Source organism: Hemiscyllium ocellatum, chromosome 37 (assembly GCF_020745735.1).
Source record: "Hemiscyllium ocellatum isolate sHemOce1 chromosome 37, sHemOce1.pat.X.cur, whole genome shotgun sequence".
Classification (NCBI taxonomy): domain Eukaryota; kingdom Metazoa; phylum Chordata; class Chondrichthyes; order Orectolobiformes; family Hemiscylliidae; genus Hemiscyllium; species Hemiscyllium ocellatum.
Genome location: NC_083437.1, coordinates 28,576,976 through 28,698,800, shown reverse-complemented (window position 1 = coordinate 28,698,800; position 121,825 = coordinate 28,576,976). Strand labels below are relative to the sequence as shown.

General features: G+C 41.5%; 1 protein-coding gene across 2 annotated transcripts; it reads left to right on the top strand.

Moving 5' to 3' along the window:
* The first annotated feature begins 25,614 nt into the window (after positions 1–25,614).
* Positions 25,615–73,123, top strand: LOC132833630 (dnaJ homolog subfamily C member 11). Of its 2 annotated transcripts, none has more exons than XM_060852041.1 (16): positions 25,615–25,753; positions 43,094–43,223; positions 44,396–44,469; positions 45,528–45,629; positions 46,235–46,360; positions 48,407–48,529; positions 50,587–50,660; positions 55,765–55,954; positions 59,066–59,151; positions 59,609–59,725; positions 63,462–63,617; positions 65,624–65,693; positions 67,520–67,577; positions 68,704–68,846; positions 71,905–72,034; positions 72,996–73,123. In XM_060852041.1, the coding sequence occupies exons 1-16, from the start codon at positions 25,682–25,684 to the stop codon at positions 73,019–73,021; spliced, it is 1,677 nt and encodes a 558-aa protein (XP_060708024.1). In that variant the 5' UTR covers positions 25,615–25,681; the 3' UTR covers positions 73,022–73,123. The 2 variants fall into 2 exon arrangements, with proteins under 2 accessions (XP_060708024.1, XP_060708026.1); XM_060852043.1 differs by lacking the exon at positions 25,615–25,753 and adding an exon at positions 25,898–25,986.
* Positions 73,124–121,825: the final 48,702 nt, after the last annotated feature.

Sequence of the window (121,825 nt, the reverse complement as noted above, 5' to 3'; positions counted from 1 at the left end):
AATCTCCTTTGTCCTGAGAGCAGGAGATAAATACTTTCTGAATTACATTACACAACATAATCTTGGTTGTTATGTTTTCATAATTTAGTATTATGTTCATTGTGAGAACCAGCTGGAGATTATTTGTGTTCTTATACATAGCAGCAGACTAAACCTATGGTTGTTTCGGGGGATGTACGTCTGTGATGTGCATTGTAATGAAGTGTGTAAAGATTGCCTCCTTTATATCTTATATTACCAGGCTTTCTGAAAGACAACAATGAGCAAAATGATGTTGCATTTAACTTGCCAGGAGCAATGTCAACGGATATTCACAAGTCCAGTAAAATCAGTAAACCAGTCAGATAAAGAACTGTAGGTCCAAATGCATGTGCAATTACTGGTTAGAACATACAGGAAGGATGCCACAATAGCCTAAATGTTTGAGCATGCTCACAGGTTCCAATTTCAGTCTGTGTTCGGTTGCTGATTACAGTTCGCAGTAGTACTTAAGAAACTACGATTTTATGATGTAGAGTCAGCCAGAGCATCCTGTTCCTTTGAGAACATGTGTATGCATAAATGTCAAGTTCAGATGTAATGGCCTCCAGGATTGAATACTCTCCTGATATGCACTTTGCTGAGAGACAGCAGGTAGCTGGTACCCACAGCACCCCAAACGGGGACAGTTCGTCTCAGAGAAGGGAAAGAGAAAACATTCTCCTTGATACAACTAAAATTTCGTGTTTGCATAGTTACTTCATTTCAACAAAATGAGAAATTACAGTATATTAAGTTCCATTCAGTATATATTATGGTAGCAATAAAATATGTAACATTTGCTTAACATCTCTCTTAAGTGTCATTCATGTAAAATTCTTTCAGCTTGGAGGTGAACTGCTTCATTCTGCAGCTTCCATAGGGATTTTAGTTTCAACAGCAGGATGTGTCAGCCATGGGCTGATCCTCAAATGCTGGCAGCTCCATAACTCCCTTGGGAGAAAGCCAGGAGGGAAATTCCTGGTAAATCATTTTTGCAGGAATCACCTGCCTGAGGTTGAGGCCTGAGGCCTGGATTGAGGCCTCCACTTGCCCTCTATGAGTCAATACATTTATTTAGTAATGCTACTGTAACTGAGCGTTTTCTTCTTTAACTCTGCAGATTTTCCACCTGTGCAAGCACAATGGTTAGCACTGCTGCCTCACAGCACCAGGGATCCGGTTCATTTCCAGCCTTGGGTGACTGTCTAGGTGAAGTTTGCACATTCTCCCCGTGTCTGCAAGGGTTTCCTCTGGGTGCTCTGGTTTACTCCCACAATCCAAAGATGTGCAGGTTTGGTAAATTGGCCATGCTAAATTGCCCATTGTGTTCTAAGATGTGTGGGTTAGGTGCACGAGTCAGGGGTAAATGTAGAGTAACAGGGTAGGAAAATGGTCTGGGTGGGTTACTCGTTGGAGAGTCGGTATGGACTTGTTGAGCCAAATAGGTAAAAACAGTGACTGCAGATGCTGGAAACCAGATTCTTGATTAGTGGTGCTGGAAGAGCACAGCAGTTCAGGCAGCCTGAACTGCTGTGCTCTTCCAGCACCACTAATCCAGAATCTGGTTTCCGGCATCTGCAGTCATTGTTTTTACCTAGTTGATTTTAACTCTACTGCAAATCCTCTTGCAAGGATGCCTGCCTTAAAGAAGTTTTCCTCCTCTCTCTACAAGAATCTCAGGGAGTCCCTCTCCCACTGCAACTCCCAAGTCATTTCCTCTGCCCTGAAGCTCTTCAAACAGGTCCTGAAACAAACTTGCTACCACAGCTACATTTGCTTCCTCAGTGCCTGCCTCAGGCTCTCTGCCTGTATTCTTGATGAAGGGCTTTTGCCCGAAAAGTCGATTTTACTGCTCCTCGGATGCTGCCTGAACTGCTGTGCTCTTCCAGCACCACTCATCCAGAATTGTTGAGCCAAATGGCCTGTGACCACACTGTATGGATTCTATGATGATTCTATGAGTCATTTTCCAGTTGTGATGTGTCACACAGTGCTGAGGCCTCAATCTTTTACAATTTATATCAACTGTTTGGATGAGTGTACAGCAGTTATGTTTACTGATGACACAGGGATAAGCAGGAAAGTATGTTCTAAAGAGGACATAAGAGTAGACAAAAGGATATTGATAGATTAAGTGAGTGAACATAAATGGGCAAATGAAGTTTAATGTAGGAATATCCTACATAACCACTTTTACAGAAAGAATAGAAAAACAATATATTACCTAAATGGAAAGAGACTGTAGAATTCTGTTGTACACTGAACTGTGGAACCTGCTAACTGAATCAAAAAGGCTTAATTTACAGATATAGAAATTGGTTAGGAAGCCACAAGAGGAGACATTTATACAAGTACGGGAATGTTGCTTCAGGTGTACAGGACCTTAATAAGACTACCTCTGGAATTCTGTTACAGTTTTGGTCTCTTTATTTAAAATTATAATTATATTAAAGCTGTTCAGTAAAAGTTCACTCCACTGATTTTTGTGATGGAATGTTATCTTACAGGAAAATATTAAGCATTTCAAAACTAAACACGGTGGCACAGTGGTTAGCACTGCTGCCCCACAGTGCCTGAGACCCGGGTTCAATTCCAGCCTCAGGCGACTGACTGTGTGGAGTTTGCACATTCTCCCCGTGTCTGCGTGGGTTTCCTCCGGGTGCTCCGGTTTCCTCCCACACTCCAAAAATGTGCAGGTCAGGTGAATTGGCCATGCTAAATTGCCCGTAGTGTTAGGTGCAGGGGTAAATGTAGGGGAATGGGTCTGGGTGGGTGCGCTTCGGCAGGTCGGTGTGGACTTGTTGGGCCAAAGGGCTTGTTTCCACACTGTAAGTAATCTAATCTAATCTAAACTCAATGGAGTTTATAAATATGAGAGGTGATCTTATAAAAACATAAAAGGATCTTTTGACAGGATGGATACCAGAAGAATGTTTCATATTCTGTTAGAGATTAGACACAGTTTAAAAATAAGAATTATCTTATTTGAGGCTGAGGTGAAAAGAAGCATTTTCTTCAGGAAAATTGTTAGCCTGTGAAATTGTTTTCCTGGTTATTGAATATATTCAAGGCTGAATTAAACAGAGTTTTGAACTGCAAGGAAGTGAAACATTATGAACAGAAAGAAAAATGGATTTCAGGCCACAATCAGATTAGGCATCAGATTTATCAAATGCCATAACAGTCTGCAGAGGCTTTATAGACTACTCCTATTCCTAATTTTTGTGTTCCTATTGCATTCTCATACATCTTTTCACTCCAAATTGAATTTAGACTCTCACACTAGAGCTGAAAGAGCAGAATTTTAACATTTGCACCACATATTTGATTTGATTTGATTTGATTTATTCATGTCACATGTACCGAGGTACAGTGAAAAGTATTGTTTTGCGTGCTGTACAGCATAAGTGCATAAGGGTAATAGAACAGAGTGAGGAATACAATGTTACAGCTGCAGAGAAGATGCACAGAGACCAAGATCAATATTAAATTTAAAATTTGGGAGGTTCATAACAGCAGTGAAGAAACTGTTCTTGAATCTATTTGTACATGCAAACTTTTATATCTTCTACCCAACGAAGAGAGTAAAACTAGGTTGGTTGCTTTCCCAAGGTAGCAGGAAATATTGATAGGGTCAATAGATAGAAAGCTGGTTTGCTTGATAGAATGGGTTGTGTTCATAACTCTCCGTGGTTTCTTGCAATCTTGGGAAGACCAATTGCCAAACCACATTGTGATACACCCAGATAGAATGTTTTCTATGGTACATCTATAAAAATTGCCAAGAGTTCTCATGGACATGTTGAATTTCCTTAGCTTCCTGAGGAAGTACAGATGTTGTGTGCTTTCTTCACGATTGCGTCAACACGGTGGAACAGGATGGATTATTGGTGATCTCACTCCCAGGACCATGACACCCTGGATGATCTCCATCTCAGCACCATTGACTCAGACAGGGACATGCCCTCCACTCTGCTTCCTGAAGTCAATGACCAGCTGCTTTGTTTTGCTGACTTCAATGGAGAGATTATTGTCTTTACACCATGCTGCTAAGCACTCAAGCTCTTTTCTATATTCCGTTTCACCATTGTTTGAGATCTACTCTACAACTATGGTGTCATCAGCAAACATTTAAATGGAGTTGGGGCAGAATTTGACCACACAGTCGCGAGCGTATAAGGACTATAGTAGGAGGCTGAGTATGCAGCCTTGCAGGGCACTGGTATTGCAGATTATGGTGGAGGATGTGTTGTCACCTATTCTTACTGATCGTGGTCAGGAAGTCGAGGATCCAGTTAGAGAGGAGGGAGCCGAAATGTGGGTCTCTGAGTTTAGAGATAAATTTGTTTGGAATTATGGTGTTGAAGGCAGAGCTAAAGTCATTAAGTAGGAGCCTGACATATGTATCCTTGTTATCCAGATATTCCAGGGATGAGTGTGGGGCCAGGGAACTGGTATCTGCTGTGGAGCTGTTGCACTGGTAAATTTCAAAGGAATTTGGTAGGCTGGAGTTGATATCAGCCATGACTAACCTCTTGAAGCACTTTATAATTATGGAGGTCAGAGCCACCAGGCAGTAGTCATTGAGGCACCCTGCATGATTTTTCTTTGGCACTGGGATGTTGGTGATCTTCTTGAAGTAGGTGGGGACTTTAGATCATAGTAAGGAGAGGTTAAAGATGTCTATGAATACTCCCGCCAGGTAGTCCATACAGCATCTGAGTGCACAGCCAGGGACTCTAACTACGATGGTCACTTTCCATGGGTTCATTCTCAAGAAGACCAATCTGCAGCAGTGACCATAGGTAGGGAGGCATCCAAGGCTGGTGAGATAGGTGACACTGTTTCATTGACCTTCCATTCAAAGTAAGCATACAGTGCATTGATATCATTGGGTCAGAATGTACTGTTGCCCCCGATTCTGTTTGACTTTGCTTTGTTGCCCGTAATATTGTGTTCCACAGTTCAATTTTTCAGATTGTATTGTAATATTTTGCTCAAAGAAGAGTATTGAAGATGCAAAGTCATTATTTGAGGGTGAGCTAGAATTCATCCTGGTTAACATTTCTCCCTCTGCTGGAGACACGCACCAAAGAAAAGCAGGTTATTTGATCATAATTTTTAATGCTGTTTGTACATGTTGCAACTACTGCACAACAACTGGTATACATCAGAGTAACTCCTCATTCATTAAACATTTTGGGACAATTTTGAGTTTGAATAAATACAACTCAACTTTTTTTTTCAGCAGCTGTATTGAAGTAAGAGAGAAGAAATGAGCAGTATCCAAGAAAAGCAATCTCCTCAGAACTTAATAAATTACACAGAATTACAGAACAACCAACAAGCAACTTCACAAAATACACGATGATCCCAGCCAGCTGAGTTCCTCATGGGAAGATTCTGAATGGATTCTAGACATTTTCCAAAATAAAGCAAAAATAAATAACAGAAGCAATTTTAGTTGACAAAATTGACTGGATAAATTGTTCACTTTTGTGAAGGATGTGAGACCTAGTGGACACTAAGTCATGTGGTCTAATGAAATTGTGGTTATGACACTAGATGAGTACTCCAGAAACCCAAACTAATGAGCTGTGAGCACAAATCCCATTGCAGCAGCTCTGGAATTTAAATTCAGTTAAATTAATTAAAATTGGAATTTAAAAATCTTAGCACAGACCTGGTGATGTGGAAACTACTGGATAATTGAAAGCCCTATCTGATTCACAAATATCCTCTCCTTCTCAAATCTGGGCTTATATGTGACAGCAGGCCTACAGCAATTTGGTTGACTCTTAACTGAAATGGCGTAGCAAGGCACGAGGTTGTGTGGCAATGAGGAAGTAAGTGTCAGTCATATGAAAATCCTATGAACAAATTAGCAGTACGCTGGAAAGTCAGGTAAAATCTCATTTTGGTGAAGTATAGATCTATAGAACCAGTAACTTGGAAGGATATTTGAGGTGGATGGTATAAGTATGTTCAAGCAGCATAGAGAGCTGTACGTAGTGAGGAAAGCTACTGAGGGAAGTGAAGTTTGTAACTGCAGTGTACCTCAGTTGCAGTTCATCTGGGAATAGCATAAGATAATAAAACTGAAACGTGCTCAGTTTGCTATCTGGTATGTTCAGAATCAGAGCTGAAAATGTGTTGCAGGAAAAGCGCAGCAGGTCAGGCAGCATCCAAGGAGCAGGAGAATCGACGTTTCGGGCAGGAGCCCTTCTTCAGGAATGCCCGAAATGTCGATTCTCCTGCTCCTTGGATGCTGCCTGACCTGCTGCGCTTTTCCAGCAACACATTTTCAGCTCTGATCTCCAGCATCTGCAGTCCTCACTTTCTCCTATGTTCAGAATTAGTTAATCTCATCCAACACTGCATCCAGGTAACTCCAACTGGCCTCAGAGCTGTCTTGGTTGCTAGGACAAAAGTTAAGCTCCTAATGATTATTGGGTGACTCATCTGTGCTCTTCTAAGGGGCTGCAAATATACATGTCATTAGAAGGGGCATAATTGACCTCAGGTGTGATACCTCTGATGATCGAAAGATTGACCAAAACCAGAAGAATAAAATCTTGTATTTACACAGCCTTTCAGAACCTCAGAACATCCCAAAGCACTTTACACTCAAATAAGTACCTATGAGATCTAGTGACTCTTGAATGTAGGACAGCAGCCAAATTGTGCACAGCAAAGCCTGAAAACAGCAATGTGATAATGACTAGAATCTGTTTCAAGTGATGTTATTTGAGAGGTAGATGTAAAAGAATTTTCTTATTCTTCTTCAGTAGTGTCATGGAAGCCTTTATGCCCATGATGTAAAAAGGGAAAAGAGGCTTCAATTTAGCATTTCTTGAGAAATTCTTGAGCATCTTCAACAATGCAACAGTCCCCCAGCATTGTCCTGGAAATGTTGACTGAATCATGACCTCAACTGTCTGGAGCTAGGCCTCTGGAAATTGTTTTGGACGTACAAGAGGCACTGGAAATGCAGAGAAAATCATACCCCAGTAAGAAGTCAGCAATTGACGAAAAGGAGGAAAAATGATGTTGGGAGAAACAGAGAAAGATTCTCAATTCTTACCATGTTTAACATAGTAAAATGACCCAAAGGAAGAGAATCTTTAGGCAAAAATGTGATACCAATCCACAGAGATATTAGGACAAGTAACCAAAAGCTTGCTCAAATAAGGCAGGATTTAAAAATAATCTCAAAGTGGAGAAATGGAGATATTTAAAATGGAATTTCAGAGCTTAGGACACAGACAGCTGGAGACTTTGCCTTCAGAACAGAAGACAGAAGAAGGCAAGTATGGCCATATAAAGGAGAATGCTATTTGTTCAGCTCAATATTCAAATATTTTCTTATAATGTTTCAAAATTGAGAAACTCAAGAAAGTTACTCTATGCTTTCCCATGGCTGGCAGATTTGAGTGATAGTCAGATATCAGTTAAATGCTGTGCTATGATACTTAAACAGCCAGACTACCTGTCGAGAGAAGAGTTAATACTCTGGAAGCAATCCAGAATTCAAGATTTTAGTATAATGTCTGCCAGCCACATTCTTCTAGCTCAGCTGAAGCAACTCTGGATTCACTCCAGGATAGAAGTAACTGTGCAAACTGGGCTGATTGCCATGGAGATGTCAGCACAACGCACTTCTGTTAAGTGTATAATCGATTTTCGACACACATCAGCAGCAGCACACACAAGAGAAGCTATAAGCTACACAGTGATAAAAATTAATTTATTTGGAGAAATCAGTTTTTATATCCTTAGTAATAAAATCATGTCAGGTGAAGCTGAGTTATACAAATCAGAAAGGTCCTAGGTATGAGATCTCTGCCCTGTGCTATGTCAGATAGCTTCAGTTGAGTTGTTAAAATTGGCCTTAATTGGCAAGCTAGGGTGAATAAAAATTCACCAGGATTCTCACCCTGGATCACTATTCACTAATTATCAGTGGAAAAGACACTTTGTGGAAGTTGGTCAAGATAAGATTGGCCGGCATGTCTTCAACAGCAGCTTGTTTTTATACAATGTCTTTAATGTAATAAAAAGTCTGAAGGGGCTTTATATGTGGAATCAAACAAAATTTATCATCAAACCAAACGAAGAGCACACAACCAAAAGCTTGGTCAAAACATTAGGTCAAAAAATATTACAAAAGAGAGATTGACAGGGAGGAAATTTAGGCAAAGGAGGCTACAGTTTAGAGTCTGAGAAACTAAAGGCACAGCGATCAATGGTAGGGTGATTAAAACGAGTCTATGATGACAGGTGCACAGTTATTGGAAGGTTTTGGAGAAGATCATAGAGTTTGGGAGGTGTGAGGCTATAAAAGAATTTGAAAACAAGAATCTGAATCTTATAGGACAGATGTCAGAGGGATGTTCTTTACTCAGCAAGTCGTAAGGGCGTGGAACATCCTGCCTGCAGTAGTAGACTCGCCAACTTAAGGGCATTTAAAAGGTCATTGTATGTGTGTGTGTTATGATAATGGAATAGTGTAAGTTCGATGGGCTTCAGATCAGTTTCACAGGTTGGCGCAACATCGAGGGCCAAGAGGCCTGTACTGCATTGTAATGTTCTTATGTTCTATAATGGAGATTATGATTAATTAGTAATCATTGACAGTCAGCAAGTATAAGGGTGAAGCGTGAGCAAGATTTGGGGTGAATTGAAACATGGGGAGCCAGGCTTTGACCTCAAGTTGCAGAGAGGAAATGTGAAAGGTCAGCCAAGATTGCTTTGGAATGACCATGTCCAGGGATCATAAAGGCATGGATAAGCTTTCATCAGCAGATGAGGTGGAATAGTGGTACAGTTGGGCAATATTACATGATAGAAATAGATTGTTTTTATTGATGGTGTATATATGTAGGAAGATACTCATTTTTCAGGCAGCTTATACTCCACAGTCTATCAATTTTCAATGCCTTTGCTCATGAAGAAAGAATGGTCATTTGGAACTGGTATTGGAACACTAGTGACACCAATGGTGCCAAGTACAATTGGTACACTCGGAGGGAATGTTGGATTTCACATAAAAAGGAAGTCAATGCAGATCTAAGGGCGCCCAGTGAGGACTTGTTTATTACTTCCAAGCTTCAATTAGCTCGACATGAAACTCATTTTCATAGCACTCAGTCATTATCATCATCATTTATTTCAGAAAAAACATATTGTTTGGAATAAGAAGAGATATAAAAATTGTATGTCAGGAAATCTAAAACTAAAACAAAAAGATGAGACACTCAGCATGTCACTCAGCATTTGTGAAAAAGACTGGTATCCTGCTGAGTAATTCCAACATTTTCTGTTTTTGTTGCATATTTCTTGGGTCTCGATATTACAGCACACTAAATATTTGTTTTTTGAGTCTGTGACTTGCATTCGAAGTAAACCCAGATAATGGAGCTCACCATGTTCGCCATCTCCAGCAGATGCTACAACCAGACACATATTTACTGTCCCTCCATTGTCAGCATTTCCCAGGGACCATTCCCTCCAGGACACCCTGGTCCACTCCTCCTCCACTCCCAACACTTCCCATGTAATCACAAACTTGCCTGTTTACCTCCTCCCTTGTTATTCAAGGTCCAGCTACACCTTCCAAGTGAATTTCTTGCATTTTACTCAATCTATGCAACTGTATTCACTGCTCACAATGTGGTGTACTCTGCATGGGGACTTGAAATGCAGACTGGGTGACTGCTTTGCAGAACACCCTACATTCTGTCCATAAAAACAAACCTTCCAGTTACCTGCCACTACAACACACCACTGTGCTCTCTGGCCAATTTATTTTGCCTTGGACCTACTGCAATACTTCAGAAGTCCAGCACAAGCTGAAAGAATGGTTTCTCATCTTCCGCTTTGGGACCTGCACCTTTCAGGACTCAATATCAAGTTCAACAACTTGAACAACTCCTTCCATGTCCTTTACTCCATATCCAGGCCATGTCATAATATGAGTCAAAAAGTGTGGTGCTGGAAAAGCACAGCTGGTCAGGCAGCATCCGAGGAACAGGTGAGTCAATATTTCGAGCATAAGCTCTTCATCAAGATTATGTTGCCCACATTCCTGATGAAGGGCTTATGCTCAAAACATCAACTCTCCTGCTCCTCAGATGCTGCCTGAACTGCTGTGCTTTTCCAGCACCACACTTTTTGACTCTAATCTCCAGTCCTCACTTTCTCCCATGTCATAACATGGGCTGCTTTCAGTACAGCCAACTTATTTTCACCTACTCATTGACCCCATTATCAGCTTTTCTCTTTCCCTGGCTTATTAGCAGCCATTCCTTTGTCTACCTGTCTTTCTCTCACTTTCTGGGCTCCGAAAGCTAGTACTTCCAAATAAACCTATTGGACTATAACCTGGTGTTTTTTAACTTTGTCCACCCCAGTCCAACACCGGCACATCCACATCATCAGCATAAATGATACTATCAGTTCTGAAGAAGTCACTGGACTCAAGACATTAACTCTGTTTCCTCTTCATAGATGCTGCTGAGTTTCTCCAATAATTTCTTTGGCGGGGGGGGGGGGGGGTTCAGATCTTCAGCATCCATAGTTCTTTGTTTTATTATGATGGGACTCTCTGTTAGTTGTAAGCATCTTGCCTAGGTGAGGAAAGTTTCACATCAGTCCCTTGAGCCCACAACTTAGAAGTGACTCCCATTATACCTTACCAATTCCATACAAATAGATTATCTGGTCACCCATCTCATTCCCCACTTGTGACAATTTGCTGTTCTCAAACTGATTGCTGTGAATGATACAAGCTTTGACTACTTTTCTAAAGTGTGAAGTGCTGTGGGACACCCTCAGGACGAAAATGCTATATAAATGCATAATATTTCTTTCCAATCAGGCAATGTATAAAATTGCCTGCAATTCAACAACAGTTGACACTATACAAAAAACCTGAAGCAGAGAGGACAAGACAGGAGGTGGACAACAGAAATTGCCGCAACAGGAGGAGATTTACTTGGGTTCAGTTTCAGGCCGAGATGCCTTGTTGGGCTAAGGTTTGCTCTGGCAATTTGGACAATTCTGACAAGGTTACATTGATGGCCCATCTCTAAGTTATTGATAGTGAACCTCCACCTTGTACTGTTGCTGTCCAGCTGTTGATGATGTTGCCATGATGCTGTTAGTTGGGAAATTCCAGGGTTTTATCCAGTAAACATGAATATGTTCAATTTATTCAAATAAAGATGGTGTATGGCTTGGAGAAGAACTTAAGAGTAAATATATTGTCTGACATTGCCACACTTGTTCATTCTCGGTGATAAATGACACAAAACTAGGAGAAGCTGTTCAAGTCTGTCTCTACACTATATCTTATCCTTGACATTTGAAACACAAAATGAAAGTGCTCCATTCCTAAATGCAGATATTCCTTACTTAATAAGAACAAAATTCACAAAGTACAAAAAGAAATGTTAAAAAAAACTACACTTTTATCAGATTATAGTGCTGTCAGTATTCATTTTATCTGATGGGCTCCTTGCAGAATGTTAAGTTTCTATGGAGACGAGCCAAAGCGGTTTTTTTGCAAGTTGTTCGTCTGGGAACTGCTGACGAATGTAATTTATAGAAGAGTTACATGACTTGCATTAATCCAGCACCACCAACCTCCAGTCAGTCATTAAAAAGTGATGACTTTGTTATAAAAGATCATGAGATTTCAGGGCTGCTGAATGACATTAAACTCCATGTCCCTACAGAAAGATCATCATATACTTTCTGTATTTTACTGCTTTTCAGGTCGCCTGCCATTTTCCCTAGGACAACGTTTTGCATAATGCAATATTTCTGTGCACATTCATTTTAGATAAGAGCATCACTCCTTTATGAAACATTGACCAATCAGAACTATTTCTATAACAGCTTTAGTATGACAAGTGTGCATTTATTTAGTGCTGTTAATTCAGTTAAGCATAACCTAAGGGACTTTAACAGAGTTTTACTAAACACAGTTTGAAGCTAAGGAGTATTAGGACAGGTGACCAAACATTTGGTTGATGATACTTTGCATGGAACATCTTAAAGAAGGACAAAGCAGGAGAGGTTTAGATAAGGAATTCCAAAGCTTTGGACCAAGGAAGTCAATAGCCAGCAGGCAATGATACAGCAATTCAAACCAAAAATGTGCAGATGCCCTGAATTAAAGGACCGCTAAGAACCTGGAGGCTTGAGGACTAGGATTAGACTACAGAGATAGGGACAAGGCACAGTGGTTAGCACTGCTGCCTCACAGCTCCAGAGACCCGGGTTCAATTCCCGCCTCAGGCGACTGACTGTGTGGAGTTTGCACGTTCTCCCCGTGTCTGCGTGGGTTTCCTCCGGGTGCTCCGGTTTCCTCCCACAGTCCAAAGATGTGCGGGTCAGGTGAATTGGCCATGCTAAATTGCCCGTAGTGTTAGGTAAGGGGTAAATGTAGGGGTAGGGGTATGGGTGGGTTGCGCTTCGGCGGGTCAGTGTGGACTTGTTGGGCCAAAGGGCCTGTTTCCACACTGTAAGTAATCTAATCTAATCTAATCAAGTGAGGCCTGACAGGGATTCTAAGTCAACATGTTACAACAATACCCAACAACACACCACCATAATATCTATCAGCCCCATATCACAACAGCCTTCAAAGCTCTACCATCATGCCCAATAATTGGAGCAGGATACTCTTCAAATCCTTACAATTACATCCCAAAAACCTAATATATCACCTTCAGTGTCATACTGTAACAATACCCAAAATAATTCTTATTGATATATTTGTGTAACACATATTAACATTCTGCCAAATAGTGGAAATATTCTGGAGTTTTGCTTGATCTAATTTGGAGGGGGGAAACGAGTCCCGACCTTTCACCACGTGGTTCATTGCCAAAATGTGTTCAATGACAATCCCAAGAATTCCTTGGTATATTTTTCTACATATAGATACTACATAAATGCAAGTTTATTGTTGCCATGGAGGTTATTATAGGATTGTTCACTTTGATCAATGTTTTTCAGACTGTTGCCTCAGGTAATTATGTGCTGCAGGGTCCATATAAATTATGTACGACTGGCCTGTTTTCCTTACTGCATGGTTTTTACCTTCTAACCTCTTTCCATGTTGGATCCTCATACATGGTGCCATTATTTTAAACTCAATTCCCACCTTTCCCAAAACTCCACATTTGAATCTCTCTAGTGTAGTGTAGTGTAGTGTCGCTTTTTCAAAGCACTGAAAGCAGCCATTTCAGAAATGATATTTTTTGTGAACATGCTGCTTTCTCACATTGCATCCTCCTCTGTATTTCTGCAGAATCCAAAGAGATTAAGGTCTGAAACACCATACTCTGTTCTGTCATTGAACTCTGTGGGATTGCTCCTAACTTTTAATGTATTAATTCACTGCAGACCTGGCAAGGTCAGCATTCGTTAGCCATCTCTTGTTGTCCTTGAGGAGATCTGGTGAGGCCCCTTCTTCAACTATTCAGTCTATGTAGTAACAGTACTGCTAAACTGTTGTTCCATTCCTAAATTCCAAGGCATGCTATTATCATTAGACTACTAATCCAACTACTATTCTGGGAAACCAGGTTTGATTAGTGGAAGGTGGTGGAATTTGAATTCAATTAAAAAATAAATTATGGAAACTAAGAATTTACTAATGATCATGAAACCATTATTGGTTGTTGAAAAAGTTCATCTGGCTCACTAATGTCCTTCAGGGAAAGAAATCTGCCATCCTCATTTGGTTTGGCCTATATGTGACTCCAGACCCACAGTAATATGGTTGATTCTCAATTGCCATCTGAAATGGCCTAGCATGCCAGTCAGTTGTAACAATCGCTACGAAGTCTGAACAAAGAAATGAAACTGGACAGAACACTTGCCATCCACATAGGCACCAGAAAAGACAACAGCAGAAACAGCCCTGTTAACCCTGCAAAGTTCTCCTTACTAATAGCTGGTGGGTAGTACCAAAATTGGGAGATTAGTCAAGCAACTGCCAGTATAGTCATACTCACAGAATCAAACGTTAGTGACAATATCCAAGACACCATCATCACCATCCCTGGATGTGTCCTGTCTCACTGGCAAGACAGATCCAGCAAAGGAGGCAGCATGGTGGTAAACAGTTGGGAAGGAATTGCCCAGGGAATCCTCAACATTGACTCCAGACCTCATGAAATCCTAGGTTACATACAGGTAAAGAAACATCCTGCTGATTACCATGTACTGACTCCACTGATGAATCAATACTCTTCGAAGTTGAAACAACAATTGGATGCAGCACTTAGGGTGGCAAGGGTGCAAAATGTAGTCTGGGAGAGGGATTTCAATGTCCACAGCAAGAGTGGCTCAGCAGCAGCACTACTGATCGGGCTGATCGGGTCCGAAAGGACATAGCTGCTAAACTGGGTCTGCAGCAAGTAGTGAGGGAACCAATGAATAGGGAAAACATACTTGACCTCATCCTTACCAATCTGCCCACTCTAGCTGCTTCTGTCCATGATATATGGACTGGGTGGACAGTTTTGGACTGGGTGAATAAAGTTAAATATCAAACAACACCAGGTTATAGTCCAACAGGTTTATTTGGAAGTACAAGCTTTCAGAGCACTGCTCCTTCATCAAGTAGCTACCTTATAAAGGAACAGCGCTCTGAAAGCTTGTACTTCCAAATAAACCTGTTGGACTATAATCTGGTGTTATTTGATATTTAACTCTGTCCATGGCAGCATTGGTAAGGGTGACTATCACACAGTCCTTGTGAAGATGAAGGCCCATCTTCACACTGAGAATACCCACCACTGTGTTATGTGATATTAACATGGTGCTAAATGGGAGAGACTTTAAACCGATCTAGGAATTCAAGACTGAGCATCAGTCACCATCAATAGCAGCAGAACTGTACTTTAGCACAGTCTGCAACATCATGGGCCAGTATATCCTCCACTTAACCGTAACTGTCAAGCCAGGGATTAACCCTGGTTCAATGGAGTGTGCCGGAACAGCATCAGACATACCTAGAATGAGGTGTCAACCTGGTGAAAATATCAAACAGGACTACTTGCATGCCAAACAACATAAGCAGCAAGTGACAGACAGAGTTAAGTAATCCCACAACCAATGGATCAGATCTAAGTTCTGCAATCCTGCCATATCCAGTCATGAATAGTAGTGGACAATTAAGCTCACTGGAGAAGGAAGCTCCACAAATGGTCCCATCCTATTTATCTATTTGTCTCCGTCTTAAATATATTCAATGACCTGGCCTCCACGGTCATTTTTGGCACTGAATTCCATAGATTTGCCACTCTGGCTGAAGAAGTTTCTGCTTATCTCCTTTCTAAAAGGTCTTCTCTTTACTCTAAGACTGTGTCTTTGGATCCTACCAATGGAAACATCTTGCCAACATCCACTCTGTCCAGACCATTCAGTATTCCGTAATTTTCTATTAGATTCCCCTTCATCCATCTAAACTCCATCGAGAAGAGATCCACAGTCCACAAACTTTCCTCATATGTTAAGTTTTTCATTCCTGGGACCATTCTCGTGAACCTCCTCTGAAAACACTCCAGGGCCAGTACATTCTTCCTGAGAAAGTACAGTCCCAAAACTGCGCACAAGACTCTACATGTGGTCTGACCATAGCCTTATAGAGCATCAGAAGTACATCCCTGCTTTTATATTCAAGTCCTCTCAAAATAAATGCCATCATTGCATTTGCCTTCCTAACTACTGACTCAACCTGCAAGTTTACCTTGTGAGGATTCTGGACTGGAACTCCCAACTCTCTTTACACTTCAGACTTCTGAGTTTTCTCCCCATATAGAAAATAGTCTCTGCCTCTGTTCTTCCTACCAAAGTATATGACCTCACACTTTCCCACATTGTACTCTATTTGTCACTTTTTTCCCCACTCTCCTAACCTGTCCAAATCTTTCTGCAGCATCCCGCCTCCTCAATGCTACCTGTCCCTCTACATATCTTTGTATTGTCTGCAAACTTAACCAGAATGCCTACAGTTCGTTCATCTAGATAGTTAATGTATAAAAGGTTGTGGTCCCAAATCTGAGCCATGCGGAACATCACTTTGTCACCGACAACCAATTCTGAGAAAGACTCTTTTATCCCCACTCTGCTTTCTGGCAGACAGCCAAGCGTTGATCCATGCTAGCACCTTGCCTCTAACACCATGGGCCCTTATCTTACTCAGCAGCCTCCTGTGCAGCATCTTGTCAAAGACCTTCTTGAAGTCCAGATAGATAACATCCATTGGCTTTTCTTGGTAACATGCTCATTATTTACTCAAAGAATTGTAGCAGATTGGTCAGGCATGACCTCCTCTTGATGAAATCATACTGACTTTGCCTTATTTTTCCATGCTCTTCCAAGTATTCAGAAATCTCAACCTTTACAATGGATTCCAGGATCTTACCCACAACCAAGGTTAGGCTAATCAGTCCGTAATTTTCCATTTTTTGCCTTACTCTCTTTTTAAACAGGGGTGTCATGTTAGCGATTTTCCAGTCCTTTGGGACCCTCACTGACTCCTGCGATTCCTTAAAGATCACCACTAATGCCTCCATTATCTCTTCAGCTATCTCTTAAAACTCTGGGGTGTAGTCCATCTGGTCCAGGTTATTTATCCACCTTCAGGCCATTCAGTTTTTCCAGCACCTTCTCTTTGGTCACCATACTCAGCTCTGCCTCCTCACTCCTGAAAGTTTGGGATATTACTTGTTTCTTCAATCATGAAGACTGATGCAAAGTAATTATTCAGTTCCTCAGCCATTTCTTGTTCCCCACTCCTATCTCTCCAGTGTCATTTTCCAGTGGTCCAATATCCACTTTTGCCTCTGTTTTGCCCTTTATATAAAGAAACCCTTACAGTCTTCCTTTATATTACTGGCTAGCTTACCCTCACATATAATCTTCTCCCTCCTTATTTCTTTTTTTGTTGGTCTTTGTAAGCTTCCCAATCCTCTGGTTACCCACTGCCCTTTGCCACATTATATGCTTTCCCTTTTGTTTTTATGTTATCCTGACTTCTCTAGTCAGCCATAGTTGCCTCATCCTCCTTCTACCATGCTTCTTTTTCTTCAGGATGAATCTCTGCTGTGTCTCCTGAATTACTCCCAGATATTCCTGCCATTGCTGTTCCAATGTGTTTCCTGCTAGGCTTCTCTCCCAGTCAATTCTACCCAGCTCCTCCCTCAAGCCTCTGTAGTTGCCTTTATTAAGCTTTAGTACCATTACCTCTGATTCTATCTTCTCCTTATCTAAGCTTCCTTATCAAGTCTGCCTCATTGCACAACATTGAATCCAGTATTGCCTGTTCCCTAGTGGACTCCACCACAAGCAGCTCCAAAAGCTTTCTTGTAGACATTCTACAAATTCCTTTTCTTGCAAATCACTACCAATCTGATTTTCCCAGTCCACCGGCAAATTGAAATCCCTCAGGATCACTGTAACTTTGCCTTTCTTGTACATCTTTCCTATCTTGTGTCCTAGCTCCTGACTACTGTTTGGAGGCCTGTTCATAATTCCAACTATGTTTTTTCACATTTACAGTTCCTCAATTCTACCCACACAGATTCTACACCATCTGATCCGACTTTGTTCCTTACGATTGATTTAATTTCTTACTAATAAGGCAACCTTACCCCACTGCACACCTGCCTATTTTTCCAATAGGATGTATATCCTTGAATATTCAGCTCCCAATCCTGATCCACTTGAAGCCACGTCTCCGTGATGGCCACCACGCCATAACTGCCAATTTCGATCTGCACCACAAGCTCATTTACCTTATTCCTGATACTGCATGCATTTAGATATAACACCTTCAGTCCTGTATTAACCGTTCCTCTTCTCACTGACACTTGTTTGTCCAGTGTGCTTGAAGTTTGATTGCTAACACTTTTCAAACACTCTGTCCGAGTTGTATCTGTGCTGGAGACTTTAATGACCTCTCTGCAGTTCTGTACTCTTGCTTCCTCTTTAATTCCGGTTTTCTAATTTCCCCTATAACTGAATGCTTCCCCACCTCCCACTTAGTTTAATGCTTTCATCAATCTTCTTCGTTACTTCTTCAAAAAACTCAATCAAGTTTATGAGACATGATTTCCCACGCACAAATCCATGTTGACTATCACTAATCAGTTCTTGCCTTTCCAGACATATGTACATCCTGTTCCTCAGAATTTCCTCCAACAACTTGCCCACCACCAATGTCAGGCTCACTAGTCTATGGTTCCCTGGCTTGTCCTTACCACCTTCCTTAAACAGTGGCACCATGTTAGCCAACCTTCTAGGCATCTCACCTGTGACTATCGATGACACAAATATCTTAGCAAGGGGCCCAGCAATCACATCCCTGGCTACCTTAGAACTCTGTGACAAGCCAGGGAACTATAGACCAGTGAGCCTGATGTCGGTGGTGGGCAAGTCGTTGGAGGGAATCCTGAGGGACAGAATGTACATGTATTTGGAAAGGCAAGGACTGATTAGGGATAGTCAACATGGCTTTGTGCATGGGAAATTATGCCTCACAAACTTGATTGAGTTTTTTGAAGAAGTAACAAAGTGGATTGATGAGGGCAGAGCGGTAGATGTGATCTATATGGATTCCCCAGTAAGGCATTCGACAAGGTTCCCCATGGGAGTCTGGTTAGCAAGGTTAGATCTCACTGAATACAGGGAGAACTAGCCATTTGGATACTGAACTGGCTCAAAGGTAGAAGACAGAAAGTGGTAGTGTTTTTGCAGACTGGAGGCCTGTGGCCATTGGAGTGCCACAAGGATTGGTGCTGGGTCCACTACTTTTCATCATTTATATAAATTATTTAGATGTGAGCATAAGCGGCATAGTTAGTAAGTTTGCAGATGACACCAAAATTGGAGTGTAGTGGACAGCGAAGAAGGTTGCCTCAGATTACAACGAGATCTTGTTCAGATGGGTCAGTGGGCTGAGAAGTGGCAGATGGAGTTTAATTTAGATAAATGCGAGGTGCTGCATTTTGGGAAAGCAAACCTTAGCAGGACTTATACACTTAATGGTAAGGTCCGAGGGAATGTTGATGAACAAGAGATCTTGGAGTGCAGGTTCATAGCTCTTTGAAAGTGGAGTCGCAAGTAGATAGGACAATGAAAGAGGCGTTTGGTCTGCTTTCCTTTTGTTGGTCAGAGTATTGAGTACAGGAGTTGGGAGGTTATGTTGCAGCTGTACTGTATTAGTTAGGCCACTTTTGGAATACTGCGTGCAGTTCTGGTCTCATTCCTATCGGAAAGATGCCGTGAAACTTGAAAGGGTTCAAAAAGGTTTTACAAGGATGTTGCCAGGGTTGGAAATTTGAGCTATGGGGAGAGTTTAAATAGGCTGAGGCCATTTTCCCTGGAGCATCGGAGGCTGAGGGATGACCTTATAGAGGCTTATAAAATCATGAGGGGCTTGGATAGAATAAATAGACAAAGTCTCTTCCCTGGGGTGGGGGAGTCCAGGACTAGAGGGCATAGTTTTAGGGTGAGAGGGGGAAGATATAAAAGAGACCCAAGGTGGTATGTGTATGGAATGAGCTGCCAGGGGAAGTCATGGAGACTAGTAGAATTGCAACATTTAAAAGGCATCTGGATGGGCATATGAATAGGAAAGGTTTGGAGGGATATGGGCCGGGTGCTGGCAGGTGGGATTAGATTGGGTTGGGATATCTGGTCGGCATGGACGAGTTGGACCGAAGGGTCTGTTTCCGTGCTGTACATTTTGATGACTATGACTATGAGCCTGTCTACAGCCCTAGTTTCTCAGCGTAGTGTCCTAGGCCCAATCATGTTCAGATGCTTCACCAACGACCTTTTCTGTATCACAATTAAACTCACTTTAATGTCACATGTACTCAAATGAGTGTGAGTACAGTGAAAAGTTTCCAGTTGCCACATTACAGCACCATCCTAGGTACGAAGGTGTCTAGGTACAGATACTCAAGATCAAATTCTTAGGAAATAAAAGAAATTAGGCAAATAAAGAAATAAGCTGTCCAGCATTACAAGTCATAGGAATAAATCAGAAAGATAAAGAAGTGAAAATTTCAGAATATCAGTCTTTCTGACCCCAGTCCAAGACAGCACTCAGCCTCAAGGGACTTCCACTGCCTTGCCACCGCCTGCACCAGACCCACCAGCATAGGCGTTGCCCCACTTACCAGCTCTTCACTGCAGGATGCTAGTGAACCCACATCCCTGGACCATCTGGACAACAAGGACACATACATCAAACTCTTGCTCATTAACTACAGCTCTGCCTTCAACATCATTATCCCCTCCAGACTGAACTCAAAGCTCTGAGACATAGGTCTCGGCTCCACCCTCTGCAACCAGATTCTCAGCTTTCTGACCCATAGACCACAATCAGTGTAGATAAGACAACTGCACTTCCTCCACGATAACATTCAACACTGGAGCACTGGATGCGTTCTCAGCCCCCTACTGTACCCCCTGTACACCCATGACCGTGCGGCCGAATTCCGAATGAATGTCATCTACAAGTTTGCCGACGACATCACCGTGGTAGGACGGATATCAAACAATGATGCATCAGAATACATAAAGGATGTAGAAGGCTTGGTGACATGGTACAATGCTAACACTCTCTCTCAATGTCAGGAAAACAAAAGAACTGATCATTGACTTCAGAAAGAAAGGAGAAGCACACGCTCCCATTTATATCAACAGAGCAGAGGTTGAGAGGGTTGAGAGCATTTAGTCCCGATGAGTGATGATACCTGATAACTTGTCCTGGACTTCCCACACAGATGCAATGGTCAAGAAGGCACAATGATGCCTCCTCTTCCTCAGGAAGCTCAGGAAATTTGGCATGTCCATAAGGACCTCACCAACTTTTACAGGTGCACCATATAAAGCTTATTGTTTGGTGCATAACGCCCTGGTATGACATCAGCACTGCCAAGGACTGTAAAACCTACAGAAGGTTGTGTGCACACAGTCCAGACCATCCATCATGGACTCCAAGTATACCACTCATTGCTGTGGAAAGGCTGACTACATCATCAAAGACCCATCCCATCCTGGTAATGTTTTCCTAGAACCACTTCCGTCAGGCGGAAGATACAGAAGCATGAACACACACCAGTAAGCCTAAGATCAGCATTTTCCCTGTCATTATTAGACTGATGAATACACCCTCCAACTTCAAATAATGTTGATTTTGTTAATGTTTTTCTTGCGCTGTGCAATGTAGCCTGTGTGCCTCACTCTGTCCATTTTTTTTTCACCCTATAATCTGGATGTCCTTGCTTACTATGACCTGTACTGCTTGCAAACAAAACTTTACACTAAACTTAGGTACATGTGACAATAAATCAAATCAATCAGAATGACCCCGCTGCCACAGCCATAGGCCCCAAGTGGCAGGAGAATGAACTTGCTGCCACTGCCTCCTCTGACTAGGACAAACCACGTCTGCCATTTCACATCCAGCCCTCTCTCGCTGCCACACCAATGCTACCAACCAACCCGCCACAGAAAAAAAGAAACAAAAGAACAAAAGGAAAATAAAGTAAAAGAACAGAAGCAAAAGTAAAACAAAGAAGGAAAGAGGGTGGGCCTCATGCTAGAGCCCGTATGCAGCCCTGTTACTCTGCCACCACCTTGTACCAGGTTGGTGAGAAACAGGATGTTTATCAGTGATCACACTATATTCAGCACCATTCATGATTCCTCAGATACTAAAGAGTCCACGTTCACTTGGCCTAACAAGTGGGAAGTAACATATGTGCCACTCAAATGCCAGGCAATGACCGTCTCCAATAAGAGACAATCTAACCATCACGGAACATCTCTGAACATCCTTCGGGTTACCACTGACCAGAAACGTAACTGAACTTGCCACATAGACACAATGGCTACAAGGGCAGGTCAGAAGCTAGGAATACTGCAGCAAGTAACTCACCTCCTGACTCTCTCAAGTCTATCATCTACAAGGCACAAGTCAGAAGTATGATGGAATATTCCCCACGTGCCTAGATGGATGCAGCTCCAAAAACACTCAGGAAGCTTGACACAATCCAGAACAAAGCAGCCTGTGACTGGCACCATATCCATAACCATCCAGTCAACTGATGCTCAGTAGCAGCACTCTGCACTAGTTACAAGATGCAATGTAGAAATTAATCAAAAATCCTGGAACAACAAATTCCACACCCATGACTACTTCCATCAAGAAAGGTCAAGTTAGCAGATAAATGGGAACACCACCACCTGCAGATTCCACTGCAAGTCACTCACCATCCTGACTCAGAATATATTGCCATTCCTTCAGTGTTGTTGGGTCAAAATCCTGGAATTCCCTCCCTAAGGGGTCAACCTATGAGACATGGACTGCAGCGGTTCAAAAGGGCAGCTCACCAAGACCTTCTTAAGGGCAACAGGGGACAGGCAATAAATGCTGGCCTAGCCAGTGACACCCATATCTCACAAATGAATAAAATAAGTTATTATAGCATGGATCATGTACCCCCAAAAATAACTTCTCTGTCTTCTTCCATTGTATTAGTTCAAGAGTTCTTCCAAATATTTATCCTTAGCTCCTCCTCTTATTTATCTATATCTTGTCACTCAATAACATCAGCTGAAGAATAAAAAGTACAGCAGAAACACAGCATGTCTGGCAGCATCCATGGAGATAAAAACAAAGATCCAGTATGTCTCTTCTAAGGAACTGAAACGAGCTGGAAAATGATGGTTTTTATTTGATGCTGCTATCAAAGAGAGAGGAGGAAGGAGTGGATCAGATGGTGAGGCTGCCCAGAGGGAAAGTCAAAATAAGAGTATTAATGATGGTAAAGTTTAAATAGATGCAAAACAGGTGTCGATGGCAGGTATGAATAGCAGAAAATAGGTTCAGTTTTGCCAACAGCAAACCTATTACAAATGTAATCACAAATGGAGCACAGCATTCATGTTCTTAAGTTGTTGAACTCAACATTGGGTCCTGATGGCTGTACAGTGCCTAAGTAGAAATGAGGTGTTGCTTTTCAGGGAACTGAGCCTCATAGGAACACGACAGCAGGCACAGGATGTACCTGTTAGTATGAGAGCAAGATGGTGTATTGAAACTGCAAACGAGTAGAAGGTCAGGGTTGTTATTCCAGATAGATCAGAGGAGTTGCAGACAGAAGTCCCCCAATCTGCATTTGGGTCTGGTTGATTTACAGGAGATTGCATCATGAGCAATGTATACAGTTAACTGGATTGTTAGAAGTTCAACTAAACTGCAGTTTCAGTTGGAAGATGTGTTTGGGGCCTTGGACAGTGAGGAGGGAGGAGGAATAAGGGCAAGTGTTACACCTTCTGTAATTGCATGAGAAGATGTCATGGGCAGGGATGAGGAAGTGTTAGGAGTGACAACAGAGTGGACTTGGTGTCAAGAAGAAATTGGTCCTTGCGAAATGCTGACAGTGAAGAAGTGAAGGTGTGTTTGGTGGTGCCATCCTGCTGGAGGTTATGAAATAGCAGAGGATGATCCTTTGAATGCAAAACGGGTGGCGTGGAAATTGAGGACAAGAAGCACCCTATCATTATTCTGGCAGGGAGCAGAAGTGGATTAGGGCAGAAATGTGGGAAATAGATTGGACACAGTTGAGGGTTTTGTCAATCACAAGTGAAGGGTGTGAGGTGAAGGTAACGAGCCAGGATATACTTGGTTGAGGAAAAAGGACATATTGGAGTCACCTTGTAGAAAATGGCATAAATGGTACAGCTACAATGGAGATGGGGAAACAGGGAGACTGGGACAGAGTCCTTATTGAGAGGAACTGTAGTCAAGGTGACTGGGAGAGCCAGTGGGTTTGTAGTGGATATTGGTGGACAGTTGATCCTCAAAAATGGGAAGAGGAGTCAAGGAAGAGTCAGAGATGGACCAGATGAAGGGAAGAATGGAAATTGAAAGTAAAATGAACTAATTCTAGATAACAGCAGGTAGCAACATTGTAATGTGCTGTTTTCTACTGAGGTCCAGAGTTAATCAGTTTTGATGTGATCAGTGCACCAGATAGAGTTGTTGGACTGGGCCTAAAAAGGATCTGTTTCTGTGCTGTACATCTCTATGACACTGAATATTCCACATACCCCTTAAAGGGACAGTCATAACTAAGAGCTGAAAATGTGTTGCTGGAAAAGCGCAACAGGTCAGGCAGCATCCAAGGAACAGGGGATTCGACGTTTCGGGCATAAGCCCTTCTTTAGGAATCCTGTCTAATCTCCTGTTCCTTGGATGGTGCCTGACCTGCTGCGCTTTTCCAGCAACACATTTTCAGCTCTGATCTCCAGCATCTGCAGACCTTCCTTTCTCTTCGAAGTCATAACTAAGATACAACACTTGGAGAAAATGTGACGAGTTGAAGGAGAAATTGTTAAAAGTGAGAACAACCCCAACAGAGAAGAAAGGTCGTGGTGTACAGGGACTATTCAAATCTCCTTTCAATGAAGAAATGTGAAGAGGCTTTAGAACATCCCAATGGGGATTGGGCATGTACAGGTTTCATTACCTGTTAGCATGGGGTCACATCTCACATGGTGATACTCAGCTTTCCTTTTCCATAATAGTTTTGAAACCCCTTGCTGTCTCTCTGCAGTCCGAGTAGTAGGTCACAAATTCCTCCAGGAGACTAAGCCTCCAGAACAAATTCTGTTTCCCTACCACTATCTTTGGGAGAGATCCAGACATTGGGCAGAATTCTAACAGTCCCCAGGAGGTGGGAACAGAGCCTGGGGAGAGACAGGCTGTGTATTTTTGGTAAAATCATGAGGAACTATAATGGTTCTCCAACTGTATCCCATGGTTGGGAAATTTTACTAATAACAGCAGCATAATCAGAGAGGCTGCCCAAGTGAAGTAGCTGGGCACCAGTTTACATGAATTATATCCATTACTGACCTTTTTATGGAGCTGCAGGCCCTTTAATAATAGCATATCAAAACCCAACACGTACAGAAGCTGCCAGTTAAAAAGGGGCGGTTTCTCAATTACAGCCAGACGAGTTTTTTTTAAGTGCATGGCTGGCAGGGGAAATTTTGCAGATGGAGTTTTCTTCCATTAAGTACCTATTTATATTTGTTTAAAGGTATATGTATACCTGTTCTGCACTGCAAATCCCTGCCTCAGAAACAACCAATATTCTTGGTGGCCCTGCTGAGCTGTTCATTTTGGGCCGATTGTTCCAGTTGGCTGGTTATAAGCAAACTGGGGCCTACAATGAGGCAAAGGCTCTGGCGACAGCTTTTTAGCTGGAACCGCCGCATGTAAAACTAAGGAGGCAGTTCATCTAGTTTCCATCAGAATCAGTTCTCCTTTCTCCTTCCATAAATGCTGCCACTTCCAGCGTTTATTTGAGATACGAGGTGTTTTGACCACCTGAAATGGGCCAAACGTCCAAACTCTCGCTGCTGGGACGTCATTTCCTGTTTGATTGGGTTCCCTCACTCCCCACCCAAGTCCTCCCAGGCCAGCAGAGGGCAGCAAAACAAAAGAGTCGTGCCGTATGAAAGGAGAGGGAATCTCTTGGCGAATCGTTCCCTCCTCGGCAGCCGGGGCCTGGCGAGAAGCCGGTGCCCCGCTACGGGGTGAAAGGTGACAATGGCGGCGGCCTTGGTGGATGAAGAGATTAATAACGATGACTTTTACGCGCTTCTGAACGTCAGGAGGGAGGTGAGGGGGTGGTTGTCGTTACCGCGCTCGGTTTGTTTTGTGGCTGGTTTAGTGACGGGCATGCCGCGGGAGGGGGAGGTGACGGTCTGGTCGTCAGTTGCTGCTTTGTCGTTGGTGACCGCGGGCGCCTGGCGGATTTCAGTTAACGTGCGGCACGGCCTGAACTCACACCGTGTGACCCGCGCTGTAACACAACACATTCATATGTGTATACAGCAGACGTGAATATTAATGTAGGCGCCTATTTTGATTATTAATCAAGCTGTTCAATTATTATAAATAACTCAATAGTGCATGGACTTTTTATTTTTCCCCAACTATCTCACGATCTGTTTGAAAATTTTACACTTAATCCACTTGATTTGTGGGTAAACGCAGACACGACAGTTCGGTTTTGTCCTTGTGAAGATATGACATAACGAAACTGGCATCTGTCCAGTTTAAGGACACTGCAACCTGAGGCTAATTAAGTTTCCCCGGCCATTGCTTCTGGCCACCGAGGCTGAACCCGGCTGTCGGTAACCTTGCTGTCCAGGTTGACCCAGAGCTCAGCTTGTAACCCCTGTCCACATCTTCATCAAGATCGACTACTTCTAGCTCCGTAATATCAGCCAATTCTTCCTCTTGATTAAAGTGTGTGCCGCAGACTTGAAGGTTGTCTTCTCCAAACTCACCAGTCAACTCTGTACCATCCTCTATATTTGAGCTCACCCTAAACTCGACAGACCATCTGACCAACTCCTGCTTGCTGATCTGGTCTGCACTTTGAGCTACATTAGCATCTAATCTGGTAATGCCTCTTTTAAGATTCTCTCTCTTCTACTCAGATCCCCCTGTGCCAGATTGTTCCTTTTGCTAGCTATGAAACTTTTCAACTCTACAAACTACCAAGACTTTTGCCTTCTTCCAATTCTGGTCTAGCATGAAACACAATGTTAATTGTGCCATCATTGGCAGCGAAACCTTCAGTTGCCAATGTGTCCGATCTATTATTGAAGTGCATTATATACTAAGGGATTCAAAGTTTTACTAAGTGATATGAGTGCCATGCCTGAAGAATTTGTTCTTTAACCTTTTTGACTTGGCAGCAGCATTGACTCTCTTCTATATGATGGCTGCGCACATTTAGTGTGCAATTATTTTGAGTGAAGCTCAACCACTTTCAAGTGGACATGAAGAAATACCTGTAAAGTGACCATTTTTGGATATGTTTCACTTCACCAAAATATTGAGGTTTCAATTTTGTTACTGATAATGGCATAATTATTATACAAGAAGTGTGTTGTAAAGATATAAGCAGTCCCAAGAATTATTGCTTTTTGCCAAATCCAAAAAGTACTGGGGCAGTGATTTAAGAATTTGCTTTGCCGCTGACAAAAATCAGTAGCCTCAATAATTAAAGCCTGCATGTCACGTGACATAGAAATACGTGAAAGGAATTGATTCCCATAGCAAAAGATATATTTGGCACCTGTTTATATGGTAGATAGTCTTAGTGCAACATTTTTTGGAATAGAGAGCCTTGTCAGCAAGTGGTAACTCTGGCACAGATTCATATGGGTGTTAATCCAGGGTGTGTAATCTGCCAAAAAAGTGGTGAGTTTACAAGCTACTATTTTTGCGCACAATGGAAATGTAAGGGTACGTTCTTCTGGATACAAGTGTAGTATTTTGACATAATTAGAACCTTGCCAAAGTTTGCTATGCTTCAGTAACAAGTTTCCAACTGGACTGAGTAGGCATAGATGTCTAGTAGGAGTCAAGTGCATTTCCCAGTGGAAACAAGCCTAACTTCATGACTTCATTGGATTGCTTGCTGGGAGATAGAGAAGAGGATGAAAAGGTAGAAGTCATTGTTTTATATAGTCATAGAGATGTACAGCATGGCCTACCCTTCGGTCCAACTTGACCATGCCGACCAGATATCCCAACCCAATCTAGTCCCACCTGCCAGCACCTGTCCCATATCCCTGCAAACCTTTCCTATTCATACACCCATCCAGATGCCTTTTAAATGTTGCAATTGTACTAGCCTCTACCACTTCCTCTGGCAGCTCATTCCAGACATGTACCACTCTCTGTGTGAAAAAGTTGCCCCTTAGTTTTTTTTATATCTTTTCCCCCCTCACCCTAAGCCTATGCCCTCTAGTTCCGGAATCCCTCACCACATGGAAAAGACTTTGTCTATTTATCCGATCCAGGTTCTTCATGACTTTATAAATCTCTATAAGGTCACCCTACAGCCTCCGATGCTCCAGGGAAAACAGCCCCAGCCTATTCAACCTCTCCCTATACCACAAATCCTCCAACCCTGGCAACATCCTTGTAAATCTTTGCTGAACCCTTTCAAGTTTCACAACATCTTTCTGAAAGGAATGAGACCAGAATTGCATGCAATATTCCAACAGTGGCCTAACCAATGTCCTGTACAGCTGCAACATTACATCCCAACTCCTGTACTTAATACTCTGACTTATAAAAGAAAACATACCAAACACCTTCTTCATTATCCGATCTACTTGCAACTCCACTTTCAAGGAGCTATGAACCTGCACTCCCAAGGTCTCTTTGTTCAGCAGCATTCCCTAGGACCTTACCATTAAGTGTACAAGTGCTGCTAAGGGTTGCTTTCCCAAAATAGAGCACCTCACATTTATCTAAATTAAAATCCATGTGCCACTTCTCAGCCCATTGGCCCATTTGATCAAGATCCCGTTGTAATCTGAGGTAACCTCCTTCGCTGTCTACTACACCTCCAATTTTGGTGTCATCTGCAAACTTACTAATTATACCTCTTATGTTCACACTCAAGTCATTTATATCAATGATGAAAAGTAGTGGACCCAGCATCGATCCTTGTGGCACTCCACTGGTCACAGACCTCCAGTCTGAAAAACAACCCTCCGCCACCACTCTGTGTCTTCTACCTTTCAGCCAGTTCTGTGTCTGAATGTCTAGTTCTACTTTGTATTACATGACATCTAACCTTACCAACCAGTCTCACATGGGGAACTTTGTTGAACATCTTACTGAAGTCCATATAGATCACGTCTATCGCCCTGCCTCATCAATCCTCTTTGTTACTTCCAAGAAAACTCAATCAAGTTTGTGAGACATGATTTCCCATGCACAAAGCCATGTTGACTATCCCTAATCAGCCCTTGCCTTTCCAAATATATGTACATCCTGTCCTTCAGGATTCCCTCCAACAACCTGCCCACTACCAACCTCAAGCTCACTGGTCTATAATTCCCTGGCTTGTCCTTACCACCCTTCTTAAACTGTGGCACCACATTAGCCAAACTCCAGTCTTCTGGCACTTCACCTGTGACTATTGATGATACAAATATCTCAGCAAGAGGCTCATCAATCACTTCCCTGGTTTCCCACAGAGTACTAGGATATACCTGATCAGGTCCTGGGGATTTATCCACTTCTGTGTGTTTCAAACATCCAGCACTTCCTCCTCTGTAATATGGACATTTTTCAAGGTGCCACCATCTATTTACCTACATTCTATATCTTCCATGCCCTGTTCCACAGTAAATACTGATGCAAAATACTCGTTTAGTATCTTCCCCTATCTCCTGCGGCCCACACAAAGGCTGCCTTCCTAATCTTTGAGGGGCCCTATTCTCTCCCTAGTTACCCTTTTGTCCTTATTTGTATATTTGTAAAAAGCCTTTGCATTCTCCTTGACTCTATTTGCAAAGCTATCTCATGTCCCCTTTTTAACCCTCCTGATTTCCCTCTTAAGTATACTCCTACTACCTTTATACTCTCCTAAGGATTCACTTGATCTGTCCTGTCTGTACCTGACATATCCTTCTTTGTTTTTCTTAACCAAACCCTCAATTTCTTTAGTCATCCAGCATTCCCTATACCTACCAGCCTTCCCTTTCACCTTGGCAGGAATATACTGTCTCTGATCTCTCGTCATCTCATTTCTGAAGGCTTCCCATTTTCCAGCCGTCCCTTTACCTGCAAACATCTGCCCCCAGTCAGCTTTTGCCTAATACCGTCAAAATTAGCCCTTCTTCAGTTTAGAACTTCAACTTTTAAATCTGGTCTATCCTTTTCCATCACTTTTTAAAAATCTAATAGAATTATGGTCACTGGCCCCAAAGTGCTCCCCCACTGACAGCTCAGTCACCTGCCCTGTCTTATTTCCTAAGAGTAGGTCAAGTTTTGCACCTTCTCTAGTAGGTACATCCACATACTGAATCAGAAAAATTTCTTGTACGCACTTAACAAATTCCTCTCCATCTAAACCTTTAACACTATGGTAGTCCCAGTCGATGTTTGGAAAGTTAAAATCCCCTAACATAACCACCCTATTATTCTTACAGATAGCTGAGATCTTCTTACAAGTTTGTTTCTCAATTCCCCTCTGACTATTAGGGGGTCTATAATACAATCCCAGTAAAGTGATCATCCCTTTCTTATTTCTCAGTTCCACCTAAATAACTTCTCTGCATGTATTTCCGGGAATATCCTCCCTCAATACAGCTGTAATGCTATCCCTTATCAAAAATGCCACTCGCCCGCCTCTCTTGTCTCCCTTTCTATCTTTCCCGTAGCATTTATATCCTGGAACATTATGCTGCCAGTCCTGCCCATCCCTGAGCCATATTTCTGTAATTGCTATGATATCCCAGTCCCATGTTCCTAACATGCCCTGAGTTCATCTGCCTTCCCTGTTAGGCCCCTTGCATTGAAATAAATGCAGTTTAATTTATCAGCCTTACCTTATTCTCCGCTTTGTCCCTGCCTGCCGTGACTGACTGACTTCTGTTTTCAACTGACCATTTTGTCTATAAATAAATCTTAAGAAATGCTGTGCAATTTCCAGATCAAAAGTTGTGAATGGTGAACTTTTGGAGAATGTTTGATTATTTCATAGATAATTGTCAGAGTTTAGCAAATCTAAAATACTGAATGTATTCTCAGTAGAAAAATTGGAACTGTTATACTGTAAATCATTGGCATCCCATGCAGCTTCATGGTTTGCTTCAAATGTAGAAAATACACTGAAAACAATACTAACCCTGCACTTGAAATTGCTCCAGTACAATCCAATCATTAGGGTCTCAGAAAAATGTAGCAGTGGAGCCATCAAATGCTTCTTCTGGTGTATATCCACTCAGTTGAAAAAAAGTTCTAAATGTCGGCTCCATCTGGAAGAGCACGTTGATTTGTTTAGGCTCAAGTATTAGGCAAAAGTGAGGACTGCAGATGCTGGAAACCAGAGTCTAGATTGGAGTGGGTGCTGGAAAAGTACAGCAGGTCAGGCAGCATCCGAGGAGCAGGAAAATCGATGTTTCGGGCAAAAACCCTTCATCAGGAATGGAGGCCAGGCTTTTGCCCAAAACGTCGATTTTCCTGCTCCTCGGATGCTGCCTGACCTGCTGTGCTTTTCCAGCATTACTCTAATCTAAAGTATTGGCGAGTATAAACCTGCCTCTGGCAATTAAGGGATATGTGAAGAGAATCACAGTCGAGGTAATATTGACAGGCCATATCCGTACCAAGTCATTGAATCCAGTGATGGCATGCTTAAAATATATTGGTATTGCTTTAGATTGCTTTGCCTGATAACTCCTTGGCTGTTTTGTGAGTTAGGTATGCACATAATCAAACTTTTATTTTTGTTTTGAAAATCATTTTGTTATCAACAAATGTTTGTTTCTAGTCATCACTAGAAGATCAGCTCTTGGGTTAACATTTTTACATCATAGCTCCTCTGAATTCTTGTCCAGTCTTTGAATACTGTGGATGAAGTGAATAATAACCATTTTAAAGATGGAACATTTCAAAATCTGCAACAACTGGAATTGATTGCTTTCAGTTGGGTACATGTCCAAGAAAATACTTTTAGATCAGGTATGTATGGTACAAATCCTTAGCCCCTTCTTTCGTACCTTAAGGAAACACAGATTTGCAAGTATCCATGTCTGCAGGACTAACTTTGCTTTTGTCTGATGACCTAGATTAAATTCAGCACTGAGCTGTTGGGTTACTGAGAGAATCTCCACTCCACTGCATGTTCACTGTTCAAACAATCTTGTGTTTAACTTTGTCTTACTCCAACAAACATCGATCCAGAATTCAAACTATTGACTATTGTCAGACATTGCCTGGTAATTTGCTCCATTAATAATGAGCACTCTTGCTTGGTGAAGGTTTGTATGTAATACATGACAATTGGAGCTACATGAAGCATCAAGGCTCTGAGTCCTTGTTGCAGTCTTGTTGAGCTCTTTTTTTTTTAAGAAAGGATCTTAATTACAGCGTGTAAAAGCTTATTGATGTGTTCTTTAGCTTTCCTAATTTGGTCAGTTTATAAGTGCATTGTATGCTTTGGATAAGAGAGATCCCTGGACAGTGCACCTTGATGTGATGGTGTGCTCCAATAGTCTTGCTCCTGCTGGTCGAGGAAGGAGCATATCCACTCAAGTTACAGCTCCTGGTTGCTATCCAGCTGAATGCTCTGATGTCAAGTGAGGACAGGAAAGCACTTGGCTGAAGTGTTTCCTTCAGATGAACCAGCCCATTCAAAGAAGTGCTGCTTTGTTGACTATTGGTCTCAAATCCAGGTGAAAGTTGGAGGGAAGGAGAAGGTAGGTGGGAGGGAGGAGGAGTAAGGAAACAAAATTTCAATCACCCTCCAATATATTCTATTGATAACACACTGACAGTGTGGAATTGACAGATGTAGCTTGTTATGATCTGAGTGGTGATGGTACCTTGCCCTGTATAACCACTACAGATGTAAGTTGTCATTCATCAAATGTTGAACATCTGACCTTAAGGACTCAGCTGTGATGGATGATTCAATCTGCTGTTTCAATGAATTCAATATTCACGAGAAATGAAACTGTTCACTTATATCACATAATCAATAGATTATTAAATAATTTGTCAAATAACTAGGGAGAGAAGGTCATTCGTGAAGTGCCTATTCAGGGATCTTCACTTCTAATTTAGTTTTATATTAATAACTGTATGTAATATGATTGTATGGATCAAAGGTTCGACCAATATTTTACTTTTAGACTTTGATTCCCTGTCATGTTACTTGTCTATTTTGGCTTTCTTTTGTCAGGTGATGGGTGCAGGTATAATGATATAGGTTAGCATCTCTCCCAAGCTGTCAGAATTAATTGACAGATTTTTCATTGCAGTATTAGTATTGATACATATCATCAAGATTGCTCTAAAATGGTGCATTGTATTCTGGCCTTTCTTGGTGTGTCTGATAATGTGGCTTTTATTTTTAGTAGGGTAGATGAAGAAGAGGCCGTCGTTCTGAAGGCTAATTGGTCGAGTTGATCCAGATGCAGACTGCTTTCATGTTGTTTGTAGTGCTGACTAAATGGGCTGGGAATATTGCTTGGTGTCAACCATGTTGAACGAGAGATAAGGAAGTAGTTTCCCAAACAATGAATTATCTTTCTAAAATAAACTGTAATTTCTGGTCATTTAAACATCATTAGGTAAAGATTTGTGTTTTGGGAGTTTATCTTTTGTTCAAATTGGAAAGATCTGTCTTGCACCCTGCTTCCAGTGATTCCAGTTTCAGTTTTATTTACAAAATGCTACTTAATGCCATTGGACCTTTTTTAAAAATATGGTTTTGAATAATGTTTACAAAAATAAAGCTTTAGAAAAAAAATCCTATCTGTCCTTTGATAAGGCTGCATTGAAGAACCTTGTGGTCAAAGTTAAAGTCTCAACCAATGTCTTGCTGAAAGTTTGCCCACTGGAATGCATTGAACTACAATGTAAATAGACAGGCATAGATCAGCACCTATGTCTCTCCACACTTTGAATTCCTGATTTTATTTGTTGTTGCTGGAGGTCCTGCTGCTTTAGACTGGAAGAAAGCAAAATTCTGGGTGTATTGTTCAATTAAATACTCCTGTTTTCACGTGGTCCCTTCACTTACTGTTGAGGTTCTGGCTACTTCCCAACTTTAACTGTCTTTTTGTCAGAACACAAGTTTCTGGAAGCAAATCCCTGATGCCTCTTAGCAAACATGCTGAACATGTATATATTGATTGAAATAGTTTACCAGAAGTCTAATACTGTAGTTAGTTTTACTGTGGAATGATGCACCACTGATACTGCTCATTAGTTTTCCTGTTACGTTTGAGATACAGAAAATGTTTTGCACTAGGCTAAAACTATTGATCAAATTTGTTTGTAAGCAACATCTGAACTCTTGAATAGTGAAGGGTCTTGACAAAGTAAACTTAAGAGAAACTATTCCTGTTGGCAGAAGAGGTGTGAGAACCAAAGGACACTGAGTTTAAATGATTGGCAAGAAAGCAAATGGGGTTCTGAGGAAAAACATTTTACATAGTAATATGATGTCATCAGTTAAATTTGGCTTGATGATATTGTTGCTGGACTATTAATCCAGAGACACTGTTGTGTTCTGAAGACATGGATTCAAATCTTGCCATGGCTAATGGTGGAATTAAGAGTCTAATGATGATCATGAAACCAATGTTGAATGTTGTGGGGGGGGAAAAAAGCATTTGGTTCACTGTCCTAAAGAGAAGGAAATCTGCCATCTTTACCTGGTCTGGCCTATATTTGACTCCAGATCTGCAACAATATGGTTGACTTTTAACTGCCCTGCAGGCAATCAGGGATTGACAGTAAATTCTGGCTAACCAGTGATGCCCACATTACCTGAATTAATAAAACAACAGTCTGGAATGCAATACATGAGTGTATTGAAGCAGATAAAGTTAGGAGTTTTGAAGTATTTGGATAAGCTCTTGAAAAGATTTTCAGGACTTTGGGGCAAGTGTAAGGAAGTGATATTTGCTGAGATGCTCAGAAAGCCTGCCTGGGCACGATGGACTAAACTGTCTTTAATTGTGCTGTAACCATTCTATGACTTGATATATCAACTCCTTCACATTTGAAACTTCACTACTCATTATGGAGACAAGTAATTTGAAAAACCCTAGTTTGTTGACCGTGTGTATCTCTTGAGATCATTCTTTCAAGTAGAAACAGCCTTTGAAGAATGGATATATTGTTTCAGGTTTTAGAAAATATATTATTCGTCACTCAAAAATATAGTGGGTACAATCTCTGGGGTTCTTTTTTTGCTTTTGATATCTAATCACTATAAACTATTTTGGGTGCCTGCCACAATTATACAAGCACTAATATTTGAAAACTGAGATTGGTAAATAACTGGATTCGATTCTGATTATAGTAAATGATGCCTCTAATGGCTGGCCCTGTCTCTCTTCGCCCCTACCCCAGTGCCAAATATATGTCTTGGCTGGATTGTCTTATTGAGGAGAAAGGCATTGTACTTTGTTTATACATAGAACATAACAGCACAGACAGGCCCTTTGGCCCTCAATGTTATACCGACCTGTGAACTAATCTAAGCCCATCCCCCTATACTATCACATCATATCCCAGGATTGCTTAAATATCACTAATGTGGCTGAGTTAACTACATTGGCAGGCAGGGTATTCCATGCCTTTACCACTCTCTGAGTAAAGAATCTTCCTCTGACATCTGTCTTAAATCTATCACCCCGCCATTTGTAGCTATGCCCTCCTCGTACAAGCTGACATCATCCTAAGAAAGAGACTCTCACTGTCTACCCTATCTAATCCTCTGATCATCTTGTATAGTTCTATCAAATCCCTCTGAGCCTTCTTTTCTCCAATGAGAACAGACCCAAGTCTCTCAGCCTTTCCTCATAAGATCTTCTCTCTAGACCAGGCAACATTGTGGTAAATCTCCTGTGCACCTTTTCCAATGCTTCCACATTCTTCCTGTAATGGGCCAACCAGAACTGTACACAATATTCCAAGTGTGACCGCACTAGCATTTTGTGTAGTTGTAGCATGACATTACGGCTCCGGAACTCAATTCCTCTACCAATAAAACCTAACACACCATATGCCGCCTTAGCAGCTCTATCAACCTGGGTGACAACTTTCAAGAATCTATGTACATGGACTCCAATATCCCTTTGCACATCCACATTACCAAGAATCTTTCCATTGACCCAGTGCCATCCTGTTATTCTTCCTAAAGTGAATCACCTCACATTTATCTGCATTGAACTCCATTTGCCACCTCTCAGCCCAATTCTGCAGTTTATCCAAGCCCCTCTGCAATCTGCAACAGTCTTCCATACATCCACTACTCCGCCAAGTTTAATGTCATCTGCAAACTTACAAATCCATCTACCTATGCCTGTATCCAAGTCATTTATAAAAATGACAAACAGCGGTGGTCCCAAACAGATCCTTGTGGCACAGCACCAGTAACCAGACTCCAGGCTGAATGTTTTCCATCAAACACCACTCACTGCCTTTTTACAGAAAGCTAGTTTCTAATCCAGACTGCTAAATCCTCCTCCATCCCATGCCTCTGAATTTTCTCCACCCTTCAGGCTCTCTGCCTATATTCCTGATGAAGGGCTTTTGCCCGAAACGTCGATTTTACTGCTCCTCGGATGCTGCCTGAACTGCTGTTCTTTTCCAGCACAAATCTAATGTAGACCCCCCATTTTCTCCAAATGCCTACCATGTGGAAGCTTATCAAAGGCTTTACTGAAGTCCATGTACACCACGCCAACTGCCCTACCCTCATCTACATGCTTGGTCACCTTCTCAAAAAACTCAGTGAGGTTTGTGAGGCATGACCTGCCTTGACGAAACCATGTTGACTATCTGCAATCAAATGATTGCGTGCAATTATAAATCCTATCTCTCATAATCCTTTACAAAACTTTTCCTACAACAGATGTAAGACTCACTGCTCTATAATTACCTAGGTCACCTCTACTATCCTTCTTGATCAAGGGCACAATATTTGCAATCCTCCAGTCCTCTGGTACTAAACCTGTAGACAATGATGACTCAAAGATCAAGGCCAAAGGCCCCAACATCTCCTCCCTAGCTTCCCAGAGAATCCTCAGATAAATCCCATCTGGCCCAGGGGACTTGTCTACTTTCACTCCTTCTAGAATTGTTGTCAGCTCTTCCTTACTAACCTTGATCCTTTCTACTCTAATATCTTGTATATCATTCTTCTCCTCTACAATATTCTGCTTTTCCTGAGTAAAAACCGATTGAGAAATATTCATTTAAAACCTCTCTGATCTCCATAGGGTCCACACACAATTTCCACTTCTGTCTTTGACTGACCCTACCCTAGTCATCCTTTTGTTCCTCACTATAGAATCTATAGAAAGATTTCGGGTTCTCCTTTATTCTACCTGCTAAAGACTGCTCAAATCCTCTCCATGCTCTTCTTAACTCTCTCTCTTCTTAAATCCTTCCTAGCTAATCTGTATCTCACCATCACCTCATCTGAACAATCTCATCTTAAAGTCACATAAGCCTCCTTCTTCCGCTTAACAAGAGATGCAATTTTTTTAGTAAATCACGGTTCCCTTACCTTATCACTTCCTGCCTGCCTGACAGGGATGTATCTATCAAGGACACGCAATATCTGTTCCTTAAACCACCTCCACATTTTGATTGTCCCCATCCCCTGCATTTTGCTACCCCATATCTTGCCTAATCACATTATAATTGCCCTTTCCCCATCTATAACTCTTGCTCTGTGGCATATGCCTATCCCTTTCCATTGCTAAACCAAACATTATAGAATTATGGTCACTCTCTCCAAAGTGCTCACCTACCACTAAGTTAAACACCTGGCCTGGTTCATTTCCATGCACAAGATCCAGTGTGGCCTCCTCTCTTGTTGGCCCTTCAACATAAAGTGCCTGGAAACAGACCGGTCGGTCCAACTTGTTCATGCTTACCAAATATCCCATTGGACAAAAACTGATCCATCCTACGTACTAGAGTTATAGCATTTCCAGTCAATGTTGGGGAAGTTAGAGTCCCCCATAATGATCACCCTCTTACTTTCACTCCTACCCAGAATCACTTTGCCAATCCTCTCCTCCGTATCCCTGGAACTCTGGATATTAGTATCCCTCTGGTTCAAGCGAAGATCGTCCTGTTTGTAGAGGTCCCACCTTCCCCAGAATGACCCCCAATTTTCCATGTATCTGATACCCTCCCTTCTGCAGCCACATGTTCAGCTGATCTCTCTCCCCATTCCTTGCCTTGCTATCACGTGGCACAGGTAACAAACCAGAGATAACAACTCTGTTCTCAATGATACATTGATTGTAACAGAATACAGAAATATTTTCTGTTGAGATGCTTGATCTATCAAAGCACTGCATAATAGCTGGGATAATATTGACTACGAGATTATTTTTGCTGGAGCACAATGTGGTTTGCATGTCATCACACTGTCACAATAATATGCAGTTTTGCAGGCTGTTTAACAGTCTGACATGCTGCAATATGAACACTGGTTCTTGGGCTACAACTCTTTTTATCCTAATTGTTGGGGTCTTACTGGATAGAGTCCCACAACCCACTTAATGAGGGGAGCACTCACAACACATTCACAATGTTGGACATTGACCCAAAAATGTAACCACTGATTCTGATGTCCACTTGCTATTGCTGTCTCAAGTGGGGTTTAAACTTGGGTTAAATATTTTCCAATCGATCTATTCAGACTAGACCTTTGGAACAGATTGATTAGATTTGGGTTCCCTGGCTCAGTGGTAGGTACACTAAGACTGTACCATAAAGTCCTTTAAAATTAGAATGTTCTGGCTCCTTGGGAATATTACCTTTTAACTAGTGAGGTTTGAGGAGAAGTAGCAGTGACTGCAGCAAGCTACAGTAATGTATCACAGCTGGGGAGCAAGACAATGGAACCCAAAGGCACAGAGCAATAAGTGATCTGAAAGCTGCAGCTGTAGACAAAGCAGGTCTCAAATACTCTTGCTCTTTATTAGTTCACAGCTTAAAGAGTTTTGAATAAAGTTATGGATGAGTTGGCCAGTGAGTAAATGCATGAGTGATTGTGGCAGAATTGTTCAGGACTGATATTCTTCCATATTTGAGCACCCCACTAACATTTACTCCAGGTTAACATATGAAGGATGATCACTGAGTGAGGTCAAGAACGGCAATAAATTCTAAATCTAGATCCTTTCCTTGGTTTTATTGTTAATGGGTATTGCTGTGGAGGATCAAGAAAGCAGTGTTCAGAAAATTAATGATCCTGCTGAAACACGCCTCCAAGAGAAAAGTGGTAGAAGAACAGTTTGTCTCTTGAGCTCATGAGTTTTAAACTACTAATTCTACCAACAAGTTCCACTTTCCAAAACATTCCCCAGGAAAATTTGTTGCAAATGATTACAAACTAATACTGACTGCAGAAAGTATATGTTAATGACTGTGTCTAACAGCTTTTGGAGCCTGTCATCTTTCTTTTTGACTATTTTAGTCAAAGGTGATTACCTTTGTTGTTTAACTTCCTAATGCTTGTTTTGATGGCTTTTTAGTTCTATTGAGTGAGAAACGTGACTATCCAAGCTAGGAAGATCCCCAGTTCCCACCTCTTACTGGGCTTGCTGATCACAGCAGTGAAAATAGCAGGAGTGTTTTAGTGGATTTGAATATTTCTGGAGCCAGGTGAAAAATCTTGAGTGAGATATTCGGGCTTAATTTATAAACTAGTGACTCCTATCTTTTAAAGTGTCATAATGTGAGGGTAAGATCAAGCTGGGCTGTTTATCTCTCGTTGATTTTTAAAGTTCTTTCAAAAGATGTGGGCTTTGCTGGCGAACATTTGTTATCCATCTTTAGTAACCCCTGAGAAGGTGATGGTGAGCTGCTTTCCTAAACCACTAGAGTCCATGTAATGTTGAGAAGAAGTTTGACCTAATGGCAGAGAGGCAATGGCAACATAGTTCTCAGCCAAGGTGATGTGTGACTTGGAGAGAAACTTGCAAGGTTTTTTTGCAATGTCAGATTAGATTACATACAGTGTGGAAACAGGCCCTTCGGCCCAACAAGTCCACACCGACCCGCCGAAGCGCAACCCACCCATACCCCTACATTTACCCCTTTACCTAACACTACGGGCAATTTAGCATGGCCAATTCACCTGATCCGCACATCTTTGGACTGTGGGAGGAAACCGGAGCACCCGGAGGAAACCCACGCAGACACGGGGAGAACGTGCAAACTCCACACAGTCAGTCGCCTGAGTCGGGAATTGAACCCGGATCTCAGGCGCTGTGAGGCAGCAGTGCTAACCACCGTGCCACCGTGCCACCCACTAAGGTGTTGGGACTCTATCAACACTCTGTTTAGTTTCCTTCCTGGCTATGCAGGCCTCCATGGCTCATGTGCAGCAGCGGCTTCTGAACCTAGAGGTTAACGCCACAATCAATGAGCCGACACTAATCACTGTGCATGGAACCTTGAAGTGGCTGTGCATTACTTCGAGGTATTTTAGTTCTGCTACCCTTGTCGTTCTAGTTTGTAGAGATTGCAGGTTACAAAGCTGCTTTTGAACATGCCTTGGTGAGTTCATCTTGCAGATGATACCAATTGTTGCCACTCTGTGTTCCTGGTGGAGGAAGTTAATCTATAAAATGGTGGCTGGCAGGCCAATTAAACAAGCTGTCTTGTACTGTCTAGTACTGAGTTCCTTAGGTGGTGTTGGATTCATCTCAGCAAGTAGAGAGTATTTCATTCCACTCTTGATGTGCTTTAGATGGTGGGCAGCCATTAAGAAGTCAGGAGATAAGCTACTTGCTGCAGAATTCTCAGCCTCTGACCTGCTTGTTATATTTATGGCTGGTGCAGTTAAGTTCCTCATCAGTAACCACAAGATTTTGAAATTGAAGGATTCAGCATGAATGTTGCTTGCCATTTATCAGTCCTCGTCTGCATACAACCATGTACACTTCAGTATCTGAGCAGTTGTGAATATTATTGAATGCTGTGCAATCATCAGCAAACATCTCAGCTTTTTGATGGAGGTGAGATCATGAATGCAACTAAAGCTGTTGATGTTTTGATAAAGGACACTACCCTGAGGATGTCCAGTGGCTCAGATGACTGGCTTCCAAAATCTACTACCATTCTTTTTGCTAGATATGACTTTAATTAAGGCAAAGTTTTTTTTTCCCCATCTCCTACTGACTTCAATTTTGCTAGAGTTCCTTGATACCACCTTTATTCAAATGCTGCCTTGATGTCATGGGAGGTCACTCTCATCTCACTTCTTAGATTCAGGTCTTTTGTCAAGTTCTAGACCGTGGTTGTAATGAATGGTCTTGGTAGAACCCAAACTACATATAACTGATCAAGTTGCTTCTGGGTAAATGCTTTTGTTCCACTTCAGTGACCCCTTCCCTCACTCTGATCGAGAGTAGACTAGGGAAACAATTGGCTAAGTTGGGTTTGACTTTTATTTGTGGACAGGACTAACCAGGGCAAGTTTCCACGTTGATGGATAGATGCTATTGTCGTAATTCATAGAATCATAGAACCCAAGCCATTCAGCCTAACCAATCCACATCAACCCTCCAAAGAGCATCCTACCCAGACCACCACCATCCCCCCTCCCCTCCCTGTACCCCAGCCACATAACCCTGCTAATCCACATAATCTATACATCCCTGGACAATGCAGGACAATTTAGCATGGCCAATCCACCTAACCTAGTTATATTGGAACAGCTTGATTGGAATAGTTCTGGTGTGTAAGTCTTTAGTGCTACTACCAGAATGTTGTGAGGGCCCATTTTCTTGGCAGTATCCATATGTGTTCAGTTTCTTATAAAGTAAATCAAATTAACTGATGACTGGCATCCATGATGCTGGTGACCTCTGGTAAATTGGGGAGGAAGAGGCAAAGTAGGTTTTCCCACTTGTTGGTCTCCTCACAACCTGCTGCAGACCAAATCTAGCAGCTATGTCCTTCAGGACTCATTCAATTTGGTCAGTATTTGTGCCTCAAGCCACACTTTATGATCGACCTTTAAATCTACACCCACAGTGCATTCTGCATACCTTTACCATCCTCGGTGCTTCTTCCAATTGATGTTAACATGGAGGAGTATTGATTTACCAGCTGAAGGAGGGCAGTAGGTACAAATTTAAAATTATAATTAGTAAATCTAGAATTAAAATCTTTACTCATTAATAATGACAATGAAACTAGCATTGATTGTAAAGACCTATTTTGTTCACGAACATTGTTTTGGGAAGGAAACCTGCTATCCAGTCCTGGCCTGGATGTGACTCCTGATCCACAGAAATGGTCAACTCTTAAAAGGCCCTGTTGACTCTACAGAGTCCTTCTTACTAACCACTCTCAATTCCAGCATTGAGAGAGTTGTACCACAGACCAATAGCAGATGAAAGTAATAGGTAATCAGCAGGAGATTCCTTTGCTTGAGACATCATGTGGTGCAGAGTCAAATCCCATCCGACTGTACACCACTGTGCTATCGCCTCTAGATCTGCGCTGCTGCTGGACAGGGCATAACAGGAGTTTTGGTGTTAGTGGTGTCCAGTATATTGATGGTAAGGTATTATTTAGTGTGTATAATTATGTAAGGCTGGTGCTTGACTAAATGTCAACAAATGTCTGCATCTATTCTTGACTCATTGCAGAAGATTGATTGCTATGGTTTGTCAACAATCTCATCACTGTTATATCAGGCAACTACTGGTATGATAGGAGCTGAATTAGATTGACCAGGGTTTTTTTTTCATCCAGCAAGTCTTTTTGTCCAGACCCTTGTATGAAGAATGACCACTTGATTGACATTTGTTTCCTGTTGAACATTGGCTTAATGGAACTAGAAATGAAATTGTCAACAAAAAAGTTGACAAAAGTATGAGAAAACAACTTCTGACATTGCATTTAATTTCAGTTTTCGGTGCTTCGAATTATGTACCTCAGTCTCCCTGCAGAACTAAGAATAGATTTGCCACATCCACTTGACGTGTAATAAATGTTCTGGCTGTTCTTTCAAAAGATGATCATGATTGTGTGAGTGAGAGAGAAGCTGAGAGGGAGTTTGAAAGTACTGAAATCATGATAGTTTTCATCTGTATGACTCTGTAGCACTTAACTTGTTAAGTCGATCTGACGAACCCTAAAGAGTAAATAAGAAGTTCGTAATTTAGCATTCAGCTTTTCAATGAGGTAGACAGTGTCAGAATGGCTGTCCCTGTCCTCTTCCATGCCAATAACCCCAGTGCTTCATATGTAGACTAAACAGAGAGAATTGAGTGAATTTTCCAAAAAAAGTACCTAATGGCCACAATTATGTTTTTTGGATCAAGCAGCACCACTATCATCTTGACTCTATCAGGTTACTTTGAAACAATACTTTCTTTTTTTTAAATATAATTTAGCTGATCTGTCTGTTGTTTGCAGGCCACACAAGATGAACTGAAGGCTGCCTATCGCCGGTTGTGTATGCTGTATCACCCAGACAAGCACCGAGATCCTGAACTGAAACAACAAGCAGAGACTCTCTTCAATCTTGTACATCAGGCATATGAAGGCAAGTACCTTGGGTCATTGAGAAATTAAGTGCTTTCCCTCTGTCCCCCATCACCACCTATTTTGCCAGTGTTATGGGAAAAATCACCAGTCTCGGAGTCAGAATCGGGATCCAACAACAAAGTTTATTGCACAAAGAAACTCGAGCTCCAGGGAGAGAGAGAGACATTCGTCGACATGGCTGTCAGATGTGGGCCTCGTCTCACTCTCGGAGCACATGTCATGATATTTTATACATTTTGTGGTACAATTATTTAAGTATCAAGTATTTGTGCAACATGGTTTGTTTACAGAAAACGTTACAAAATCAGTGTCAGTTTCAGTGGTCGTAATCGTTCTTCCTGAGAAGGATGATCATTTTCCATTACTGCAGATCTGAAGTATGAACACTTCTATACAAGCAGTCTCAGGTAGTTAACATTTCTATAGAAGGTAGTGGCTGGACTCAGACACTTCGGCGGCAGTAGCCATTACTGATGTGTATCCTCTTCCCCATCCACCTTAGACTAATCATCTATGCTCTTTGTCTATTGTGCTGGTATCCTGTTAGCCTCAGGCAGTATCTGTATATGTTTGGCTGTATTTTTCCATGTAATGGCTCAGTGGCCATCTTGTGTCTGTGTGCCCGGTGTCAGCATGCCCTGTGTCAACCCCCCACTTCACCAGTAACTTTACTCAGTTAGTACATTGCATTTGTAACAATCCCAAATTATTTTTTTCCATAGTAGCTGCGGGTGTTGTGGACCAGTTCACAGTGTGGCACATCAATTTCCCATCTTCCCTTTGCAAACAAGAAGCAGGTTGCAGATCATCCTTCTGAATGCAAAAAGAAAAATAAAATGTCCCTTAATTCCCGCTTGTATCTTATAGTCTTTTGTATAGTGCCCTCCTGTTCTGTTTGCTCCCTTTTGTTCTCCTTGCTTGTTTTTACTTTTCACTTTCACCCTCACCATCTCCCCCCCCCCCCGCCTTTCCCCACCCTGTTTCTCATATTCTTCATCTTTGTCTCTTTCTCTCTCGCCCTCTCTGTCTCTCAAACTCCTCCTACAACCTGGGCTACAACTATTTGAATATGGGATCATGTATTGCATCCCTTGTGCGTCATGACTCTTCTGATTTTCAAAGATCAGTTTGTTCTGAATCCTTGTTATTTTTCTATTTTTTCCTTAACAGTACTTAGTGATCCCCAGAGCAGAGCCATCTATGACATCTACGGTAAAAAGGGCCTGGAAATGGAAGGATGGGAGGTAAGCCATTATTCTATTCCTAACACTCACCCCACAAAGGCCAGATCCCATCGTAGAATGCAATTCAAGTTTCTTTCATTGTGAGCTAAAAGAGCCTTGCATGAAACAAATCTGTGTGTTCTGTGTCAGGAAGTGAGCTTGAGGCCATAGTTCAAACTGTTCTCTAATTCATCAATAAATTAACAAGCCAACAGGTTTCATTTTTGGGAGGACTGATTTTAAAATCATTGTCACAGTGGTACTGCAGAAGATACCAAAATCTTGGTGGCAATGGTGATCTAATGGCATGTTGCAAATGCTTAAAGATTTGTTTTCAGTATGATCAATTTGAAGCTTGCATATAAACTGGTGCCCGGACAACATAAGGTCAAGGAGTTTAGGAAAGTTCATGTATTAGTACAGGAGGGAGTAACCATTCAACTTTGTATATTGAGCAATGAATATAACAGTTTACAATCAGAATCTCTGTTTCCTGATATTAGTGACTCTTGTCAGTGACTTGCCTATCAGACCAATTTAATGTGTCATTAATCCATTTCAATTTTCAGCTTTCTCAATCCTGCTTTTCTATCTGTTCTCAAGTATACTGCCTCACATCTAAGTCAAAATTCAACCAGTTGAACTTCCCTCTCCTTGCCCAATTTTCTTCATTGAAGCTATTGACTTCATGAGCATGGATGCTTTTTTTGTGCCTGTATATTGGCTTCTGGCATGATTTGTCCTCATGTGACATCTACATGTGTGCATGCTTCCCAACAGAGTTAAATTACAGTCCCTAACCTCGCTGAGATCCTTTTAAATACACAATAGAGTGCAGAGCCTAAGACATTTCAAGTTGGGTCCAGATAACACTCTCTGCCTTAACCAGCTGAGCCACCTGAGGCAGTTTACCTGTTCCAAGTAGTGAAAGTTAGGTTTTACAGGGCTGCTTTTTTTTTGACTTGTGTAGAAGATTTAGTCCTTCGACCCTGTATTATACAATAAACTGCAACTATTGTCTGTGACTTATCTGGCTAATGCTGTAATTTGTGAATTGATGTTTTGTTCTGTTCTTACAGGTAGTGGAAAGAAAGAAAGCGGCAGCTGAAATACGTGAAGAATTTGAGAGGCTACAACGAGAAAGGGAAGAAAGGCGATTGCAACAAAGAACAAATCCCAAGGTACACAAGGGTCTGCTTAATCATTTGGAACTAAGGTCTCCGAATGATCGCATTGTATTATTCATGAAGCCATTATATTGTCATACACTTGGTGACTTTAAAACTTGAAACAGATTCAGAGGTGAAAATGTGAAATTGTTTCAAAATGTGCATGTATATCTGAGTCTGTATCCTTGGTATTTTTGAAAATGAGTTGCTGTAAATAGTTTCCATTATAAATCCTTTTGTCTGCAGTTAAAAAATACACTATTCTAAATTTTTCACATTCTAATTGCACACTCCCATCAATCGAGTGCTACAATGCCACAACTATTGTGCTTAAAGAATAAGAGTATGTCTGGTTTCCTTTCCAAATATGGACTTAGCAATTTATAATGGAAACATATAAAAATACAGAATTGTTCCCCTAAGCCTACTTCCTCTGAAAATCGGACTTGGTTTTGACTCCTTGTGCACCACTGTAAGAGATGGCTTACTATACATATCAGCTTAAGACTGAAGTTCTTCTTTTGAATTGTTCCAAGAGCAACATGCATCAGTTACACTGTCACGTTAGAATAGTGCATTCTCATAAATGAGTCATGACTTATTTAATTTTCTTGCAGGGTACGATAAGTGTTGGTGTGGATGCCACTGACCTCTTTGACCGCTATGATGAGGAGTTTGAAGAGCCAGGCAGTCGGTTTCCTCAGATTGAAATTAATAAAATGCACATATCACAATCTATTGAAGTAGGTATTTCAAAACCTGTCACAAAAGTTCGTAAAAGGGATAACTTTTGAAGCTGTACAGTAACCCTTCCTTGATGACTTAAATGCCAAATATAAATATAAAGAGCTAAAACAAATGCTGAGCATTTCCTGATGCTGTTCCTCCTACCAACATTCTGTACTCCCAAATAATGGTTCAAGATCAGGTGACACCTCCAGATCCTGTTCTGGTTTTGGAGTATGAAGCCTTACAGACCAGGGAGGTATGTGTTCAATAAATGGCCTTGGTTGGGGCAACAGTATAAAACTGCAGTTACCTAATGGACTGTAGACACTGCATATTGGATAGGCACCGTCTGTTAAGCTCTTCAAATAATATGCACTGACCAGTTGTTCTTTGCTTTCAGTAATCCAGCTGTTTTGTCAGCATTTTGAGACTAGTGCAGAAAACCTAGGAATATGAGGCGTGAGTGGGAGAGTAGAGTTGAGGCAGAGGGCAACTATAATCATATTCAGTGGCAGACTACATAGAACATAGAAGGATACAGCGCAGTACAGGCCCTTCGGCCCTCGATGTTGCGCCGACCGAATCCTACCTAACCTATACTAGCCCAATAACTTCCAAATGCCTATCCAATGCCCGCTTAAATGACCATAAAGAAGGAGAGTTCACCACTGATACGGGCAGGGCATTCCATGAACTCACAACCCGCTGTGTGAAGAATCTACCCCTAACATCTGTCCTATACCTACCACCCCTTAATTTAAAGTTATGTCCCCTAGTAACACCTGACTCCATTAGCGGTAAAAGGTTCTTAGTATCTACCCTATCTAAACCCCTAATCATCTTATACACTTCTATCAGATCTCCCCTAAACCTTCTCTTCTCCAATGAGAACAGCCCCAAGTGCCTCAGCCTTTCCTCATAAGATTTTCCTACCATTCCAGGCAACATCCTGGTAAACCTCCTCTGCACTCGTTCTAAAGCTTCCACATCCTTCCTATAGTATGGCGACCAAAACTGCACACAATACTCCAGATGAGGCCTCACCAGAGTCTTATACAACTGCAACATGACCTCAGGACTCCGGAACTCAATTCCTCTGCCAATAAAGCCCAGTACACCATATGCCTTCCTCACAGCACTATTTACCTGGGTGGCAACTTTCAGAGATCTGTGTACATGGACACCAAGATCCCTCTGCTCATCCACACTACCAAGTAGCCTACCATTAGCCCAGTAATTCATCATCTTGTTATTCCTACCAAAGTGAACGACTTCGCACTTAGCTACATTGAATTCCATTTGCCACATTTCCGCCCAGCTCTGCAACTTATCTATATCCCGCTGTAACCTACCACTTCCTTCCTCACTATCCACAACTCCACCGACTTTTGTGTCATCCGCAAACTTGCTTACCCAGCTTTCAAGTCCTTCCTCTAGATCATTTATAAAGATAACAAAAAGCAATGGTCCCAAAACAGATCCTTGTGGTACACCGCTAGTAACTGCGCTCCAAGATGAACATAATCCATCAACTACTACCCTCTGTCTCCTTCCAGCCAGCCAATTCCTAATCCAAACCTCTAATGTATCCTCAATGCCATACCTCAATGCCACTACATGTAGTGACAGGACTGAGAACCGAGTGCTGACGGGAACATATAATTTCCTACTGCTCCATTTTCTTGTTTCATTGTAAAGTAATTTCAAGGTGTGGTTATACTGCCCAATACTTGCTACAGATTAGGCCCTATTATGAAGTTTAAGACATGCAGAAACTATATTGAGAAATTAATAGATAGGGAAGGGGAAGGTAGCTGCATTACTGCTGTTGATCACTACCTGGTAGTGGTAGGAGTGTGATTGTGTATGCTTTGGGTTGACCTACAATCCCCTCCATAACAAAATATTTGACTAAGTTGCACTGTCCAGCTGACAAAAACAAAATCTCCACTTGGATAATATACAGCAGGACTGCTGTCATCATGGTGTGCACCCCATTGTTCATCTTCAGAAGAGTAAGAAAGGTGAAGTTAATCACTAGGTTGATGTTTTTCTCACAGGCTCCATTGACCACGACAGACACAGCTGTTCTAGCAGGGAGCCTATCAACGCAGAATGGCAATGGCGGTGGCTCAATCAATATTGCATTGAGGCGGGTAACCTCTGCAAAAGGATGGGGTGAGGTAAGGGCTGAACTTTTACTCCTTGCAGTAATAGTGTACTTGGTATTTCTTGAAATTCCTTTGCAATTATTGTTTGGAATATCCCTCCCAATTCAGGATGAGTCTGCTCAGAAGCTTTGAAGTTGAACTTGGATTGTGCTTGCATATAAAAAAAAGTTGCACAAAGTTGTTAGTTTGTATATGGTTGCTCCACAGACCATTTGGTTACTCCAAACAAAGTCTGCCTTGTTGATGAATTGAATAAATGTTTGATCCATTGTGATTTTTTCAGATATATACACAAATTTATTTTTTGTCACCTGTAAATTTGTGTTTTATGTTTTTTTTATTCAAGTGTTGTATGCTCTGCAAGGCTATGATTCACAGAAGAATACAAACAGGTTGCTTGTGTGATGCTGCAGCAACCTAATGTGGCAGTTCACATGAAAATGGCATGCTATCAAACTCCAGATTTCATGTGTTGAAATACATGACACTTCCTTTTCATCCTTAATCAGCAGATGTGGTTCTTTTAGTTTGGGAAGTATTTACCATCACCACCCCAAGTAATGCCCAATACATTGCTTCACTTAGCTGATTCCCATGTATCTCTTTGTATTGTTAAAGATGGAGTGCTGTGTAGCATTCTCCACTAGTAGTGCCTGTCAGATACCTACCCGAGAACTTCAGCTGGTGTATCCATGTTGTTGCTGTCAGTTTGAGCATAGGATCATGAAGCAACAGGTTTTTTTTCAATAATTGTATATGATCTTGTCTTCACCGCACCAATATAATCTCTGGGAATGGAGTTTAGACATAAAATGTTTGTGGGTCGAGATTTGTGTTCAATATTCTGAATAATATGCAGCTGTAAGTTTCGTATTTGTACTATTCCTCATTGTATTTCATCGGAATGTTTTAAAGCACTGAATTTCTTTGAAAAGCAATGACTGCTGTTTGACTGAACATCAAAGCCATTTGTACAATCACACAAAAACACAACTGGAAATTAAATGAATGAGCTGTTGTTCTTTTTCATTTGGTTTAAAGAGAGCATGTTATCCAAGGCACAGGGAGATCTCTCTGTTCTTAAGTGTCCTGAAATTTTTAATGTTCACCACTGTATTTGCATTTCACCCTTCAGGTGAACTTGTATAATCAAGTCTGAAGTGGTGCCTGAACCCTCCGTTCTCAATTCAGTTGCAAGAAAACTACTGACACAACAAATCAGTAAGAATTGGTGATAACATCTCCTCCACCATAGTCCTCAACAGTATATTCAGCCCTATGCTGTAGCACTCTTTATACTCACGTCTAGGTGGCCAAATTTCACCTCCGCTCCATTTACAAGTTTGATGAACACGCTGCCGTTGTAGGTTGGATCTCCAACAATGACAAGACTGAGTGCCCAGTAGCATGGTGTAAAGTCAACAATCTCTCCATCAATGACAGCAAAATGAAGGAGCTGGTCATTGACTTCAGGAAGCAGAGTGGAGGGAACGCCCCTGTCTGCACCAGTGGTGCTGAGATAGATGGTCCAGAGCGTCAAGTTCATGGGAGTGATGGTCACCAACAATCTGTCCTAGTCCACCCATGTCAAGAAAGTCCAACAACACCCCTACTTTCTCAGGAGGCGAAGGAAATTAGCCATGTCCACAACAACTCTTATCAATTTTTATAAGTGCACCATGAAAGCATCCTAGCTGGATGCTTCACACGTGGTTTGGCAACTGCAGTTCCCAAAACCACAAGAAACTACAGAGAGTAATGAGCACAGCCCAGTCCATCATGCAAGCCAGCATTCCATCCATTAGCTTTATCTATACTTCCTACTACCATGGGAAAGTAATCAAGGACCCCTCCCCTTCCACATTCTTCTGCACTATGTTCCACAACCTGATGCACTTGCGATGGAGAGCATGCAAAACAGCACTTCACTGTACCTCAGCAGATGTGACAACAATAAATCAAATCAAAATGAACAATATAAAACCCTGATATTAAAGCTGTCATAAAGTTAACAAGAGTCTGGATTTTTCCATTAAATCTTGATTACTCTCTCATTTTATGTTTGACAGTTGGAATTTGGAGCAGGAGATATTCAAGGGCCTTTATTTGGGATGAAAATATTTAGAAACATCACTTCGCAAAGGTAGGTGACATAAGCAAGTTCCAGTTTTAATTTCAAGTAGACTTGAACATTGCTATTAGTTGTTGTGGTTCTGTTCGCTGAGTTGAGAGTTTGTGTTGCAAGCGTTTTGTCCCCTGTCTAGGTGACATCCTCAGTGCTTGGGAGCCTCCTGTGAAGCGCTTCTGTGATGTTTCCTCCAGCATTTATAGTGGCTTGTCTCTGCCGCTTCCGGTTGTCAGTTCTTGCTGTCCGCTGCAGTGGCCGGTATATTGGGTCCAGGTCGATGTGTTTGTTGATCGAATCTGTGGATGAGTGCCATGCCTCTAGGAATTCCCTAGCTGTTCTCTGTTTGGCCTGCCCTACAATAGTCATGTTGTCCCAGTCGAATTCATGTTGCTTGTCATCTGCGTGTGTGGCTACTAAGGATAGCTGGTTGTGTTGTTTCATGGCTAGTTGGTGTTCATGGATGCGGGTCGTCAGCTGTCTTCCTGTTTGTCCTATGTAGTGTTTTGTGCAGTCCTTGCATGGGATTTCATACACTACATTGGTTTTGTTCATGCTGGGTATCGGGTCCTTCGTTCTGGTGAGTTGTTGTCCGAGAGTGGCTGTTGGTTTGTGTGCTGTTATGAGTCCTAGTGGTCGCAGCAGTCTGGCTGTCAGTTCGGAAATGCTCCTGATGTATAGTAGTGTGGCTAGTCCTTTGGGTTGCGGCATGTCCTCGTTCCGTTGTCTTTCCCTTAGGCATCTGTTGATGAAATTGCGCGGGTATCCGTTTTTGGTGAATACCTTGTATAGGTGTTCTTCTTCCTCTTTTTGCAGTTCTGGTGTACTGCAGTGTGTTGTGGCCCTTTTGAATAGTGTCCTGTTGCAACTTCGTTTGTGTGTGTTGGGGTGGTTGCTTTCATAGTTCAGGACTTGGTCTGTGTGTGTGGCTTTTCTGTATACCTGCGTGTTGAATTCTCCGTTCGGTGTTCTCTGTACAATCACGTCTAGGAGTGGGAGCTGGTTGTCCTTTTCTTCCTCTCTCGTGAATCGGATTCCTGTGAGTGTGGCGTTGATGATCCGGTGTGTGTTCTCTCTTTGTGTTTTTAATGATTACAAAGGTGTCGTCTACATATCTGACCCAGAGTTTGGGTTGTATTTGCGGTAAGACTGTTTGTTCTAACCTTTGCATTACTGCTTCTGCAGAGTCCAGAGATCGGTAAGCCCATGGGTGTGCCATTGACGGCACCTTTGTAATCATTAAAAACACAGAAATAGAGAACACACACCGGATCATCGACACCACACACAGGAATCTGATTCACGAGAGAGGAAGAAGAGGACAACCAGCTCCCATTCCTAGATGTGAAGATACAGAGAACACCGAACGGAGAATTCAGCACAAAGGTATACAGAAAAGCCACACACACAGACCAAGTCCTGAACTATGAAAGCAACCACCCCAACACACACAAACGAAGTTGCATCAGGACACTATTCAAAAGGGCCACAACACACTACAGCACACCAGAACTGCAAAAAGAGGAAAAAGAACACATATACAAGATATTCACCAAAAACGGATACCCGTGCAATTTCATCAACAGATGCCTAAGGGAAAGACAACGGAACGAGGACATGCCGCAACCCAAAGGACTAGCCACACTACCATACATCAGGAGCATTTCCGAACTGACAGCCAGACTGCTGCGACCACTAGGACTCATAACAGCACACAAACCAACAGCCACTCTCGGACAACAACTCACCAGAACGAAGGACCCGATACCCAGCATGAACAAAACCAATGTAGTGTATGAAATCCCATGCAAGGACTGCACAAAACACTACATAGGACAAACAGGAAGACAGCTAACGACCCGCATCCATGAACACCAACTAGCCATGAAACAACACAACCAGCTATCCTTAGTAGCCACCCACGTAGATGACAAGCAACATGAATTCGACTGGAACAACATTACTATTATAGGGCAAGCCAAACAGAGAACAGCCAGGGAACTCCTAGAGGCATGGCACTGATCCACAGATTCTATCAACAAACACATCGACCTGGACCCAATATACCGGCCACTGTAGTGAACAGCAAGAACTGACAACCGGAAGCGGCAGAGACAAGCCACTATAAATGCAGGAGGAAACATCACAGAAGCGCTTCACAGCAGGCTCCCAAGCACTGAGGATGTCACCTAGACAGGGGATGAAACGTTTGCAACACAAACTCCCAGCTTGGCGAACAGAACCACAACGAACACCCGAGCTACAAAATCTTCTCCCAAACTTTGATTGCTATTAGTATTTTGCTCTGTATTCACCAGAAATTGCTGTGTTCTAGATCTCCATTATCCTTTGTGTGAATACACACTTCTTGATTTTTCTCTTGAACTGTCAAATGCTCCCTCCTTGTTTTGGATCTCTATCTCCATATCTACCCTTTGAAATCCTTAGGGCGGCACGGTGGCTCAGTTGTTAGCACTGCTGCCTCACAGCACTAGGGGTCTGAGTTCGATTCCAACCTTAGGCAACTGTTTGTGTGTGGTTTACACATTCTCCATGTCTGCATGGGTTTCTTCCATGTGCTTTGATTTCCTCCAACAATCCAAAGATGTGTAGATTAGCCATGAGAAGTGCAGGGCTCCGGGGATATGACAGGGAGTGGGTCTTGGTGGGGTGCTCTTCGGGGATGGGGTCTAGGGAGGATATTGTTCAGAAGATCGGCATGAACGCAATGGGCCGAATGGCCTGCTTCCACACTGTAAGGATTCTGTGATCCCTCAATCGTGTCAAATATCCCAATTGCCCTTCCAATATTTTAAGCTCAAGGGGAGTACACCTAAGATTGCGCAACCTGTCTTCATTATTGTATTTATACACAGTTCATGAATAGGCATTGTACCTCGCTCTAAAGCCAGTAGAGTCATAGAGATGGACAGCATGGAAACAGATCCCTCAGTTCAATTCATCCATGCTGACCAAATATCCTAACTTAATCTAGTCCCATTTGCCAGCACTTGACCCATATCCTTTCAAACCCTTCCTATTCACATAACCATCCAGATGAATTTTAAATGCTGTAATTGCACCAGCCTCCACTACTCTCTCTGGCAGCTCATTCCATACATGCATCACCCTTTGCATGAAAAAGTTGCCCCTTAGGTCCCTTTTGAATTCCCCCCCCCCCCCCCCCTCCCATCCTAAACCTATGTCCTTCAGTTCTGGACTCCTCCAACCCAGGGAAAAGACTTTGTCTGTTTATCCTATCCATGCCCCTCATGATTTTATAAACCTCTATGAGGTCACCCCTCAGCTTCTGACACTCCAGAGAAAACAGCCCCAGCCTGTTCAGCCTCTCCCCGTAGCTCAAACCCTCCAACCCTGGCAACATCCTTGTAGATCTTTTCTGAACCCTCTCAAGTTTCACATGATCGTCCTGATAGGAAGGAGACCAGAATTGCACACAATTTTGCAAACGTGGCCTAACCAATGTCCTGTACAGTTGCAAATCTTTCTTGAGCTGCAGGCACTGTACTGCTTAAAATTAAAAGTCTAAAAATGTGCTCCATGTGTTGATGCTGATATAGTGTGATTTCAGCTGGCTCCTCTTCATAATACTTGCTCCAAAATCCTTGATTGATAGTTGGGAAATACATGGACACCTGGCTAGATTCTTGCCAATTCTGGCAGATGGTCAGACAGCAGCAAAAGCAGTCGAGTAGTGGCCATTCTCCACAATTCTCCCTATTAGGAAATGACTGATCTTTTGTATGAAAAAAATGAGAAAATTAAACTCCTGGGATCATGATTGACAAATTGATAAAACATGTTCAGTGATAGTAAGTAAAACAAATCAGATGTGGGGGACATTTTTATAGGATTGATATTGAGCGGAAATGGTGACATAATCCAGCAACATTGTAAATCGTTGCCATGTATAATTCTGGTCACCACTGTACTAAAGGAAGTAGGTGATCGTAAAGGTACAGAAGACAGCAATGATTGAAAGGATGGAGTGTTTGGATTATGAGGACTGATTATGTCTTCACTACAATAAAGAAGGTGATCTAATCTTTCGCATTGTAAAGGAACTGCATAAAATAGGACATGGCCAACTGTTTTACACTGTCCAGAACAAAAGAACTACAAGAACACAACCTGCACATTTTAATGTAGTAAATTCAGAACTAATCTAGAGGAACATTATTTCAGTAACAAAGTGACCAGTTTGTAGATCCTGCATCACCGGGCGATGGCACAATTTGTATTGCTTCATCTCAATACAAATTAGAAACACTTATTTCAGCAAATGATAATTGAGGATGAAATATGTCAGTAATTTGACACACGACATCATGAGCGGTGTATGCTGTGGCAAAAATTAGTTTAGACCCATGATTTTCAGAGTTCTCCATTACCATGGATTTCCTGGAGGCAAGTTAGCCAGTTGGCCATTCCAGATTGTGGAAATTGAGCTCCATGAACATTTTGTTTCAAGTTCAATAGAAACTTAGTTAATGATGACTGTTCCCCTCCATCCCGCGTTCATGCTGTTTTCTGGAGTAGAGTAACTGGTGTGGCCATACAATTTACAGTTGAGTCATACAGCAATCAAGGTCAAGCAGCAAAGCAAACTTGCTGCAACAGAGACTTGTTGGGGGGAAAATTCCCTTATTAGCTGAGAATATTAAATTAACCTGTTCTCAAAAGTTTGATTCACCTTTGCCAGATAATGGGTAAGTAAATATGCAGCTAACAGATTATGGAACTATATTATCCAGAAGGACTGGACACAACCTCTAGCCAGTTGCTGATTTATCTGATCTCCATTGAGTACTGCTAGTAACTACATGGGTTAGGAAGGGACAAATCAGGTAGGATTTCCATACCTAACCACTGCCATTGGTTAACCCTATCTTCTGTCATTTTCTGGCTCTTGTGAAAATTATTTGGGATTGGGCAAGGTCTGGCTTGACTGATTTGGAACCTATATTTAAGTTTGCACATGATCAACAGCTACTCTGACAACCTAAGAAGGTGAAAAATTAGGAACAGTCAACTTTTTGTTTCAACAGAACAGCAGCCTTCACTGACAAATATTCTTTCTCTTCTCCTCGACCCAATACAGTTTTATCACCACTCATTGTGGGCTACAGTTTTCATCTCGTGGAATCCGTCCTGGCTTGACCACAGTCCTAGCACGAAACCTGGACAAGAACACAATGGGCTACCTGCAGTGGCGCTGGGGTAGTCAGTCTGCCATGAATACCAGTCTAGTAAGAGACACTAAAACCAGTCACCTTACATTAGCATTACAGGTAATGTAAATTTAAGCAATTTAAAACCTGTACCATTGTCTCTTGTATCCAACATACACATAACATTCAGTTCAAAGTATCTTTTCCTTCCTCCTGGTAATTTGAAGGGGCAATGAAACACAGTGATACTGTTACACAACTAGTAATCTAGAAATCCGGGTAATGATCTGGAGATGTGAGCTTGAATCCTATTATGTTAGAAGATGACATTCAAATTCAAAAAATCTAGAATAGATAATGTAATGATGATTGAAATCATTGTCAGTTGTTGTAAAAAGAAACGACTGGTTCACTCATGTTCTTTGGGCAAGGAAATCTGCCAGTCTTTCTTGGTTTAACTGACATATCACTAGGCGAGATTAGATTAGATTACTACAGCCCTACTTCGGCCCTACAAGTCCACATCAACCCGCCGAAGCGCAATCCACCCAAACCCATTCACCTACATTTACCCCTGCCCCTAACACTACAGGCAAGTTAACATGGCCAATTCACCTAACCTGCACATTTTTGGACTGAGAAGAAACCGGAGCACCCGGAGGAAACCCACGTAGACACTGGGGGAATGTGCAAACTCCACACAGTCAGCCAGCTGAGGCGGGAATTGAACCCGGGTCTCTGGCGCTGTGAGGCAGCAGTGCTAACCACTGTGCCACCCACTAGTGAAACCATAGTCTGACATTGTCATGTTCTTGGAATTGTAATTTGCAAATCATGTCCCATTTACCATTAACACCATCCCTGAGTATGTCCTGTCTCACCAAAACAAGAGACCCAGCAAAGGTGACTGCACAGAGATATACACATTAGGGAGAGAGTTTCCCTCGGTCCAGACCACTCAAAGTCTCATGGCATCCACTCAGACAAGGAAACCTTCTGATTACCAGACACACCTCAGCTCATTAATCAGATCTTCTCCATGTGGATCACCACTTGGAGGAAATATTCAAGGTCAGTGTCCATCTCCAAGAGTTGCTCAACAGCACCACTACTGACTGAGCTGATGAAGTCCTCAGGGGAGGCAATGGCCAAGTGGTATTATCACTGGACTGTTAATCCAGAAACCCAGGTAGAATTCTGCTTCGAATCCCGGAATTTGAATTCAATTTACAAAACTCTGGAATTAAGAGTCTGATGATGACCATGAAACCATTGCTAATTGTCTGATAAACACACCTGGTTCACTCGTATTGTGGACTACATGTGACTCCAAAGCCAGAGCAATGCGGGTTAGTCTTAAGTGTCCTTCTGGGATGAGCGATAAATGCTGTCTTAGTCATCAATATCCACATCCCATGAATGAATTAAAGGGTTTTTTTTTAAATAGCTGAAAGATGGGGTCTGCAGCAAGTGGTGAGGGAATCAACAAGAGGACAAAATATACTTGATCTCATCAACACCAATCTGCCTGTTGCAGGTGCATCTGTCCATGATGGAGTCAGTAGGAATAGTTCTTGTGGAGATAAAGTCCCATTTTCACTTTGAGGATACTCCTCATGGTGTTATGTCATGCTATCACTGTAACTAAATAGGATAGATTTGGAATAAATCTCGCAGCATAAGAGTGAGCATCCATAATGCATTGCAGGGCATTGGCAGCAGAATTGTACACAATTGTAACAGTCTACAATGTCATGGACTGGCATATCCCCCATTCTCCCCACTACCATTAAGGCAGTGTTGAACCTTGGTTCAGTGAAGAATGCAGGATAGTATGTCATGAAAAGAATCAAACATACCTAAAAATGGGTGTCTACCTGGTGAAGCCACTGCACACAAATAATTATATGCCAACAGCAAAAGCAGCATGTGATAGACAGAGCTAAGCAATTCCTCAACCAATGGATGCAATTCTAGCTGCATCCAGTTGTGAATAGTAATGGACAATTAAAACAACTCACAAGGGGAAGAGGCTATAAATATCCCTCAATGATGGGGGGCTCAGCATATCTGTGCAAAAGATAAGGCAGCAATGTTCGCGTTTGCAAGTGTTTCAGCCAGAAGTATCAAGCAGCAAATTCATCTCCACCTCTTCCTGAGATCCCCAGTATCACAGATGGAAGTCTTCAGTTAGTTTGATTCACTTCATGTGATATCAAGACTGACTAAAGGCACCGGATGCTGCAAAAGGCTTTCTACACATTTCCATTAGAAACTCTGTCAGGACAGCTACTACACTGGTTAAGTACAGAGTAAAGATCACTCCATGCTGTCCCATCAAATACTCTCAAGACATTTAACCAACCATATTTAAGCTTCCTCCACATTGTCCTATCAAACACTCTCAGGAGTAGTTTGGAGAGAATTTATATTGTATCGAACCTATGTAGCACTTGACCTACGAGTTCTGATAATTAGGTAACTGATTCTGTGATCGAGTTGAGCAGAGCTCAAAATCTTAGCTCTATTCATTATGATCACAGTACAAGTTCAGTATGAGTTGGAAATAGTTCATTTTACACTGTTGTAAGTTCAACCATGCCCAAGAAACATTTACATCTGTCACTTCTACATCTTTGATTAACAGATTAGCAGCTTGTGTCCAGTTAAAAGTATGTTATTTAATGTGGCTTGATACTTAGGGCATTGCATTAATGCTTTCCAAATCCATTTTACATTGGCCTTCTATAGCTTGTACATAGTAGACTCTTCTATCCGATCAGCCTGGTAAGGGTTTAAACCAAGTCCCTTAAAGTAAATCTGATGAGTCATCCTGTACCCCACTACCAATCCTTAATATCACTGAGTAATCCCCATCCAAATTGCTCATAATCTATTACATTGGATCCTTTCGTAAGTAAGGAGAACAAAACTGTAAACAGGACTCCAAAGTTAGACCTCATCTATGTTTTATACAATATTTGTAAAACATCCCTACTCATATATTCCATTCTTTTCACAATAAACCCTTAATAAACCCAATGAACCCAATAAAGCATTACCCCTTAATTACTTGCTGTATCTGTGTACTGACTTCTTTTGATTCATGTAGCAAGGCACCCTGATCCTTGTGTACCTCCAAGTTCTGTGATTTCTCTACATTAAAACAATATGCTGCTTCAGTCTGTTTTCACATTTTTCCACATACTAATTTTGCTGATTTGTTTACAGCTCGGAATTCCTCATTCATTTATGCTAATCAGCTACCAATACAAGTTCCAGGATGATGATCAAACCAGGATAAAGGGGACCATCAAGTAAGTTTTGTTTTTGTTGTAATTTTAAATATAAATTATTTAGACTGTAGCATTGCCTGTTTCTTATAATGCACAACGTACAATATTAAATATTTATTAAAGCAAGATAATTTTAATAATAATTAGAAGGTTAATGGTTTCAAGTGTTTCTAAGAATAAATGTGTAGAAGTGAATTACAGGATGAAACACTAAGAGTTTCAGGCTGTTCCGATGTAGAATGAAGGCTTGTGTTTCCAGACTGGAAGTAAATCAAGGTTCAGGTGATTTATATAGAGAATAGCACACAATTGAAAATAAGCCACAGGCAGGGATCTCATCAAAGTATTGGGTGTTCGTTCGTAAAATTTAATTATAATTAATGGTGAGCTACAGGCTGGAAAATTATAACATAACTAGGAATGAAAACTGCACAGAGGTGACAATGTTTGAGCGGGTCTTGTGTGGTTCCGCCTGCAGGACTGGATTCTTCGGCACTTTGGTTGAATATGGTGCCGAGAGGAAGATCTCCAGACACAGCATCCTAGGAGCAACTGTCAGTATCGGAGTGCCTCAGGGAGTGTCCCTCAAAATTAAGTATGTATTGAAGATCATGTGGCTTATTCTCAAGATAATTTTCTTTGACCAAGTTAGGAAGCCAAAATTGTTGACTTGAGGGATTTGTTGCAAGTTTACCATTTTTCAGGTGCTGTGTGTAATTGCTGTGCTACTTAGTGGCATAGAGTAGCTTCAGTCCTTCTCTTTAACCCTGCAGGTCTTGCTATGCCTCACTGTTGTAACATACCAGAAATCAAATTGGGTTGTTCCTGGAGTTGTCACAGAAAGTTTTTTTTTAAATTTCAAAGTATGCAAATCCTCCAATTTACCTGTCTGATAGATTCAGATTAACAGAAAATACTGACCAAGTTTCTACACTGAACAATTATCTATTGCAAATAAATAGATTCTAACATACTTCTAAACTCCTGCCCCAGGTTACATACACATTCAAACAGACACAGATGGACAAAGAAAACTGGTGTTTGGGTGGAATGAATAAACTATGAGGAAAGCAGTTCTGCAGCGCCAGACCACAGGATTTGCACGGGTGTTTCTTTTATTCGCCAAGTTCTTTTGATCTTTTCCTTACTCACAGTAAGCTCGTAGTGACTGATTAACAAATGAAAGTGACTTATTAGTTAAAAGCAACAGCTTGTAGCTACTAATGGGAGAAAACAACATGTTTTCTTTAGCTTCAAATATTTTACGGAGTGAGAAAGCGACAACAGCGTTTCCAGTTCCAAAGATCTGGACGTTTTTCAATATTGTTCATACTGACCAGCTGTACAGCTACCCAGTAACAAGTCAGAAAGTTATCATTAAGCTGCTAACCTTTGGTACCCACAAACCGGTCAGCTACTTGTTGTTGGCCAGAGCTCACTTTTGTAGACACACCCTGCTGCTATGCCTTCTGTTTACCTCCTTGCTCCATTGATTGCAAAGCAATACTGTAACCCCACAATGGGTTTCAGTACCTTACATTTTAAAAGTACAGCCACTCCTTTTATACAATTCAATCCACAATCCTAAACAAAGTAAGATAAAAGGATGTAGTCTTTACAATCTCCTACAAATAGGTTTCTCACGGGGAATTACAAAGATTTCTGAAGACTTTTCCATTAGAGAGCCAAATAAGAAATTACACAGGTTGGGGTTCAACTTCTTCCTCCTCATTTGCTTGAACCAGCTCATTAATGAGAGAGCTTGGCAAAGATTGAAAGTGGATTATCTAGCTGTCTCTGTCTGATTGTACCGAGAGAGCAGGGACAGAAATAGCTTTGCAGTTTAAATTTTATGAAAAATATTTATACATTCTTGTTTTTAACAAGGCACCTAAAAGATGTTGTGGTGTTATTTTTCCTCTCCAGTAGAATTTTATTATGTGAAGATATCCTTCCTAATCATATCGCAACCAGATGCCTTTTAAATGTTTTAATTGTACACCTCCACCACTTCCTCTGGCAGTTTGTTCCATACACACACAACTCTCTGTTAAAAATGTTATCTTTGGGGTCCTTTTTAAATCTTTCCCCTCTCATCTTAAACCTATGTCTTCTACTTTTGGACTCCCCCCTCCTATCCAAGCTCTTCATGATTTTATAAACCTCCTATAAGGTCACCTCTCAGCCTCTGATGCTCCAGGGACAAAAGCCCCAGCCTATTCAACCTCTCCCTATAAATCAAACCCTCCAGTGCCAGTAACATCCTTGTAACTCTTTTCTGCACTGTCTCATGTTTTTAATGATAACCTTCCTGTAGAAGAGCAACCAGAATTCCTGATGAAGGGCTTATGTCCAAAGCATCAAATCTCCCGCTCCTTGGATGCTACCTGACCTACTGTGCTTTTCCAACGCCATGCTTTTCAACTCGAATCAGAATTGTACGCAAAGGTGGCTTCACCAAAGTCTTGTACAATCACAACATGACATCCAAACTTGTATACTCAGTGTTATGTCCAATGAAGACATGGTCCAAACACCGCCTTCACCATCCTGTTTACCTGTGACTCCAAGTTTAAGGAACTATGTATTTGCACTCCTAGCCTTCTTTGTTTGGCAACACTCCCCAAAGCACTGCCATTAATTGTATAAGTCCTACTCCAGTTTGCCTTGTCAAAATGAACACCCCGCATAAATCTAAATTAAACTCTATTTGCCACCCCCGGCCCATTGGCCTATCTGATCAAGGTCCCTGTACTCTGAGATTATCTTCTTCATTATCCACTACACCATCCAGAGGGAAACGGACCAAATGCTAGCAAATGGGACTGGGTCAGATTGGGATGTCTGGTATGGACGAGTTAGACTGAAGGCTGTTTCCATGCTATATGACTTTTATCACTGTAGTGAGAGATACAGAACACAGCAGGTGGATGGAATACAGATCAGTCACTATCTAAATAAAGTTGATACAGGCTCAAGGACGTAAACGAGCTTATCCGATTCTTAAGAGTCGTTGGGACCATCCTACAGACTGTGAAACATTTCTTACGTAAATTATTCATTTTTTTAATCTTGAGAGATTGTTCCTTCCTTGGCATTTCCTCAGTCCCTTCCAGACTTTGATGATCTTAATAACACGTGATAGGTAGAAGCTGCATCCAGTGACAATGGCAACGAGTATTCACAAACGGGAGTGACATTTCTTTATCAAAAGCAAGCTGTTGATTCTTTTTGTGTTCCTCCTTAGGTTAGTGAGTAGAGGCACTGCTCAAAGTAGTAAAATTAAAGGTTCATTTTCAGGGCTGTGTTGCTTTAGGTGAATCTCAACTGATGCATTAGCAATAGAAAAGCCTTCTGAAACTCTTTGCACATGCAGAGTGGGCCTGTACTGAAGGCATGTTTTTTTTTGGTCCCTGCTCCTATTTTCATTCCCTAATTACCTGACACAATCTCTCTCCCTGGCAAAGGCCATTGATGAAGCCAGACTGTTTGTAACCTTGGTGTTGCCTGTGATCCCATATTCATATGCCAATACTAAGATTGCCTATTTCCGATCCTGAAACATTGCCTGCCTTTGCCCCTGCATCAGTGATGTCTTACTAAAATCCGCAGCCAAGTCTTTATCACCTCTATATTTGACAATTCCAATGCATTCCTAGATGGTCTCGTCTTTAACCTTCCATAAACATGAGGTCATCTAAATCTTCCCTCCCTGAGTTTGATCTTGCACCAAGTCCTGATCCCTATTAGCTTTGTGCTTGCTGATCTACATTGACTCCCAGTCAAACAATGTCTTGATTTTAAAATGTTTCTTATTTTTTAAATCCTTCCATAGCATTGCCTTACCCATCTCCGTAATCTCCTCCAGACTCCAGCCTTCTGTGAAATCTCTGTTGCTCTAATTCTGGCCTCTTGTTTTCTCTGATTTTTCTTTTGCTTTACCACCTTCTCTTGCCAAGGTTCTAACTAGTACCATCCCTGCATATTTGCGCCTTGCTTTCCACTTTTTTAAGGCATTCCTTCACCCTTCTCAAGATTTTGGTCATCTGATCTAAATCTCCTTGTATAACTTTGTCATACTTTGTTTTATAATGCTTTTTTGGACATTTTATGATATTGAATTATTGTACAAGCCTCATTCCAACAATTAGAAGTGGGTGTCCAGCTGCTGAATCAGTATTTCATGAGCAAATAAAACTGCCGCAGTGCCTTATTATAATGCCTAAGGATTGTGTAGTGGACTGGAATCCTTTAATCAGTAGAATAACCTGTGTTCATGGTTTTTACTTTTCCTTCCTGAATTTTGTTTTTAAATCTTTCTTTTGCTCCAGGTTAAATCGAGCCAGCCAGACTTACTTCTTCCCTATTCATCTAACAGACCAACTCTTGCCCAGTGCCATCTTCTATGCTACCATTGGACCTCTAGTGTTCTATTTTGCCATGCACCGGCTTATCATCAAGCCCTACCTCAGAATGCAGAAAGAAAAGTGAGTGTGCTTTTGCCTGGCTGTCAAACTGTCTTGGTTTTTCTTCTCTATTCCTTCTGTATTTTTCATTCTCCACTTGCAGCTGATCAGTTGTTCATTCACGACAATGTACTACTACCTTCTTCTCTACTGAACCACAGAGAGCAGAAAGCCCCAGGCATCCAAAGAGGAAAAGCAAACTAATGCTATTTGATATTGAAATCCATTGTGCACTTAGAAATTTATGATGATTACTAAATACTCTGGTATAATCTAGTAAGAGAATGTGAGTACTATCTCAGTTTTTTGCAAACTGTCTTTTAGATTCTTGGATCAGTTAGGCACTATTTTAAGCCAGTGGCGTTGTTCTATTTATAAACTGTCTGATACCCTTGGTTTGACACTTGCCTGTAGCTGATCCAAAGTGTCCACTATTCAATTTCTAAATTTTCCAATGCAATCTGTTAGAACCTGGTGGATAGTCTGTTCTTGGATCTCTACCATTTAGTTTATATAAACAACACATTTTACCTGCAACTTTATCTTCAATCCATTGCACGAAGTATTTTAAATATTTTGCATGCAATCTTAATTATTATTCTCCAGATCAGATTTCTTTCCTAAATATGAATTTTCATTGCAATCTTTGCCATTGTAAATTTCCATGTCAATATTTCCCATTAAAGTTAGCTGTGACAGCTATCATGGTCCAGGCCACTGGGTGGCACAAGAGAAAGTTTCAGATGCCTCTCAACTCCACAACAATCTGGTAGAGAAATGTAGTTATCAATTGGCTGTCAGCAGCACTAGCTGAAATGAATTTGTTCTATTTCTGTGAGGTAATTTTTGCCAATGACCTTTATTAGACTGAAAATGGCTTGTCTCAGAAGCTCAGACTTGCTTAGTATTTAGATGAAAGATCACCTGAGAATATTTTTTCACAGAAAGGAAGACTTTGACACCAATAACATGTACGCCAAACTTTATTCTCATTGATTTACGAGGTTATAATTAAATCAGTATTATTACCTCCTAACTTCAGTATTGAATAAATTATATATCTAATTACCAAAATTGTAAAGATTTGAAATGATATAACTACGTAATTTAACTTTGTTTATTAACTGTGACGGTCCGTTTAGGTTTCCATCAAAGCTTAAGGAGATTGCAATAAATTAATAGAGTACACTATGTTGGTAAAATTTCATCTTCTGTATTGGAGCCATTCAAACTCAAATTAATGCCGACGGGGGGGGGGGGGGGGGTCCTTATACCTAGAGCCGTTGAGGCTGAGGGGTGACTTCATAGAGGTTTATAAAATTGTGATGGGCACAGATAAGGTGACTGGAAAAGGTCTTTTCCCTAGAGTGGGGAATTCAAAAACTAGGGGAATATTTTTGAGGTGAGAGAAGAAGATTTAAAAAGGGCACGAGGGGAAACTATTTTACGCAGAGAGTGATTCGTGTGTGGAATGAATTGCCGGGGAAGTAGTGGGTGCAGGTACAGTTACATTGTTTAGAAGACATTTGGATACGTTCATGAACAGGAAATATTTGGAGGGATATGGGCCAAATGCAGACAAATGGGATTAGTTTGGTTTGGGAACATGGTCAGCGTGGCCTAGGTGGACAAAGAGTCTGTTTCCATGCTGTATGACTTTATGGTTCTTAATGGCTACACGATACAGTAGGCTTGGGCTTTTGTTGCACAGTGGTAATGTCTCTACTCTTGAGCTAATTGGACCAAGTTCAACTCCCACTAACCCAAGAGATGAGGTATAATGAGTCCAAACAGGTTGATTTAAAAATAACTAAATCAATGAAACCCTGTTAGATTGCCCATAGCGAGTTTTGAGAAGATTTGTAGCTCAGGTTGTTTATTTTCAGCTGTTTTTCCCTGTATTTCTCCTACTTTGTTAGGAAATCCTTTTACTACCTTTTTTTTGTTTTACTGGGTGTAAAAATTTGATACTTCTGGCGGTCACTTAAATAATGTACTATTTTGTTTTGTGTGCATATACGTTACAGAGAATTAGAGAAACAAAGAGAAAGTTCATCGAGTACTATAGCATTGAAGAAGCAAGAGGCTGAGGCAGCGGTAAGTGCAATTGTTGAAACTAGGGGAGGAAATGGTATAAATCTCATATAATCTGAGAGAGGGATTACTGTTTTAAAATCAGAGTTCTCCACCCAAGATGATGGCGTGAGTCTGGAGCTCCCTTCCTAGAAAGGTGAAACAGAACTTTAAAGGCAGAGGTAGATCGATTCTGTTAAGGAAGGAGCTGAAAGATAGTTAGGGGTAGGTGGGAATGCTAATTTAATGTTACAATTAGATTAGCCGTGACCTTATTGAATTTGCAGAGCGAGCTCAAGGAGCTGAGTAGCCTAGTAGCTGAGATGACTGAGGAGCTCAGTCATCTGCTTATATGTGACAGCAACATTCTTCACAGTAGTTACTTAGGAATAAATGATCAGTCAACTCATATAACCTGTTGCACTGTTCACTAAGTTCGTGACTGACCTGTATCATAATTCTGCTGTGTTATCTTGGCTTCATGTCTCTAGATAACCTTAGCTAGCAAAAAAAACCCTAAAACTATTTATTGAGTTAGCTTCAACTACTTAGGTGGGAGAGAGTTTGACACTTTTACCATCTTTTACCTGAAGAAATGTCTCTTAACTTGCCTCCTCCTGGTTCTAGTTTTTGGCTTGGATCACATGGTTTCAGACTGCAGCTTTCATCCGAAAGCATGGATAGACTAATTAATAAAGTTAGATCACATGGGATTCAGGGTGAGCTTACCAATTGGATGCAAAATTCTCTTTACAGGAAGAGACAGGGTGGTGATGGAAGGTTGTTTTTGGTCTGGAGGCCTATAACTAGTGCTATTTCACAGGGATTGGTATTGGGTCCACTTTGTCATTTCTATAAATGCTTTGGATGAGAATATAGGAAACGTCAATAATTTTGCAGGTGATTCCAAAATTAGTGGTATAGTGGACAGCAAAGAAGGTTCTCTAAAATTACAAAGACATCTTGATCAATTTGGTCAATGGGTTAAGAAATGGCAGACAGAGTTTAATTTGGATAAATGTGAGGTATTGCATTTTGGTGAAACAAACAAGGGCAGGGTTTACACAATTAATGGTAAAGCCCTGGCTAGTGCTGTCGAACAGAGAGGTAAGGGTTCAGGCACATAATTCTTTGAAACTTGCATCACAGTAAACAGGGTGGTTCTGGGCGGCACGGTGGCACAGTGGTTAGCACTGCTGCCTCACAGCGCCAGAGACCGGGGTTCAATTCCTGCCTCAGGCGACTGACTGTGTGGAGTTTGCACGTTCTCCCCGTGTCTGCGTGGGTTTCCTCCGGGTGCTCCGGTTTCCTCCCACAGTCCAAAGATGTGCAGGTCAGGTGAATTGGCCATGCTAAATTGCCCGTAGTGTTAGGTAAGGGGTAAATGTAGGGGTATGGGTGGGTTGCGGTTCGGCGGGTCGGTGTGGGCTTGTTGGGCTGAAGGGCCTGTTTCCACACTGTAAGTAATCTAATCTAATCTCATCTAATCTAAAGAAGGCACTTGGCACACTTGCCCTCATTTTCTCAGACCTTTGAGTGTAGGAGTTGGGACATCTTGTTTGAGTTGTACAGTAACTTGATGAGGCCTCTTCTGAAGTAATGTGTGCGGTTCTGATTACCCTATTTAAGAAGGATCTTGTTATTCTGGAGAGAGTTCAGAAAAGATTTGCCAAGATGTTGTCAGGAATTGAGGATTTGAGTTGCAAACATTGGCCATGAGAAATTCACAAATGTTTATTTTCTGTATTGAGTAGGAAAGTTAATTCAATGCGTGTACATCGTTTAGAGTAGGGAGTAATCGATTAAAAGTACTAAGACTCTCTTTAATAGTTTTTACTTTTAATTTTAAGGTCCGGTTGATGCAGGAGTCTGTGAGGAGGATAATAGAAATAGAAGAGTCCAAACTAGGTCAGAACTTAATATTGCTTATCTGGATTTCAATTTCAATCATCTGTCAGTTATTTTTTTGCTGCATTTTCTTCTCACCCATTAATGCTGCATCAGCCAGCCACTGACTGTAAAATGGCCTGAGCTACAAAACCGTAGTGAAAAACATCAGAAAATCTATGAAAAATGAAATTCTTCCTCCGGATTAATGCAAAGCTGAGAGATTAATTTACTTTGTAATGTCTACCTGAGCAAAATAGTGAATAAGAGCTGAAACTGTGTTGCTGGAAAAGTGCAGCAGGTCAGGCAGCATCAAAAGAGCAGGAGAATCAACGTTTCGGGCATGAGCCCTTCTTATCCCTGAAGAAGGGCTCATGCCCGAAACGTCGATTCTCCTGCTCCTTGGATGCTGCCTGACCTGCGCTTTTCCAGCAACACATTTTCAACTCTGATCTCCAGCATCTGCAGTCCTCCCTTTCTCCCAAAATAGTGAATATCATGGCTGAAGATAATCAAAAAACGTAAGCCAGTTTGGACCCATATGTTCACGAAAGAGGAGGAGAAAAATCTGTGACTTATGCCTGTGGAGAAATTGCACTTCTCAACATCATCATCCTTAGATTCTGTATATGATGTGAGAAGATGATGATAGCCATGTTTCCAGTCTTCTCTATGTATCAGCCTTCTGCTAATATTTATGTAGTTTCAGAGAGAAATTCTCTCATCTGATCCATAGCCTCATCCTTCAAGAGTCTGTGACCCACATCTGAACATTCGAGGGGGTCCCTGAGTCCAATATTCACACAATCCTGGAATCCCTCTGTACTAAATGGCAAAGCGCAGATTGTGAATGGAAAGAAAGCCAAAGCTAATCAATAATTGCTATGGATGTTTCATATCTTGAATATTATAATTCAGATAAACCCAGACCAAATTAACAAATATGGCCACGCTGTGCCAGACCCTACAAAGACAGGAATCCACTGACCCCCAAGCTTCCATCACAATCCTTAAGAATCGTTCTGTTCATAAACTTCGTATTGAGAATCTCTGTTTTAGACTCCCACTGCTTTGTGCAGCAGTATTGGGCATGTCTGTATGAATATGATATTGCTGAATTTGTGTAAATATCTACTTGTCTCCTCAGGCTTAATTATTACCAATGCCTGGTATGGAAAGTTTGTGACTGACAGCAGTGGGAAGAATGAGAGGGCCAAGGTGATTGATGTGACCGTTCCTCTTCAGTGTCTGGTAAAGGAGTCAAAACTCATTCTTACTGAAGCCTGTAAGGTGAGGCTAAATATTTATTTGATAAAAAGTTGCCCATTGCATTGGTTTGCCAACACTGTATTGACTTCACTGCTCTCATTCTGGACCAAGAGAATTTTCTTTCCCCCTTTTGTTTTTTAACTACCTGCCGTACCCGCTTCCTCTTATTCAATCTCTCCTCGAGGTTTCTTCTGACTGGCTCCCAAGTGTATCTCAGCAGTGATCAAGAAGAAAAGCAAAGACATATTTGCATTTATGCAACCGTTTCACAGCCTCAACTTCCTGAAACACCTTACAGCCATTTAAGTACTTCTGAGGTGTTGTTACTATTGTAATTAAAGTAACACAGAAGCCAATTTATACAGACTAAGCTCCTACGAATAACAAAGTGACAATGATGCAATAATCTGTTTTAAGATATTGATTGGGAGATAATTATTGGCTAAGACACACATTAGCTAAGAAATGGGAGTAGAAATAGCTATTCAGTCTTTCAAACCTCCTTCAACTTTCAATGAGATCATGGTTGAAATCCCACATCAGCTCCTCTATCCTAACTTATTGACCAAAAATGTTTGGATCACAGTATTGAATATACTCATTAACTGGCATCACAGTACTCTGGGGCAGAGAATTCTGAAGGTTCCAATCTTTCGAGTGAAAGAATTTCCCTTTCTCTTATTCCTAAGTGACCGTCTAGTTATCCTGAATCTATGCCCCCAATTCAGGAGCAAAGGGGTCATTTTTTTGAACATCTACCCTGCCAAGTTGTCCTAGAATTTTATGCTTTTCAGTCAGATCACTTCTCATTCTTCTGACATTGGGAGAGCATGGGTCCACTCAACTCTGTTCTTATAGGGCAGCAGCCTCATCCCAAGAATCCATCCTAGTAATCCTTTGTTGCAATCCCTCTAAAGTAAGTACATCCTTTCTTCTGCAGTCTTCTGCTGTGATTTTACCAAAGTCATAATACTTGTATCAAGACTTTCTTATTCTTGTACGTTCTTCAATTCTTTTGCAGTAAAAGCTAACGTACAATTTGCCTTTCTAATGCGTTATCCTAGAATCCCTACAATATTGAAACAGGCTCTTCGGCCCAACAAGTCCACACCGACCCTTTGAAGAGCAACCCACCCAGATCCATTCCCCTACCCTATTACTCCACATTTTACCCCTGACTAATGCAACTAACCTACACCTCCCTGATGGCCAATTCACCTAATCTGCACATCTTTGGGTCGTGGGAAGAAACCAGAGCACCAGAGATCACTTTACTTCTGTGATTCAAGTGCAGAGGAATCCAAATTCTTATTACCAGCACTTTAATAATGCTTTATCTTTTGAAGCTATTCCTCTTTTCCATACTTCCCACCATTGTGGATAATTTCAGACTTATGGCAAAAGTCTAGTAATGTTGGAAAAGCACAGCAGGTCAGGCATTGTCCAAGGAGCAGGAAAATCGACATTTCGGGTAAAAGCCCTTCATCAGGAATGAATTTCATACTTATACTCTTTACATTCCATCTGCCAGTTCATATCCATCCACTTAGCCTGACTGTGTTCCTTTGCATACTCATTGCAAGCTCCTCAGTTTCTTTTCTCCCCTAACTTTGCATTGTCAGCAAACTTTTTTTGTATTACATTCAGTCCAGTCATCCAAATCTCGATCTAGATTGCTTGAGCTACTGCTCTTTACATTGATCCTCCCAACACAACATTAGTTACACGTTGCTATCTGGAAAACTGCCAGTCCATTTATACATCTCTTTTCTGTCTATTAGCCTATCTGAACTAACGTATTTTTCCCCAATCCCATGGACATAATCTTGTGCAGCAATTTCCTCTAGTGCCTTGCTGAATGCTTTCTGAAAATCCAAATATACTACATTTCTCTGGTTTCCCTTTACCTACTATTACAACTTCAAAAAGGTAAACCATGATTTCTTCCTATTCATAGTGATTTTCCCAAGTGCCCAGTTATTGCGTCCTGAATAATGGATTCTAGCATTTTTACTTATTACTAATGGCCTTTGATTCCCTCCTTTTTTTAAAATACCAAGGTTATATTTACACATTGTAAACCACTCCCCTACTCTTTGCAATAGTGCCATGGGATACTTTACATCCACCTGAGGCAACAGACAGGGCTTTAGTTTACAGCTTATCTGAGAGGTGGCATTTCAGTGGTGCTGCTGTTCCTAAGTGCTGCTTGCCTACAATATTTGCTCAAGTTTCTGGAGAGGGCCTGTAACGTGTAACCTGCTGACTTGAGGTGACTGCAAACTATTGAGTGCTATGATGTGGAAATTTGATCCAAGCAGTGATGTAACATCCCATACTATAATGTACAGCTCTTTCATTCTCTTTTCAAATCTCTCCACCTCTGTGCTCTGTCCTGGCCATCAAAAAGCTCCTTATAATATACCACTTGGTCAAAGTGTTTAGTCACTATGCTGCCAATTCATCCCCTTTACTCAGGAACCTTGAACATGGTTCATAATTCTTCGGGTAGTTTCTCAACATTGAACATAGATATGTTCTATTAAACAAAGAATGAACTTTAATTTAAAATGTTTTTGTGACCTTAATACATCTCAGAACATGTCTCGTACAATTGAAGTACAGTAATTGTTGCAATATAAGGAAACACGTAGTCCATTTGTGCACAGAACCTTTCACAAATAGCAATGCTGTTAATTCTGATATTGTTTAGGATAAATGTTGACCAGGTAACTTGGAGAACCTGCTCTAATACACCCAGCTAAAATAATCTCAATTTAATATTTCATCTGAGTACAGTATTTCCACATTACTGCACTGGTCTGTTAGTCCGAATTGTATAGTCAAATATTGCAACAGGGTTTGAGCCTGCAATTACTTGCCTCAAAGTTCAGTGTGCTGCCAGTTGAGTTAAGCTGCTACATGCCAGTGAGGTAAGTTAAAGTTCCAAAACAAAGGTGTAATTAAATGGGGAGAGCAAAGTTTGACCTGTTATAGTGTACATTGCCAGATTCTTCCTACTGAATTTGGTTGTGTGTTCCATTTGTATAATCATTCACAAACTATATGTTTATTACAGATTAGTGTACCAGGATTCTATGACCCATGTGTCGGAGAGGAAAAGAGCCTAAAAGTGATCTATTTGTTCCGAGGAGTTCTGCACCAGGTCATGACAGCAGATAACGAATCTCTCAGGATACCAAAGCAATGTGAGTTATATTCAAAGTTACGTCCAGGCCATCCCTGTTGGCCATCAATTTGTTAATAAATGAGAACGTGAAGTGGCTCTTGCAGGAAAAATAACTAAGTTAAACAGACACTAGTCCATCAATGAGTGCAGGAGATTGAGAGACCTGTATTTTGAGAACTTGCGGGCTCATTTACACCACATTGATTGTCAGGGGAAATTGGCGGAAATGGTTAATGTTTGACACTTGTGTGGGAAATGAGTTACTTTCCTGTTTAAAGCCCAAGCCTGAACTTTCTGTAGGTTAGATTGCATTTGTATATTGACTGCTACATTATCTGAAGAGTTGCAAATGGAAATCAAAGCTAAACATAATTTTGGGGGAATGAAATTTATTTTGCAAGGCGTCATGCAAGCACCTAAATAGAAAGGACCGTTAATATGAATTCAAGCAAGGTTCAATTGAATAAAGGTTTAATTGTCTTGCTATATTTTTATCCACCCCAAGCCCAAGGTATTACTGACCATATCACTTCAGAAAGTTCTTGGAAATGTTCCATATTAATGACTGAAATGTAAAATTTCAGTGGAGAAGGTAACTGTATGGAAGTGAAAATTGTATCTAGAGAACTGGGAATAGGAGCTCGCCATGCCATCATCTCCATTGTCTCCCAACCCACACAGAATATATCTGGTGCAATCAGCATTTTTGTCCAATTTAAAAGTTTGTTACTGCTGCACACTGGGATTTTGTTTGCTTTCAGTGATTTTGCCTTTATGAAAGTGATGGAAATTTTGGATTTATTTGAACCTTAAGTTAAATCTGAAAATGTAACCCATTAACTTTCAGTTGAAGTTCTTCACTAATAAAGCTGTCTCATCAGCTTCTTTATTTTGAAGATGCTACTAGATTTGGTTATTCCTGCTCATTGATGAGTTATCCGTTACTGCAAAATAACTGTTACCTCTGATTCCCTCCACAGCACACAGGATTGACACAGATGGCTGAGGAGAAAGTGATTTGCAGGCTGTGATGAGAAGTTGAACCCGAACAGAGACCAGCTGCTAAAAATCTTTAGTGTCCCATAAATTAAAGAGAGTGCACATATAATTATTTTTATGTATGTAGAATTTTTTTGGTTCTTTTCAATGTACAAAGATTTAAAAACTGCTTTTACAGATCACTAAATAGCAACATCCGGTTGTGGGTTTCTCCGTGTCATCTGTCACAGAATGCTGTAACAATTTGAAGTATGGGATTCAGACCTTTTGTCAGTGATTCCTGTACCCTGGAAGAAAATTCCATTTTATGAAGTCTATTTGATGTATAAAGAAAATTAAAATTAAAACCAGACGCTATTACCATAATAAACCTTGCTCTTGAATAGAAATCCCCTCCTTCCTTATCCCTATCCCTGCAAATTACTACTTCTGTAAACTGAAACTCTCATCCCACCTATATTGTTTATGCACCAGCTCAGGTCTTGCATATTGACTCCAATATGCTGTATCTTCACTAGAAATCTCTCTTTTTTTATCACCTCACTTCTCTCCTTCCATCAAATCTCTTGCTATGTTTGTGTTACTGCTGGGCTACCTTTTCCCATTTATGTGGCATTTATATAAATATCAATCAACGCAATAGGAGTGCAGCATGAGAATATCAAACTTTTTGCTGGTTCAAACTTTAAGAACTGTTCAGGATATGGTTCAATATCATAATAGCAATCACAATTGAACTATAGGTACTGACAAAGTTAGATTTGCCAATGGCTTTATCTCACATGCTGGCATTGGGAAAGACTGACCATAATAATTATCTATCTTTGCAATGTGTTCTAAATAGAAAAAAATCAGCAGCACAAAACTATGAAGGTATGGATTCTCAGGATCTATGTATCTATAAGAGCCTGGAGTATTTTCAGTCATGCAATTTTCAACATATACAGATAGAGCTTATTCTTGGTGCTGCTCAGTAAATCTGCATCACATTGAAGCAACTGACACGAAAAGCACACTCCTGAAAGCAGTCCTTCTGTGAGCATGTCAACTCACTACACTACACTAAACTATACTATACCATACTAGCTGCTCGAAGGTGAAAGTGAGGACTGCAGATGCTGGAGACCAGAGACAAGATTAGAGTGGTGCTGGAAAAGCACAGCAGGTCAGGCAGCATCCGAGGAGTAGGAAAATCAACTTTACGGACAGGAGCCCTTCCTGCTGAAGGGACCACTCTAACGTATACCTATGCTGCTTATAATGAAGGTTGTTGCCACAAATCTCTAAACATCTAATAGGGTCTGCTTGATTCATATGGCCAAGAAAAAAACACTTTCTGGTCTAATTAGAAATCTAGTTACTACAATACAAATTTGCAACTAGTTACTTGTTCAATTCATGTGATAGATATTGTTGCAGAAACTTTGAGGATCAGACATTGGGTGATGAGACGGCGGAGGCCTAGTGCTATTATTACAAGACTATTAATCCAGAAACTTAGCATATGTTCTGGGGCAAACAAACCGAAAGAATTGCAGATGCCTGAAATACAAAACAAAACAAATTGCTGGAAAACCTCAGCATCTGTGAAGAGAAATCAGAGTTAATGTTTCCCAGTCCAGTGATCCTTCTTCAGAACTGATGTAGCTAGGAACAAATTTTTTATTTCAAATATAGAGTGGAGGAAGGGGATAAGGGGTAAACAGTAGGTAGAGATAGAGCCCAAACAGAAAGAAGAACAGTTGGACAGACAAAAAATGAATAATGAGTACCCTCGGAGAATGAATGACTGCTAATGGGGAGGATTAGTGGCTAACAATGGGTTGTATGTAATAACAGAATATGTGATATCAAAGCCCGATGTGTGGGGGTTGGGGTAAGGACTTAGGAGAAGGTGCCTTGAGCGCTGAAATTGTGAAATTTGATATTGAGTCCAGAAGGTTAGACCTCATGCAGGTAATGAGATGCTGTACTTCCAGCTTGTGCTGAACTATGCTGGAGCACTGCAACAGATCTGAGTCAGAGATGTTGGCCAGGGAACAAGGAGGTGTATTGAAGTGGCAGGCAACTCTACAGCCTTCTGGATTCAATATCAAGTTCAACAATTTTAGAGCTTGAGGCACCTTTTTCCTTGTCCTTACCCAAACCCCCACATCTTTTTTCTAAATAAAGCACCTTGAAATGAACATACTACTTCAAATAAGCTCTGACCAATGAGATGTAGCACCGCTTACTTGTTTTATACTCTATCTCTATTTATAAACCCAAGGATCCTATAAATCTTCATAACAACTCTTTCAGTTTGCCTGGCCACCTTTGGAGAATCATGCAGTTGAACTCCATGTTTCCTCTGCTCCTGTACTCCCCTCAAGGTTGTGCCTTTGAGCTTGTATTGTCTGTCTATGTTAATTCTTCCGAAATGCAAGTTAAAGACAAAATACAAAGGTAGTAGTCCAGAATTGCAATACAAGTAATAGTAGAGTGTGACAGGAAGGGAACAGAATATCAAAACACAATAGTGCATAGACTACTATGACCAGAATCGGGACGAATGGTTTTAAACTACAGAAATAGAGAAGATTTTCAGGTGAAGAGATATGTCCAAATCCAAATAGAAACGTTGAGATAATAGTGATGCCTATCAATGTGGGTAAGTACATGCTGATGGGACCAGAAGCAGCAGAGTTTAGTGGCAATAGTGCCTCCAAGAACTGTCGTAAAAATAAAATTGAAGCTGCTTTGTCTGGATGTGCAGAGAATCTGAAATAAGACAGATGAACCTATGGAAAAAAAAGAGAAAGTTATGGTTTAGATCTAATTGCCATCACTAGATGTAAGAACAAAGTGACCAAAGATGGGAAACAAATATTCCAGTGTACGCAACATTTCAAAATGACTGGCAGAATGGAAAAAGAGGTTGTGTAAGCCTAATAATAAAGGATGGAGATTAATGGAAAAGAATATTGGTTCAGAAAATGAGGAAGCAGAATCATTATGAATGGGGATTAAAAATAGCAAGACTCAGAAAACACTGGTGGGAGTAGTTTATTTTCCAACAACAGTAGTTATGCATTGGACAGTGCATTAAACAAAAAATTATCACAGCTTGTAAAGGTAATGTAGCAGTTATGGGAGAATTTAATCTTTATATTTTATTTTTAATTTGTTAATGGAATGTGGGCATTGAGCTGGTCCAGCATTTATTGCTCATCTCTAGTTGCACTTGAACTGAGTGGCTTACGAGGTCTTTGCAGAGGACAGTTGAGAGTCAACTACATTGCTGTGGGCCTAGAATCACACATAGCTAGACCAGGTGAGGATGACAGTATCACAATTATTATGGGTGCAGAAGGAGGCCATTTGGCTCATCATGCCTGCACCGGTTCTACTATCTAGTTGGTCTGTATTATCTAATGCCAATCTCCTGCCTGTTCCCATCTTCCCACATGCCATTTCTATCCAAAGAAAAATCCAATGCCCTCTTGAATGTCTCAACTGAACCTACTCCAGCCAGTGCATTCCATACTTTTAACAACTGTGTGAAATGTTTTTCTCACATCAGTCTTGTTTGCACATCACTTGAAATCTTTGTCCTCTTGTTATTGTTGTGAATGTGGGGAAGAAAATAAATCAGGAGATAGAAAAGGCATGTAAGAAAGGTATTATTACAATAATTATGGGGCTTTGAATTCATATTGAGTCATCAGTGGACTGGTAAGATGGATACAGAACTGACTTACCCATGAGGACAGAGGGTCATGGTGGAAGAGTTTTTTTCCTGACTAGAGATTTGTGACCAGTGGTGTTTGCAGGAATCAATGCTGGAACCCTGTTGTAAAACATATAAGTGATTTGCGGAGGATTTAGAGGGATATGGGCCAAATGCTGGCAGATGGAACATAGTCGGTGTGGAGTAGTTGGACCAAAGAGTCTGCTTCTATGCTGTGTGAATCTATGAACCACAGTCTCTGGTTTTTCACTGCCCTAAAAAAAGCTAATCTCATCTTGATTCTGGCACCAAGAAGGCAACATACAATCCTGAAGTCATGTCTACAGCTAAATAAACACCCCAGTCAAATCACCTACTCCTATTGCCTTTGCAGTCCTCATCTGGGCAGCTGAACCTCTTGTGGTGTCGCAAGGTTAGCTCTTGTTGCATTCCTCTGATTGCCATTACCCACACTAGCATCCAGGGTGAAAACCTATTAGAGACATATAGATTCATGGCATTCCAATAGTACGTGTCTGATCTTCTTAAACTGCTGAGCATTTATCTGTTCCTTTTTTGCCTGGTTACTCTAAATCTGCAACGTGACCATTTTGTTAAACACACTATTCACATATGCTCCAGAGATTCTACGTCTACTTGAGATCAAAAATCTAGAGCTCAAATTCTTGCTGGAATCACTTCCTGTACATGTAACTGTCTAGACCACATTGAAACTTCCACAACTCCCCCCATGACAAGGATAGGCATTCCACACAGTTGAGTTATCCTGTCTTGCCTTAAGCTTACTTTCAGACAATTTAATTAAATTGGAGACAAGAAGTAGATCAGATTATTGATGGGCACATCTCAAAAGGAGTTTGGTAAACACTTTAAAATACTTGAGAAAGTGTTAACTTTTAGAATATTCTCGGATGTCCACGAGAGAATACAATTCGCATCTAACCCACACCACAGAGCCTGGTGTTGCTCTTATTGTATACCAATGTTTTAGTCACTATGCAACTATTTAGAAAGAAGAATCATTACATTTTAAACAATTCTCCTTCAACTGCAGATTCTTTTATTATAAATAACTACATTTGGAAACAAAGCTCCCTCTAGTCTCATGAATACCAAAGACCCAATCCAATATAAATCATTTGCAGTCTTTCATGAGGGAATAACCTGCCACTACTCATTGTCTAGATTCACATGTGGAGACTGGAGATTTGGGTCAGTCACCTGAGACCATTGATTAATTTGAACTGAGTCCAATTTAGAAAGAAAATGTTCAAGCCTGGGTCTTAATGGCATCTATTCAATCAGCAATGAGGGGGAGGAGGATTTGTCACTCAGGCGGATCTTTACTAGTTTTTCTTTTCCATCCATGTGTGTGATTGTAGCAGCCTTTGGGCCTGATGGATTCACCCATTGATCCGGGCTTCAATACTGACCACATATAAGAAATTCTCAACATAAAGAGAGACTCATATTCCTAATGTAAAGTCAAACACATAAATGCCTTGTATAGATGTATGGATTGTTTTGTGCCAAAACTCCCTGAGTAACTAAATTATTCACTAGCTCCCTAAAGCACACATGAAAACAAAGACAAACTAACAAACAGATCCCTACAATTCCTGGCACAAACTGAACCTAAGTTTTTAGATTAGACTTACAGTGTGGAAACAGGCCCTTCGGCCCAACAAGTCCACACCGACCCGCCGAAGCGCAACCCACCCATACCCCTACATTTATCCCTTACCTAACACTACGGGCAATTTAGCTTGGCCAATTCACCTGACCCGCACATCTTTGGACTGTGGGAGGAAACCGGAGCACCCGGAGGAAACCCACGCAGACACGGGGAGAACGTGCAAACTCCACACAGTCAGTCGCCTGAGTCGGGAATTGAACCCGGGTCTACAGGCGCTGTGAGGCAGCAGTGCTAACCACTGTGCCACAGTGACCTGCATTGACTGACTCCAAAGTTATTGTCCCTGGAATGTGCAAACTCCTCAGAAAAGCCAGTAGATTAATACCAATCATAATATCTGACAAGGACCCTGTAGGTTTTGCTTAAACTATTAAACTATTCAATAAGATGATAACTGGAATAAATAGTTGCTTCCATTCTTTGTAATACTGCAAGAAGTCCTTTGACTAAATTAAGTTTCAATCTTTTACTGTTTATTCCTGTTGAATTCAGTCACAGTATGTAGATGTCACTGGCAAGGGCAACGTTTATTTTAGGAGCTCTAAATGGCCTCAACAAGATCGTGATGAGCCTCTTTCATGAACCACTGTAATCTACAGAGTCAATGTGGCAAAAGGAAGAGGAAGTTTGACCCATTGAATCTGGATGATTTTCTATTAAGCAATCCAATCATTCCCAATCCCTGCTGTATCCCAGTCGCCCTGCAGGTTTATTTCCCTCAGGCAGCGAGTTCTGGGCTATTAGCACTTATTACTTCAAAAAGGTTTTTCTCAGATCCCACCTGCATCTCTTGCCAAAAACTCTCACGCTGTGTCCCTCGGTCCTTATACCATTAGCTAATTGTAACAACTTTAACTTGATTACTTTATCAAAACACTTCTATCAAATTTTGTTCAATGTCCTACACTCCAAAAACAACCCAGCTTCTCCAAATGAACCTTGCATCTCAAATTCCTCATCCCTGGAGATATTCTGTTCAATCCTTTCTGCACATTCTCAAAACGCATCTCATCCTCTCTTCTGTTGAAGGTACTCCCAATATGCTCAGCATACTGTTTTAACACAGAAACAATGAGGAAGCACAAAAATATGATTTCAAGTTTGGATGTTGTGCAACTTGGAAATGGAGTTGTTCCAATGTGCCTGTTCTCCTTACCTTTCTAAGGAACTGGATTAGGTGCTAGGCAAGTTTGCTACTTCAGCCTGGATCACCATGAATCTCTTGAATGTTAGAACTGCATTCATCCAAACAACTGGAGATTATTCCATCACAGTCTTGACCTGTGCCTTGTAGATAATGGAAAAGATTGGAGGAATCAAGAGTTGCTATAGACTACACTGTGGTAAAAACAATGACAGCAGATGCTGGAAACCAGATTCTGGATCAGTGGTGCTGGAAGAGCACAGCAGTTCAGGCAGCATCCAATGAGCAGCGAAATCGACGTTTTGGGCAAAAGCCCTTCATCAGCCCTTCCAGCACCATAGACTACACTGTCCCTGACCTGCTCTTGTAGCCAGAGTATTTACTTGGCTGGTCCCATTCAGTTTCTGGTCAACAATGACCTTCCAGAATGGTATTGAGGGCTCCAGCATTGGTGTTATTATTGAGAATGAAGGGGAAAAGATTATAGATTTTTTTTATAGTTACAATTAGATAGTGATACATATCATATATATGAGGTAGCTAATGGAGGGACTTAGGTATTGCTGGCTGGCCAGCATTGATAGCCTGGATGGGTGCAGCTCCAACAAAACTCAAGAAGATTGACATCATCCAGGACAAAGCAACCCGCTTGATTGGCACCACAGCTACAAACATTCCATCACACTCCTGACTTGTGCCTTGTAGATGGTAGATAGACTTTGGGGTGTCAGGATGTGAGTTACTCGCCACAATATCCCTAGTCTCTGACCTGCTCCTGTAGCCACTGTGTTTATGTGGTGAACCCAGTTGAGTTTCTGGTCAATAGTAACCCCAAGGGTGTTGACAGTGGGGGATTCATTGATCGTAATACTGTTGAATGTCAAGGGGCAGTGGTTGGAGTGTCTCTTATTGGTGATGGTCATTGTCTGGCATTTGTGTGGTGCGAATGTTACTTGCCATTTGTCAGTCCAAGTCTGAATATTGTCCAGATCTTGTTGCATGTGAGCACAGACTGCTTCAGTATCTGAGGAGGTGTGAATGGTGCTGAACACTGCAATCAGCAGCAAACATCCCGACTTCTGACCTAATGACAGAGGGAAGGTCTTTGATGAAACAGCTGAAGATTGTTGGGCCTAGGACGCAACCCTGAGGGACTCCTACAGAGATATCCTGGAGCTGAGATGACTGACTTCCAACAACCACTAACATCTTCCTTTGTACCAGGTAGGACCTTAACCAGCGGAGTGTTTGCTCCCTGATACCCATTGATTCCAGTTTTGCCAGGGCAAACCTGAACACAAAGGTAATCAAAAATTTTAAATTTGATGTTTTTGGGTACCAGGAACCGATGTAGATCAGTTGCCATATAGCTGGGAGCTAAGTAGAACTGTGAGTGAGGACATGGACAGCAGTTATAGGTAATGTCAAGCTTGTGGAGGTTGGAAGATGGTTAGGTAATCATGAACGCATTGGAATAGTCAAGGCTATTAACAACAAAAGCTTACTGAGGATTTCAGTTACAGATGAATTCAGGTAAAAGATGGATGATAATATGGCGATAGAAATAAGTGATGTTTGATGGAGAGGAAATGAAATTAAGAGTTCAGTTCAGGAGAAAATAGAGCCCTGATATTGCTAGCTATCTGTCAAGATCAGAGTGGTGCTGAGAAAGCACAGCAGCATCCGAGGAGCAGGAAAATCGACGTTTCGGGCAAAAACCCTTCCCGCTCCTCAGATGCTGCCTGACCTGCTGTGCTTTTCCAGCACCACTCTAATCTTGACTCAAATCTCCAGCATCTGCAGTACCCACTTCTGCCTCATTGCTGGCTATCTGATTCAGCTGGACATAGTGGCCTGTCAGAAATATCTCTGTTGATTACATCAGTCAAAACTTGCTGTTTCATTCTCATTAGATGTTTGAACTCTTCTTGTTTTAAGATAGTAGGAGCCACTGAACCTGTGTACACTGCACAAGCTGTTCAAATGCATTAGCAGAGCCTCACTCTCTTTTTAATATAGAAGGCAAATTCATGTTGAAATTTCAATTATTTATAATTGTAATGAGACATAATATTTTAGTTCCATTCCTGAAGAAGGGCTTATTCCCAAAACGTCGATTCCCCTGCTCCTTGGATGCTGCCTGACCTGCTGAGCTTTTCCAGCAACACATTTTCAGCCATAATATTTTAGTGAAAAAATGCGAAGAAGGACTTCCATCTATCAGTACAGATCAAAGTATGAATCAGAAGAATAACAATGATTACAGTGCAAATGCTGCTGGAAACAATAGCTGTTAGTTGAATACTTTACAAAGTGTGATTTTCTGGAATTGTGCGTGAAATTCTCAATTTGCACTCTTGATACTCTTGTTGTAATTGTTGATGAATAAGGAAAGGATGACGGAAATTATCATTGCTACACCACAATAAGACACATTTTTTACATAAAAGGAAACTGAACTCTAAACATTTGCAAGTGTTCAGAGGGGAGACTGCTTCAGTTTGAATTGTCAGATGCTGCCTGTAAATCCTCAGGTTAAAAGGAAGAAGGAAGGGTCCTTCTCAGGATAACAGCAAGTGACCAGTGGTTTCGCAAGGGTCAGTGTTGGGATCATAACTTTTCACTTTATACATTAACCTAGATGAAGGAACTGAAGGCATTCTGGCTAAATTTGCAGATGATACAAAGAGAGGTGGAGTGTCAGGTAGTATTGAGGAGGCAGGGAGGCTGCATAAGGATTTGGACAGGTTAGGAGAGTGGGCAAAGAAGTGGCAGATGGAGTACAATGTGGGAAAGTGTGAGGTCATGCACTTTGGTAGGAAGAATAGAGGCATGGACTATTTTCTAAATGGGGAGAAAATTCTGAAATCTGAAGAGTAAAGCAACTTGGGAGTCCTAGTCTCTTTAAGTAAACTTGCAGGTTTATTTGGTACTTAGGAAAGCAAATACAATGTTGGCATTTATTTCGAGAGGACAAGAATATGAAATCAGGGATGTATTTCTAAGGCTTTATAAGGCTCTGATCAGACCACATGTAGAATGTTGTGAGCAATTTGAGCCCTATCTCTCAGGAAGGATGTATGGGCCCTGAAGTGGGTCCAGAGAAGGTTCATGAGGATGATCCCAGGAATGAAAGACTTAACATATAAGGAACATTTGAGGACTCTGGGTCTATGCCCGGTGGAATTTAGAAGGATGAGGGGGATCTAACTGAAACTTACAGAATACTGAACAGACTGGACAGATTGGGCATTGGGAAAATGTTTCCATTAACAGAAAAGCTTAGGACCTGAAGGAAGCGTTGGAAGATTTTAGCAGTAGGGAGAGGCTGAACAGGCTGGGGCTATTTTCCCCGAAGCAGCGGAGGCTGAGGGGTGACCTTATAGAGGTTTATAAAATCATGAGGGCATGGATAGGATAAATAGACAAATTCTTTTTCCTGGGGTAGGGGGAGTCCAGAACTAGAGGGCATAGGTTTAGGGTGAGAGGGGAAAAATTCAAAAGGGACCTAAGGGGCAACCTTTTCACGCAAATGGTAGTACGTGTATGAAATGAGCTGCCAGGAAGTGGTGGAGGCTGGTACAATTGCAACATTTAAAAGGCATATGGATGGGTATCTGAATAGGAAAGGTTTAGAGGAATATGGGCCAAGAGACGGGAAGTGGGGCTAGATTAGGCTGGGGTATCTGGTCGGCATGGACAAGTTGGTCCAAAGATCTAATTCCTATGACTCAATGGCTATACCAGCCTTAAAGTAAAGAGAAGACCCTTTAGAACAGTGATTGGGAGAAACTTCTTCAGCCAGAGAATCTAAGGAATTCATTGGCACAGAAGGCTGTGGAGGCCAGCTCATTGTGAATATTGAAGATGGAGGTAGATAGGTTATTGATTGTCAAGGGGATCAAAATAGGAGAATGGGGTTGAGAAACTTATCAGTCATGATTGAATGTTGGAGCAGACTCAATGGGCCAAATGGCTTTATTTCTTCTCCTATTTGTTATTCTCTTATGGTCTTAAAGAGGTAGGATACTAATGTAAGGGAATGGGGTCTGGGTGGGTTACTCTTCAGAGGGTCAGTGTGAACTTGTTGGGCCGAAGGACCTGTTTCCACACTGTAGGAATTCGTATTCTCTAACATAATATACCATATTTCTTTCACTAGATGTTCTTAACATTAAGTACAATCACGGATGGACGCTCTAAGACTGGTTAATTCTCCTAAAAACTACCCTTTATATCCTCATGAGTCTGATGTTGGCCATGTCTGACCCATCTCCCATACTTCTTCCCTCCCACAACACTGATAGGGACCACTGGTCCTCACATATCACCCCACCAGCATCCACATCAAAAGATGATCTACTGCCATTTCTGCCACCTCCAGCAGGATGTCACAACACCATATTCCCTTCCCCTCTCTGTCAGCATTCCACAGGGATCTTTTCCTATGGGAAATTCTGGTCCACTCCTCTTCCACTCCCAACGCGAGCCCTACAGACCACAGCACCTTCACATGTAATCGGAGAAGATTTAACACATGCCCACTCCCTCCTCACTATCCAAGGCCCCAGACACACCTTTCAGATGAAGCAGCGCTTTACCTGCACTTCACTCAATCTGAGCTGTTGTATTCACTGCCCACAATGTGGTATCCTCTACATGGGGTGACTAAATGCATCTGGGTGACCACTTTGTAGAATGCCTACATCCTGCCTGCAAAAATTTTCTTGAGCTTCCTGTTGCCTGCCACGTCAACGCACCATCATGTTCCATGGCCAACATCTCTGTCTTGGGCTTGCTACAGTGGTCCAGCGAAGCTCAGTGCAAGCTGGAGGAACAACAGCACATTTTCCATTTGGCGCCCTTGCAGCCTTCAGGGCTCAATATCAAGTTCAATAATTTTAAGGCTTGAGCATCTTCTCCCATGTCCTTACCCCAACCCCTACACACCAGACCTTGTCATCACTTGGACTGCTACCATAAACAATCCATTGTCAGCTGCTAATAGTCCCCATTAGCTGCTATCGATTCCCCCAGGCTGACCTTTACTCATTCCTTTGTCTGTTGTTCTCTCTCTCTGGGGTCAGCTAAATATATGGATAGTAAACATACAGAACTGTATATATGAATGATTAATTCCGATCTCTGTATGTAAAGAAATGCAAGGTGCGCCTGTGAATGGCACCACCAATTATACAGATCATCAAAATATTTTATGAATAAAGTATATTTTTGAAATAAAAAAATTTTAGAGGAAACAGGGCAACTTGATGTGTTGGATTAAAAACTCCTGCTTCCCCATCCGCACCTATCATTTACTCTGCTCCCTCCCCCACTCCATCGTCAGCACATATACCAACATTTTCCTGGCTACTATCAGTTCTGAAGAAGGGTCACTGGACTCGTAATGTTAACTCTGCTTTTTCTTCACAGCTGCTTCCAGACCTGCTGAGTTTTCCAAGCAATTTCTGTTTCTGATTTCCAGCATCTGCAGTTATTTGGGTTTTTTTTTTGTTTAGTAAATACGCATCACTACTTTAGCTACATATTGTTAAAACAAAGAACATTCACTTGGGAATTCTCTGCAGAACTGTGCTCATATTGAGACCTTATGGGACATACACCATTTTGGTTAGATCCTCCCTGGAATAATCCTTTACATCCTAATGGACAAAGCTTATCTTGTGATGTTAGTTAACCCTTCCTGGCACAAACAGTTTTATACAACACCAATTTGTTGTTTAAGAACATTTAACATAAATTCCTTGCTTTTGTACTTTATGAGGAAAACGTTCATCCCAAACCACAAGTGTGTTCGCATCAGGTAAAGTGTAAAAATATCTAAAATCTTAAATCCAGAACAACCTTCCCATTTCCAGGCTGCACAGGAGATATGACATGTGCAAGTAACCTGCTCCCTGAAAATTTACATGTTTAAATGAGGGTGTTGTCTCAGGTTCTTCACTCTGAGTAACCAGTGGTTCCTGAGGCTCAGAGCCTGCTGCTAAATTAAGAGGTTGGGTGGAAGGACTATGTTTTATTCAGCACTGCTTGTGCAGCTGGGGAAGCAGGAGTTTTAATCCAACACATCAAGTTGCCCTGTTTCCTCTAACATTTTTTTATTTCAAAAATACACTTTATTCATAAAATATTTTGATGATCTGTACAATAGGTGGTGCCATTCACAGGCATTTCTTTACATACAGAGATCGGAATTAATCATTCATATATACAGGTCTGTATGTTTTATCCATATATTTAGCTGAGGCTACAGCGGAGCCCACTTACTGAGTGGGCCCTCTGTTCTTCTTTGGCAGGCAGATGTTATATGGTGGTCTTTCCCCACCACACCTTGGCAGCAGCTGCCCCAAGCTTCAACACATCCCCCAACACATAGTCTTGGGCCTTGGAATGTGCCAGTCTGCAACACTCAGTCGGGGTCAGCTCCTTCAGCTGGAAGATCAACAGGTTTCGGACAGATCAAAGAGTGTCTTTGACTGAGTTGATGATCCCCCAGGCACAGCTGATGTTCGTCTGGGTGTGTGTCCCAGGGAACAGTCTGTAAAGCATGGATTCTGGATCACTGGTGCTGGAAGAGCACAGCAGTTCAGGCAGCATCCAACAAGCAGCGAAATCGACGTTTCGGGCAAAAGCCCTTCATCAGGAATAAAAGCTTTTCTTTAGGTAATAGGCCTGCGCGGGGTGTCCAGGTGGATGCAGTGTGTTGGAGGCGGGCGAAGGGGTCCTCGGAAGGTGGGCAGGAATCCTGATTGTGAAAGTAAGCTCGGAGGCGGAGGCGACGGAAGAATTGTTCAACGTCACGGTGTGTATTAAATTCATTGATGCATGGACAGAGGGGGGTGAAGGTGAGTCCTTTGCTAAGGACTGATCGTTCGTCCTCAGTGAGGGGGAGGTCTGGAGGGATGGTGAAAACTCGGCAGGGCTGGGAGCTGGGATCTGGTGTGGGTGTGAAGCTGGGAGTGGGGTCGGAGCCAGTACCTGGAGTGGGAGTCCGGTGTCACGGAGCTGCTCGGGCCAAACCTCGACAAACACCACTGCATTCTTCTCGAGATTTCCTTTGCGTAGGCACATTCCAGAAGGAGACGTATGACAGTCTCATCCCCTCCGCAGCCGCTTCGAGGGCAGCGTGCGGTGCGGCAGAGAGTCCAGGCATGCATAAAGGATCTCACAGGCAGAGCCCTGCTCACCACCAGCCAAGCCATGTCTTGGTGCTGTTGGAAAGTCCTGGCGATGAGGCATTCTGCCAAATGACTTTGACAGTCTGCCCAGGGAGCCACTTGACAGGATCCGCCCTCTTCTTTTCCCAAAAGAGTCTCAAGGACACTACGTGCTGACCACTTCCTGATGGACTTGTGGTCAAAGGTGATTTCCTTTATAACTTTCTCCATGAAGGACAGCTGATACGGATCGGTCCAATTACTTGGAGCGTTCCGTGGCAGCGAGGCCAGGCCCATCCTTCACAACACCTGGGACAGGTAGAACCTCAGTACATAGTGACACTTGGTGTTTGCATACCAGGGATCCACGCACCGTTTGATGCAGCCACACACTAAAGGTGGCCATCAGGGTGAGGGTGGCATTGGGTGTGTTTTTTTTCCCCCGTTGCCCAGATCTTTATACATTGAGTCCCTTCGGACCTGGTCCATCTTTGATCTCCATATAAAATGGAAGATGGCTTGGGTGACTGCGACGGCACAGGTTCTGGGAATAGGTCAGACCTGTGCCACATATAGCCCAAATCCCAACTTCCTACTATTGGACCCTCCTTGAATCATGGTTTCACCCTCCCTCATCTTTTCAGAGTCCCCACCACTTGTTCACAGTGATCTCTCTCTTTCTCTCTCTCTCTCGCTTTTTCTCCTTTGCACAACCTGATTCTAGTCTCCAATCACCTCACAATCTTTGCAATTTCTCCTTCCAAGATTTTTCCAGTCTCCCAGTTACTTTGTGCTTGAATCTCTCTACAAAACCATTCTGATCCTTCCTTCACCTGTGGCTATCCAGTTAATGTGGAATGCTGAAGAACTACTTGCTGTAGAGACAACATCCTTCTCAATCTGGCTAGCCATAGCCAGGAAATGGCAACAGGAAATATTAATTGGACCCTGCCCTTAATTTCAGCAGGACCTGAAGAAATCTGTTCTTTTGAGTAACCTGACTGTAAAACTGCATCATGCCCTCTGTCTTCTCATTAATATTAGGACCTCGGGCTCCATTTTTAAAGCCAAAGATCTAGAATTCTTGTTAAAATATTCTCTAAAGTACTGCTCTTCCAAAGCCTTATGAGCATACAGGCTCTGTTCCTTTAGAATTGTATCAATAAAAATAATTTGGACTTCTCTTCACAGATGCTGACTAACCTCTTACATATTCTAATAGTTTCTATTTTTATTTAAGATTTCCACAAAGTGCATGTCTTTGCTTTTGTACCATTTATTTCATGTTGCCTCACTTCATTCTTTCTGTTCATGTTTATCACTTCTGTCTTCTCTGCACTAATTTTAATCAATCTGATCATTTTCACCATTAATGATCCAATTTGCCCCAAGTGCTATACCTAACCGTCTCTTGAACACATTCAAAATTTTGTCATCAACTACTTCCTGTGGCAATGAATTCCACAGGCTCACCACTCTTTGGCTGAAAAAATGTTCCTCAACTCTGTCCTCAATGGTCTATCCCGAATTATCAGACTGTAACCCCGGTTCTAGATACAGCCACCATTGGGACACCCTACCTGCATTTATCCTGTCTAGTCCATTTAGAATTTTATAAGTTTCTACAAGATCCCCCTTCATTCATCTGAGCTTCAATGAAATCAATCCTAACCTAGTCAATCTCTCCTCATACATAGTTCCGCCATCCCTGGAATCAGTCTGGTAAACCTTTGCTGCACCCCCTTGAAAGCAAGAGCAAACTTTCCCAGAAAAGGAGATGAAAATTGCACATAATATTCTAGGTGTGGCCCTACCAAGGCCCTGTATAACTACAAGACATCCATGCTCCTGTACTCAAATCCTCTTGCAATGAAGGCCAACATACCATTTGCCTTCTTTACCGCCTGCTGCACCTGCATGCTTACCTTCAGCGACTGGTGCACAAGGCCACACAAGTCCTGCTGCAGACTCCCCCCTTCCCATTTACAGCCATTCGGGTAGTAATCGACTGTTATACTGTGTGCAGGTAACTGCTGCATATGAGAAAAGTAGTGATCCCAATACTAGTCCCTGGGAATATCATTGTACACTCCCCTTAGTTCTATTATAAACAAATATAGAGAATGAATAGTTCAGTGTGACTCGCTGGTCAGCATTTTCAAAGGGCTATCACAAATAAAATGGACCAATGAGCCTCCTTCAGAACTGAAAAATTCTTGCCTTTAATGTCTTTATACATAAAAACATAACTACATTCCAAAGCAGTTTGGCTACACTCCAATCTTCTACATGCAGTGAACTCGAGATCATCCAAAATTTTGCTACCATGTCCCAAAATGTCGCAAAACCTGCTCATTTCATTATGGTAGGCAGTTACCAGAAGGAAGAGGAAATATTTCAAACATGTTTGTAAAGTCTACCTGAAAAACACAAGATCTCCACCTGCAAATGGAGATCTCTTGCCTAAAACTGCCCAAACTAGAAATGAAGTATTTGTCTCAAGCATCTTGGAAAGGCCCAGGTGCAGGTCCAAACCTGACTGCAGCAATTCACTCCCTCACTCTTTTATTTTAGAGACGTACAGCTTGGAAATGGACCCTATAGTCCAACTCATCCTTGCCGACCCAATCTAGTCCCACCTACCAGCACCCGGCCCATATCCCTCCAAACCCTTCCGATTCATATACCCATCCAGATGCTTTTTAAATGTTGCAAAAAGTGCCTCCATCACTTCCTCTGGCAACTCATTCCATACACAGACCATCCTCTGCATGAAAAATGTTGCCCCTAAAGTCTCTTTTATATCTTTCCCCTCTCACCCTAAACCTATGCACTCTAGTTCTGGACTCCCCAACCCCAGAGAAAATACTTTTTCTATTTATCCTATCCATGCCCCTCATGATTTCATAAACCTCTATAAGGTCACCCCTCAGCCTCCGACGCTCCAGGGAAAACAGCCCCAGCCTATTCAACCTCTCTCTATAGCTCAAACCTTCCAACCCTGGCAACATTCTTGTAAATCTTTTCTGAACCCTTTCAGGTTTCAAAACATCTTTCCAATAGGAAGGAAACCAGAGCTGCACGCAATATTCCAACAGTGGCCTAACCAATGCCTGTATAGCCGCAACATGACCTCCCAACTCCTGTACTCAATACTCTGATCAACAAAGGGAAGCATATCAAATGCCTTCTTCACTATCTTATCTACCTGCGACTCCACTTTCAAGGAGCTATAAACCTGCACTCCAAGGTCTCTTTCTTCAGCAACACTCCCTAGGACCTTACCATTAAGTTTATAAGTCCTGCTAAGATTTGTTTTCCCAAAATGCAGCACCTCGCATTTATCTAAATTAAATTCCACCTGCCATTTCTCAGCACATTGGCCCATCTGATCAAGATCCTGTTGTAATCTGAGGTAACCCTCTTCGCTGTCCACCGCACCTCCAATTTTGGTATCATCTGCAAACATACTAACTATACTTCTTGTGCTCATATCCAAATCATTTGTATAAATTATGAAAATAAGTGGACCTAGCACCGATCCTTGTGGCACTCCACTGGTCACAGGCCTCCAGTCTGAAAAACAACCCTCCACCACCACCCTCTGTCTTCTACCTTTGAGCCAGTTCTGTATACAAATGGAGAGTTCTCTCTATATTCCATGAGATCTTACCTTGCTCACCAGTCTCCCATGGGGAACCTTGTTGAACGTCTTACTGAAGTCCATATAGATCACATCTACTGCTCTGCCCTCATCAATCCTCTTTGTTACTTCTTCAAAAACTCAAGTTTGTGAGTCATGATTTCCCACCCATAAAACCATGTTGACTATCCCTAATCAGTCCTTGCCTTTCCAAATACATGTACATTCTGTCCCTCAGGTTTCTCTCCAACAACTTGCCCACCACCGACATCAGGCTGACTGGTCTATAGTTCCCTGGCTTGTCCTGACCTCCCTTTTTAAACAGTGGCATCACGTTAGCCAACCTCCAGTCATCTGGCACCTCACCTGTGACTATCAATGATACAAATATCTCAGTAAGAGGCCCAGCAAACACGTCCCTAGCTTCCCACAGAGTTCTAGGGTACACCTGATCAGGTCCTGGGGATTTATCCACATTTATGCGTTTCAAGACATCCGGCACTTCCTACTTATTGCAGACTTATTTATTTCTTGAGCTCCATAACCAGACCAGACACTCTTCTATGATAAGTTAAGATGCAAATCTTTTTAAAATGTCAGAAATTGACTCTGTGCAGTAGCAGTTCCTGAGCAGCATTGTGCACCAGTTGAAAATTTTACTGAGTAATTTGTAGATAAGACGCTTATGGCTGTTTGTTTCACTTCTTTTTATGCTCTTTGCATTGTTTCCTTTCTGTAAAGATATCAGAGATTTACTCCTATGTGTGAGTCAGGACAACAGTTTTGACTCATAGAGCTATTTGAAACTTACAACTGAAAGTGTGAATATTGAAAAAAAATTACTTCAAATTCTAATTATTTTTCTCTGTATTCTCCAGTTGGATATTATATACTGTGCTATGAAAATGATACCAGCATAGTAAAAAAGAATGCCAGCATGTGTGTTGAAAATATGAACCACCTGAGGTCAGAAAATGATGTTGATTTTAAATCGTCCCTTTGCTCCACTGCTTTTGTCTCACACTTTCTGTTTAGTCTTATGTTTAGTGTTGAACTCAGTGTTTGTGTTTGATAAGTCACTTCCTTTACCCTATTACTGGCAGCAAAGCCTTTGGCCACTGTGCCCCTGAAATTCCATTCCTGATACTTTGATCTTGCCATTTCTCTCTTCTCTTTGAAAGCAATCTTCTTGATCATGCTCCTGATCACCTGTCTTGATTTCTCCTTATGCCGCTCAATGTCATATTTTGTCTGCTAATGGTCCTTTGGGAGGCTTTACAACATTAACAGTACTCTCCAAACGCAAGTTGTTGATCTCTGTTCTGGTCTTCGTAGCTCCCTGGAATCACTTGACTTCAGTCTCCTATGATCGAATATGGTTCCCTTTCATGAAGTCCAGTGATGCTCTAGGATTTTCAATTTTTGATTCAATGCAGTGAATTCAATGGTGACCCTCAACAGTGATCCCATTTCATCCACTCTAATTGCTGGTTGGTGTACAGAACGCTTCTGACAGGTTCCCCATGTCTAGGGAAGATTGAATGATTATATTCAGTGCCAATTTCCACTACGATTTCCACTCTCACTTCCTTCAATATCACTGAATGCAACTCATCCAGTTCCAGATTTTGGTCAACTTTAAGTACCAACAGTCTACCTAATACTCTGCCCTTAACAGTTTTGAACCCTTATAGTGACAGATTGCCCTCCTCTGTCATTATGGCATGATGAACAGCTTCCTCTTTGGAAAAGACAATGCAAAATATTCCTCAAATGCTTCACCATACCTCCTGCCTCAATTAGCCCGACTCCTTCAATTCTCTTTTACTGTCTATATGCCTGTAGAGAGTTTGGGAAACCCCTTTATGTTGGTTGCCAGTCTTTTCTTGGAAATTCTCTTTCTTTCTCATTTCAGCTTCTCTCCTTCCAGCAAGATACTATCTGTTTCTTGATCAGATTAATAATAACATCTATTATGGGCTAGGCCAGACCACTCAAAACACTCTTACGCAGGAAGCCCAGACCATAACTTTGCTATTTGTTTCAGTAAGTGTACAGTGAAAATTACTCGGAGTAAGTTAGCTAGGTTGACTACAGGCTTTAAAACAGACAAAAAAATTATTCACAAAATTACACAATGAAACACAAAGAACAGAATAAGGAACACCTACAGAACTCAGTCTATCCAAGCTAAACTTAACTACACTGTTCCAAAGATGCACAACAGTCCCAATAAACAAACCACTTAAACACAGAGCAAAAAAGTGAAACAAAGGCTTACAGGTCGAAATTAGAAAGGCAGAAGGAGAGAGAGAGTTTAGCAGCCTGTTTCCACACAGCCCACAACTGAACTCCTCTAACTCAAGTTCTGAACTGAACTGAACTGCTCAGCTAGAGAGCTGACCATGCCCCTTGACTTATACAGGTCACTTCTAAAACCATAAAAACTTTGGCCTAAAGTCTCATTTGTTTATGTATAAACAAAAAGACCTTTCATCTCCGTACCAAACACAGCCGTTTCGGAGTCCGGCCTGTTTATGAACCCTCTGGAAAAAAAAACCAAGGGCATAGTATCTTTGAGAAAAGGAACAGCTTTTAGAAAAATGGACCAGCTCTGTAACACAATCATAAATAACTTGTGAAGCACCTCACAAAAACTCTGAATGCCATGAAAATTCACATAACTTCTCAGAATTTTGAATATATCTGACCCTGTTCATGATTTTCATGTAAAAAGAAAAACTACTTTCAGAATGTTTTTTTTCTGGTTTCTGTGATCCTTTTACCCTGTCAATGGTAGTGTTGTTATTTCAGTCTCATGAATGGCTTCACTCCTCAATCTCTCATCATCTTGGCAAAGACTTACAAACTGTTAACTCCACCCTCAGTCATTTTTAATAGTTGCCCCTCCTTATGATCCCCTGGCAGGTCTATTAAATCTGATTTCTGAGCCTTCTGACGTTTTTATGCCCAGTTTGCCCATTTTCACTCACTATCCTTCTACACATCTAAATCTTGATAATGTCCATCAAGAATCTCACAGACCATAACAATTGGCATCAAATTTTATCTCTACAAATTTTTCTCATCTAATTTCTGAACTTTAATAAGAACCCTGGCCCTGAGAAATACTGTCCTCCAATGTGCTTAAAATGTTTGCCTCTGAATTTACCCCAGCCTCTTTAATTTCTCTGTCTACTCTTTATTGGAAATTTGGTCCCGTTCACTCAAAGTAGCTGTAAGAAAGACAATTACATTTTCTTTTCATAGGATTTATTACTGGTGATACCACCTTAAAGTGATACAGCTACATCGATGTTTATAATGTGCAGTTAACAATTCTCAAGTGTTGTTGAAACTGGTACATCTATCGTTACAAAACATCAAATGATTCTTTATACAGTATCTAACAAGGATCATAGGAATATTTTTCAGATTGATGTACCTCATCATCAGGCTCTGGGAATTTTACTTTCAAATTTATATCCATAAACATCTGGGGGAGGTAATCTTTGAGATAAATGACAGTATTTACTGAGCAATGATGGTGAATATCAATGGTAAAAACAATGACTGCAGGTACTGGAAACTACAGATTAGAGTGGTGCTGGAAAAGCACAGCAGTTCAGGCAGCATCCGAGGAGCAGTAAAATCGACATTTCAGGCAAAAGCCCTTCATCAGGAATATAGGCAGAGAGCCTGAAGGGTGGAGAGATAAGTGAGAGGAGGGTGGGATGGGGAGAAAGTAACATAGAGTACAATAGGTGAGTGGGGGAGGGGATGAAGGTGATAGGTCGGGGGGGGGGTGGAGCTGATAGGTGGAAAAAAAGATTGGCAGGTAGGACAAGTCATGGGGACAGTGCTGAGCTGGAAGTTTGGAACTGGGGTGAGGTGGGGGAAGGGGAAATGAGGAAAATGTCGAAGTCCACATTGATGCCCTGGGATTGAAGTGTTCCGAGGCAGAAGATGAGGTGTTCTTCCGCCAGGCGTCTCGTGTTCTGAGGTGGAAGATGATCACCTGGTGAATATCAATAAAGATATTTGCCAGCGTACTGACAGGATTAGGGTAATGGTACTTAGCAGTTACTGAACTTGTTTGTTGCATGTTTGTGTCAATTTGTCTCCTGTAGAACTTTCCATGATTCTCTTTCTGAAATGGGCCAAGATGTCAGCTCAGAAAGGAGAGAACACTAAAATCTTTGTTGACTTCTTGTTTTTTTTATTTTTAGAGATACACATTGCTCACTGCGCACCTCCAACAGCACAGCCCTTTCTCAGCCTTTTCATTCAAATTACACAACCTGTTTGCACTCCCTCCTTGGGAGGTTGGACTTAACTGGACTTCCTAACCCAAAGGTAAGGACATTCTTTGCTTCGCCTTATGTTGATGCGAATGAATTCCCCCATTATGATAATTCATCTAAATACAAGTCCCATCCAATTGATGTACAATTAACGCAAGGCACTGTGTGTTAGTGACTACTCAATATTGGGGAATAACTGAGCTTTGCAATGACCATTTTACACCTGTACACCATCTGTTGCTCATAATGCTTCAATCATGCTGTGTTCTGAACTAGATCTTAATTTCACAGTCTTTCCTGAATGCATGTCCTTGAAATCAGTGATGCTGCATCCTGACAGATGATGAAATAACACCACAGAGACTGGTATCCTGTCACCAAGTCACCCCTTATGTTTGCTTAGAAAGTCCTTGTCTCTGGTACAGCCTCGTCAGAATCAACTCCCAGAGTGAACAGCATGTCTGACATTCCTGTTTATTTCTTTTTTTGACTTTTTTTGGTGTGTGTGTGTGCAGTTGTGAGACACAGTGAGAGACACAAAGTGCACAAATCTTTATTTAATTTCCACAACCAGGAAGAAAGAAGACACCTGAGTGGCCAGTGACAAGTAGTGCCCTTCACATCAAAGGGCAATGCTGTGTGATCAAAACAGTGAAGGGGAGGGCAGGGACTAAATCAAAATAGAGTTGGAGGGGGAAATGATGTACTCCACGACATTCCTGTTTATATCTGTCAACCAGAGCACCCTAATTGGACCAGACTAACAGCCCCAATCAAGGAACTCATATACTATGAGATCCATCTGACTGACCTTGTTACAGTCACTACAGCTGGTAGCACTGAGACTCACTCAGTTGTGGTGTGGTGGCTGGAACAATGACTGTCACTAATGTAAATATCTTTTCCTTCAGTCACAGGATTTACAAGGAGTGGCTGATATTGCATATCAATGACATCTCCCCCATAGGAAACTGGAAATGTTGCTTCATTGTACCATGTTATATCGCAAAAAAGTCACTTATTTTATTTTGGTAATAGTACAGTCCAAAATCATCTCAAAGATACTGACTAGTGATAAACAAGAAAAACAACGGTGCCACGTTGAACACAGAAGGTTTGACTGCACTATTGCAGAATATCATATTTTGAAATATATTGAAAAAATAGCTATTGCTTCAGTATAATTAGTGTGATAATAATTCTTGTTTTTATATTTTGCACTTTGAGGCAAGTAAATTACAGATGTGATTCATTCCTAGATGTATATAACTGTGGTATTATTACATCATTACAGTCATCAATCATTGACACTTCATTCTCCATTTCTAGCCTGAGGTGTAAACCTTCTCTGTTTGAAAGAGAATGATTTCCTGTTGGTGCATTACCAGTATTTGAACAGTATGCACAATTTACACAAGATTTCTGAATCTGAAGAAAGTTATCATCTCTCAAATAAAAAAGACTTCAAGCTTCTGAAGAGGATGAAAAACAAAGCTCTTATCAATGATTCAGTAGAGGGTTGTCTGACAGACCATGATCTTGGTCAGAACCAGGCTATTAATAACATTAGTGTTCCTAGGCAGCACGATGGCTCAGTGGGCTAGTGCCACTGTCTCATAGTGCCAGGGACCCAGGTTCAATACCACCCTCAGGTGACTTTCTATGTGGAACTTGCACAATCTCCCTGTGTCTGTGGGGGTGAGCTCAATTTCCTCCCACCATCCAGAGATGTGCAGTTTAAATGGATTGATCATGCTAAATTGCCCTTCGTGGCCAGGGACATGTAGATTAGTTGGATTAGCCATGGAAAATGTAGGGACAGGGGAGGGAGATGGGATGCTTATCAGAGAGTCAGTGTGGATTTGATGGACCAAATGGCCTGCTTCCACACTGTAGGAATTCTATGATATGGAGATTTGGGCCAGGTCCCCAGGAGCAGTTGGCAATTCAGAAACCAAAGCCAAAGAAAATTCAGATGCAATTGTGATTTTTAGAACTTTGGATAAATATCTGAAGAGAAGATGTTTGTAACTCTACAAGGAAAGGTGGGGAGAGTGAGAGTAACTGAGCTGCTTTCACAGGGAGCAGCTGAATGGCCTTTTTTTGTGCTGTAACCATTAATTGATTGTGCGAAAAGACCCAGTGTTGACAATATACTTCTTCGTCGGTGAGATTGGGTGGCACTGCACACACCTCTAGGAGAACTAAGTATAGGGTGTAGGTTTGCTCGCTGAGCTGTAGGTTTGATATCCAGATGTTTCATTACCTGGCTAGGTAACATCATCGGTGGTGACCTCCACTGAAGCTGTTGTCTCCTGCTTTTATTTATATGTTTGTCCTGGATGGGGTTCCTGGGGTTTGTGGTGATGTCATTTCCTGTTCGTTTTCTGAGGGTTTGATAGATGGTATCTAGATCTATGTGTTTGTTTATGGCATTGTGGTTGGAGTGCCAGGCCTCTAGGAATTCTCTGGTATGTCTTTGCTTAGCCTGTCCCAGGATAGATGTGTTGTCCCGGTCAAAATGATGGTTTTGTTTTCATCCGTGTGTAGGGTTACGAGGGAGAGAGGGTCGTGTCTTTTTGTGGCTAGCTGGTGTTCATGTATCCTGGTGGCTAACTTTCTTCCTGTTTGTCCTACGTAGTGTTTGTGGCAGTCCTTGTAGATGATGTTGGTTTTGTCCATGGGTTGTACTGGTTCTTTTAAGTTTGCTAGTTTTTATTTGAGAGTGTTGGTGGGTTTGTGTGCTACTAGGATTCTGAGGGGTCTTGGCAGTCTGGCTGTCATTTCTGAAACTTCTTTGATGTATGGTAAGGTGGCTAGGGTTTCTGGCTGTGTTTGGTCTGCTTGTCGTGGTTAGTTCTTGAGGAATCTGCGGACTGTATTTTTTGAGTATCTGTTCTTCTTGAATACATTGTATAGGTGGTTCTCTGTTTTCCGAAGTTCGTCTGTGCTGCAGTGTGTGGTGGCTCATTGGAATAGTGTTCTGATACAGCTTCGTTTGTGTGTGTTGGGATGGTTGCTGGTGTAGTTAAATATTTGGTCTGTGTTTGTTGGTTTTCTGTATACGCAGGTTTGTAATTCTCCGTTGTCCTTTCTTTCGACTGTGACGTCCAGGAATGTGAGTTTGTTGTCGGTTTCTTCTTCCTTGGTGAACTTTATGCCTGTGAGGGTGTTGTTGATGATGTTAAATGTCTCTTCCATCTTGTTTCATTTTGTGATGACACACACCCAAACCACCATCAATCACATTACCAACGAAAACATCATGAAGCTAGTGGACCTGTGCCTCACCACCTACTTCACCTTCAACATCATAATCTACAAACAAACCAACGGCACACCCATGGGATCTCTGCTATCAGGATTCATAGCAGAAGCGGTAATGCAAAGACTAGAACAAACAGCCCTACCAACCATCAAACCAAAAATCTGGGTCCGCTACGTAGATGACCCACAAAACGAAACAAGATAGAAGAAATATTTAACATCATCAACAACACCCTCACAGGCATAAGGTTCACCAAGGAGGAAGAAACCGACAACAAACTCGCATTCCTGGAAATCACAGTCGAAAGAAAGGACAACAGGAAACAACAGCTTCGCTTCACTTGGAGGTCGTCACTGATGATGTTACCTAGCCAGGTAATGAAACGTCTGGATATCAAACCTACAGCTCAGCGAGCAAACCTACACTCTAAACCTCAACCTGAGCTACAAACCTTCACAAACCTTGCAAAAAAGAGCAAAGTATATCCTTCCACTGGCACTGGACAAATACAGGAGATCCCCAAAATTGTCCTTGGTGTCTTAGTTGAGATAAAAGTTTAGACATTTCTTTCCATGTTAGACTCTAACCATGATGCTTAACATGCAATAGTTTACTTTAATCAGTTTCTGTTAGCGTCGTGTAAAATACACACATCAAATTATAATCAAATCTGCAAACACTACTTTTCATCAAACTGATTGTGCAACATGCCTGGTTGTTAACATAAATTGAAAGGCAGATGATTAGTAAGAGAATATATTGGAGAATTTTGCATCGATCTATTCCAGGTCACTTATAGCATTGAGACAATGCAGACTAAAGCTCTACTTGGGTTAGCAGGTTATGATTTGGAATCAGTCATTGGCATAGTCCAGGCATAGGGTCTATGTAAGGTCCTCAGGAGTGTCTGCGCTCCACCTTGAATAGAAAGAATTTAGTTTGTGTACCAGCTTTCACAGCTTCAGGATGTCAGAATGCACTTTATAGCCAACTAGGTACTTTAAAGTGTAGGGGAAACATGGTGAACAATTTCCCTGGCAATGCCCCGCAACCAGCAAAGGGATAATGATCAGTTATTTGTTTAATGAATTTTACTGAGGGATGATTATCGACCAACATACTGGAGTGAACTCCCTTCCCCTTCATTGATAGGGCCATGGAATCATTTGTTTTCAACTGAGAGGGTTGATGGCCCCTTGTTTAAAGAACTCATTGGAAAAACAGTGTCTTTGACAGTTCAGCACTCACTCAGTACTGCACTGCAGTGTCAGCATGGACATTGAGTGGGCCTCTGGATTGGGCTCGATTCTAAAGACAGAATATTACCCATTAGTCAAAACTGTTACATCAAAGTAATGTTTATCTGTTTACAGAACATTCAAGATCACAATGAATTATTTAAGGGACAGTATGGAGACATCAACTAGTGAGCAGCAATCCTCCACAAAATCAGCACCACCGAAACAAAACTTAAGTGACCAATAATCTTATTCCTGTTAACAGCAGTTACTGTTCAAATATTCATTGTTTCCCAAAAAAAGTGATTACATTGCAAAATTAATTCTCTGTCACGATCATCATCAGGCCCCCTAAACAAGGATGACATAATTCAACATTCCCTGAGCCACAGCCTTTTGGTCATGGAGGGCATGAGCAGTCCTGAGGAAGGTGGGCTTCTCAACACGGGGTTCTGACCTCTCTCCACCCACTTTTGTCACTTTTCTGCATCACAGTTTTGTGTCGGACTGGGTTATAGCTTGTTGCATGAGGAGCAAACACTTGGTAGAGTTTGCAGCAAGGTTCTCTCAATCATCAATGTCAATTTATGCCCTTTTCAAAAGGCTTTCAGAGTTTCCTTTAAACATTTTTCTGTCCTCCCTGAGATTGTGTTCCAAGCTTGAGTCATGAAAAGAGAATCTGCTTTGGAAGCTGATTGGTTAGCACACGGAGGCAGTCACAGGTGAGGTGCCGGAAGACTGGAGGTTGGCTAATGTGGTGCCACTGTTTAAGAAGGGTGGTAAGGACAAGCCAGGGAACTATAGACCAGTGAGCCTGACCTCAGTGGTGGGACAGTTGTTGGAGGGAATCCTGAGGGATAGGATGTACATGTATTTGGAAAGGCATAGACTGTTTCAGGATAATCAATATGGCTTTGTGTGTGGGAAATCATGTCTCACAAACTTGATTGAGTTTTTTGAGCAAGCAACAAAGAGGATTGATGAGGGCAGAGCAGTAGATGTGATCTATATGGACTTCAGGAAGGCATTCGACAAGGTTTCCCCATGCGAGACTGATTAGCAAGGTTAGATCTCATGGAATACAGGGAGAACTAGTCATTTGGACACAGAACTGGCTCAAAGGTAGAAGACAGAGGGTGGTGTGGGAGGATCGTTTTTCAGACTGGAGGCCTGTGACCTGTGGAGTGACACAAAGATCGGTGCTGGGTCCTCTACTTTTTGTCATTTACATAAATGATTTGGATCCAAGCATAAGAAGTACAGTTAGTAAGTTTGCAGATGACACCAAAATTGGAGGTGTAGTAGACAGCGAAGAGGGTTACCTCAGATTACAACAGGATCTGGACCAGATGGGCAAATGGACTGAGAAGTGGCAGATGGAGTTTAATTCAGATAAATGTGAGGTGCTGAATTTTGGGAAAGCAAATCTTAGCAGGACTTATACACTTAAGGTCCTAAGGAGTGTTGTTGAACAAATAGACCTTGGAGTGCAGGTTCATAGCTCCTTGATAGTGGAGTCGCAGGTAGATAAGATAGTGAAGAAGGTGTTTGGTATGCTTTCATTTATTGGTCAGAGTGTTGAATTTCGGAGTTGGGAGGTCATGTTGCAGCTGTACAGGACATTGGTTAGGCCACTGTTAGAATATTGCATGCAATTCTGGTCTCCTTCCTATCGGAAAGATGTTGTGAAACTTGAAAGGGTTCAGAAAAGATTTTCAAGGATGTTGCCAGGATTGGAGGATTTGAGCTGGAGGGAGAGGCTGAACAGGCTGGGGCTGTTTTCCCTGGAGCTTTGGAGGCTGAGGGAGTGACCTTATAGAGGTTTACAAAATTATGAGGGGCATGGATAGGATAAATAGGCAAAGTCTTTTCCCTGGGGTCAGGGAGTCCAGAGCGAGAGGGCATAGGTCTAGGGTGAGAGGGAAAGATATAAAAGAGACCTGAGGGGCAACCTTTTCACACAGAGGGTGGTACATGTATGGAATGAGCTGCCAGAGGATGTGGTGGAGGCTGGTACAATTTCAACATTTAAGAAGCATGTGGATGGGTATATGAATAGGAAGGGTTTAGAGGGATATGGGTCGGGTGCTGGCAGGTGGGACTAGATTGGGTTGGGATATCTGGTTGGCATGGACGGGTTGGACCGAAGGATCTGTTTCCATGCTGTACATCTGTGACTCTATGACTCTAAGATGGAGGTGGGAGAATAGTTTGCAAGGACAATAGAGTCAAGGGTTGGTATCTTGAGGGGTGGGTTAATTACCATAAATTGAGGGAGAAAAGGACAGGAACCTGAGGAGGGAGAAGCATTTAACAATGTCAGTCAGATAAGAACCAGGAAGGAAAGTAACAACAATTGAATACTAACTGAATCATTTCAGAAGGTGTGAAAGGTGCTACTTGTATTAAACACTTGCCTTTTCTTTTGAGTTTGTAGATTTTTCAAAGCCCATGCTCCTTCCAATATCACAAGTTCAGGTATTGACTCATCTAATCTCACCTTCAAGTGCCATCAACATTTCCTGTTTTTATTTCAAGTTGAACGTCCCCTTTATTGAGTGCACTATTTTTATTTCAACTAAAATGAGATAATCTATCCTAACAATATCCTGTGGTCTCACTCCAAATTCTTCAGCTCTCTGCCCAAAGCTAGATCCAATCTATAGCATCATTACAGCCACCAGAGGTAGGGATGAGGAAGCAGATCCCAAATTTATCCCAGCCAGATGCCAGATCAAGCCCCATCTGGGTTCTTCCACCAGCTATTGAGGTCCCTAATGGGTCAAAGTTACCTCTTGCAGTCCAGAGCTATGGATACTTCTCCAAGTCACAGTTGACCAAGAATCTTCTCCGGCTCACCGTGTTGGAAGAAATTAGCCAGAGGTTGGTGCTGAATCTATTTCACTGCATTATTAATGCACTATTCTTAGCCATTGTCCTTGGATGGACATGAAGCTGGAATATTTAGCTCAGAGACAAGGATGCTACACATTGCTCCACAAAATCTTCCTCCGTGCTGAATGTGTGAAAAAAACCATGACTAAATGCCATCTAGTATTCAATGCAGCATGCAATGCTGGCCACTGGAGAATGGTAGGTTGGAAGACTGAAGGCCAGCAAGGAGTACTGAGGAATAGCCACAACTCAAGATCTACCTCCAACTGGGAGAGTGAAATGTATTTTTGTTGGGTATTTTGAGTTACAAACAATCGGTGCTGAATGTCTGCTTCAGTGATCCCAGTGCTGAGCATGTTTTCAGTGGAGAAGTGAAGATTGGATAAGGGGATATAGTCCATGCCTTCAGAATATCAATACACTTGGTTGATATTGGGGCTCATAGGCTGTCAAAGATGAGTTGCGAGTATGCACCTGGAGGATACAAGTGAAGAACTGTCCAGTCTCAAGCAAACTTAATTTTGGGGCATCTAAAATTGAGTCAGACACAATGCACTTGCACTTTACTGACTAACATCATCAAGGAGGGAGTATTGAAGTATATGGTTGTCAATTAGATTGGTAGTTACAGTGTGAGTACAGTTCCAAGTATTCCATGGGATACACTGCTATCCGAATTTTCAAAGGAAAATTGCTGGTTATTAGCAAGAGAAGGGAATGAAAGACCAACTTATCTAAATCCCAATGCTTCATAGAAAGAATCGTTTTTGCAATGGATTGGAAACCAATGCCTCATGTTTTTGAACGGGCATCAAGCAATGCTTTGCTAATACACAAATTCCAATTACTATCCAGCCAACTCGGTCATGGAACTCATTTCTGACCAAAGGGTTTGTGATTGAGTTTTCATTTGATGGGAAATTTTTCAACAACAGCCAGATTAAAGTCAAGATCAAGTTGACCCTCCAGTACATCCCTGATTTACAACATGTCAATGAGTGCACATTATGGCCGACACTGTAAGGGTCATTAAACCAACAAATAAACTACTGCATGTTAGGATTAGAGTCCAACATTGAAAGGAATGTCAAAACTTTTATCTCAACTAAGACATCAAGGACAATTTTGGGGATCTCTTGAATTTGTACTTTGCCAGTGGAAGGATATACTTTGCTCTCCTAGTGGTGTGTGTAGTGCCACTCAATCTCACCGATGAAGAAGTGTATTGTCAACACTGGATCTTTTCTTGCTGTTAGAATCAGTGAATGGTTGCAGCACAGAAAGAGGCCATTCAACCTGTCATGTCTGTGCTGTCCTCTACAAGAGCACCTCAGTTGCTCCAATACTTCCTTATGGGGTTATCAACATCTTCTCTTCATATATTATCTAAAGCTCTTTTAAAAATCTCAATTGTATCTGTCTCTTGTTTGGCTTCAGTTTCAGAATTGTTAACTGTTTTAGATCTCCCTTCCACATTTAATAAACTAATTATTGGGTGATGGCACTTTATTCTATCATGAAGGAATGAAACGGACTTGGTTTTTCTTCTTCTTTGTTGTGTCATGATTTGACTTGGAAGCAATTATTGAAAATTAGGTCCCACTGCGCCATAAGCTGTCACAAAATATGTAAAATCCTAATGAGATCACAAAGATGAACAATTTGCATGACTGCTATTCAGAACAAAAGCAATTTACACCAAGTTTCATCATAGATGATAATTATTTATTATAACACAACGTTCACAAATAGGGAAAAATAAGGATTCTGAATCTGCTGCTATGCAACTTAAAATATACTCATATAAAAGCAAACATATATGCACATTCTTTCACAATTAAGACAGACAACAATTAGTTGGTTTGAAATTGGTATTACATGTGAAAAAATTGTAGACAGGAAACAAAGAGACATGACAAACATTTGGCGGCTCATAGACAGGGAACAAAATTCTAAAGATCAAAAACCTACAATCTCTGTTTCCCCCCTGAGCTTGCTTTTCTGGGCTTAACCAATAAAGATATCGTTCTATTAGTTTTGACGTCCTACTGAGTGAACCGTTCTACTGCTGTCCTTAAAGAAATAGTTTCTGGAAATCTCGTATCTCTAACTGTAACCAATTATCCTTTCTCAACAACCATTCTTATATTGTTCACGTTCCAAAAGGAAACTGGATAAGCCCCCAAATGTTTCATATGACATAACTGGGAAGAGTGTACTGATGATCATGACCCCGCACACCAGCCATCACAAAATCTATAAAATCCCAATGAGACCCACAAGTTGACCAATGGCCTGAGTGACTGCTGTTCAGGGCAAAAACAATCCACACCAGATTTCATCATTAACAGAAGCTAACTTTTTTTTATTGTAAACTTTAAAAACAGACAGAAAAATGAAAGGATTCTTATTCAAATACTATGTAATGTATAAAAACCCCAATGTTCTAAGTTACAAAACTCTCCTGCTTTTGCAGTTATACAGTAGCATCTAACCTCCATTCCACTTTACAGTCCAAAATGACCACATGTGCTCCCTTACAGTTGCTCAGAGACTAGAAGGGAGTTTGTTCCAAAGTATAAATGCTTTAATCATTCGTATAAAGGGAACTACGATATAAAAATCTAAAATGCTACAATTGTACTGATTTTACCCAATGAATAAAGCCAGAATAACATTTGTAAATGTTCAGATCGGATTGTCCAGCCCTCACTTGAGTATGTCCCACTCAGAAAATGTTCTCAAAGTTTTGTCGACTTTAAAAATTAAAAAGGCACCGTTATTATTAGTCCTTCCTCTCTCTGGGAGCCCCCCATCAAATATATTATTTATATTTTGTCTGACACATCTTTATCCATTATGTTATTTAAATTTGCAGATAATACATGTCTTCTGATCTTCCAGGCTTCGCTAAAATCTTTCTACAAAACATAATAAGAATGAAAAATAGTTCTGAGGGCAGGTTTGACAAGACTTGATTTGAATCTCATGTAATGTTGTGTTAGCTGTGTAATTGTTAATGATACATTTGCTGTTGAAAGTTTTATTTTCAACTGAAAACTTCAGACTAACGGATCTGGAAAAAGTAGTTTGCTTACAAGAGCATCATATGACTAGAACTTCACCATGTCGATGATGACAAAGGGGAGGGTTTTCCTTCCTACGTAACTTGGCCTGAGCTGGGGAACTATTGCAGCATCCCAGCTGAGGTCAGGTCATTTATCACAGAGCAGGAAAGAAACATACAACCTGCTGCCTCCAAATGACTCAATCAGCACGATGCTGGGTTATGACAAAAGTCCTGTAGCAACTGGAAACCCTGCGATTTTGTCAACTATCTCCTTCTGAAAAATTTAATGCTTAAAAACAATAATCAACAGAATAATTTGTTCATGTTGACTTAAACATTCTAATCAGATGACTGTCCTGTTCTGATTCCCAGCATAATGGAGACTAAAGTCCTCAACTACAACAATGACTTGCATTATAGCGCATCATTAGCAATGTAAAAAGAACCAAATTACTTTGTAGAAGGACAGAGGTCAAACAAGGCGACGTTGAGGTGGGTGAGCAAGCACTTGACCAAAGAGTTACGTTTTATTGAACATCTCAAAGGAGGAGAGAATAACATAAGATAGAGGGGGGCACTTTCCTTTCTCTATAATCTTCTTCAAACATACAACCCTTCAAGATTTCTCCAACTGTGGCCCTTCTGCTTTCCTCACCTCCTTCACGCCACCAGTGGAGCTCTGCCTTCTGCTCACTGCATCCTAAACTCTAGAGGTTCAAAGATGAGGATTTTTAAATTGAGAAGGACAAAGTGAGGACTGCAGATGCTGGTGATCAGAGTCGAGAGTGTGGTGCTGGAAAAGCACAGCCGGGTCAGGCAGCATCCGAGGAGCAGGAGAATTGACGTTTTGGGCATAATACTTTCATCAGGAACGAGACTTGTGGGTTGGGGATGAGTGATAAATGGAAGGGGAGTGAAGTTGGGGGGAAGGTTGCTGGGAAAGTGATAGGTGGATGAAGGTGAGGGAGAAGGTGATAGGTCAGGTGACAGATCCAGACGGTGGTGCCAAATTGGAGGCTTGGGACTGGGATAACGTGGGGGGAGGGGAATTGAGGAAACTGTTGGATTAGGAGAAAATGAGGCTTTTTAAATTGAGAACTTGTTGAATCAGGACCAGTCCTGATCAAAAGATACAAGGATGCTGGGTGAACAGGGCATGGTCCAAAACAAAATACAAAGTTTCTGATGTGATCAAGGTTATGGAGGGTGGATAAGAGACCTGTGGAACAGCACTGGAGAGAAAAGTCTGCAGTTAACAAAACTATGGGTGAGGGTTTCAGCAGCAAACTGTAGCAGGTAGGGAGAAGAGCAATATCTCTGAGGTGGAGAAGATAGAGGATAAATGAACTCAGGAGTTGGGTTCAAGGTCAAATGAATGCTGATATTGTGAGCCTGGTCCAGACAAATATCTGCTAAATTCATCAATAAGTACTTGCAGTTTCATTCTCTTCAGAAGCTTGAGGTGTTCTGTTTTTGAAAGAAGACGACTTTCTTCAGATTTGCAAATCTTGAGTAAATTGTACATACTTTTCAAATACCGGTAATGTACCAAAAGGAAATCATTCTCTTTCAAATAGAGAAGGATTATACCCCAGGCTCTGCATTGAGAATGAAGTGTCAATGATTGATAACTGTAATGAGGGATAATATCACTGTTATATACATCTAAGAATGAGTTAAATTTGGAATTTACTTCCCACAAAGTGCAAAATATAAAAGCAATAATTGTTATAAAACTAATTACAGTGCAAGCATTGGCTATACCTCCAATATATTTCAAAGTATGATATTCTGGAATAGTGCAATCAAGGCTTCTGTGCTCGAGTTGACACTGTTGTTTTTCTTCTTTATAATTAATGAGCAAGTTTGAGAGGATTGTAGACTGTATTGTTATTAAACCACAATAAGCAGCATTTTTTATGATGAAACAAACTACAATGAGGTGACGTTTCCAGTTTCCTATGGGGGAGATGTCATCGATTTGCAATGCCAGGTCCTCCTTGTAAATGCTGTGAGTGAAGGAAAACATATTCACATTAGTGACATTCATTGTTACAGTCAACGCATCACAACTGAGTGAGTCCAACTGCTACCATCTGTAGTGACTGTAACAAGGTCAGCCAAGTGGATTTCATAGTATATGAGTTCCCTGATTGGGGCTGTTAGCTTGGTCCAATCAGGTGCCCTGGCTAACAGATAAAAATAGGAGTGTCAGACATCCTGTTCACTCTGGGAGTTGGCTCTGATGACGCTGTACCAGAGACAAGGACTTTCCAAGTGTAAATAAGATATGACTTGGCAATGGGGTACCGGTCTCTGTGGAGTTATTTCACCATCTGTCACGGTGCAGTGTCACTGATCTCGAGGACATGCATTCAGGAAGGACTGTGAAATTAGGATCCAGATCAGAACATAGCATGATTGAAGCATGACGTGCAACAGGTAGTGTACAGGTGTAAAATGGTCATTGCAAAGCACTGACACAGCTCAGTTATTCTCCAATATTGAGTAGCCACTAATACCCAGTGCCTTGTGACTTATATTCAGATGGAAGATCATAATAGGAGAACTCATTGGCACCAACATAAGGCAAAGCAAAGAATGCCTTGTGTTACAGTAATTATGTCCTTACCTTTGGGTTCGGAAGTCCTGTTCAAGTTCAACCTGCAAATAGTTTGGTTTTTAAAAATTGATAATGCTGAAAAAGATTATGCTGTTGGTAATGTGGGGTAAGCAGTCAAAAACAAAAAGTCAAAAAAGATTTTAATGTCTATCCTTCCCACCTGACACCTGAACCCATTTCAGAGAGAGTGAAGAGAATCATGGGAATATCTACAGGAGAGAGATCAACAAAATACACCACACGATCACAGAATAGGTTCAGTAACTGCTAAGAGCCATTACCTGTTCCCGCCTGTACACTGGCAAGTATCTTCACTGATATTCACCATCATAGCTCGATAAACACTGTCATTTATCTCAAAGATGATCTCCTCCAGATGTTCACGAATAAAACTTTGAAAGTAAAATTCCCAGAGCCTGTTGATGATGAACATCACCCCGAGAAGTATTCCAATGATCAATGTCAGGTACTGTAGAAAGAATCATTTGATGTTTTGTAGCGATAGATATACCAGTTCCAACCATGCTTGAGAATTGCATGATAAACATGGAGGCAGCTACATTGATGTTTAAGAGGTACCCTCACTAATAAATATAATGTACTATGAAAGGAAAAAATAATTGTCTTTCTTGCAGCTACTTCAAGTAAACTGGACCAAATTCCCAATAAAGAGAGGTAGACAGAGAGATTAAAGAAACAGACTGGGGTAAATTCAGAGGCACACATCTTAAGAAAGTTGGAGGACAGTAGTTCTCAGGGCTGTGCTTCTTATTAGAGTTCAGAAATTAGGTGAGCGAAATCTATAGAGATAAATCTTGATGTCAATTGTTATGGTCTGTGAGGTTCTTGATGGACATCGTTGAGATTTCAATGTGGAGAAGGATACTGACTGAAAAGGCCAAACTGGGATTATTAAGGTCAGAAAGGGCAGAAATGAGATTTGTAATCAGTAATTGACAGACCTGCCAGGGGGCCATAAGAAGGAGCAGTACATGATTTCAACAATTGAATTCCCTTTCAGTAGACCTCGAGGTTCAGATACATAATTATTTGAAATTTGCATCAGAGGTGGACAGGGTTATTTAGAAGGGGTTTAACACACTTGCCTTCATTGCTGAGGCCATTGAGTATAAGAGTTGGGACGTCATGTTAAAGTTGTGCAGGACATTGGTGCAATAGTGTGCACAGTTCTAGTTATCCTGCTCAGGAAGGATATTATTGAACTGGGGCAGGGATCAGCAAAGATTGACCAGATGTTGCCAGGACTGGAGGGTTTGAGATATAAAAATAGAATGGAAAGTCTGGGACTTTTTTTACTGGAGCATCAGATGTTGAGGTTTATAAAATCATGTGGGGCATAGATAAGGTGAATGACCAAGATCTTTTCCCTCAGGTGGAGGAGCTCAAACCTAGGGGACATATTTTTAAGGTGAGGAGAGAATGATTTAAAAAGGGCATGAGTAGTTTGTGTGTGGAATGAACTGCCAAAGAAAGTGGTGGATGGAGGTGCAGTTACAACATTTGGATAAATTCTTGAGTAGAGAAGATTTTGAGGGATATGGGCCAAGTGCAGGCAGATGGGACTAGTTTTGTCTGGGAACATGGTCAGCGTGAACTGGTTGGACAGAAGCGTCTGTTTTCATATTCTATGACTCTGTGAGTCATGAGAGTTCAGACATTTTGGAGAGCTGAAACGTGTGGCACTGGAAAAGCAGTGCAGGTCAGGCAGCATCTGCAGAACAGGAGAATCGGTGTTTCGGGCATGATCCCTTCATCAGGCTTGTATCAAACATAACTGGGATGGGGGCAGGGATTGGTACCAACTGGCAGGTTTTTACCAAATGGTAGAAGAGTGAGGAGTGACATTGTTCATGAAACTAGAATAACAACAATTATGGCACTGCCTTTGACAGAAAATTCATGAGAGTAAAAGTATCACTTAGATCAGAAAAGAAACAACAATAATTATGGGAGTTGTTTTTATTTTTGCTTGAAAATGATGAACAGGGTCAGATGAATTCAACAATCTGAGAAATGATGTGAATTTTCATGAGCTTTTGTGAGGTACTTCACAAGTTATTCCCAGTTGTTATTACTAATCTGATCAAGAGAAAAGATGTATTTTGTTGGAAAGAGTGAAGCAAAGAAAATTTCTGAGAAAAGAGTGGCCTTGAATATAAAGTCTTCTGTTGGCATATAGAGAGGAAAAGAGTATTAAAGGAGGAGGAGGGCTGATGAGAGGCCAAAAAGAGAATTTACACATGTATGCAGGAGGTATACTGAGGTATTTGCAAAATATCTTACAGATGTCTTTTCCAAAGAGAGAGAGTTGTTACTGATGCCATGGTGACAGATGAGGGAAATCTGTCACTAGAAGAGTTCAGAATTGACTATGACTGTTGGCACTTTAAGTTGACGAGGCACTGAGCATGAAACTATGAACCTGCACTCCAAGGTCTCTTCATTCAGCAACACGCCCTAGGACCTTACCATTAAATGTATGAGTCCCGCTAAGATTTGCTTTTCTAAAATGCAGTACTTTACATTTATCTAAATTAAACTCCATCTGCCACTCCTTGGTCCATTGGCCCATCTGATCAAGATCCCGTTGTAATCTGAGGTAACCTTCTTCGCTGTCCAGCACACTTCCAATTTTGGTGTCATCTGCAAACTTACTAACTATACCTCCCATGTTCACATCCAAATCATTTATATAATTGACAAAAAGTAGTAGACCCAGCACCGATGCTTGTGGCACTCCACTGGTCACAGGTCTCCAGTGTGTAAAGCTACCGTCCACCACCACCCTCTGTCTTCAACCTTTGAGCCAGTTCTGTATCCAAAAGACTAGTTCTCCCTGTGTTCCATGAGATCTAACCTTACTTTCAAAGAGAAGAGGGAGATGAAAAGGTTGCAGTTTTAGGGATGGAATTTCATGGTTTGGGACTGAGTGTCCAAAGGCTTGGCTGCTGGTGATAGGGCAAAGGAAGTGATTAAACAAAAAAGAACATTGACTAATCAGGAAATGTTAGACAAAAGCAAGCGGAGCGAAGGGAAGTTTGAAAAATAAGATCATCTTCTTACCTCAGGTGCTTGTGGTTCATTTTCTGGTTTCATATTTTCAACACACATGCTGGCATCCTTTTTTCTAACAAGTGTGTCATTTTCATAGCACACTACATAATATCCAACTGGATAATACAGAGCAAAGTAATTAAAATTTAAAAGAATCGTTTTTCAATCTTCACCCTTTCAGACATAGGTTTCTAGTAGCTTTATGAGCAAAAGGTGAGGTCTGCAGATGCTGGAGATCAGAGCTGAAAATGTGTTGCTGGTTAAAGCACAGCAGGTTAGGCAGAATCCAAGGAACAGGAAATTCGACGTTTCGGGCCAGAGCCCTTCATCATTCCTGATGAAGGGCTCTGGCCCGAAACGTCGAATTTCTTGTTCCTTGGATGCTGCCTAACCTGCTGTGCTTTAACCAGCAACACATTTTCAGGTCTTATGTAGTATAATGGTACAGATGTCAAATAAAGAGACCCAGGTGCGGGTGCATTGTTCCTTGAAAGTGGAGTTCCAGGTAGACAGAGTGGTGAAGGAGGTATGTGGCATGCTGGCCTTCATTGGTCAGAACATTGGGATTAAGACTTGGAATGTCATATTGAGGCTGTACAGGACATTGGTGAGGCCAATACTGGTTTACTGGAATATTGCATACAATTCTGGTCACCCTTGTATAGTGAAGATGTTACCTTGAGAAGATGCAGAAAATATGTACAAGGATGTTGCTGGGACTGGAGGGTTTGATCTAAAGGGAGAGACCGAATAGACTGGGGCTTTTTCCCTGGAGTGTTATAGAGCTTTATAAAATCATGAGGGGCATGAATAGGGTAAATAGCCAATGTCTTTTTCCAAAGAGTGGGGGAGTGCAAAACCCGAGGGCATAGGTTTAAGGTGAGAGAGGGAAGATTTAAAAGGGGCCTGAGGGTAAATGTTTCATGCAGAGGGTAGTTTATGCACAGAACTAGCTGCCTAGGGAAGTGGTGGAGGTGGGTACAATTACATATGGGTATAAGAATAGGAAAGATTTCAAGGATATGGGCCAAAAGCTGGCAAATAGGACCAGATCAGATTGGGATATCTAGTAGGTGCAAACGAGTTGGACCGACGGGTCTATTTCCCTGCTGTCTGACTCTGTGATCCCATGTTGTTCTATGTGTTTTGAAGAACATGTTGCTCAGTTTCTGATTGTGCGGAAGCTCACATTCCACATAAGGGTTGATAAAATACACAATCAGTGTGTTTTACTGAATTAGTTTTCATTGCCTACAGAGGCCACATTTGCCAACTTACCTTACCCCTCATTAGTCTTGAGTTACTTTTTAGGCTTAAAGATAAAAAGGTCAACTACAATTGATGCCAAAAATTGGAAACAAAACAAAAATGACCACAAACAGCAAAAAAACAAAGTTTAAGTCACTTTTGACATTAATTTATAGATCTGAACTGCAAATAGCTTCTTCCTGGAGCTATTGTAAATCTGGGTTTAAACATACTCTGCTTTGGGTAACATCTTTCGGATTTTATCCTCAAAGTTTTGATCTGGGACTATCATTAACTCTTCAATCTAAATTTGGAGATGCCGGTGTTGGACTGGGGTGTACAAAGTTAAAAATCACACAACACCAGGTTATAGTCCAACAGGTTTAATTGGAAACACACTAGCTTTCGGAGCAACGCTCCTTCACCTGATGATTCCAATTAAACCTGTTGGACTATAACCTGGTGCTGTGTGATTTTTAACTCTTCAATCTAAGGAAGCCTAGTTCACCATGTCTTTGTGAAGAGTGCAGAATCTTATTGCACTTGAAGAGAAAGCTGTTAATGTCACATAAACAAGGGTAAAACAAAAGGTGCCATGTACATGGTGTGTGTGATGCATTGGACTAAATTTAATCATCTAAAGGGATGGGGCAGGAATTTTTCAAATTTGTTCTCCCAAGTGGTTTTGGACAGAGCTTCAACAAATGAAATTAAGCTAGAAATCAAAAACACAGAAACAAACAGCCAAACCCTTCGAGCGCATGAATGCACACAGCTTTAGATGTTAGTTGGGTCAAGTTGTGGGAACCGTTACCCATTGGTGCTGCATTAGGCACTGTAGTTCTGTGGTGCCGGTTTAATATTCTGTGAGTGCTGAACTTACATGGTTAAACGTCACAGCTCTTAGAAAGAATGCCCAGTGGTTGGAAACTTTGACAGGAAACAATTCAAAGAAAGAGAAACAAGCAGCAAAATGCACTGCACCTACAAAGTTCTCAATGGCTTTGAATCACCCATTTTCCAATTGGTCCCCAGTGCTGCTCAGAGTGTAACAAACTTGTAGAAGTTTGATTGCATAGAGGAGATAAAAGACTTTTATTATAATTCATTGCAGAGGAATTTCTACTCTGGTGCTGGGATGAGAGGAGACCCTGTCTGTTTTCAGATGGATATAAAAGGTCCCTTGTTTTTTTTGAGTGAAAGCTGGGTATTCTCCTATGTGCCCTATTTGTGCCTCAAACCACATCATGGAAGCTGAGTTGTCAGATGGTTACCATGTTGCCATTTTTGGGATCTTCCTATGCACAAATAAACTGCCACTTATCTAAACTACAAAAGCGATCACGCTTCATTGGTTTAAGTATGCCTGTGTGCCATGAAAGCTAAGCCACCTCTTCTCGTTTCTATTTTTATACAGGTGTGGTTCCAGTTTCACAGCATTCTCTCACACTGTGGAGGTCCTAAGGAAACAGCAAGACCATTGGAGGAATAACTAGACAAGGAACATGCAGCATTTTTGTCATCCACACAAGATACTTAAACTTAATTTCCTCCTGCTTGCCACATCGTATCACTGGATGAAGAAACGTGAACAAAGGTGGACTGTTCTCCCACTATCAGAACATGATCATATTGAGACACAACAGCTCACACTGCCTCAGTGGGAGGGACTGCTGGAGTAAAGCCTCAATTATTGGAGTGGGGAATGGAGGAAATATTGGGAAAGAAATAGAGTAATGAATTCAGAGGGAGACGAATTTCAAAACAACTTTAATTCTTACCATCAAAGACATCATTGGCAAAGAGGAGCAGAATAAATACCATAATAACGATCATAAGGTTTTGAAGTAGTCTCTCCAACTTGCTGTTGCTTTCAAGCCTCTTCTGTCTCTCAAACATTGACAACAATGGTAACAAGCAGAAGGCCCGTTCAAATAGATCAGCAATCACTGTTCCCGGCATTATATGGCACCTGGTGGGAAAACAGTGAAAATGTAATTATTGATCATATTAGAAGTTCAGGGAGCTATAGACTAACTAGTTTACAGTTAAAAGTCACACAACACCAGGTTATAGTCCAACAGGTTTAATTGGAGGCACTAGCTATCGGAGTGCTGCTCCTTCATCAGGTTATGGAGTATAAGATTGTAAGACACAGAATTTATAGCAAAAGTTTACAGTGTGATATAACTGAAATTATGTATTTAAAAAGACCTGGATTGCTGGTTAAATTTCTGTTAGAATGCATTTTAGAAGGTAAGAGACTTAGTATGCATATCCTGATGAAGGGCTTTTGTCCGAAACATTGATTTTCCTGCTCCTCGGATGCTGCCTGACCTGCTGTGCATTTCCAGCACCACTCTAATGTTGACTCTAATCTCCAACATCTGCATCCTCACTTTTGCCTATTCATAGTCCTTAGACTAATTAGGTCAAACATGGTCCAAAATGCAGGAAGAGTGAGTAAACTGACCACAGCATTCAAGTGGGGGAAAAGAGAACATAATGAAGTGAACAGATACTATTTTCTAAGACAAAGACAGAGAGAACAGAAAACTGTATTGCCTACCTGGGTCAAGATTGTGTGTATCTTTCTGGAGAGGGAGGGAAGGAAGGATCCAGTTACCACAGTACAGGCAGGTATCAACAACATGGGTAGGACTAGGAAAGAGGTTCTACTGAAAGATAATGCATGAGTAGCTTGGGGCTAAACTAAATAGGAGTAGAGGTATACATTCACGGATAAAATATTGCTGTGGGAGAAATGGGTTCTGATTCATGGGGAGCTGGAACTAGTACTGGGGAAAGAGAGTATTTTTCCAATGGGATGGGTTTCAGTAAACCTTACTGGGACCAGTATCCTAGTGAATTATATAACTGGGCTTTAAACTAATTAGCGGGGTGCAGGACTCAGTTGAAGAGAAGTTAAGAGTCAGTCACATTGTTGGGGTCTGGAATCCTTAGACCAGAAGGAAATGGCAGATTTCCTTCCCAGAAGGACATTAGTGAACCAGGTGGGTTTTTACAATTATTGATGGCTCTTACACAGGCCAGCTTTTTTTTACTGAATTCAAATATCACCATCTGAGATTTGAATCCATATTCCTGAAACATTAACCTGGGTTTATGGAATCGCTAGTCCAATAACATTATCACTGCAACACCACCTCTCCCTGCCCATTTAGAATTCTAAGTTTCAATGATATTGCCTCTAAATCTTCCACATTTTAGAAAATAAAGAACCAGTCTATTTAATCTTTCCTCATATCATCCCTCCATTCCAGAAATTAGTGAACCTTCATTGCACTCTCTGCCACAAATATACCTCTCTGCCACAAATATACCTCTCAGTCGGCAAGGAGACCAACACTGCATAGAATACTTCAACATGGTCTCACCTAGGCCCCGTGTATTTGCAACAAAACAACACTGCTCCAACAAACAATATTTAGTGAAGGTCAACATAAAATTTACACCGCCAGATTGAAGTTTTGTGACTCCCAAACAAGGACAGCACGTCATTTCCCATCCTCTACATTTCCCATTCTCTACACTTCCCATCCTCTCACCATTTAGGAAATACTGCGTTTTGGTTTTTCCTACCAAAGTGGATAACATCATATTTGGACTTGGGAACATAGAGCAGTCCAGCACAGGAAGAGGCCCTTTGGCCCACCAAGACTGCACTGACACATGGTGCCTATCTAAACTAAAAACCTTTTGCCTTTACGCAGTCCATATCCCTCTATTCTCTATACACATATGTTAAATGTTGCTATTGTACCTCCTTCTCCAAATCCTCCGCCTGCGTATTCCAGACACTGTACAAAACTAGCCTTCATATTTCCTTTAAACTATCCCCTTTTATCTTAAACCTATGTCCCTTACTAATTGACATTCCTACCCTGGGAAAAAGACTCTGACTATCAGAAGTGCAGTTTCAAATTTTATGGGTGACATAAATTTGGAGGGTGTAATTGATTCTAGGAAGAATATGCAAAATGGTACATTCTGGTGGGACAAACAAGGAGGCCACCCACTCCTTAGAAAATCAATGAGGTAAAGACGCAAAAGGATTTCAGGTTTCATATCCACAAATCATCAAAGCAAGGAATGCAAAAACCATAAACTGCAAAATTAATTTCCTAAGTGATAGAATATAACACCAGAATTAATGTTGCTCTTCTATAGAATATTACTTGAACAACATTCTGAGCATTCTCCACAGTTTTAGTTTTCATTTTTGAAAGGAATAGGGAAGCACTGGAGAAAGTTCAAAACATTTACAAAAACTCCACCTGACCCCAAGATTACATCAATCAGGAAAGACTGAACAAGCCAGGGCCTCTTCTGGAGAGTTGGAGAGTAAATAGTTTGAGTTCTTTAAGATTATGAGAGTGTGCTATCTAGATTTGCTGTAGACATGTTTCCCCACAAGGAGGAGACCAAAACCAGAGATAGATGTCGGAGAGTCACTATGGAATCCAAAACGGAATTCAGGAGAATGTGGAACTCATCACCACAGGGGGTAGTGAAAATGGATTTAAAGAGAACCTGAAAAAAAGGAGGAAAATAAGAGAAGGCTTTGCTGATGGAGTGAAATGTGAGATCTCTTTCTGTCTTATGATTTGTTTCTAAATTTGAAGCAGAGTGGAAAGTGGCTTGAGTGAACCACGAACATCAGCATGAACCTGTTGGGCCGAATGGCCTACTTCCATCAATTCCAACTAATTTTCTTTGCAAATGAACTATAACTGGGCTACTCATAACAATAGTCATTTATCTGAGCTGTAAATATGATCATAGGTCTTTAAGATGACAGGGTTAGAATTCTTGGTGGGTTTTCTGATATTTGCTGCGTGCACTCACCTCCCCGGGACATGATCCACTGCCTTAGAAAGAAGAATGTCTGTGCAGCCAAACGGATTGATTGTACCCTGTTCTGTTTAGGGTTCGTGCAGATTGTCATATCGGTCACTAATTACATCATTATAGAAGGAATACTCATGGTGGACAGGACTACAGGGTGCAGTCTTAAATCTGTTACCAACAGTCCAAGATTATTACATTGTGATGAAATATCAGTGGACCCTGCAATAGTTGTCGATATTTGATTCATTTCCCAAGTCTAAAGCATAGCGGTAGAAGTAACAGCTGTGTAAAGGAGCGATCAACTTCCCTCCCGTTGATAATAATTCGTCAAAACAAACCCAAACAATTGAACTTTTAATGACTCATTAAAATCTGAGAGAAATTAACGCCTCGCGACGTTCTCCCTTGATGCCATTGTGAGATTTTGTGAGAAAAACTGCAAAGGGTTTATGTGAATCTCTGTTCAATTCTTGACATTTTCACACCTACAGCTAACACCATGATGACAATAAAATCATACATTTTTGCATCCTCTGCTGGTTTCTCAAGTGCAATGTCCGGTTACCTTTCTCTGGGTTGTCAACAAGTGTGGGTATTCCCTCAACAAAGAAAACTTGAAGACAAGCTTTGATGGAGGTGTTCGAATTGTATTGTGTGTTTGAGGGAGAGGGAAAGAGACTTAGACACAGAAAGTCTGTTCGAGGAAGATGGGAGAGACAGAAACCGGAGAAACATTGGGTGAAAAATGGCTGTCAAACACAGAGTTTGAAAAAGCAGGTCATATAGAGAACAAGAGAAAAACCGAAAGTGAAGGTGGAAAGGGAATAGGAATGATCGAGGAAACAATTAATTCAACTCTTGCAAAAGTTGGCAGACTGACTTACCGCTATAATGTGATTTATTTGAAGAACACACTTTCCAATATGGGAAAAGAGCTGGATTTATGGATCCGGGTCTGGAAGGTTCCCTCAGTTTATCACCAGTCAGTTGAGCAGAGATGCTGAAATCTCACCGTCCGAGAACTGGTCGATCTCAGTTCACGGTAATATCTAGATTCAATGTTTCGATTGAGATTTTTGCTAAGCTTGTCAACCAGATAACACCAACAATAATCCAACGTCAAACAGTAGTTACTGTCTAACAGTTGGTCCCTGGGGTCTAACAGATCACATAAGTATTTCAGAGGAGATTTCCAATAAATATCCCAGGAAGCGTTATGTACAAGTGGGCACCTTACTAATTGGTGTAATGTGATCTGAGGTTATGTTCCAGCCAATGGGATAGAGCAGTGAGAGAAAGGGAGGTGGCAGGCAGCAAAGGATTCGATGGTAGTCATGATGGTTGTCACAATCACCTAATGAAGGAGCAGCGCTCTGAAAGCTAGTGCTTCCAGTTCAACCTGTTGGACTATAACCTGGTGTTGTGTGATTTTTAGCAAAGGATTTGTTTGTCATTATACAATCCTACACAAACTACCCCAGTCCCAATATCTGACTTTGCATCCACTCTATCAAAAATAATACATTTAACATTTTAAAATGTTATTAAAATCAAAAATTAGGGTTTTGGAAAATAATTAACAATTGCTTCCTCTTCACTCCTATGGCAGCTATGACTTTCCTCCTCAGCATATTCTCATGAAGTTCCTGATCCTTCAAATCTTTCCTTTTGGTTCCCACCACAGCCAACTTGTCAATGGCACTCTCTGCTGTCCGTCTCTCCAGAACCAAGGGTCACAATTGAAGGATAGGGGGTGAACCATCTAGGATAAAGATAATGAGAAATTTCTTCACCCAGTGAGTGGAGAGCCTGTGTGCAGTTCTCTGCCACAGAAAGTGGCTGAGGTCAAAACATCCAGAGTTTTCACGAAGATGTTAGAGATAGTTCTTATGGTGAAAGGGATTATAGGGTGTGGAGCAAAAGCAGGACCAAGGTACTGAGTTGGATGATTAGCCATGATCCTATTGAATGGTGGAGCAGGATCGAGCGGCCAAGTGTACTATTCCTGCTGTTAGGGTTCTATGAGTTACACACAACAGCAGATTCCACAGTCAAGCCCTAGTCTATTCTAAGTTATATGATTTGACCAGTGCAGTAATGCGACTGTTGAAGTTGGTTGATGGAGTTAAGATACTGAGAAGCCATATTTAGTAGAATGGAAGAGCAGTAAGGTCTGAATGGCCAATTTCTGTTCCAATAATATTTTCCATATTTTACAAGGTTCAGAGACAATTAGATTTATCTGAATGAAGGTACCAGGATGCATGTGATGCATCCAGAATCTGAAGAGAAATGTTATATAAACTCAAGGCTTCATATGCATGGTACTTCTGATACACTGGACTAATTTTAACCACCTGAAGGGATTGTACAGGAACTTTTCAGATGATTTCCCCCAATATGTCTCAACTATTCCATTACTTTTTCCTACCCTTGAAAACAAAAAATACCAGATGTAGCTACAAGGAATACAGTTATCAAAAACAGGAACAAACAGCAAAGACACTCCGAACACATGAAGCGCACACCAACTTTAGATGTTGGTTGGGGTAACTTGAGGGAAATGTTGCACAATGCATTACGCACTTTGGTTCTGTGCTGCCAGTTTGATATTCCAAGTAGTTTTTTGTGAATGCTGATTTTACATACTCAGACAGCATATCTCAGAAATGGTGTGCAAACAGCTGGTAATTTAGACAGAAAAGGAGTGTCCAAAGAAGAGAAACAAGCAGCAAAATGCATCCCACAGAGGTGACAACAGCTTTGAATTATTAGCTTTCTAACTGGTCTTCAATGCTTCTCAGAATTCAGTTACCACCAGGTCTGAAATGCTTTGCATTGGTGAGAAAATGCTTTCACAACACCATCCCTGAGACTATCTCTGTTCTCTCAGAAATGATTATGGTTCTGAGGGTGTGTATGGGCTGGGAGATAATAGGGGTTGGGGTAGGGGTGTATGTGGAAAAGGTAAGTGAGCCGTTGCATTGAAAATAACTTCATGAGAGACTTGTAATCATGCTATGATTCAGTTGGTAACACTCTAGCTTTTAAGCCAACAGGTTACAGGTTCAAACCTCAATCCCAGTGCTTGATCACAGAAACTAGGCTCATACTCCATTGCAGAACTGAAAGAGTGGAGCGTTGTCAAAAATGCTTCTTTACAGATGAAACATCTCGTAGGTGGAGGCAAACGACCCTATGGCAGTATTGCGAAGAAGAGGAGGCAATCCTTATTGGTGCCTGGTCAATATTCATTGTTCAATCCACATCGCAGAAACAGATTCTCTATTATTATGTTGCTGGTTATGGGAGTTTGCGCTGTGCATATTGGCTGCTCCATATATTACAATAGCAGCCGCAATTCAGCAGCACTTCTTCAGCAATAAAGTGCTTTAAATTGTCTGATGTTCACACAAAGTCATATACAACTGTCAGTCGTTTATTCTAGAACAGATTCTCTGAATATCAAATCACTGCTTCAGGGACCTTAATTTGCACAAATTTACTGCCATGTTTATTTATATGTAAACAGTTACAACAATTCCAAAGTACGGACTTTAGAATGTCTAGATGTAGAAAAAACACTATCTGAAAACACGTTCTTTCATTTTGATTTTGTCTGTGTGGCTCCTCCTCCATAACACAAAATATAATATCCTTTATTGTCATGTATACTCTAGTACAGAAGTACATGAGTAAAGTGAAAAGTTTTTACAATGGCTGCCTCTAATAGAGCCATCTTAGGTACAATACCTGGGTACAAATCTTGGATTCAAAAGAGGAATAAAAGGAAAAGGAGGAGCATTACTTATAGTGTCTAAAAAATAAGTTGGAAGTAAGATAGTTATAACATAGTTAAACAATTGACATTACAGTCCAGCAAAATAATTTCAGATCGACATTACATTGTAGCAGCTCAGTCAGCATGTGGTCAGACCACCCGCGTCAGAGCCCAGTCCAATAACAGTCCTGCTCCTATCCAATCCTCCAGGGCCCTCTGCCAGACCCACAGCTGCACCAAGGCAAATTCCACTGCTTTGGGACTTGCTTAGCCTCTCCCAGATCTCGGACTTGTTTCACCCCTCCCGCTGCTCCGGTTCTTTATTCCCCTCGCGCTGCTCCGGGACATTATTCCCCTCGCGTTACTCCGGGACATTATTCCCCTCCCGCTGCTCAGGGACACGATTCCCCCTCGCGCTGCTCCGGGACATTATTCCCCCTCGCGCTGCTCCGGGACATTATCCCCCCTCGCGCTGCTCCGGGACATTATTCCCCCTCGCGCTGCTCCGGGACATTATCCCCCCTCGCGCTGCTCCAGGACATTATTCCCCCTCGCGCTGCTCCGGGACATTATTCCCCCTCGCGCTGCTCCGGGACACGATTCCCCCTCGCGCTGCTCCAGGACATTATTCCCCCTCGCGCTGCTCCGGGACATTATCCCCCCTCGGGCTGCTCCGGGACACGATTCCCCCTCGCGCTGCTCCGGGACATTATTCCCCTCGCGCTGCTCCAGGACATTATTTCCCCCTCGCGCTGCTCCGGGACACAATCCCCCTCGCGCTGCTCCGGGACATTATTCCCCCCCCTCGCGCTGCTCCGGGACACGATTCCCCCTCGCGCTGCTCCGGGACACGATTCCCCCTCGCGCTGCTCCGGGACATTATCCCCCCTCGCGCTGCTCCGGGACACGATTCCCCCTCGCGCTGCTCCAGGACAGTATCCCCCCTCGCGCTGCTCCGGGACACGATTCCCCCTCGCGCTGCTCCGGGACATTATTCCCCTCGCGCTGCTCCGGGACATTATCCCCCCTCGCTCTGCTCCGGGACA

What these genes read in the sequence shown, in the direction of transcription:
- LOC132833630 (XM_060852041.1), top strand. Translation starts at nt 25,682, where the DNA reads ATGGCGGCGGCCTTGGTGGATGAAGAGATTAATAACGATGACTTTTAC. An exon ending in TTCTGAACGTCAGGAGGGAG is followed by an intron (nt 25,754 to 43,093) that starts GTGAGGGGGTGG and finishes TGTTGTTTGCAG; the next exon opens with GCCACACAAGATGAACTGAA. An exon ending in TGGAAATGGAAGGATGGGAG is followed by an intron (nt 44,470 to 45,527) that starts GTAAGCCATTAT and finishes CTGTTCTTACAG; the next exon opens with GTAGTGGAAAGAAAGAAAGC.